The 140,159-nt window shown below is 46.3% G+C and overlaps 8 protein-coding genes across 25 annotated transcripts in view; 4 read left to right on the top strand and 4 right to left on the bottom strand.

Moving 5' to 3' along the window:
• LOC149358558 (exportin-T-like) overlaps window positions 1-5,719 on the top strand; it is a 30,597-nt gene extending 24,878 nt beyond the window's left edge. For 2 of the 3 annotated variants that reach the window (XM_089570654.1, XM_089570655.1), the window contains exons 21-26: window positions 1-199; window positions 895-962; window positions 1,903-2,067; window positions 2,681-2,728; window positions 4,365-4,493; window positions 5,469-5,719. The exon at window positions 1-199 is cut by the window's left edge and continues 9 nt beyond it. In XM_089570654.1, coding sequence (XP_089426780.1) covers window positions 1-199; window positions 895-962; window positions 1,903-2,067; window positions 2,681-2,728; window positions 4,365-4,493; window positions 5,469-5,498 — 639 coding nt within the window. In that variant the 3' untranslated portion in view covers window positions 5,499-5,719. The remainder of the gene's footprint in view (window positions 200-894; window positions 963-1,902; window positions 2,068-2,680; window positions 2,729-4,364; window positions 4,494-5,468) is intronic. The other variant, XM_089570656.1, reaches the window with a different exon arrangement.
• A 2,569-nt stretch (window positions 5,720-8,288) lies between these two features.
• mip40 (Myb-interacting protein 40) lies at window positions 8,289-16,743 on the bottom strand. 2 transcript variants are annotated; one of them, XM_089570666.1, is made up of 10 exons: window positions 16,533-16,743; window positions 16,348-16,405; window positions 16,165-16,237; window positions 15,719-15,775; window positions 15,562-15,638; window positions 14,841-14,995; window positions 12,108-12,260; window positions 10,840-10,913; window positions 9,817-9,888; window positions 8,289-9,179 (listed from the first exon to the last, which is right to left on the bottom strand). In XM_089570666.1, exons 2-10 carry the CDS (start codon window positions 16,373-16,375, stop codon window positions 9,137-9,139), a joined length of 732 nt encoding a protein of 243 aa, XP_089426792.1. In that variant the 5' UTR covers window positions 16,376-16,405; window positions 16,533-16,743; the 3' UTR covers window positions 8,289-9,136. The 2 variants fall into 2 exon arrangements, with proteins under 2 accessions (XP_089426792.1, XP_089426791.1); XM_089570665.1 differs by having other exon boundaries at window positions 8,289-9,182; window positions 16,533-16,741.
• Window positions 16,744-20,204: 3,461 nt separating this feature from the next.
• Zw (glucose-6-phosphate 1-dehydrogenase Zw) lies at window positions 20,205-64,058 on the bottom strand. 6 transcript variants are annotated; one of them, XM_089570660.1, is made up of 13 exons: window positions 63,912-64,058; window positions 63,684-63,799; window positions 30,095-30,184; window positions 29,415-29,452; window positions 28,962-29,070; window positions 27,096-27,313; window positions 26,542-26,700; window positions 26,061-26,186; window positions 24,855-24,948; window positions 23,565-23,781; window positions 21,891-22,096; window positions 21,247-21,416; window positions 20,205-20,422 (listed from the first exon to the last, which is right to left on the bottom strand). In XM_089570660.1, exons 2-13 carry the CDS (start codon window positions 63,789-63,791, stop codon window positions 20,341-20,343), a joined length of 1,617 nt encoding a protein of 538 aa, XP_089426786.1. In that variant the 5' UTR covers window positions 63,792-63,799; window positions 63,912-64,058; the 3' UTR covers window positions 20,205-20,340. The 6 variants fall into 6 exon arrangements, with proteins under 6 accessions (XP_089426786.1, XP_089426787.1, XP_089426789.1 ...); XM_089570661.1 differs by lacking the exon at window positions 63,912-64,058 and having other exon boundaries at window positions 63,684-63,806; XM_089570663.1 differs by lacking the exons at window positions 63,684-63,799; window positions 63,912-64,058 and adding an exon at window positions 44,548-44,697.
• Window positions 62,963-96,110, top strand: LOC149358555 (condensin-2 complex subunit D3-L-like). 6 transcript variants are annotated; one of them, XM_089570651.1, is made up of 6 exons: window positions 62,963-66,578; window positions 69,105-69,365; window positions 73,138-74,796; window positions 80,200-80,623; window positions 85,177-85,720; window positions 96,035-96,110. In XM_089570651.1, exons 1-6 carry the CDS (start codon window positions 64,869-64,871, stop codon window positions 96,078-96,080), a joined length of 4,644 nt encoding a protein of 1,547 aa, XP_089426777.1. In that variant the 5' UTR covers window positions 62,963-64,868; the 3' UTR covers window positions 96,081-96,110. The 6 variants fall into 6 exon arrangements, with proteins under 6 accessions (XP_089426777.1, XP_089426776.1, XP_089426775.1 ...); XM_089570650.1 differs by lacking the exon at window positions 96,035-96,110 and adding an exon at window positions 88,855-89,270; XM_089570649.1 differs by lacking the exon at window positions 96,035-96,110 and adding an exon at window positions 88,843-89,270.
• Window positions 69,251-97,082, bottom strand: Gem2 (Gemin 2). Of its 4 annotated transcripts, none has more exons than XM_089570669.1 (9): window positions 96,857-97,082; window positions 96,272-96,430; window positions 95,227-95,314; window positions 95,061-95,150; window positions 94,920-94,979; window positions 91,829-91,927; window positions 91,696-91,764; window positions 90,186-90,296; window positions 69,251-69,441 (listed from the first exon to the last, which is right to left on the bottom strand). In XM_089570669.1, the coding sequence occupies exons 2-9, from the start codon at window positions 96,388-96,390 to the stop codon at window positions 69,382-69,384; spliced, it is 696 nt and encodes a 231-aa protein (XP_089426795.1). In that variant the 5' UTR covers window positions 96,391-96,430; window positions 96,857-97,082; the 3' UTR covers window positions 69,251-69,381. The 4 variants fall into 4 exon arrangements, with proteins under 4 accessions (XP_089426795.1, XP_089426796.1, XP_089426794.1 ...); XM_089570670.1 differs by lacking the exon at window positions 69,251-69,441 and adding an exon at window positions 73,090-74,842 and having other exon boundaries at window positions 96,857-97,081; XM_089570668.1 differs by lacking the exon at window positions 69,251-69,441 and adding an exon at window positions 86,008-86,204 and having other exon boundaries at window positions 96,909-97,081.
• Window positions 96,035-121,705, top strand: S6kII (Ribosomal protein S6 kinase II). 2 transcript variants are annotated; one of them, XM_089570658.1, is made up of 19 exons: window positions 96,035-96,119; window positions 99,139-99,186; window positions 99,877-100,011; window positions 101,185-101,266; window positions 101,382-101,462; window positions 101,561-101,640; window positions 102,009-102,115; window positions 103,231-103,408; window positions 104,233-104,303; window positions 104,389-104,477; window positions 105,443-105,610; window positions 106,792-106,913; window positions 108,527-108,652; window positions 108,954-109,043; window positions 109,791-109,949; window positions 113,779-114,017; window positions 115,226-115,343; window positions 115,421-115,558; window positions 118,131-121,705. In XM_089570658.1, the coding sequence occupies exons 2-19, from the start codon at window positions 99,157-99,159 to the stop codon at window positions 118,260-118,262; spliced, it is 2,145 nt and encodes a 714-aa protein (XP_089426784.1). In that variant the 5' UTR covers window positions 96,035-96,119; window positions 99,139-99,156; the 3' UTR covers window positions 118,263-121,705. The 2 variants fall into 2 exon arrangements, with proteins under 2 accessions (XP_089426784.1, XP_089426783.1); XM_089570657.1 differs by lacking the exon at window positions 96,035-96,119 and adding an exon at window positions 97,111-97,567.
• Window positions 121,706-124,264: 2,559 nt separating this feature from the next.
• LOC149358552 (superoxide dismutase [Cu-Zn]-like) lies at window positions 124,265-126,009 on the bottom strand. The gene is made up of 5 exons (XM_089568856.1): window positions 125,799-126,009; window positions 125,319-125,415; window positions 125,042-125,111; window positions 124,802-124,919; window positions 124,265-124,463 (listed from the first exon to the last, which is right to left on the bottom strand). Exons 1-5 carry the CDS (start codon window positions 125,868-125,870, stop codon window positions 124,356-124,358), a joined length of 465 nt encoding a protein of 154 aa, XP_089424982.1. The 5' UTR covers window positions 125,871-126,009; the 3' UTR covers window positions 124,265-124,355.
• Window positions 126,010-126,249: 240 nt separating this feature from the next.
• On the top strand, window positions 126,250-131,880 carry eIF1A (eukaryotic translation initiation factor 1A). Its single transcript, XM_089570647.1, has 6 exons — window positions 126,250-126,407; window positions 127,061-127,144; window positions 127,816-127,919; window positions 130,047-130,179; window positions 130,883-130,974; window positions 131,127-131,880. The coding sequence occupies exons 1-6, from the start codon at window positions 126,392-126,394 to the stop codon at window positions 131,130-131,132; spliced, it is 435 nt and encodes a 144-aa protein (XP_089426773.1). The 5' UTR covers window positions 126,250-126,391; the 3' UTR covers window positions 131,133-131,880.
• The last annotated feature ends 8,279 nt before the right edge of the window (window positions 131,881-140,159 follow it).

The following is a 140,159-nucleotide window of genomic DNA, read 5'->3' as shown; positions in this document are numbered from 1 at the left end:
GTGTTCCAGAAAGAGGTGGTGCCCTTCCTGCAACGGATGTTCATGCCCCTGGTCGGGGTCATCTTCGGTGCCCTGGCTGCCCCCGTGGAGCCTGGTGATGAGCAAGCACTGCGTGACCGGCAGCTGCTACAGCGCGCCTATTTCCTCTTCGTGGCAGCCATCATCACAAACAACGTGGTCGAGGTGATTGCCTCTCAAGGTGAGCACAGTGTCACCAAGGAATCCCTTCCGTTGTTCGCTAGGGTGCACTTTTTATGTGCAACACGTTCCATCGTGATTGGTGCAGCAGTTGCCTGGTGATAGCATGTGTGTGTACTAATGGTAAACTACTTTACTGTACACAGCTGAGACCCCGTGTGGAGCCTCAAGGCCGAGGCCTCTTAGCCAATGTCTTGGCCAGTGTCTTGGCACGGTCCACCAGACATTCCTGGCCAGTGGTTGTGTTACAGCACACTTTTAATGAGGGAGTAATTGTTCATTACAATCTACTAATTATACTCGCTGAGTTCAAATCTACTCCATCTCTAAACATGTTAGGGAGACCCAAGTGCTGTCTGGTATAGGTCCCGATCCTGACGGTTTGTTACGCAACTTAATGTCATATAGAAGAGGGTGTGGAGTATTAATATCCTGTTAAGCATCCCATGCTTCAGCCTTTGCAGAGTTTAGATTTGACTCAGCCTGCTACTTATAAGAATCTGGAATGCTCTCCTTTGGCTGCATGCATAATAGCGTAAAAGCTGTGGATACTTGCTAGCTAGCACTTTATTTCTTCAGTGTTATGCACTGAAATGTTGCAGAAAGATTGTTTACTTAGTGAGTTGTGGTGTACCTGCTTGTCAGAAGGCCTTCCTTTTTCATGCTGTGTATCGCTTGCTTGTCCCCATTGTTCAGATGCACAGAGCTTGGAGCAGGTGTTCACGACAATCATCCAAGGGGCTGTTGAGTTTCCAGACCCAGTGGTAAGTTCTGTTTATAGCAAAATGCATCTTGAGTGTTGAGAACCCGTGTATGTTTTAATAACTGTTTGTGAAGCTTCGTGATGGCGTGTCAAGTGAAAGCATGTGCACATCTTTCATTGACGGCATCAGTGCCAGTCACAAGACAGTGCTTTAACTGTCGATGACTGTGCATGTTTCTTTGAGGGCCATTTGCCACTTCATCCTTGAGTTGTATCCAACTTTTAGCAATTGTGTGTTGTCTGAAAACTGTAATGCTTCGTGTAAGCCCTGAGGGTATTAATAAATATAAATGAACTGCCACTGTTCTTGAAAACTTCGGCTTTCATCGGCATTCATTTTTAATGCACTTGGCCAGAATTGCTTCGCGATTTTGCTTCAAAAACTGTAATGATTTTCATGAACCTAAAGCATACACTCAGTGCTAGCTCACTGGTATCGTCAAACCTGTTAAGTATGCTTAGGCACAGGGATGCACATGTTTATCTATGCCAGTTGCATGCCATTTACTACTTATACAGGGACCAGGTATAGGCAGTAGAACTTTGTTAATCTTTACCTTAGCCGGATGCACCTTTACTTTGTGCCTGGCAAAAATCTTACCCTTTACTTTTGAGTGAGGCAGCATGGCTTCAGAAAACCTGAGGTTTCTATTCAAATGAAGCTCGACTTGCGAAGCAGTTTTTTTATTGTATGTTGGATGCAAGTAAAGCTATGGGAGCGAGCTATGGGAAGAAAAATGATATGTTTACTGTTAAGAGACAGGAAGAGGGTAGAATGGGTCAGTGATCAAACACTGGTTAATGACAGCCATACATGGGTCTTGTGGCAAGTTTTGCAACTGGCATGATTAAAAAGTGTTTTTGATGACTGGATAATGCAACGATAGTCTGCGCCTCTACCAGTCGAGTATCCTTTGCTGTTACTCTCCATTTCCTTCCAGGCTCAGAAAACCTGCTTCACAATTCTGCGCAAGATGGTGGAGCTGTGGGGCGGCAAGGACGCTGAGCCGCACTTTGTGGACTTCATGTACAAGTCGGTCGTACCAGCCTGCTTCCATGCACCTCTCAAGGATACCTTTGACCTGACTGACGCTCAGACCATCTTGGTGCGTACTGTAGCTGTGGAGACACTCATCTGGCCATGCCAGTGAGTGGAAATGCTCTTGCCACACTATTTGCAACGTTCCTGTGGATCTGCTGGCAGATGTGCTAAAGGTTACGTGCGTGTGCTGTGTTGATGGCATCTTAAGAGAAGCAAGTAGTCGGTGCTTAATCTTGAGCAGTTTTCTCCGTTGCTGTAAGCGGGTAGCTGTGAAAGCTTGTTCAGTGCTTGTAATGTTTGCATTTGTACTTGTGAGATTAGATTGGTGCTGTAGTCATCCATGTGCAGCCAGTGAATGGAACATGCCGGTGCCGCGTTGTCACTGGGTCAATAACAAAATTGCAGAATTCAGGTGAACATCCTTGTACATAAATGTGAGACTGTATATTAGCAAGCTTCTCGCAGTGCTAACTGCAAGAAGTGAGCTGCACGGTAATCCTCGGCTAATTTTACTTGTTCCTATGCTTTCTTTTTTATTACTGCTTTAATTTGTGGGTTGTTTCCACCAGGCCTCAATCCAAGTCCACAAATATCTGTGAATGATGCACCTGCCTACCGAGTTGCGCGATCCATGTAAATTGTAATTTTTGACATTGTGCTTGCCTTTTCTTTTCCAGGCCTTATCTGAAAGTGCTCTTTGCATGAAGACCATCCTTGCCGAGCGGGTGCGTACCTTTGCCGCATCAAGTTTATGCAGCTCTTTGAAGACAAAACATGAACTTTGAGCTAAAAATTGTGAAAATTAATTTCCTAAATACTTTCCAGTGCTGCTCTCAGCAAAAGCATGCACCGTAGCGATTTTGTCTTACGTTCTCGAAAATGTGACGATTGGTAGGGGCAACCAAAATGGAGAAAAGAGAAAGCACACAAATTTGTCGTAGGCATGCGGTTCAAACTTGGTGGCTAGTGGCTTAATGTAACTTAAGGGGGCACACTGGTCTTTGGGACCAAAAAATGGCCCAAAATGGCACTTTTTAAATTTTCTGGTGTTAATCTCTCAAATCAGTATTTTGGCCACAATACTAAATTTGGATAGTCGTGTGGACTGAATTTGTGCGGGAACAGACAATAAAAAGTGCCATGCAAATTTTGGACCCCTGGCTGCTTTTGGTACGTCGATCTCCTTGCATTGAGGACAGTTAGAAATGCAATGTTTTTGCCAAGGGAAGTTGAAAGTGCAGTGTTTGAAGTAGAATTTCTCAGCCAGGACTAAAGAATATTTTTATTTTGCAATGTTGATTGATGCTTGATGGGTACACCTTGAGTGTTGATATTCCAAGTGCTGTAAAATTACCAATAATGGCTAAATGGAAAAAACTGCTTTGAGCATTGCACTCTTTAGATGCTGTAGCTGCGCATTAAAATTAATTTTTATTGGGCCATTTTCTTTGCGCCAAGGTTCTAATCAATGCCTAATTAAAATTGTGTCCTTTAGGAGTTAACTTATTTTGTAGAGAAAGCAAATGCAGATTTGAAATGGGTGTAGAAAAACTTAGCAAGATGGTGTATTTTCGTTAGAATTGGACCAAAAATAATCGTAATGGGTCTGACCAGTGTCCCCCATTAAGAGGGTCTTAAAACTAACTTTCTTATTTATAGCTAGAATCTCATGAAATTTTGCACACAGATGCGTTTTTCTCTTCTGATTCCAAATATGTAATCATAATTGAGCTGGTGGTCTTAGAGATCTTACAAAGTCTAGAATGTAATTAGGTAATTTCTTAAGCAGCTTTAATGAACTTTCTCATTGCATTTTGTTGCTTTTATTTACATGAATTGATAGCCAGAGAGTTCCCATACCTGGTGACATTCTTCGTTTTTCTCTAAAGGCATGTCATCCTGACATACTATGTTGAGAGTAAAAGGTTGCAGTATTTTACACTGCAACTTGTTGAGCTAATTTTAAATTGCTATTTATACGTGGCCTAAATAAAAAAGTAAGAATGTCATTGGGTATGGGAATCCACTGGCTATCAAGTCATGTAATTTAAAGCAACAAAATGCAATGAGAACATTAAAGGTGCGAAGAAATTACCCAATTACACTCTGGAATTATTTTTAAAATAACTTTTGATCCAAGACCACCAGCACAATTATGACTACATTTTTGGAATCAGAAGAGAAAAACGCATCTGTATGCAAAATTTCATGAGATTCGAGCCATAAATAAAAAGGTCAGTTTTAAGACCCTCGTCCAGCTGTTCCAGATCTGTGTAGGAAGGGACTTGTGTCGTTGCAAGTATAAGCTTGGTGTGGGAAATGCAAAAAAAGGAGGGAAAATGTGATGGGGGTTTGTTTCAGGGCGAGGAGTTCATGGAATACCTGCGCACCCAGTACCTTCCCACACTGTTGAGGCTGTCGCCGCAGCAGATCCAGGACTACTGCATGCACCTACGGGGCGACCCCAAGGTGTTCAAGAACTATGTCAAGGTGGGTGGGAGCCATCATTTTTTCCATTTCCCCAAGGAAAAAAGTTAGAGCCAATTTAGCTTAGTACTTGGCCAAATGCAAAGTATACGCACTAGCATGTCGCATTTCATTTCGCTGCCAGTTTCGAGGTCAGGCTTTAGGCAAAGATCAGGTCAGCGAAATTGGTAATTGGGGAACTTAGTGGTAGCTCACTAAAATTTTGATACCGCTTACCGCACCTTAAGAGGGTACTACAATAGCAGTGTGTTGTGGATCCATTGCCACATTTGGATGGAGGCGAAATTCTAGAGGCCTGTGTACTGTGCGATGTCAGTGCACGTTACAAGAACCCCAGGCGGTCGAAATTTCCGGAGCCCTTCGCTACGGCGTCCCTCGTAGCCGGAGTCGCTTTGGGACGTTAAACCCCCACAAGCCATTGCGCATGGATGGAAGTTGATGTGCGAGAGTGTTTCTGTTTTAACACAAGGCATGATAGGTTGCAGCAATGGCAGTGCTGTCATGCAGTGGCCAACAAAGTTGATCTGTTTGTGTCACCGCTGGTTCGGAACCCAGTCGCGGCATTTCTGCACGTCTAGCTGGCTTCAGACACTTTTTTTTTCTTTTTTTGAAATTGGAAGGCTTAGTGCTGACACACTAGTGTCCGTTGCATGACAAACTTGATAAATGGTGCACTATGTTGTCATTTTGTTTTTGAAGTAAAGCGGCAAATGCTGCTGCCTATAGTCATGCCTGCAGTGTAGCAGTTTTACTTGCCCACATTTAGGTTCATGCACACTGCTGTGCAAACTGCATTGTCATGGGCGTGGTAACCAAAGGAATCTGTAGGGCGTGTGCCCTCTTTCTATTCTCATAAGAAAATGTCAGGAAAGACAGTCTGTGGCACCGTTATGTCGCAGACTGATGATGCTGCTGTTCCGCATGCATAATCTGCACAGCAGAGAAATAAGTGCATTCTCTTTGCTTCCCGTATTGCAGGCATTCTTCCAAAGGCTGAGGACATCTTGACACTTGGAGCAGGGCTTTGTTCCCGTTTTATTGACATGACAAGGTTTTTTTTTTTTTGTTCTTCCGCAGATCGTGTACAGCAATTATCAAGGGCCTTCGTGTACATTGCACTTTACCTTGGGTTTTCTATGCATTGCTTTCTATGGAATTTTTTGTACAGGCTGTGATCATGCAGAGCAAAATAAACAGTGACTCAGAGGGGCTTATGAAGCTCGACGTAACACTTGTGTTTGAATGCCATTATTTGTAAGCTCTAATCTGTAAGAAGGACTTCATTGCAGACTGCAAGATTCATAATGTTGTGACAGTGATGCCTTTATGCTAGACATAGGAATGAGGAGTGTGTTCACAATGTGTTGTCTTTGAAAAAAAAAAAAAAATGACGTCACACTTATGCAGTCTTTAGGAAACATATTTTTGTGTGAAATTCTAAATGTCATGTAATTTCATGTAAAACAGGCCCTTGTGTACTTTACTTATGCAATATGTTTAGAGAGAGTATTTAAGAAATTTTGCTGCAGGGAACTTGCATGCAGACCAAACCGAAAAAGCAGCTGCACTTGGCGAGGTTTCCCAGAATGGTTTGTGTTAACCTCTCTGACATGTTCATTGTGGACGACAGTCTGTGTGCTCTTGGCTAGCAAGCATGAAACAAGTGTTTCAAGTTGGCGCAGTGTGCTCCAAGCTTTTAACACAACAGCGTTAAAGGGGCTGCGAAACACTGCCTGGGGGAATACCGGCTATACTTTACGTGGGTTCTTTGTGTCACACAGATGCTGACTTAAAAAGAATTACAGGAATCGATGCACAGGAACGGGAGTTATTCAGTGGAGAAATTTCAAAATACAAGCAAACAAAACGCTGCCCTCAACTCGATGTTGGCGGGGCTTCCCACTCCTATTTCGCTCTCCCAATGATGGCACCTGGCGCAACCAATCAAAACAGCCAGCCAGAGCACGTCGCGGAAGTTTGTACTCCATGGTTGCCTGCTCCCTGTAACTCGTTTTTGCTGAGACTGGCAGCGTCGTTTCCATGCCAGAGCGCCCCTGGTGGTGTATTTTTATTTGACTTGTTTTGCAGGGCTTTTATCTAAGACAAACAAGTTGTTTTTGTTGATCTAATATAAAACGCAGACAGGTGCAAAATGTGTCTATTTATTCACACAATTTGCAGTATATTTACTGTTTGTCCGATCATCAAGCTCGCGCCAGGTGATGTCATATCCGCTGCTAAAAACCCACCACTGTGTCGCGACACCATCAGAGCCATGAAGTTGTTTTTGGGAGGACATTAAAATATTAAAAAACGGAATATATGCGGTATTACCGACGCTAATAGCACCATTACAACTCAATGTATGTAATCAACAGGCAGAACAGTTAACTAAGATTGTGTTTCAGGACCCCTTTAAGGAGCTCGTGAGGCGGAAAAGCCGGCGCCCTCACCACAGTCTCGGGCTGCCGAGGCTCTGTGGCATCATTCATGCCTGAAAAATCCAAGGAGCGGCAGCGGCCTTACGCAGCTGCTCCGTCAATGTGCAGAACCAACACCCCGCTACCCACACGCTGCTGCCGAAAAGCGGCGGTGGCCCGATAAAAGTGTTTTGTTTTATCAGAAGCAGCACAACAGATCCTGTACCTTGTCTCACATATTCACGGTGTGAAGTGTTCCAGACCAGTATGGGTAGCTGATGAGTGTGTGAGAACAGCACACTTGTACGAGCACCTCTCTGCCAAAGCCAGGACTCCACACAATGTGGATGAGAGACCCTTAGCACACCTAGTGAAAAAACTGGAGCCCTTAGGGTACGGTGATTGATCAGCGCTAGCTGGTTCTTAAAGTCATTCCCCCAAGCATGACTGCCACTGCAGCCAAAGAGAGACAAATAGCTGCAGTAGCCAATTCAGTGCTTAGGGGGGAATGCATTCTGTGTTGTACCTTGGTAAGGGACTCCGATTCAAACTCAGTCGCCAGAGTTGGCCTTTGCCATAGGTTGGCTGTGCACAAGCCAGTAGCTTTGTACATCTATGAAGTCTCCTCTCTTTTGCTGTGCAATGGGACATGCAGACAGGGCAATGACATGAAACCAGGAGAGCTAGGCTAATACAGCTGGCGCTGTACTAGTGAAAAGATGCCAACAGCAAGCTTGCAAGTCGTTTGTAGAGCCCAACCAGCTGCCGCTGGCAAATGTTCACAGGACATTACAGCAATCCAAGCACCCTCTGGCCAGCGTATATCTCAAGCCGCAATGACTGCACTCTGCCTAGGCCAGCCATTTGTACATCTGCACAGCTAGAAGACTGTGCGCTCATATGGAAGGCAATGAATCTGTGCGTGTGTCTACACGAGAACTGCAGTGGCAGTTGAGACGTCTTTCTTACACCCACCATGAACAGAAAATGATGTACTTCAAGGGTGCTGTGCAAATAGTGTTGACCATACATAGGTGGCCTAGTCTTTTCTCGATCCTGAAAGTTCAGGACTCGAGGGCAGCCTTCTTGCATGCAATATTTTTTTCAACCATTCTTCCTGGGCAAGTCATGTTGGAGATGGCACAGCTTGTAAGCAATAGCAAGTTTGGCTGGCTGTGGAAATTGGCATGTGTATGGAAAGAGACTAGATGCTGCATTCATAATAAATTGCTTGCCTGGCTCCAAATGTGCAACATTAATTAGGGCCCCTAGTATTGCTCATATCCACAAAAAGTCTTGGATTTGAGCATATTTGAAGAACTGTGCGTAAGCAGCCACGTTCTTTTCGATGTTGCCGTCAGCAGGAACAACAGACAAATGGGGATTTCATTAATTTAATTATCTGAATTCTCTTGAAGGCCGGACTCTGGACATGAATGAGGCTCTATGGATGCCTAGACACTTGCTCCCCCATCTATATGAGCAAGCTAGCACATAAAGCACACTCCAGTGACTGCACATTCAAACCTTTCTAAAGGGGAGTTGTGAGGCATGTACACGTGTAATCATGGTAACAGAGCCCAAACACATGGCGCAGTCTCATTGACACCTCCTTCGTGAAAAAAATTCAGAGGGCATTTAAGACTGCTTACGTGCTGTGAAGGTGAAAGCAATAATGAAACAAAGACACACCTCCTAACACCGATTCCAGAATACACTCAATCCACAAAGGTCCGCGTGAAATACACTGTTCAAATACCTATCGCAAGCTAGCCTCCAACCTGACAGACGCATGCTACATGCAATGAAAAATCATGACACCACTCGCAGTGGTGCACGACAGTGGTGCAGGACATACGGTTGTGTCACAATTGTGGCACGGAAATCTATTTTTGAGGAAAGGAAATGGCACAGTAACTGTCTCACATCTCAGTGGACGCCTCAACTGAGCCTTAATGGGGAGAGGAAGTCTCTGGAACCCCACTTACCTGCCTTGGTGAGCTAACTACCCTAGGCTGGGCTTGGCATCACTGCACAATGATTACTGCTAGACACGCGCACAATCCCAAGAAGGAAACATGTGGCTGCACTGCAGGTGTTCCAGCAAGTTCATTCTCTGAATAAAGTTTTCAAAGTGTGGCATTTTCAGCCCTCATCCACTGCTTCTCCAGATGGAGTAGTGCAATTCACAGAGTTGGCTCGAGACAAAGTAGGAACACTCCTTCCTCACGCTGGTGCACTCTCCCATTGTGATGGTGCATCCTGGTCACTGCTGGAATGTGAAAGGTAACACAGGGTAAGTCGCACAAAGATCCCGCAAGATGTCTGTTTTGTACAACATGGCAAGCGCATTTCTTCTAAAGCTCATTACTTGGACAGGAAGCAAGTTTCAGACCAGCTGCAAAAATGTGACAATTAAAACCTGCTTTTTTTTTTTTGAAGAGTTTTACTATTTAAATTAGAGTAACCGGAGTTTGTCACAGTCCAGTTATAAAATACTCACTAGCTTGGAAACAAAGGACTAGTTAATACTTATTTAAACACATTCTCAATGCTTTGGCAATTTCGTAGCTGCAGTCATCCAATAATTTTGCCCCATATCTGTGGCACCCATTTTGAGAACTATTTATGAGGAGGCAATGTAAAAACAGCAAACCGCGCAAAAAGAAGAAAAGACTGCACTAATGCAGTGGACCTGCAAGTTGGACCAACCGTGGCAAATACAGTTGCACACGGCAGGCAAGAGAAGAAAGGATTCACCCACAAAGAGAACAAACTGGGTTTTGGGTGCTAAAGCATGAAAAGGCTGAATATCACGAAAGCAACCTTAAGAACATAGCACAAGTTCAGCTGTACCAGCCAGGTGTAGGGACTGACTCGTATGAATCTTGCAGGACCCAACTTGCCTCATTGCCTTGAGAAGCATCGTTGCACTCTCTTTGTAGCGCTCCTCATTTGCCATGGCTGCCTCCTTCCACCTGACGGAAGAAGAAGTGTTAAAACAAGGCTGACTAAAGCATTCAGCTGTCGAGTGCGTTCCACGTAAATTATCAGTTCAGGCGCAACTTGTACCACGTTTCAAATCGGTTAAAAGATGCAGAGGCAATTATTTCATGATTTGGCACTGAGCTAAAGGCACCCCTCCAGCACTGCTTTTTCAAATTTAAAAAAATTGACCCCAGTCTACTTCGTTAAACTAAATGTGACGAAAGTGCACTAGCAAAACATGCATGGACCCTTTGCATAGCTTACTTATGACGGTTTCACTAGTGAGGCATCTAGTGCTAGTGGACTAAAAACAAGCAAGTGCACAGAGGCACACTTCAAAACCACTTGAGACATTTTAGTAAGAGTCAACATTTATTAATATGAAATGGTTACTAGCACGGAAGGTACCACAGCCTCTTCTCCATTCCAAGTGATAATCAACAGTTTAGCTGCTTATGTGAAAACCAAATTACAGGTGCTAATGTAGGTGCTACTGTAGTGTAGTGGCTAATGTAGTGTAATGTAATGGTAGCTTTTGGCACCAAAAGCATGCAACTATCCGACACAGGCCATTTGCCGTGATAGTCTGCGTAACCACCCCTCAAACACTCCCTACAATACAAGCATGCATCATGTGTACATGTAAGTTATGATCTCGTCATATATTTTGACCCTACATAAAAAAAAGCATACTTTTGTGATAATTACAGTAAGGATTGTGCCAGAAATAAAAAAAAAGTTATAAGGCCAGCATCCCCCATTAAGTCACTTCTATGTGAAGAAGGCCATGAGCCTGAATTTCCTCTCCAACAGCTAGTGTTGATGTATTCACTCCTTTGACATTACAGTTATCCTATTTGTGTTTCAACTGACGGTGACAACAGAAAGTTGTCAATGTGCCTCCCAGCTCTTGAATGCAAGTGCATAAAAAACAAGCTCACTTTTGTCTCACAGTCTTCCAGCGTGTTTGATGACCAGCCAAAAGGACGCTCACAGGCACAATTTCAGTGTCATCCTGAAAATGACATGAAGAAGTTACCTTCACAACAAGGAAGAGAGATGACCACTTGACTGAGAGGCAAGCACTAATTGACAGCTAGGAGAGCACAAGTGAATAAGTAGCATTTATCCGCTCGAAACTCCAATTTAAATTGCACTCTCCATGATTACATTGACAAGAATGTCGTTCATCTCTAGTACACTATGCTCATCTGGTTGCAAGCCCTAAACTGCGGTGGCTTCCTCCCTTGCCGGTAACTCATTTATCGGCATCTTCACAACTTTTCCCTAGTCTATTTCCAAATAATTATAGACCTTGCAATGCTATGACCACAACACTTTCTACCACTGTCTCACACCTCTGTCATTGTGTCCTCTTGTGGTTTCTAAGCAGCGTATACGTTTGGGAAGCATTGTTGCCGAGAAATCAGGATGACCACACATTACGCCATCAATTTCATTCTTAATTTCTCCGACATTTTAAACCTGCTGAGAAATCAGAGTGTCACTATGCAGTTAAAACAGCAAAGACGTAACATGAGGAGGAACATGCTTCTCCCATTACTCTACACGAGAGGGCGAGAAAGAGTGGCAAAAAAAAAAAAAAAAAAGCAGGGACTGAAGAAGTAAAGTGATGTAAGAATACAACAATCTGCACACGCAGTGTTCAGAATTTAAGGCACACATTCACTATAGGTTCCCTTACAGCTGAAACAAGAGCTGCGGCCAAAATAATGCAGAGCATGCTTCAATGTTCGGTCTTTTCTCACGCATTCTGCAGGAAAATTATGAAGGTTTGGTTTGGTTTATGGGGTTTAACGTCCCAAAGCGACTAAGGCTATGAGAGACGCCGTAGTGGAGGGCTCCGGAAATTTCGGCCACCTGGGGTTCTTTAACGTGCACTGACATCGCACAGTACACGGGCCTCTAGAATTTCTCCTCCAAAGAAATTCTAGCCGCCGTGGCCGGGATCGAACCCGCGTCTTTTGGGTCAGCAGCCGAGCACCATAACCGCTGAGCCACCGCGGCGGCAAAAATTATGAAGGCTTCTTTGATTTATATGCGAGTTCACTAGCGGCATTTCCCGGCACGTGTGAAGTACCTCTTAATTTTTATTGGGTGAGGTGTGAGAGGAGTTCGATTGCAGGATCATGCTCTGCACTATTGTGGCCGCAACTGTACACCATGCATCACAACCAGAAATGCTCACCGATGCCATGAAAAACTTTTCAGATGGCTGTGGAACTGGTGAAGGTATCCTCAAGTCTTTGACCTTGCCATCTTCGTCCTTCGGTGGAGGCACAGGTGCAGGCAATGCGATAATGCCCTTTACGTCTTCATCATCTGCATCATCATCGGTGCTCTGTGTAGAAAAGAAAAAAAAAAAGAGGGAAGCGGGGGGGAGTGAAGAGCACCACTTTGCAGTTCACATACTTGGCTGCATCAAGATTTTTCACAAACAAGAAAAATTTTACTTGCTCTCAATCTGCAATTTTCTTGAGATGGCTCATTCTTTCCAGCAACCCAGATCATACAGTGCCGTCGCAGACTGCCCGTGGAAGCAAATGGGTTGAGGAATGGTTAAGCTTTAGCATAACACCTAGCACTACTATTACCGAAGCATTAATATATAGCAACCACAGACAATTTAGCACATTCTTTAGGGTTGCAGCTTCACCTGAATGGTGCAAGTGTTTGCAATACACAATTTTTCATTCCAGGAAAAAACAATTGAATATCGAAGAACTGAATATATCATTACACAGAACAAAACTTTGACAAGTTGTCTCCTACAAGTATTTAGGTGTATCTTTTGAATCTGATACGCATTGTAAAATACATATTACACATCTCTGTTCGAAGCTGACATATGGATGTCTTATTTTACTTAAGGCTCGTGAATGTTTCCAGTACCTCATCCTACGCATTCTTTACTTTTCCTTTATTCAAAGTCACCTCAGTTACTGCATTGAGTCATGGGGAAACACCTTTACTACTTACCTGGAATCTGTGTTCAGTCTACAAAAACGCGCATTAGGAATTATATCCTTTTCAGGGAGTTCTCAATGTAGCATGTACTTGTGCAATTCTCTTCATGTTCTGCCACTAAATGCACTGTACAAATTCGAAATTCCTCAGATCATTCACAGAATCATAGTAACTAATGATCCACTTCCCATCACTTTGTTTAAAATTCTGTTACTAAACATAAGAGCTGCCACAAACCAAAATTTTAATCTACCTCCATGTCAGAACCAGTACAGAAAAAGGCTCGTAGAATTTAACGGCGCTCTTATTTGGAATTCTTTACCACTAAACATAAAACAAGCCTCTAATTTTACTCCTTCTTTGAAGAGGTTCTTTTTTCAGAAATACTGCGAATGATAAGTAACTTTATATTCATTTCTTGTATAAACTATGCATGTTATGAGTTATTGTGTTATGGATTGTATTTCATGTTTCATTTGTTCACGTGGTGCATTCATTTTGCATCCTATGTTGATTATAGACCCATTACTAGCCAATGGCTATGGGTCCATCAACGTTTGTTTGTATTTCGCAAGATATGCAATAAATAATGAATGAATGAATGAATGAATGAATGAATGAATGAATGAATGAATGAAATGCAACTGATAGCAAAAAAAAAAATTATTTTTCGGGCATGGCTGACATGCAGCTGCCGTTCTTATCCTTTAACTACTAACATCCTGAAGGGTCACTGAAGACAAACAGAAGTTGGCCTCTACTGACTGGTTACCACGTTCTAATCGCTAAGGTGTCACTCTCTCAGTGATTAAAAAAGACCAAAAAACGAAATACAGGTGTCACCTTCACTGGCCAATTTCACAAGTAAAATGCCTGCGTCGACACCAATTTTTGGGCATGGATTCCAGAGGCTAGCAACATTGCCATTCACTTCAAAGCGGTGGCAACCAGTTCTTTTCGGTAAGGATGTCAAGAGTTTGAATCGATTTTTGCATCTAATTTTCTCACTGATGAATGCGTCCTTTGCTGCTCGACAAATGTCAACATAGCGAGAAAGAGGCAGATAATCTACTGTTGCCGCAAACAACAGTTAGATGGAGGTGCCTTCGGCGTCCCTTTAGGAATTGTGAAGTATAAGCAAACAACCTAAAACTTTGCATATGACTGCATGGGGAGCAGAACCATCAAGACCATTCAAAGAGTGTGTTCCAACAATCACATCACTTTGGTTGGCCGGTTTGTAGAGTTCAAACGTCCCAAAGTGACTCAGGCTATGAGGGACACTGCACTGGAGGGCTACGGGTAATTTCGGCCACCTGGGGTTCTTTCAGTGTGTGCACTGACATGACACAGTACACAGGCCTCTAGCATTTCGCCTCCATCGAAATGCTACCGCCGTGGCCAGGATCAAACCTACAACTTTTGGGTCAGCGGCCGAGCACCATAACCACTGAGCCACTGCAGTGCCAGTCACATCACTTTGAATGGCTGGCTTGTGCTGAGAATTTTTTCCAGGTGCAAAACTTCACTGGTTTCCTTTACTGCCATTACTGAATTCATCACCTTCATGTCCTGTCTGACTGAACCGAAATACATTGTCACTGGAGGTAGTACCAAATCAGAAAAAGCCAAATCTTGCAGCTCATAAAGCAATAGTACCTTCACAAGAACATGCAGTGCCAACACTTACTGCAAAACTGCTGCAGACTATACGAGTATGATATTTCAATTCATTTTTGACAGAGGAGGGAATTACTGCAATCGAAAACATGTTGAAAAAAAAGCAATGAACATTTTTCCTGCTGTGCAAAGTATGACCGCAAAGTAACAGCAGTCATGTTGGAAGCCACATTTCAATTAACGTTTCTAAAGAGAGTGCAACATTAAATGTTGACAGTGAGTCACTGCAAACAGTGCAGATATTCCGACCAAGCACTGGAGGAATGCCGCTCACCTTTGTCTTGTCGACCTCATCGCCACTGTGATTCTTCTCAATACCCTGCAGGGGCTTATTTTGTATCCAGCTACGACACATGGAGTACAATGGGGAATTCTCATCAAACTGGGCAAGATCAACACTGCAGCCATATATTTTGGTGATATACGTGTCTGTGAAAAAACAAGAAAGAAATAAATGTCAATGTTTTCACTCTTACTAAAAACTGGCCTTAAAGCTAATCACAGGAAAAACTGCTTGATGCTAGGATTTATGTGCACAACCGCTTCCGACAATAATATAAGAAGGATCTTAGGGCTTCACAGGCTTGATGATATTCAAATGATGTCACCAGCCTGACTTTAGCATCATCTCTGCTGTTCAAAGATGGCACGGATGGCACCACTGTCACATCCACCATTGGAGAGCTCGTCTGGCCATGCACGTGCCAGCATCATTCAGGTGTATAGTGAGTGTTTCACCGTTGTGCATTCTCACATACATTTAAGTAATCTTTGGCAGGGTTTGAAGCATCCAGGTTTGCCTCCTTAGATTTCACAATATATGAGGACCAATGCACACACAAAGGGAGATGAAGCAGTAATGGCACTAACTACAGCTGAACCAACACATGGTAGAAGAATATGACATAAAAGTGAACTCTCTAGCGATATCACATGCTTAACTGAGAGGTATTCAACCAGGACAAGAATCTACATATTTCGTAGGTGAAACTTACTTGAATTTTGAATAGCTGAGTCATCTTTCCGGCGGCGTTTCCTTTGAGTTTTCTGCACCTTTTTAGGTGACGAGTCCCTTCAACATCAAGTGGCACTGTGTTAGGACATAGCGGATCCTTCTATGCAAACCGTTGAAGCTACTAATCATGCACTCACTTAGCAGCAGCGTCCACTGTTTTCGATTCGTCATCTGATTGAGATGATGAGCTCTGGCTGAAAGAAAAAAAAAACGTGAGAAGCCTCCATTGTGATCACATAAATGACACGAATTCATGGTCTCACGGGTTCAGACTTAAATCACGGCGCTGTGCAGTGACGACTTTTTATTACGGGGCAAGAAATCATAGGATCGCCAGCTGTTTGGATGAGCCTTAAAATCTAAGCGACATCGCAGTGCTCCAGCTGGTTGGGTAACTGCGCTCGCTCCACCACTACAAAAATTGTGCAAGCAATTGCGACGCACTGGAAACATGCTAGAAGCACTGCTCTTCAGAAATTTTGTCGACTTTAAAATCTCGTTTAGAAATGGCGGAGGCCCACAGCGCATCTCAATACGCGCACGTGTGAATAACGGGATATCCTTTGCTCGACGCGTTCATCACCTTTCTTCAGTTTTTTCCATGAGGCTCTGCAGAACGCCTTCAAGTTTCGATCTCGCCTGGTCGAGCTCGGGCACTGGAAAAGTTTTCAAAAAATACATATTTATCGAACGTCTCCTACAGCCTCATCCCCGCCCCTCGTGCCACTCCAAACAAAAACATGTAAAATGAGGTCTACAGGCCAACCTCGCTTTTCCTGCTTGTTCCGCGCCATTGTGCTCCAAGCCAGCAGAAAGATCTGCGTCTGCAAAACGATGTCGTCGAAGTCTGGAGTGAATGCAAGCTGGTAACAACGCAGCAGCGGCGCTGAGCCACAATAACGAGGGCCGCCACTTGGCTGCGGTAGCGACGGCAAGTTCGAGCCTACCTACCTTACGCGACGGAAATTCTCCTGCTTTAAGGGATGATGTTCCAAGAGGTATTCTCGCTCTTTTTGATCTAAACTAAGCAGCCAACATATGCAGAGGCAAGGGAAGCATTCTGCTCGTAATTAGCTTTCTACAGCAGATCAAGCGTCGCGCCGCGGACCCTTTAATTTCTACAAGGCAAGATGGCGCTCCTGTAAACAGCGGTGACGTAGCCCACGCAGAGTTTTGACGTCATCACTCCTGGTTTTTGCTTGAGCGCGCGCGAGCGCCAAAGCTGCCGATGGCCGAAGCGCTCGTATTGTGTTTGAACTGCAATACTCTTAGGCCAGAACGAAGTTTGATCACATTATAAACCGTCATTTTCTCGATTTAGCGGTTACCTGAAAACAGGAAGGTTTTCTAGATTCTGTCCGTTTGGTTGCCGGGCGCGTCTATCGTATTTCCTGATCCATATGCGCCACCTAATAATAAACTGCTCCTTTTCCAGAAAATTTCTCAGTTATAAGCCATACCTTTTAACAGATCGCGCCCAGTGCCATGAGACCCCATGGGTCAATCCTTGTATGTATCCCTTAATTTTCACCGCAGTCTGAACAATAAATACGGTGTTTAGATAGCTCGTCATAAAAAAATTAACGAAAGCGAGCCCCAGCTGAACGCTTTCCCGTCGGACACGTCATCAGTGGATCATCGTTCTGTAGCAAATCGACGGTCTTTCGAAATGTCGCGTAACGAGTGTTGCACAAACTGCGAGATTATAAATTCGCACATAAGCTGCATATGAAAAAAAAAAAATGAGCCACAGTGTTGCGATTTGTTTAGCAGATCGCACTTAAGAGATAAAATAGCACTGACTGAAACAACAGCAAATTCCGAAGTTAAGCTCAGAAAGAAGAGCGAAATTCTGGGATTGATGTCAAAGTAATTCAACCGGCCTTTTTACATACGGTAATGCGCTGCCGTTTCCAGGCTTCCTAGCCACATTTGCCGTACTATAGTGCCTAGAATAATCTAGGCACTATAGCCGTACGGCGGTTACAGTTACCGTAGTTGCCGTGTTTACCGTGCGCCGCTGCTAAAACTCGCTATTTTCAAATTCGCTGCAGATGGGGTACCTAAGTGGAATTTTCACGAAGTACAAATTCTCTTCGCCATACCTGATTACAAATTTTTCTTACCAAGGAACTTTCAGCGGTATGCACATTGATAGGTTAGGTTGGTTATAGGTCTGCTAAAGCTCCACTGCTCTTCAAAAGGAAGTTTTTATTTTTATAGTCGGATACAACTTAAAAAAAAACAGCAGTTGCGAACACTGGGCCGCGCTCCGCGGCGTCTTGTATTACTCCGCTGGGCAATCGCAAGTGTACACGAAATCATCTTTTTTTAATTTTTGACTACATAAAACAATTATCCATGCATCAAAACTCTAGAGGTCATAATTTTTTTCTTGTGATAAGCTTGTTTACGTTACAAGGAACGTTTAAGCAGCGGACTACTTCTTTGTAGTGGAGGAATTCTGTGCGCGGAGGTTGAATGTGGGAGGAGCTTCACTGCAGACTTAAGTTGTATCCAACTATACAATTAAAATTCGCATTGCGACGAAGACAGCAGTAGCATGTGTTGCTATTTAGAGCAACAAAATACACCATGCATTGCAGGCACGAACAGGCAACAGCAGCCATATATCAATCTTTCCTCTTCACCCTATCTTTTAACTGACCTGTAAATATCACCAGGTACACATGGCATGGTCAAACAAAATCGAAAAGCCACTAGTGTATTACAGATCCTGTTGAACGCATAACCTCAGGACGGTGCACTTCCGTGCTCACCTGGACATGACCAAAATGGCCCAGACCTACCTGAGCAACTCAAGCTGCCATGCATGAATGTAGGCAGTTTCAGTTATAACGCCATTCGCCTAGAAAAAATCTTTTGTCCAGCTGCAACTATAAACAGATTTTTCTCTATGATATGCTTGTGGCATGATAAGCTCTAGCATCAGTAGCTCCATGTTTAGGTTAACACAATACATCCACGTTTCCAATTTTTTTAGAATGCTGCAAGTCCTCATTTAAGGGAGTACCCATTAGCAACCACTTTAACACAGCCATTAATTAGTCTACAAAGGAACTAACTACGATAACGACTCGGACTAGTTGGTAGTGAAACATTGCAAGAGCTAATGAGCACAGGAGGACCAGCAACACTCATCCCATGCACAGGGTGCAGCAGGTATTTGAGAACAAAGTTATGTCCTCATGGAAACAGACACAGAGGCTACAGATAGAGCATTTGTGTTCTTTTACCATTTTGTACAAGTGACCATACACACAGTGAAGGACGTCATTCAATGAAGTAGCCATCAGCAGCAATAACAGACTCTACACACCGTCGAAACCGACTGTAGGCAGTGAAGAGATGCGTCTTTGGAATGTAAGAAGTTGTGTCAACAGCTCCTCTGAGAGCTGCAGTGGTGTTTTGTAAGTGCCTGTTGGACTCCCTCTCAGCCACGCCCCATACGCAGTAGTCCATTGAGTCGACATGTGGGGAGCTACGAGGCCACGTTTGGAGCAACATGGTCATGGGAGATTTTCAGCCATCCATTCTTGAGTTGTACAGGCTGTGCGGGATGGTGCAGAGTCCGGGTGAAAACATATGGCCTCCCCTGTGCTATAATTATTCCGGGACTAAGAAGAAAATTTAAGAAAAAAGCGTCCTGGCCTATGCCACTGGGTACAATAGGCTTTCCCCTGTGCTACAGCAGTAATCCAGGGCTTCAAAATTGTGTTCAATACCTCAGTGTAAGCAACAGCATTGACTCTGGAGTTTGTTCAGGAGGCATTTGGCCATGGTTCAGCAGCTTTCCTTGGTTTTGTCTGAGAACTGCCCTCTTCACATAACGACTTGTACAGAAGGCCCTCATGAACGACACGGCTGGTAGTGGCCTCATCAATCTCCAACCCCTTGGTAAGGGCCCTCATCAATTTCTGACCATCCTCAATTATGATGCGACTGATGAATTCCAGCATCCAGAGAGTGTTACAGCGCCGACAATGTCATTTCCTGGGCGAGACAGCATCCACATCAACCTGGCAACCTCAAATTCTTTCCATACTTTAAAAACGAATGACCCAGCAAGCATCAAGAATGTAGTCGTCTCTGAATCCGAGTTGCCTGCAGCCAAGGAGATGATGACAGCATGTTCCTCCATTTCCCAAGTTATCCGAATTCTAACACACTTACCTGCAGCAAAAAAGTATCTGTAATTATGATGTACAGGATGGTGTGCCATCTTTAATGAATGATCTCAAATACCTGCCGCACCCTGTATTTGTCTTCTGTCGGTCTCTCCATGCTATGTTACAGAGGAATGCTTAGAACTGCTGCAGTTGACGAAAAAATCAGCTTAAATTGCAAAGAATTTTTCAACTATAAATTTCTGAGGAAGCTGTTTAGCATTCCTTTGTAGCCTTATGCTGCACTTCAGTGCATTCGAATTAATAATTACTCCCTTGATAGAGACATGCTCCATGTCTAAGGATTTCCCTAGACACAGTGGACCTCAAGAGGTACATAGGTAATGAAGTGGGATGACTGAAAAGGACATATAGTTAGTGAATATTTTATTGAAATACAACAGCAAGTGGCTTCGGTGAATGAGAAAGCCAAAGCTGAATGTTTAGATGTTTATTTTGAAAAACGTTTAAAGCAGTACATCTTGTTCTTTCACTGCTTTTCTTTCGTAAACAATGTTTTTTCTTTTTTTTCTCAGATGTACACTGGAATTATAAATAAACAGGGATGGAATTTAAGCTTTAGTCCAACGATATGTGCCATAGAATTTGAAGCCCACTCTTTTCCAGAGATCATCAGCCTCCTTGAAGCCTCGGCTGGAAGATAAAAAGAAAGTTGACCACTTTTAGCCAAGATGACACAGCGGCAGTACTGGGGGCCAGAAAAGCAGCACCAAATGCTAGTAAGCAGTCAGCCCCAATTAAAATCTTATGGCTATGTTGACTGTGCAAGTGACTAGCAACAAACTCTCCATACTTGCAACAAGCTGCTGGCTTTTGCAAATGTGTGCTGAAACATAGCATGTTACAGCAGAAAATACATATTCTGAGGACCTCACAAGGCTAACAAAAATGATAAATTTACTGTAGCACCAGCTACTTCACATTTTTAAATTTTATTTTTATAGATACTGCAGTTTTTTGACAAGACCTTAGCAGGGTAAGCATACAATATACAAGCAAATAAGAGTTGGAAACAACAAACATGTCATTAGTGGCACCTTACAAACAGCACATTCTCAGTCAGCAATGGCTGAGTTGAAGGGCACCTCTGAAACCTCTTCGACTCAATTACAGCACTTATGCACTGCACCTAATTCCTTCATTTCCTGGCTACATTTAGGTTATCTAATGGTTCATACAAACAGCTCTTGGAGATGGGAAGTGTCTCTACAGCATGGTGTCAATGGCACTATGGATCACCCCTGGAGTTTCAGCAATCCGAAAAGCAAAAGTGAAAGTGGTTTGCAATAAGGGACCACTCTTTCTTGTCAGAGTGGCTCCAGGAAGACAGCCAGACCTACCAACTTTGTTCGGTGTGTCTGAAAACTCAGCTAGGCAAAGCTGCTCTAACACATAGTCGCACTGTTTCGTGAAGTGGCCCATGCATGCTGCCAGCAAACGATGGCCCGGCAACATACCTGCCATACTCGTAAGGCACTGGCTTGGGCTTTTCTCGGTCTATCTGGTGCAGCAGGGGCGTAAAAATCCGCCACGCCTCTGCCAGTTCGTCGCTGCGCACGAAATGCACCTGGCTGCCATAGCAAACATCCAAAATGAGCCGCTCGTAGGCATCTGGCATGGTCATACCCTACAAGAACAAGTGGGACACATCGTGGTCAGTTAGATCATTCGAAAACTTCGCAGAAATGTGACATTTTTAAGTCTCTGTTGATGCACAACTAAGGGAATGGCAAAGCCAATGGAAAGACACTGTAAAAGACACTGGAAAACGCTAGGTATCTATAAATGAAACAGTGACTAATAAAATTTAAACAGACTAAAACTACAGCAAAAGCAGCCGTGGCCTTCCTTTTCTTCCTGAAGAAACATCTTCACAGACTGCTTGCAAAGATGAGTTAAAGCAAAAGGAGGCTGGAAGGGAAGTGCCAGTTTCCCCGAGCCTCTGCAAATGTGAATGCAAACGTAAATGTTGCAATGCATAGGCTAAGAAAATACCCTTTTTTTTTTGGTATTAACTGTAGGCGTCCCTTCGTTCTCCAAAGGTGACATTCAAGAAACAGAGAGCAAGAGAGACAGAGAAAAAAAGAAAAGTGGCAGGAACCTTGTAGCGGCTGCCATAGGTGAGGTCCAGCTCCGTCTCCTCAATGTCGAAAGCCATGCCGGGTTTCTTGGCCATGAATTTGACATAGATGGCCTCACCAGGCTGCACCCTAAGCACCAGCTCGTTGCGCTTGCTTTCACCGCCAAAGATGTCACCTGGCACGTCCTTGTACTGGATGCGCACCTCTGCCTTGCGCTCATTCAGGGCTGCACAAGACACAGCACGCAGCGATGCAGCAAGGGATGCAAGACGAAAAGTGCATGCAACATTCCAAAGAGCTTGGCTCCTGAAAAGATGGGGCCTAGACATTTGCACTATCTTGGATGCCTAACTTCAACCTCATTGCTGAAAAGGAAGCAACAGTTGAAGCGGAACTTCCAGTTATGCAATATATACGGCTTAGAGTGAATTATGTAAAGAGTAGGGTGCTGACCTAACGCATCTAGATTGTGCCTCTTCTGTTGGCTTAGGTTAAGAGCTTATCCAGTACACATAAAAGCAATTAGCTACTATTTCACAGCAGTTGGTGGTTAAAAATAAAATAAAACAAAGCCACAGGAGCCTTCTCATGGCCAAGAAGATGAGAATTTGGGTAGCTACTTAAAATCTAAGCAATCATGACAGTATGGCCTGAGCACTTCTGCAGAGTAAGTTGGCGAGTGGCTATTTGTCACAATGAAGGCAAGAGGAGGCTGTTTCATTTCTGAGCTGCTGCACAAGCACATTGAGGAATTTTGAAGCAAACTTGTTTCTCTCTACAACAGAATACACAGGGTCAGCTAGCACTTTGCCCAATCAAAGGCACACACATGTACTATATACTCAACAAATGAAACGCAATCCAACTGAAACACGAACAACAAAATGAGATCTTAGTGAGAGAGGAAGCTAACTTCACTATGGAGATGCAAAAGATTTTCCTTCAGAAGTGTTAATCAACCCTGCTTGTACTTCCTTCCGTAGAGCTAGTATGGTTCATGTATTTGGTTGGCACTTCAGTTTTCTTGTTCGCATTACTGTACATGAACATGTGCAAATGCATACACACACGTAAGACCTCATGTGCTCAAGAGAAACACCGTTGCACATAAAAACGAATGAAGCTTTCACTTGCTCAAGAGACTGGCTTTCCTGGTAAAACTTGGCCCACAAATGGTAACAATGAAAGAAGCTGAAAGCTGTGTTTACGTGGTGTGACAACAGCTTCACTGCCAGTTGTTACAGAGTCATGGTCACATGGGATCGAAGCCACGTGACCCCTTTGTTTACTGCCTATAATAGATACTTCATAACATTCGATCATAACCCTCTAACAGACTATGCTGTAAAAATTAAAAAAAAAAAGTGTTTATAATGTTAGAATTTAACAACACAAAAGAAAAAAAATGGCTGAGGTTTAACTTGGTTAAGCCTGGACAATGCGAAGCATCATCGTGTCGCGTAATTTGGAGGCGCACAACCACAGCGACGGTGCGAGGTGGGCCCCCGTTTCTCCACTGTCGTGACGTCATCGTGTCACGTGGTGTGACGTCATGTATCACGTGATTTGGAGGCGCAAAACCACGGTGAAGGGCTGAAGTGGTAGCTAAAGTAGTATGCTTCGCATAAAAAAAGCTCTAGCGGCCCCACAAAGAATGCGCAAAGAAGAGCAATGGGAAGTCCGGTCTTTCGTACCCTTGCCACAGCGCAGGATGAAAGGCACCCCTTCCCACCGCTCGTTGTTGATGTAGACCACTGCAGTGGCGTAGGTGGCAGTGCGGGAGTTTGGAGGCACCGTGGGGTCGTCCAGGTAGCCCTGGGCCTCTTCCCCGGTGCCACCAGGCTTGCCCACATACTGGCCCAGCACCACGTCATTCATGGCCACCGGCGGGACGCACTTGAGCACCTTCACCTGCGCACAGCGTAGGGGGACAGTCACACCAACACTGCTCCTCCCATTGGCCCTCGGGGTTACTGGAGTCGTGCACTTCGGCAACCGCATTACAAGTGAAGACTGGTGGCAAAGCACTGCCCTTCGATATAACAATGTTAAAGTGGACTGCATTCCCCCATGATTGCTTTGACTTATACAATACAGAAAGCATTTTAATTGGGGAACCACCGCTAACTTGCGCACTTTGAGACGTCAGAATGTTATAAGAAAAATTCCACTCTTCCCACCCAGGTCAGGGAAAAAAAATTTTATACTGGTGTAGAGGTAAAACTGCTGCTCCCTGGAGCAGACAATATTACTGCCTTAAAAAAATGCCTGTAACTTAACCTGTCATAAAACCAATATAACATTTTTGTAACACCACATTCACAGACAGCGACAATCAGAAGTATAACAGACAAAAAGAGGTATTAAGGACGCAGAGGAAATAAACAAATACAAATTAACAAAGAAAGCTACAGTGCAAACAATTTAGGCATACCAAAATTCTTTTTTTTTTAATCGAGCTGTTTGCCATAAGGCATAATGAAAAAGGAAAGAAAGTTATAAAAAGGAGTGCAAACAAGCCTCGCTTAAAAAACAGCAAAAGTTCGCGATAAAGCGATTATCTTGAGTCCACTTGCTATAGTCGTCTGCAACATCCCATCTTATAATTCTTAAATCTTAAATTCTTAATTTTAAATTCTTATAATTTATACACAACCTGTAGGCTAAACTGTTTTAAAAAATAAAAAAAATAATTATAATGTGCTTGGCACTAGGCACAGAAACTAACCAAAAGACTAGCCATATGCACACAAAAACACAGGGCCATGTACCAATATTCAAAATGGCTATGGCATATCAGCTCACGCACGCACATGCACGCACTCACACATAGAGAGATAGAGGAAGAAAGGAAATAAGGCATCTTGCATGGATTTCCTGCTCCAGAGTGCAAAGCGGATGAAAGCAGGAAGGAGAGCCCCATCCTGTCACCCATTATCAGGCGACACACGCACACGAGGGCTATAAGTGTCTACAGCACTAACCTTCTCATTCCTAATGTCCTCTGCATTGGTAGACACTGGCTTCTCCATGGCTACGAGAGAGAGGATCTGCAACAGGTGATTCTGCATGACGTCCCTAGGGAAAAAGGAAACAAAAGTGGACGCAGGTGCACACAACGCGAAACTATGATGGGCAAGCAAGACACATCGAGGCACAAGAAAAATCCGAGGCACAAGAAAGGCCACTGTTGATGCTGCTGTGCACTAGAAGGCCTTGCTAAAAAAAAAAAAAAAAATGCTTCGGCGCAATGGACAGCATATTTTAAAGTTCCCAGGCCAGTGAGCATGGCAATTAAGCAATTATTCAGTTGTGCGATAATATGTGCCACGCTGCTTGCACCTGAACACATTAGGCACTAAGGTGCTTAAATAGCACCTTAAATAGCAGCTACAGGGGTTTTCATGGATACCATACTTTAATGAAACTTCTAGATTACTTATGATTACTTCTATCAAGTTTGGCAGTCCTGTGACATTCCATTATGGCACAAATAGATTTTAAAGTTTTCCATTTCAGTGGCCTCCTCGGTTCAGGCGAATTCTACTAGCAACACTGTATTTCAACACCACAAACTTTCCTAACATGTTAATATCTGCATTCCACTTTACACTCCATTAACAAAAATTTGAGGACCGAGTTAGGTCTCCTCAGCCATTTTATGAAAAAGATATAGTTAGCAGTAACTGCTTCAGCAATGCAATGCGCATTACGAGTGTTTTTCTAGTAATGTTTGCGATGTCATCTCTGCATCATATGAAGTATCATTCCTGGCCACGAACTGAATTTCAGTTTGCTGTTTGCGCAGTTTTAAAATGGTTTCGCTTGGTAATTTGAAAAATGGGAAGTTGTGGAGGACAGTGTTTGTAACTCCACCCACACCGAGTTGCCCTCTAACCCTTTATGAGGCACAAGTTCTGTGCATGTCTCACATGCTTACAAATGGTAAATTTGCATTCCGAGTATGTCTAGGAATTTAAAGACATTGCTATGAAGCCGCTTTGACGCCTAATTTTGTAGAAGAACAGTGGTACACAGTTATCCCAATGACTTTGTAAAAAAAAACCTCAAATATGGTATGTACCCATACCTCAGTCTTTTGGACTTATAAACAACTTCCATTAAAACTGAAAACTACTTTAAGAAGTTTTGCACAACGTAATGTGGTACTGTCCCAGCACGACACCAACCTGATGATGCCAAAGCTGTCGAAGTATCCGCCTCGGCCCTGTGTTCCAAAGGGCTCCTTGAATGATATCACAACACTGGCAATACTGTTCCTGTTCCACGTGGGACCAAATATCTGGTTGGCAAACCTAATAAAAGAAATGAGGTTTATGATTAAATTTGCATCAAGTGAACTGTGCAAGGCTAACTGCCATAATCTCTTCAGAAGGTGCCGATTCTATTGCTCAGTCACGTTCAAGCAAGGAAATATTCAGCAAAATTCAACTACAGGCAAGCTGTTCGTAATGCTTACAACCTATACATATCACAGTGCCACCATTACCTCAAGCCAAATCATTCAATCATGAATGATTGAAAATCCATTGCAAGCTAAATCGAACAGAACATAACACCACACTGTTAAAAAACTAGACCAGACATTTCCATCTTCAGGCAAATACCTCAAGCTATCACGCTGTATAGCACAGTGAAACTGTCACTCACCTTATGGCCATGAGATTCTGGACCATCTCTTTTCCAAGATAGTGATCAATGCGGTATATTTGAGATTCATCGAAGAGCGACGCCAAGTGGTTGGAAAGCTCAGCAGAAGTGGCTGAATCCTTCCCAAAAGGCTTTTCAATCACAACTCGCGTCCAGCCCCTAAAAGTTGAAAGAAAGAAACAACACAGGCAACAAGAGTTGACTTACAAGCGAACATTTGCCAGCAGTATACTTTAATATAGCCGATATAGCCACAGCTCTATATGAAGCAACTTTATTTTTACATGCAGTGACACAACTCATGCAACCACAACAAACCGCACCTAAAGTAAAGGTTGCTTCATACGTAAATACAGAAAAAAAAAAAGATATGCAAATGAGATCATCACTTAAATTAAACCCATACCTACAAACACCAAAAACTTTTTGCAGCTATAGTAGCCACTTTATAAGTGACCATTTCAGAAGCAGAAAGTATGAGTGATCATTCTCAACGTGAAGACAAAAGCGTTAGCAATACTGACAATGCAAAAGCCATCGCTGCCTTGACTCACTGCTTGCTCATGCAGTGTTGCTTGATGTTTGTAGCAACAGGCTGAAAAACTGTGGGTGGCAATGCCATGTAGAACATCCGGTTCCCAATGGAAGCACCCTCAAGCTTTTGCATTTCCTTGTCGAGCGCAGCGAAGTCATCGCCCACATCGTATCGGCCACACACGTAAGAGTTGACCTGGGTGAAGTCCTTGAAGCGACCTTTCTCCTCTTCCTTGATCTGCATTAGCAAAGGAATCCAGCCAGATTACTAACAGCACTGCTATAACGAGACCGATGAACTCCACATGACAACCCGAAAAGGGAACCTGAGATTGCACGACAAACAGTACATTTGATTATTTACAATAGAACCCCGTAGTAATCTCCCTTAGATCAATAAAAAATCTTGACTATCAGCTGTTGGTACTGTCATGGCTGCTGCTGTTTCATAATTTGGACGATTACTATACACAGTGTTGGTTTAGAAAATAATCATTTAGAAATACCTTCCATCCTGCTCTCATCACCCTGTTACATGCTAATGTTTTATCTTCAGTTATCAGTCACCATGTTTGATTTTTTCCAAGTATCACACGAGTAATGCAGTTGCAGGAATATAACGCAAGGGAGTGGTAAGGGAGTTTGATTCCATATGAAAACCAAAGTTTTGCATGAACATGGCATCGCCTTCCACAAGCTCCAAGAGGCAATAATTAAAAAACGTGTGAACCACAACTGAGCACAGCAAAACACCTCCTCAGTACCACCCTGCCTCCACTGCCCGGTGCTGCAATCATTTGTTCGTTACTACCCCTCCCTTTTCTTTTTCTGTGTGCGCCCCCTCAATGCCTTCAAAAAGTTTGCTTCCCCACCTAACTCACAAGCCTCGTGGTTAAGCCATACAAAAAAAAAAAAGCGCCGTTTTATCGTTTAAAGTTGCCATCCAATTGCCTCCGACTGTTGGCTTTGCGATTAAGACGTTACTTCTGTGGTTCTGAGATGTCCTAGACTGCACGCGTTCCGCAATATCATTACACGGGAAGTACGTCGCCATGGACAGACCTCACAAGAGCTTTGATTTCAGCAAGAGTGGTCTTTTTGCGGTTAGGAGCTGTTATTCTATCAATACAAGCCAACTTAAATTCCTCCTCAGTGTCTCCTTAATGCCATGTGATAAGCTTGAACATCAAAAGAAAAATGTATCAGGCTATGAAATTAGAGAGAGAATCAAGACAACAGAAATAATTCCATTCAGTGTTCTCTCAGCCTTTCTGCATCCAGTGAAGCCAACACCTTACGAATATAAACCATTATATAACTCACAGTACCGTTTCCCCATTACAGTTTGCTGCCCCGCTAACATTTTCCCATCAGCAAATATTCCACATTCACACTAACATTTCTATGGCAGCATGGGTGTGATAGAATGTATTTTGCAGCCAGGATCGAGCTTACCAGATTACACACTTTTGAAAAATGGACAGTCGAGGGCTATAATACGAATCCCTTGGGAAGTCTGTGCACCAAGAAGCACTAAACGAGAACTAAATAAGGAAAATGATTTCATGAGCGAATGAAGGTCAGCATGAAATTTTGTCTTCAAGCACATTATTAATCCACAACTGTCTAAACTGTGCGTAAAGTAGAGCTGTAGCACAACTGATATTACCTGTCTCGAAACAGATAGCAATTGCTAGATGGCAGTGTAGTACATCGCATACACTTTATCATGCTGCTATTCATAAAATTTCCACAGAACAGCAAGTTATTTGCTCTAGCTGCTTAGTCACATTTTTCATCACATCTTGCCAGCACACACACACGCACACACACACTGAATAACTTGTTTACTGTACGTGCCAAGTACATAAGTATGACAAACTTACCTTGAGGAAGGGAGTGATCTTTCCCCACAGCTCCTGTATGGTCATTTTTGTACGGGCATATCCAATAAATTTTGTCTTCTGAGGTAGCAACCCATCTCTGAAAAGTGCCCTGCAATTGAGAGAAGGGACCTTCTCGCCAATCTGACCCAGAGACAGCAGACAACATCAGTGTCACTTCAGCAGGCCAGATTTTAATAGTAATCAAACGAACAACACAATAAAAAGTGAGGGTCCTAGACAACAACTATTGTTTCCAACATTACTGAATAAGTTGAGAACAAGTTGAGTTAAATTTCTACAGATGACAATCCATTTCCGCCATTGCATGAATGGCGATACATGATGTACATTTTCCGGCGAAAGTTAAAAGGTACGCGATTTTTTTTTCCCCTCTCTCGCCTGCATGGAGTGAACGGTGAACACAACAGAGGCAATATTACATTAAGCACTCACCATAAAGTTGGGTAGATCTTTTTCTTTGCCAAGTCTCCCTACGATACAAAACAGAAAAGGAAACGAGCGGGTTGGAAATACAGGAAAAATTAAAAATCTCTATGCGCGACCTGCAAGTTCGTACGTCACACACACCGGCAGGAGCGGGACAAGGAGAAAGTTAAGGAAAGTGCGGCTAAATTATACACATCTGGCGTGCACCTACATGGAGGAAAACGAAGGGGGAAGATGCGCTTGGGCCGGCATGACTCAACACCGCACCGGCGTAGAAGGAGCAGGCAAACTAGTGCGTGCAGGAATGGTGCAGGCCGATCACCACCACATGTCCCATGCAGCACACACGCATGCACTCCCTCGATGACCTACGAGCTCGTGAAATACCACGGCGACGGCTAAGCCGTCGCTGTCGCTCGTGTACGCTGCGTGCCCGTTGAGCGCGTCGCGGCCCGCGGGAGACCGCGCAGCTTCCCTCCGAATTACTACCATCCCGCAACCACGACAAGTGAGCGTCTGAGCGTCGCTCCCACGTGGCCGCTTGTTTTTAACAGCCAAGCTCGGGTCCGTCGCTAAGCGCTGGTCGGTAAACATTGAGAGGAGCGCGCACGGCGGGAAGAGAAGGCGGTGCAAAACCAAAACCAAGCAGCGCAGCAGGGCGAAGAGTGCGGGTCTAGCGTACTCACCGAAGCGCCGAGCACGACGAAGATGTGTAGCTGCTCCTCCTGGACGGGCTCCTCGAACAGGTGTATCGATTCCTTCAGGAGAGCGATGCACTGCGGGGAGAGGTCAGGCGGGTACGATGTTTGAGGCATCTCGGTGTCTACGGCGGCGACGGCGACACGAGGCTTAACTGAGCCGCTCTGAACGCAGCCCAGCTTGGCTGCCGATGGCTTGCGTCGTACTACTACTATTTGTAGCCGCGCGCTGCGGCGGGCGGCGGTCGGACGAGCGGAAGCGGATGATGATCGGCGCGCCCCGCCTGACGCTGACGGGCACGTGGCCCGCTGGAAAACCAACGGAACTTGCGGCCGTGCCGCGCGGAGGCTGATTGGCTTCTGCCACGCGCTCCGATCGCGAGTTGCGTGCGAGGCCCGTACGTCGGCGATGTCGTAACCGGACGCCCCGTTTCGGCCCCCCCCCCCCTGATTTTTCAAACTGGTTTGCGACCCTGAGTGTGTGCGGAGGGAAACTTCGCCTGCGCTTTTTGGTCAAGCGCCTTTCGCTTTTCTCCTGGCACGACGTCTCCGGCTTGCGCGCGCTGCGTTTGAATGGATGGAGGGCGTTTTCTGCTATCAACAGCTGGCTGAGGGGCCCTGCGCTGCTTCAGGGGCGGGCGCACGGATTGATCGCGCCTTCGAACGCGTCTTTTCCGTAGGGCCTTGGGCCGGTTTGACAGTATCGATCATAAGAGGCTTTCCAGTGTTATCAAGCACTCGAGTGTTGCGTTCGGAGCGACCATTTGCTTTCCCTTTCGTCTCTCCGTTTCTCTTCTCATTACGCGTGATCGCATCGGCTGATGTCTTAGTAGCATGAGGAGCGCACGCGGAGAGCGCCTGCGTCAGAAGAGCTATGCGATAAGGCATCTAAAAACGGAACTGGGTGGTCTGAGTCCCGAAAACAGATGCCGATAAAACGAACGTAGCAGCTTTTAGTCCCTATCGCTCTCTCTCTCTCTCTCTTTTTACTTACCCTGGGCGTGAGTGCTCAACGCCTTGGCAGTTAGAGCAACGACCGCGCCGCAGGCGCTCTATCCTTGACTATAGCTGTCATGATTGACAGGTCTGAAATTGAATTTCGCTACCGCCTGGTCGGGTGACAAGCTGCGATGTGGCATTGAGACACATCCTAGAGCCCGGGCGACGACGTTGAGAGCCGTATATTAGGCGAGCGCGCGTAGCTACGTCCGTACAGCGCGTAGCTACGTGCGGTACAGATCTCTGTACTTACAGCGGGCGCAGCCAAGAACAGGAACAAGAAGCCGGGGGCAGAAAGGGGGGAAACCCTCATCTGACCGGGGAATAGCGCCATCCGTGTTCGCGACTCGCCGAAGTCGGCCTGCCGAGGGCAGCAGCTTATTCTCGGCTTCGCTGGGGCTGTCCAGCGCGCCTCATCAATGTTTCAGCGATAAAGGACCCCTTGTGTCGGCGCGTTGCCTTGGTATCGCTACGCGGTCATCGGCAAACAACGTCAATTAGTGTTCGCGCGCAGACAGGAAAAATTAATGAGAAGACACCTTCGCGGACGAAAACAACCTTTGTGGAAAACAAACACTTTCCTGATACTCAGAGGCAGAAAATGCAGTTCTATTTGTAAAAAAAATAATAATAATAATAATAAAGGCGAGGTGCAGAAACGGGCTCAACACCTTCATGCAGTTCGACGACTCAATACCGGGCGCCTCGATTTACTGAAGGTCAAAAAATAACAATAAAGTAAATAAATAAAATAAAAGGGCAGTGAACTTCACTGAAGCAACAGACACCTCGATGATAATATGCGGGCGTAAAAGAGAAAAGAGTTCCAAATGCAATTTTACACCGCGAAATCTAGGACCGCCTGGGGTTTAGCGTGAAAAACTGTACAGCTGTTCACCAAAAAGCTCTTGTCTGTATATCGGTAACTAGATCGGTGTAAAGTGGGTGATAACAATGGAAGAAAAGATGGGGGAGGGGTTGAAGGATTGCTTTATTTTTTAACTGGCATGGACATAAAACAAGAATTTGGTGCCTGATAGCGCTTTTTGCATAAGAAGAAAACACACGAACTGGCGGCAAAGCTCAACAAAGCACAGCTACAACCCACACAATTCACAATACAAATAATACAATGCACACGCCAGCAATGATAACGTAAAATAGAAGATATACTATAACTTTACAGGCCCACGTCAACGGAAGGGCTACCTAGTGTAACTGTAGTTACTGCAACCGGCCGTTGCCATGGTGTGCGTGGGTGTGAGGTCGAAACTATATTGAGCACTCCGTCGATATCTTTGGGCTTGTGAGCGATGTATCCCAGCCTGCCCGAACTTTCATGCCGTGAAGCTTGCATCTCGATAATAGAGTGACATTAAAAAAAAAAAAACATAGAACTGTTTCGCTATTCTACTTCTTCTATGTGTTCTCTGTAAGGGTCCCCAATTTAGCCTCATTGCCAGAGCAGTCAGAATGAAAGCCAACTAAGGTGGCTGTTTGGGCTTGTTGGTCAGTGTTCATGGTTAAAGAATGCAGCGCTGCATTCTTTAACCATGATCACTGACCAACAGCGCCAGTCCTTCGTTTGTCCTTGTCTTTTCGCGCTGCATTCTTTAACAATAAAGGCACACACGCACAATTTGCCCGTCTTGAGGCAAGCATTAAAAGAAAATAACTGAAGTGATCGGTTAAATTACTTTTAAGCGTCAAACACAACACTGCAAGCTGTCGATCAAGGCTCGTCGCAGTGGCGGGTTCCGAAATAAACGCGAACATCCGGGTTCACGCACAGAAAACTCTCAGTGCGCAGGTGGTCGAATGTGGCAGGCCCTGTGAGATCACCTTCTAAGTCATTATTATAACAAACCTAACTGGCACGACGTATAAGTATACGACGCGAGAAGCGGCGCGGCACGGAACACTCGTGCTTGACCCGCGCCGCCCATCATATATCATGTAATCTAAATCATGATCATCCTGTTCTCGGTACTGCAGTAGTCGCTCACAAGGCGACTAAAAAGACAAAATACGGCGCCGCAAACTTCTCGGAATATGTTGGCATACAACGTCAGTTTATTTTAAGCCTTCCGGGAAACGCGTACGCGCGATGCTATCGGTCGTTGCTATAGCAACCAACCGAGAGTGCATGAGCGCGGCTGCTGACACTGCTGTCACCTTATACGCCCTGTGCTTTCATTTCGGGGTTGCTTTGGATGTGATCCAGTTCATGGACAATTGATTAATCGCAACAAAGAAAGAAGGGAAGAGAGAAAGAAAGGAAGCTACCAGGATGACGAAGTATTGTGGTCATAGGCGTGCGCAGGGATCACCAAATTTTAATTGCCCCCGCCACCCCCGTTCCCTCCCACCGATGCCCCTACGGTCAAAACGCAGCACCCCAACTCACACCCCTGTGCGCATGCCTATATGCTTATGGTAAACTTTTCCACTGCTTCAAATAATCGACTCAAATAATCGCTTAATTTGTTGAACATTTTTTTCGTAGCGTACCTCCGGTGTTTAAAACACATGCAAGGGCCTGAAACCGTTGTGTCCTCAGCAAGTGCGTCCGCAGAACTTTTTTGCGGGGGGGGGGAGACCCGATGTTCGGGGTTGGGGGAGGCGTAGGTTAGCACCAAAAACCAAAAACGCACTATTTATGGTCCAAGCTACGTATACCAAACAAAAATTAGAAACAGCAAATGAATGCTAGGCTTGGAGAACATACATTGGATTTTATTAACGAACAAACAATTATACTTAATTAGCAAAATGCGAAAAGACAATATCACCTAAGCGTGCTAATCAAGCTGTGTAGTTGTTTTCTGCTAGGGCATAAAAATTACCCGAAATTCCAGGAGGAGGGGGGGGGAGCCCCCCCCCCCCCCCCCCTTGCCCCCGCTTGCGGACTTCCATGGTCATCTGAGCTGTTTGGCCCATTTCTATCCACCAAGTTGTAAAACGTACGTCGTGCTTGTACTCTAAACAGGAGTAAAAAAAGGAGTAAGCTGTCCTCTGACTCCCTTTTAATAAGGGGAGTGCGATAGAGAACAGCTTACTCTGTTTTTATTCCCGTATAGGCGTATTAGTGTTTAAAGCGTAATTTTGTGGCACTTGGAATATGCTACCCTTGTTACCGCAGCTGTACGCTGAAGCGTGCAGCTGCATGCACGTACGCATTCACGCTGACAACAATAGCACCTCCTGTTCCACCATTCCATTCACGCAACGCAGACCGTTTCGTTTATTTCGTTGCATCCTCCCAAACTAAAGCAGCCGATGTTGCGCAGTAAAGACCGCGGGGCGTATATTCACGTATATTCAAGCGCGAAGTTCCATGTGTGCGTGAGGGTTTTGCACACGCGTGATATAAGCGTATATATTCACCGTTCCGGTGCTTCGACCCCGGTGCACACAGAGCGCGTGGTTTCTTGCCGGGGTGGCGACGACCGCAAAGCGGTGATTTATACGGCGGCCGCCTCGTTAGCCGCCTCGCAATACTTTCGAACGGCGCGCAATCTGGGCCACGACTTCGCGCCGCCGGGAGGGAAGGGGAGAACGCGGGGCAGTCGCCCGCTTCCCAACGGCACCTTTGGCTCGCCAAAACAGTGCAGCACTGTAGAAAGCTCCATGATGATCACTTCAGTCGAGGTTTTGGGCAGCGTATTTAGTAACTGTTGCGCGACTCAGTGGATGAATAGATCAGTTCTTGTACGACTCAGTGGATGAGTAAACCAGATCTTATATACGAGGAAGACAGCGCACACCTGTGGCTCGAAGTTTTGTTAATCGCGAGTTTAAAAGGCTGGCACTCCGGTTCAGAATCGTGGCGCTGCTTGTGGCGAAATATTTTGGTATATACATAGCATACGGCGGCGTAAGCGCAGTTATTTTTAGAGCCACGAAAAGCTATAGATGGCGTGACAATCTGCACGTTTCCAACTTTTTTTTTCAGATTTTTGAAACCGACCGCTGGATTTTCAACCCATCACACCCTGAATCAATCGGCTGTTGCTGTGGTTGCTTAGTTCTCACAATGCTGCATGGTTTTATAGAGACGAAGCGTTGTTTGCCCTCCAGGGGGTCTCCGCCTCGACCGATTACTTTACCTTACATTACCTTGCCTTGATTCTGTCTCTCATACTCAGCTGTATAGCTTTCTCTCGGCCGCGCTTTGATCCCCGCTGCAGATTTGCGCTCCTACACGTACCTATAGCTCCTTGAGGCTGTGTCTTTGTTCCCCGCGCGGCTCTCGTCTCAATTTGCTGAGAGATCGCGCGTTCCTGTCTGCAAGCCGATATGCTTTACTCTTTGGTTTCATTCTTTTCCAATTCTTTGCCCGAATGAAGGCCGCTCTCGGTTCAAGAACAAAAAAGCTAAGGTTTGCGAACTGCTGGCTGAGGCGGCGGCGGGCTTTTGCATTATCGAACTGGGCCGCGACGTCTCGAGGGAGTGGGGCGCTTTTTGTCACGGAGCAAGCAGGCCTTCTTTCTTTCTTCCTTTCTTTCTTTCTTTCTTTCTTTCTTTCTTTCTTTCTTTCTTTCTTTCTTTCTTTCTTTCTTTCTTTCTTTCTTTCTTTCTGTTATTTTTCCTTCTTTCTTTCTTTTTCCTTCTTTCTCTCTCTCCCTCACCTTCTCTCTCTATTTCTCTCTCTCTCTCTCTCTTCAGTTTCGCCGCTTCCTTTGTTCTGAGCCGCTATCGCATAGCCTTCTCTACGAGTGTATAACGTCACCTCCATCGATTACGGCATGTTGCCTGCGCGCGGCGGGCGCGACCCTAATTATGCGGTGCTTAAAAGACTTAACGCACGGCAAAAAAGGGGGAGCGTGGGTGACGTTTGAAGCAAACGATCCCTCGAGGGGGCGCATTCCGTGGCAGCGCCGAGCTAAGAGAGAGTGAAGTTGTTAACGGTTGTTAACGCGTGGGCTCAGCAGATCGAGGCACGCAGTATATAGACCACCTGGGGCGCTTTAACGTGCTCCGAATTCTCAGTACCCGGGCATTTTAATCTGCATTTCGTCCCCGCCCAAGTGCGGTCGGGGTCGAATCCACGAACTCTTATTCAGCTGTCGTACGCCATGGCCGGCAAGTGGTCACTGCGGCTCTTTGCAGGGAAGCTGCAGCGGTAACTTGCATTATTTCTTGGTATTTCAGACGTTCAATGAAAACTCGTTTTAGACCTTTCCGAGTTGTTTACAAGGCACCCTTCTTTCTTTCTTTCTTCCTTCCTTTCTTTCTTTCTTTCTTTCTTCCTTCCTTTCTTTCTTTCTTTCTTTCTTTCTTTCTTTCTTTCTTTCTTTCTGTCCTTCTTTCTTCCTTCTTCCTTCCTTCCTTCCTTCCTTTCTTTCTTTCTTTCTTTCTTTCTTTCTTTCTTTCTTTCTTTCTTTCTTTCTTTCTTTCTTTCTTTCTTTCTTTTCTCGCTCTATCCTTCATCCCTTCTTTTTCTTTCTTTTGTCCCTAGCTGCGTTAAATCCTCTTCGTACGTCAGTGCAGGTTCCGCCTGTATAAGCCGCGACATGCAGTACACGTATTCACGCATGCACGGCAACCGTCGACAGGTTTTACCGCTGGTTTTATCCGTTGCCTGGCCGGATCACTCATCACTGTCGGCGCTGATCACGCCTCTCGCTACGGCATACATATTTCTTTCTTGGCGGTCGACGAAACGGGTTCGCCGCTGCCGACGGCCCAGCGACCACGCGTGCAAGACTACACCAGTTGTCGCGGCTGAAAGCCTTCCCCGAACGAAGTGGGCTTTTAAAGTTCTGAATTTCCAGTTTTTATGGACACTGAGCACGAATCAAAATGTATATTAGAACTACCTGTTACAACTAAAAATATTCAAAGCGAAATTCAGTCAAAATACGTGAAATGCAAAGATTAGCACATCTACCGCCGCCTTCACTTCTCCATAGCAGGCTCCCTGCATCCCCCCCCTCGGCGCGCAGTTATTCGATAAAATTAATTGCGCGGCAAAGGTAAATGTCATATAGCAGGCTTTTCTTCTTTTCTGTGAATATACAAAAGGAGTCTTCAATTCTTTGCTGATTCTGGCACCGGGACAAACGCTCGCTCGAGGCCGGTGTTTATTTTTAGGGTGACTCACGTACATCGGCTGATTCATATCAATTTATAGATTGCAGAGAACGCTGTTCGCAGAACTCCATTTCTCGAAACTACCATCGACTGCCAAGAATACAGCGGGACGGTCAACTAGAGGTGCCCATACGCCGCACAGTTACATTTTCTTTATGCATACGCTAAGATCTCTTAGCGTTACGCTAAATTGAATGTTATCGTGTTTATGAGGGTATAGTTTATCAGTATTGATGGCAACAAGGAAATTAAGAGCATAACAAAATGTGTCCTTTTTCGTGTTCTCAAAAAGCTTGTGAATTGATGATCTATCAAAATCCCTTTCTTTGTAACGCAAATTTAAATCTGTGATTTTTTGTAGTTGTTGTTGTTGTTGATTATCTCCAATTGTGACATCGCTGGCTTGGGCCTCGCTCGAGTGGAAGCGGTGCAGTTGCCGCGGTTGCGACGAGAGTTTCAAATGTAACTATATATAGTTTCTCAACAGGTCCAGTGACAAGCTAGAATGCGAAATAATGGGAGATTTTCCAACGATACAGTGATCAAGCGCGATTAAGTCCAGTGATCAGGCGTGAAAAGACGCCTTCGCTTTTACTCAGTTGCAATAAAATAGGTTTTCAGTTCGTTTCCTGCTCTTGCCTCAGTTTTTGTCAGACGTGCGTTTTATGTTGGTTTTGTTTAGCGGTTCTATTCTTGGTGCATTCTAACCGGTTTTATACCTGCCTCCTTGTCCTTGAAAACTTGTTACTTATTGCTGCCATTACTTCCTTTTCCCGTTGCCGTCTGCTCTTTTTCCATCATTATTTTTTTTTTGTACCTGATATATAAATCTACGATTTGTCTCTGATTTTCCTGAACTATAGTGCACTTCGTTAGTCGCCATTTTGCCTTCGATGATTCTGCAGCAGATTAAGGTGGTCGTGCATACAAATTGCGTGCGTGCGAGTGTGCGTGCAGTGAGGAAAAGAGAAGAAACGCTCGTTTCGCCGTGATCTGGGTACGGAGGGATCTCGAAGCGATTTGGTGCGAAAGGAAGAGACAGCGCGGGAATATATATTGAACCGACTTTTGTTTCCTCTCTATCGTTTCTGCCTCAAGTGTGTAGTTCGTATACTAAACAGAAGCGTCGTGTATCGGGCACCCAGTTTCAGAGTCACACAAGGCCTAATCTTCGCCTATACGCTCTTCAGAACGGGCTTCTTTGAATGGAACACATGAGGGGCTTCGAAAATGTCTCGTTGTTTCCCGAGGACTCTCACTTCTCTTTTATCATCTTCTCGCGTGCGTGAACGCACTTAGAAGGACAAAAAAAAGAAGGCAGGGGGGGGCTACTTAGCTCACTCTGAAATATCGCCCAAGGACGTCTCTGCAATCTGCGTCCCGCTCGAGCCAAGCGAAGCAGCGTTTTATGCATGCGAGCGAGCACCTCGGCACAAAACGCAAGTGAACAGCTGTTCGTTCCCGTTACCCAGGTGTGAATTCTATGTCTCACTACGACCGCGCAGAGCTGCAAAAGAGCTGTTATGGCTGGCGTCGTCCCAAGACTGTTGTGAGCAGGACGACTGTGTTTCCGGGCATGAGCGCTGGTCTTCACTATCTGCCGCTTCGTGATGACCTTAATTCTCCGTTTTGCCCGTCCCCGACGACCCCTCGTGCTTCGCTGCCGTGGCGGCGACCGATGTAGAGCGAAGAGACGACACCGAAGCAGGCTTATCAAATTTTTCATAGTCAACGTATATTCAAGGCAGAGCTTCCGCAAACGGCACCCAGCGGCACGCGTATACGTCCAGTCACAATCGTCCAGTGTTCTCCGTACTGCAAGAATTTTTTTCCCCTCATCGATCTACTATTGGAGACAAAACTCTCCAGGACTCACACCCGGGAACAGAAGCGGATCGCAGTGAAAGCAGATGTTCGTTGGCAGGCATAACACCTGTAGACCTAGATCGCTTTTTCCGTGTCCTGGATAGTTTTGTCACCGATAGTACCTGCTAGCCCAGCTTCAGGTCCTTCTAGCCACGCACCGCTCTTACCCGCGAAACCATGTCCTCCATGAATTCGGCTCCCGACCAAACGGCATCGGCTGAAATTTTACCAAAGCTTCGCCGTTTTAAAGACGCAAGTGCACAGGTGGTATTCTTCTGTGCGACAAAAAAAAAAAAAACAATAACAAAACGCTACGAGCGGGAGCAGATGATCAGAACGATCACGGAAATGGGCGTTGTATGGAACTGCGTCTTCTGGGTGCACACGTCCCTCCGCCCTCGATTCTCCGTGACCGATCCCCTTTTCCACTTTTTCCACCGCGCGCGTGAGTGCGGAATGATTAGTCTCGTGCTGGCTCTCTGTGGGGGCGGTCATCAAGAGGAACAACGCAGAGAGTCTCTGTTGGGACTTGTGCAAGTGTCCACAATGCCCTCGCGGGTGTAAAAACAAAGAATATAAAGCACGTATACATGTATACTCCATGCTGATGATTTCACTCCAGGCAGCATACCACTGACAAATTGCAGGATCAAGCAATGTAGGCAAGGAATTAACATATAAACGCAATAATGAGAAACAATGCGCCATAAAATTTGCTCGGCATGATTCACAACGGGGAGGTAGCCAATAAAATTTTTTTGGCACAGACGGTATTAGAGAACAAAATGCCTCAAAAAATTCAGGGGGCACTTTGACTGTCTAAAGTGCGTAGAGGCGAAAGCGCTTTCCGCACCACTTTGGCTGCCTCTGTGGCACTGGTGACGTCACCACGGGATGACGTCATGCATAATGAATAACTAATTACAAAGTAACGGAAGATTACCAATTGATGACTAATTATTGATTAATGACTAAACCCTAATTAATGATAATTAATAACGCTTAAGCTTCGCCTTTAGGAGTGGGATGCGATAGCGTGTTGTAGCGCTGCCAGGGAGTTCACGGAACGCCACCACCCGTTTCTATGGAGGCGAAACGCAAAGAGGCGCCCGCGTGCTGTGCGATGTCAGTGTACGCTTAAGATCACCAGGTACTACGGCACCTCTTTCTCTCTTTCTTCTTTCACTCCCACCTTCCTCCCTTTCCTTACGGCGCGGTTCAGGTGTCCGCCGATATATGTCAGATACTGCGCCATTTCCTTTCCTCAAAAACTAATTTACCAATTTACGCCACCACCCGTTTGGCGCGATGCCCTGCCTTTTTGAGGAAAGGAAATGGCCATCTCGGTCGGCACCGGAACCGCACCGTACAGGAAGGAAGGAAGTGGGAGTGAAGGAAGAAAGAGAAAGAGTGGCCGTAATTAAGAAAATGAAAATTGTATTTGAGGAAAGGAAATTACGCAGTAACTGCGTAATTATCTCACATATCTCGGTGGACACCCGTCATCCGTTTGTAGAGGAAGGGAGGAAGTGGGTGTGAAAGAAGAAAGAGGGGCCGTAATGAAGAAAATGAAAATTGTATTTGAGGAAAGGAAATTACGCAGTAACTGCCTCACACTCGCTCCTCGCGCATGCGCAGTTGGGGCTCTCCGGGTCTCCACGAAATCTCTCACACCTAGCGTAGTGTTGCTTCCACAACAAAACAAAGAGGATAAAGCGTATATACATGTATACTCAATACCGATGATTTCACTCCAGGTATAGCATACCGCTGACAAATTGCAGGATCAAGCAATGCAGACAAGGAATTAACGCAATAATGAGAAACAATGCGCCATAAAATTTGCTCGGCATGATTCACAACGGGGAGGTGAGAATAAAGCCTCAATATCATCACGATGTGGGCCGACTCTTGAACACTAGCGCCTCAGCGGCGTCATCCGTAGGCTGACTGACCACACCTGAGCCCTACCCTTTCCCCCGCCCCTGCAGTGTTGGAGCGAAACTTTGCAATGTTTGTTTATTCTGAAAGCCGCCCCCACGCGGCTTCAGTAGCCTCCGCAGGGGGTATTCACGTGACGTCACGGGCGCCATTTTGTTGTCCAGGGTGCGGGTTCAGTAGTGTCTATAGTGAACTAGAATATCTAGTTCACTATAGTAGTGTCGGCCGGAGTTGAAGGCGATAATCTCGTTAGAAACGCGCGCGGCTTTTCGCAGGGCTTCACAGACAAAAAAAAAAAAAAATTCAGGTGGCACTTTGAAAGTGCGTAGAGGCGAAAGCGTTTTCCGCACCACTCTTTGCCTATGTGACACTGGTCACGTCACCACTGGATTACGTCACACATAATTGATGACGAAGTAATGCCAAATTATTAATTAATGACTGATTGCAGATTAATCACTCAGCACTAATTGACTGCTAATTAATGGCGCTTAAGCTTCGCCTTTAGGAGTGGAACGCGACAGCGTGTTGTAGCGCTGCCAGGGAGTCCACGGAACGCCACCATCCGTTCGGCGCGATGCCTTGCCCTTTGAACGGAACGCTTTTTGAGGAAAGGAAATTGCGCTGTAATTCTCAGTCATCTCGGTGGACAGGAAGGAGGAAGTGGCAGTGAAAGAAGAAAGAGGGGCCCGTAATGAAGAAAATGAAAATTGTATTTGAGGAAAGGAAATTACGCAGTAACTGTCCCACATATCTCGGTGGACACCCGTCAAAACGCGGACACATCTGTCGACACGGCTGTCGACACGGACGCAGACGAGGCTGCCGACACGGATTGCTAACGACAGCATGAGGCATTAAAGGCTTTCGCCTTAAAAAATGGCGCCCGCTGCGACGTCAGCGAATATTCCCTTGCGGGTGGCTCAAGAGACCGCATGCCCAAGGAATCTTACTTCTTTGTGTACTCGTGGAGATTTCTGCGTGTACCTTCGTGTTGAAGGTACTTGCAGCCGCGGCAATCCGTGCTTGACAGCGCGCCGCGGTCATTTCTGAGTTCTCAATCATCGCGCCTGCAGACCGCAGACGCGGGTGCGTTTCCCCTTCCTCGCATAAAAGGGACGGGGGAGACAAACGATGTTGTGTTTCCCCGTTCCCCACAGGCAGGGAAGGGGGAACGCATCGGCGCGTTTCATCAGGTCGGCGACCTGAACTCTAGTCGACCTTGAGCAGGAAGCGGTTTGGTTGGACGCTGTCCCGAGGGTCAATGACCGAGAAAGATAGTTAACAGAAGTCGTGGAACTCTCGGCGGAGAGACGTACATGAGTGCGGATCGAGTTACGTTTGGCTCCGACTCATCCTTGTTTTGCGCTGACAGAGTTTCGCGGGTGCGAGCTCTGGCCCAAAGTTTCAAATCATTTCTGAGTTTATAGCAGCCATCCCCGTCGTTTTCTAAATAACTTGCAAATAAAGTTTATATTAGGGCCAAGGAGAAAGCCCCCGCCTACTTCTGCAACTTGTCGCGCCGACCGAACCATCTGAAAACGAATATATTGTGTAACATCTTGAGAACAAACAGCGCTTACAGACAAAGGACCAGAACAAGAAGGACACACAACTTGTGTGAAGGACACACAAGTTGTGTGTCCTTCTTGTTCTGGTCCTTTGTCTGTAAGCGCTGTTTGTTCTCAAGATGTTCCCCAACCAACTCGCCCAGCAACACACCTTGATATTGTGTAACATCGTGCTGTAGAAATTACCTACCTCCCTCACCAGTCGAACGCACTTCCCGATTCTGCAGCCTTGAGAAAAAAAAAAAAGAACGGCTAGTAATACCCAAGGTGCACGTGCAGCACGTTTGCGCCCACGTGCGACCGATCGTGCACATTGGAAGCTGCATTACAAAAAAAAAGAGGGGGGGGGGGGGGGGGGCAAATTTACCACACACAGATCTACTTGACTTGTGCTCAGCGCTATAAAACAAATTAACCACGCGTACAATACAGCTGTAAACAGCGGTCAAGGTCACTTGGGTTTTTTTTCCAGCTTTTCCTTCATGCTGTCTTTTCCGGCATCCTCCACACTAAATGGAGCGGTGACGACTGCATACATCAGCACGGACGGCGGCGTCGTATGCAGACGTTGCGAGCCTTTGAATTTTCCCCTCAGCCTGAATTACCGCGCGAATAGCGTGAATAAGCTGCGCGATGCATCGCACATAAATGCGTGCTTTCCTCTTTCCTTCAGCAGCACCAAACTTCCGTCTATATGCGGTCCACTACTGCCTACGGTGCAGGAGAGGTTACCGATAACAGCCCTCTCCGGGATCATGCACGTCAAAGTACAACGGACACGAAAACGTCAGCCCGACGCCTCACCACATCATGCGGTACTGCAATTTACTGCGCGCACCTGAAAGTGCATGCGTTCTTGGATGTTGTTGTTTACTTGTTTGCTTGTCTTTCTCAGGATCGCGGTGGATGAGATTCCAACATCGTGGCCGCTTCGCGATTCGGCTCGCAAGGAGTGACCTTGAACCTTTCGAGTATGCGGGTAGGGGGGGGGGGGGGGGGGGGTGCCCCTTAATGAGGCCTCTCCTGTAGATCTCCCTCCTCTCAGTGGGGCACTGCCGTCCCTTTGCGTTGATCTCGTTCCGCCTTTTTGGGCAGAAGCGTGCTGTAAAGCTACCGAAAGAACTCTCTGCGTATAGCAAGCGTATGGTTGTGGTAATAGGCTGCATATGAGCGCTATGAGAGATACCGTACTGAAGACCACGTGAGGGTCTTTAATGTGCGCTGACATTGTACAGCAGAGAAGCGTTTTTCTTTCGCGTAATGAAAGAACCTATAATGTTGAGTAGTAGTTAGTTATGGTGGGTTTATATTGGCGCATCAGCAACCACATAAGAGTTTAAAATAGTTTAAACATCAGTAAACAGTAAACATTAGTTTAAACAGTAAAAGGAGATACATGTGCGTGTGCAAGCCCCCTACTGCGTAAAGCACAGCGCATAGGGTTCACGAACTGAGCGGCGAGCAGTGACATGAACACTGTCGGAGTAGAGACACCTTTAAGTGATTCAGGCAGACCCCCTGCAAGGCTAACTTCGCCTGTGCATAAGCACCACCACCACCACGTAAAGCACGGGTGATAAACGTGGACGGTGTAAATTGCTTGCCGCGGTAGGTCATCGGCTATTGCATCCAGTTGCTGGAGCTGGTGCAGAAACACTCCCCACCCGCTTCATTTATTTCGATGCGTGTTAAAAACCTCACGCTGTTTCCACTCGATATTCTGGGAAGCTTGATATGCTACCCTCCTGTACTCGGAAGGAATTCAATATCGTATCCCTCCAATACACGCTATCCACTGTGGAGCTCTTGGATGTAAAACACATCGTAGTTTCGGCCATAGGAAAACAAACAGACACATACACCAAGTAAAAACGGAGCAAGAAAACAAACAACACTGCACAGACAAACCTACCCGCGCTCGAGAATTGTTGTGCTTACACCTCGCAATACACAGACACACGGTCTCACCTGTCCCGTGGACTTCACCATCCTGGTCGATCGTCGTGTACGGCTGTGCCTAAGCTGCTACCGGACACCGTGGCGGGGACTCGCTTTCGAGCGACAGCTAGAGAGGGATGTCCCGGGCTCTTCGAGTAGCTCCGTCACGCGACAAGTGAGCCTCTGGTACGGGAACAGACGCCGCGCGGTTCTCTTTTTTTTTTCCTCTCCCTTTCCTGCTGAATGGTGGGTGGCTGGTGGTGGTGGTGGTGCGACGGGCGGCGGAAGACGTGCCGCCCGGCCGTGAACACCCCTGCTGCGTGGTGTCTCTCTCTACGCACGCACGCACGCACGCTCACAAACGTGTACATACGCTCCACGCGCGCGCCGTAATACAGTGAAGCTTGGAGGAAAACCGGAGCGTCGTCTTCTCGCTCTGGGGACAGGGCGTCCGCCGAGAGAAAAAGGAAAAGCCGGCTGTTTTGCGAGGACCCGCGGCCCTGCATGTTGGCTGTGTTCGCGCATGCACGGAGGACGACAAAGAGCGGACGCGACATCGCAACGCGTGCGCTGCGAGGTCGCGCATTAGTGAAAATTGCATGCTTTGGTGAAGACGTATACGAGAACCACTTTCACTGCTCGCAAGCTAGCTGCAGGGAATAATTATAAATACAGTCGGACCTGGTCATAACGAAATAATGGATACAACGGAGGAATGACACTTCCCCTTGGAAGCTCGGTCAACGCGGGCTACAACGAAGCTACGGCTATAACGAAGTAGTCGCCGGGCCCCTTAAACTTCGTTATAACGATCGGTTCAGCTGTAGCTCAGAAAGGCTGCACCATGTGTCCTATACGAAGATATGACTGTATACAGATGGAAGTAGCGATTTTGATGATGCTGTGAAGACGAGAGTGTAGCGTGTATATATCATTGCAGACAGAGTATATGAAGAGCTGCGATGTGAGGATAGTTCTTGATGACATAAGACAAAATTGGGGTAAGATGTCGTTAAATGAGTAGTCACGCTGTACTTCAGAGGCGGGAAGGCCCCTCAACGTGAGAGAAAGAGAGCAGTAAGGCAATCGATCTTTTGTATAGGGAACTATAGTGAACTCGCGTGTCAGGTATACCGGGTGAGGTCGCGACCGCAAAGGCGTGCATTGCCGACTGATGTAGATGACCGTTCGTCGTGACTTTCGTAATACCAGAAACGATTGGCGCCTCTCACGCGCATTCGTTTTTCCTTAACTGTTCCTAGCGTGAGTAGAAACAGGGCGGCGTGCTACGAGATGTTTACTACTTGTTCTATATCCGCTGTAAGCCGCTCGTAGTGTTAAACGTAGTAACTGCCCGATATATTCAAGCGGACATACAACACATTCAAGCGGACATACAACACGCGTCCAGACGCGACACCAGGAAGGGCTCCCGTTTATTGCAAAGCCCGGCTTCGGCAGCGCGGCCTTCAAGTTCAAGGCCCCGTCGAGCGGAATGTCCCGCCACAAAATTACCCCACTTATCTCTATTCGCGTCGCCCGGTGGTCTGGTGGCGCGATTCGCCCTTTCTCGGCGCACTCCATTGTCTTCTGCAATGCTGAGTGCCTCCTCTCCTCACCCTTCGACTACGACCAGCCCTCGCTAAGACTCGTTTCAGGGCACGAGACAAGGCTGCGGTTCTGAATGCACCATTGTTCTGCGCTGGCCCAAGTTGGAGGACGGTCCTTCCTTAGGGCTTTTCTGCCCGTTGCAGAGGAAAAGTGGGTCACCGAGGAAACTACATGCGTCACTTAATAACGCACTTTCGCGCGCAAGGGCGTTGTAGCTTAAGCGTCTGTGTGGTTAGCGCATTAAATGCGGCACAAGCATAGTTGTATACAAGAGGAAGGGGAATCTCACTATGACGAAGCAAAAATGATCTAAGGCGCACAAAGCGTGACGCGAAACGCACACAACTTTCCATGTATCTGACCATACTTTTTCACACTAAGGGAGTTTCAACAACTATTTCTTGGGATGTAAACGCTTGTCCCATATTTAACTCTCTCGCTCTTTTTTTTTTTTTTTTTAGAGAGAAGTGGCACACTTCTTCGAAGCCATGCAGAGTGAGTCGGGGAAGTAACTCACTCCCATTCAGGAATAGAAATACTTTCACGATAGGCGAACTAGTATACAAATATGTGCATTGGAAAAAAAGGGACTAATCTCTCCTCTAGTGCACTCCCTTTGGATTGCTTGAATATGCATTTCGAAAAGTCCAGCGCACCAACTATAAGAGACATCCCCCCCCCCCTCCTCCCACCGCTCCCTTCTACCCCGAGCGAGAAAGTGTCCATTGAAGAACTACACCGACCCCTTTCCTTTCCGCGCGTGGAACTGATCTGCCGCGAATAAAACATGTATTGTGCTAATGAGGCCGGCCGTAATAATTCACAGATCACTGTCGCATTAGCTCATGCATTCCATAAATAAAGAGACAATACAAAGAGCTGAGCTATTAAGAGCACGTGTATCATATTCCTCGTGCTGCTTCGCGCTGCTGAAAACCTATTTGTTACTATGTAGTCGTTATTTTTTTTAGAGAGGAAGGTAATAAAGTAACTATTCTGGATAGGAGATGACTATACAAGGTAGAGAAAAAGGCAACATGCCGCCGACGGAAGCCAAAACGCGCGACATGCAGAAGTCGTGGGCGCAGCCGTATACTATATATATATTTCGCTTGGCAACGGGCGGCTGTTTTTTCCACGTTCTTTTAATTGGTTTTCTTTTCTTCCCTTTCCCACTCGCCATGCTGAAAGTGCTGCTACTGTCATTCTGGAGTATTTCTTTTGTTGTTCTTGTTGTTCGGCGTGGAAGCCGAGCCCTGAGTATTATTTGACTTTTTTTTTTTCTCACATGCAGCAGATGTCGCCATCAAACTACGTGGCCAAAAGCGACGCTTTTTTTTCTTCTCGTCGTTCAGCATAGGTCACCCGATCGTAGACAAAAGGAACGCTCCCTTTTAACTTTGTCGTCCCTCACCCCAACTACAGGGTAGCCAACCAGATATTGGCTAACCTCCCTGACTTTTCTTTCATCTGTTCCTTCTCTCTAGCCATCATAATCACCTTCAATAACCTAACTATATAGGCAAACTGCAGAACAAAAGCCTCTCTTATATCCCTCCAATTAGCCCTGTCCTGTGCCAACTGCGACAACCTTATCCCTGCAAACTTCCTAATCTCTTTCGACCACCTGACTCATTCCTTCTCCTTGATTTCGACTCGGATGCCATTAGCTCGCGTCTGTTCCCTGACCCACTCTGCCCTCTTCGTGTCTCTTAACGTTACACTACATCTTTCATTTTCCTTTCCATATGGCTCGTACTTAATCGAAGTTAAACTCTTTTCCTTAGACCCTACGTTTCTGCTCCACAGGTGAGTAAGCGGTAAGACACAACTTTGTATACTTTTCTCTGGAATTGCAGTTCATGATCTGAGAATGATCTGAGATCTGAGAACTCCACCCCATTCTTATTCTCCTACAGTTATTTCGCGCTCGTGGTCCGGATCTGCGGTCACTACCTGCCCTAAGAGTGAATGCCCTTATACTACTTCCAACACTTCACCGTCTATCGTAAACTGCTGTTCCCTTCCGAGACCGTCGAACATCAGTTTTCTGCATATTTTAGCCACGGTGTTCTGCTTTGCCCGTCTAGGCCAATGACCATGTTTATAATGTTTACAGTGTTGGCGGACGCCAGTCTGTTGAAGCGAGGCCTCCAGAGCGAGGAACGCCCTCCAAAACATCAGCCATGTCCACAGCAACACCCTAGCTAGGGGGCTGCCAACCCACCGCTAAACTCGATCCACCATCACACCTACCCCCACCAACTTCACCCTTCAGAAGCGCCATAGCACAAAAGCGCCACCCGTCACCAAACCACCTCCACCCAGCAGCGGAATGAAAAAAATTACCGACGATTACGTTACTTCCTAATGCGAAATTTGAGCGCAGCAAATAAGTTGTTTCACCTTTTCGATAGATTGAGGCAAAGAAATCGAGCAACACATGTATGCGCTATCACAGAATTTTTTTTTTAGCATGACGGAGGACTTCCATCGGTCGTCTCGCTCATGGCTCAGAAAGAACTGGCAGATAATTTCGCAGTGGCGAACGGCAGCGGCAATTTCGGCTCGGGCGGTGCACATATACAGATCCGCCGCCACCGATCTGGCTCTCTGATTGCCACCGCACAGGGGTTGCATTGGAGGAGGAGCGAAGAAAGGAATTAAGTTCGAGCCGGCGCTTTGACAACCGGAGACTCGCAGGAAGAGGGGGAGGGGGGCGGCGTGTACACCCAGCGGCAAACGATGGGGGCAGAAGCGCGCGCAGCAAGCGGACAACACGATAAAGGGAGGAGGGAAGAGATAGCAGCGACTGACTGATGCCGCTGACGCCGATAGTGAGTCAACCCCAGCTGCGGATGAAAGGGGGGCGGAGCTGGTTACGAGGCCGACGCCGACGACAACGCCGACGACGACGCGAAACCCAGGAACGGACGCCAAAGAGCTGCGCTCTAAAAGCGACGACAACGACGCAGTTGGAGAATCAGCTGCCCTCATTAAACCAACCAGCTACCTCCCCGTCCCATCTATAGGCGGCCCTACCCACTTAATGTTCCTATAAATGATATGCCCACCCACCTACCGCCACCCTCGACCAAACTCCGCCCACCTTCACCCCCCAGAAAAATTCTGTCCCGTGTGTGAAGCTTAGTAAACGCATTCAGTAAGGTAACTATACTTCGCATAATTTTCGCGTCAGATATCTGGTCTTGTAACTTTTTAAACCTCCACTCTCCGCATGCAGTGGCTCTGTGGTTATAATCTCCATATACTCTGCGGTGGCTTAATGGTTATATATGGTGTTCGGCAGCTCAGCCCGAGGATGAGTGTTCAATTCTGGCCGCGAAGGCAGCGTTACGATGTATATGCGAAATGCAAAAGGCGCCCGTGTGTCGCGCCATGTCAATGTGCGTCAAAGATCTCCAGTTGGCCGAATTCTTCCGGAGCCCTCCACTACACGGCCCCCTTTTCTTCTTTTACTCCCTCTTTCACCGCTTCCGTTACGTCGTGAATGAGGCGCCCACCGACAAGTGAGGCAGTTACTGCGTCTTTCCTTTACCCAAAACCATTTTTTTTAATCCTCCGCCAGCGAAGCATGCCCTTGCGCTCGGTACATTGCCACCGCATTGCACCGCGCATTACATGACTCACAGTCTTACCCGTGGGTTCACAAAAGGCACGTACGTGCACCTGAATTTCTTTCCTGCATCCCGCAGGCAGCGAAGCCGTCTCTAATCTCTCTTTCCGCGTCATCGCCGGATCCGTTGTTACTTTCGTTGCTTCCGGGCCTCTTTGTACCGGGCCTCATTTCGCCGCCCATTTGTCTCCGCTGGACCCCGTCGGGCGCAGATTTCCGATTGCTCGGCCGCGGCAGCACGCGCACCCATGCACACGCAGCGCCTAAGCGGACCAACAAAGCGTGTCCGTCGCAGCAGCCGAGCCTGGTTACCACAGAGCGCGAAAGCACACAAAGGCAACAGTGGCACTGCGGTTTGGTCTGGCGGCCGCTGGCCCGGAAAGTGTACACGCGCACGCCGCCCGCAGACTTGAAACACTGGAGTACGTGGCTTGGACTGACATTATTATCGCCTCTGAGCGCTGGCCGCTGGGTCTGAGACCAGTCTGAGTGGCGTGTTTGTGGCGGTAGCAGGCGACCTGCGGCCACGACACCATGGTGTCGGAACAGGCGGCCAACGCTCAGAAGCGATATATGCTTCAAATCAGGAGAAGAAGGATCGCTTTAGAAGCCGGCGTGGAAATGGCAAATCGGTCTTGTATAAAGCAATCCCTCCTCGCCAGTAAATTCATACTGAAGAAATGCGAGACCATTTGGTTCGGGTAATTTGCATGGTTAAAAGACATAAAGCGCCAACTGATGACGCGCGCGCAGACGGCATTTTCTTTGTAGAGCGGCGCCTCCGGCTTGTTCGTGGATGTGAGCGCAGAATTAAGTGCTCAGGTGCGGTATTTTTAGAGAGAGAGAGAGAGAAAAGCCCCGAAGGGCGTAATTGGGCATCTTTTGCGTCAGAGCTGAGAAAAGTCAGAAAAGATACATGAGGTCCCCTCAGAACCTTTGCGATAATGAAGAAGGACAGTCAGCGTATACTAATTGCCCCTCCCCCTTGCGCGCTCCCTCTCTCACACACACACACACGCGCGCGCACACACACACACACACGTGTACAAGAAAGTATGTCCACTGAACAGTGCTCAGGGAAGAAATTGTTTGCTTTTCTTAGTTTTGTTACATGTGCACTGATGCAGCAGAGCGCAGCCTATTGAAGACGCATGCATAACCTTTGTCAAAAGTATGGAGCCGAAGGACATTGCGTCTATAGTCCAGTTAGTGGGACTCTAGCGGCATTCTTGGGAGTCGTAATTTTTATTTCTTTTTTGGGGGATGGGTAGGTGAATACTATAGCATACGCTGTCGGTGCATAACGAGCCACACGTCACTGATGAAACTTCTGGGGCTGTTCTATTTTGACAAACATAAAATGCATAGTGTTTCTGCAAGTGGTCCTCGTGTAAAGAAGACGACGGGCATACGCGCGAGCCGCATGGCCATAGCCTAGTGTGCGCTGCTGGCTTGATCTCGGACTGCTGTTGGCCCTGCCACCGTTGCGAAGCTTCTCCAAATAAACCCCTCCTTACAAGTGCCCACTGGCAGATTCCGGCTAAAACCCTCTCGTCCTGGAGCTCCGCAGCCGCATGCTACCCCGCACCTCCACCATATTTAAGGTGGGATTTATTTGGAGAAGCTTCGCAACGGTGGCAAGGCCAACAACAGTCTGAGATCAGCCAGTCTAGCCAGGAGCGTGCACTGGGCGATGGCCATGCGGCTCGCGCGTATGCCCGTCATCTTGTTTACTCTCGTAACATTTTGACGGGAGTGTAAATTCACAGAGACGAAGTTGAACGAATAAATAAAGTATATATAAGTTTTCTCAAGGGCACACACCGAGCGTCACAGCCATCCAATATAACGACCGGTTGCTCATTAGCCCGACGTCACGTGTGCCGTGTTAATCACGGGCGGCACATAAAGAATGGTACGGAATAAAGAATCATTATTTTTACGTGCGTTTTGTATCGCTTATCTCCAGCAACGTACCAAGGCGCTCAACATGTCAAGGCAGAACTATACGCCTCATATCGGCTCACAGAGTACACTAGCTGAACGACAGGGGAAGATTTATTGCTTCACATATGCTACACGTATTGGATCGTTTATAGCGAGTGGGCTTCGAGCTGTCCTTCCGATCCCAGCTTGTACGTCTGCCATCGACCAAAGCTTGTTATTCGCTCACGGTACATTACACTCTCATTTATACATAAGGAACGCGCACGCGGAATAGAGTCCCCCGTCCTTATGAAAATACCACGCGTCATTTGCGCGCGCATTTGGTAGCACGGAAGGGGGAAATATGGCGGTCGCCCATAGACTGACCAAGCGGGCCCCGCCAAGCGCGACTGTGGGTTTTGTAGGCGTATAGGACACCGCCGTGTCCGTGTCGTCTCCGCCCACGCACAAACTCTGTCAAGGTCGAACATCGTCCGACCACCGAGGAACGGCGCGTGTATCTAGTCGAGACGCAATGGTATACGAGCAGAATCTTCTGCGGCCCGTGCGTCGAGCACGCTGCCGCATTTAACTTATGCATATACGCGTACACGTACGTGGCAGCAGCAGCAGCAGCAGCGCTGGCAAACGGCCTACCGGCACGAAGGGCAATCAATGGAAGGCGTTGCCCGGGCGTTTCGAGATCTCGCGCCGATACTTTTGCGCGCCGCATTTTTATTCCTCGTTGTTCCGGCAGTGGGCCGCTTCAGACTGCGTGTCCCCGCTGCCAAGAGAGAGAGCTTTCTCCGTTCTGTCCGCTCGGCAGGACATGCAAGACCGCGCCGGCAATTATCCGCGCGGCCCGCGTACCGCATTTTCTTCCACATATGGAGCGTAAGGTGTGAAATCTGGCGTTAGTTTGACTTTGCTATTACGCGTACCAGCTGTGATTCACATCGATTTTTATCTCTTGTGGCACCGCTCGACCTCGGCGGAATAGGGGCATAAGCGGGATGCAAAAAAAAAAAAAAAAACAGGCCCGAGTTACACACTTAAACATCCTTAAGGGTGGAAATTGGTTTACGGAGTGGACTGACACAATTACGACACAATCGCTGCAGGATGAAAAAAAAAAAACATATTATCCTTAAATCATTGCGACAGTAGAGGGTACGATAGGCCTTTTTTAGCGAACGACATCAGCGCACGTAAAGAACTCGAGGTGGCCGAAATAAATTCGGATACCTATACCGCGTCCCTCATAGCCCATGTGTCGCTTCGGGAAGTTAAACCCCACAATTTACATCGTTTTTTTTTCTTTAAAAGGACATTAATCGTGAAAGCGATCCGCACCTATCGAAGAAATGTAGTTAGCTCCGCCACGAACGGTGTAGATATATATTAGAGCACCCCTGTTCCGAATAAGTGCACTTAACTGTGGCCAACTGAATTCCCATTGCGTTGGTGTATCAGTCACTCTTACACGTTAATATCAGGATCCTAAGGACTTGATTTTGGCACATTTAAATACCTTATGGGTGTAAATTCGTTTGAAGTTTAGACTGGTAAAGTGCAACGATTATATGGTTAAAGAAAGACTCGGCAACCCGACTTCTGCTGGAATCATTAACGCACGCTAGGCCCGGGCCTAACCACTAACATTTAATTTTGGTGTAAAACCAACAACAAGGGACCTTTAATGGTTTTGAAATTTCTCAGAAATGCAATTTTCCCTTCACCCGAATGGATTCTTAAGCCAGGCTTCTACAGTTAGTCGCGGCTACTTCGTCGAAAATAATGGCGGAGATCGGTGAGTACAGCGCTGAAAAAAATTGACAGTGATTAAAACCCACTACAACGTAAAGACGCCAGTTTATTTTCCTTATGAAAGTGACATAACCTGAAAATTATATTTAGATCGCGTTGGTATGCTGAAGGAAATTAAAAGAACATAAAACGCACCACTGGTTGCGTTACGTTGGGCACAAATTTGTATAACCTCGCTTCGCACGCGCATCCGTGCTAACAGCAGCGCTCAAAAACACCCTCGGGACGAAGGAAAGGCTGTAGACGTAACACGAGCGCTCAGGCTTGTGTTGTGTCTGCTTTCTATTCTTTGGGTGTGCGTGCGCGCGCGCGCGTGTGTGCATGTGCGTATGCGTGTGTGCATGTGCGTGTGTGCATGTATATGTACGTTCGTGTGTGCGTGTGTGTGCTTATTGTTTTTCATTTCTGTGTGCCCCACCCCTTATGTAATACCCTCTAACAAGGGTCTTTAAGGTATTAAAGTGAAGTGCGTGCGTGTGTGCGTTGTGTGCGTGCGTGTGTGTGCGTGCATGCGTGTGTGTGTTGTGTGCCCCACCGCTTATGTAATACCCTCTAGCGAGGGTCTTTAAGGTATTAAAGTGAAGTGTGTGTGTGTGTGTGTGTGTGTGTGTGTGTGTGTGTGTGTGTGTGTGTGTGCGCGTGTGTGTGTGTGCTTATTCTGTTTTCCATTTCTGCGTGCCCCACCCCTTATGTAAACGAGGGTCTTAAAGTGAAGTGTGTGTGTGTGTGTGTGTGTGTGTGTGTGTGTGTGTGCGTGTGTGTGTGTGCGTGTGTGTGCGTGCGTGTGTGTGTGTGTGTGTGTGTGTGTGTGTGTGTGTGTGTGCGTGCATGCGTGCGTGCGTGCGCGCGCACGTGCACGGCTAACAAGAGTATATAACTGCTCTGTTGTATAAACCACCGTGTACTGTGCGATGTCAGTGCACGTTAAAGAAGCCCAGATGGTCGAAATTTCCGGAGCCCTCCACTACGGCGCCTCTCATAGCCTGAGCCGCTTTGGGACGTTAAACTCCGTAAAACGATAAAAACGTATAAACCACTCGCTAGCAAACCGGCTTTTGGTGAGCGGCTCTGCGCAGTCTATTCAGTCCAGCCCAACGAACAGCGAGAATAACTGAGAGCTGCGCCTGCGCCGACAAGCGACCAATAAAAGCGACAAAAACGCCAAGCCAATTTTAGTGATTGCACTGAGCGTGATATAGTCATATATATGCATGTCTTCTGCGCGATGACTGCCTGCAGGAAGCGCTGCATGCTCTTCTTCTACTGGGCACCCATTTCAACTCTTCTGTTTCATTTTATTGCTCTTTCTCACTTTTCTGCGCTTATTCTTAAAACTCGGCTCAATAGCCATGTATATAAGACTGCTGTAATAGTGGAGCAATAATTCTGCCGTGCCTTCGCTCCACATATTGAAAAACAATGGCCATCTAGAACTGAACACCTGAACGATCGCGATATTTTTGACATTGTGGCAGTATTTGTTGCGGACTTTCTGAGCGGCTTTTGTGAGCATGTACCTCACCCAAAGCCATCGCTCATAGCTAGCCCCCCCCCCCCCCCCCCTCTCCCTTCCTTCATCAAGGCCCTTTACCTTATCGTACGAAAATATGTCCCGGACTGGTCCACGGCGCTAAATGCCATTGCTCCCTGCGCCAGTAATATGGACAATGCCTATGCTTATACTCCTGTTTACATGCCAACGTTGGGGAAACAACCCGTTAATAGAGATGCTGCAGCATAGCGCGATCTGCAATCCCCTGCCATGATCCGCTCCCGCGCGTCGCCACTGAGCGTGCGCAGATCGCCTAGAGGGCGCCATATATAGCGCCAGGCCGCCAGGCGTCGGCCAGCTGAGCACATGCCTTCGAAGTCGGGACCAATCAGCGCGGTGATCCTGACAACACGAAGGAGGTATATAATGCGGCAGGGATATTCGGTAGTCGGCCACAGAACACGGTGTGAACGGGGACACACTTGCATACACGGTGGCCAGATCACTCAAGCTGTTGGAATGACTTCAATATTGATTTCCGGATGTTTAAGCGCCAGCTTCGTGCGTAGGCCGGCCAGCGCGCAGTTCCGCGTTTGCGTCTCGCTGCGTGCGGTCGCGGCGTGCATTCTCTCCCCGTGGGGCAGGAAATGGTCGTAGCATTTGCTTACGCGGAGATATCCTTTTATTTTTTATGATCGCTTATTATCAGGAGTGTGCGAACGGTTGCGTCGGGTGTTTATGAGTTCGGTCCAAACACCTGCACGCCGTAGCTGGCATGGGTTCAGCGAACATTGTTTACGGCGGTGTAGCCAAACGCGGGCGCCTACTCGGCTGTCCACTTGCATATACCGCTGCCCATATTAGGCGGCATACATCGTTGAAGGACAGCATTTTCCACGCACCAGAAACAGCAACCCTGCCGCCTTGAAGGTTTTCTAGTGGTCAACGAAATCTGCTACCATTTCGCGGTTTGCGATAGGCCATATCTACCAATATGCCAATATGGAATGCTAAATAGATTTAAGTTTATGCTCCCAGCATGGTTCAAACGCCAGCTTTATTATACCATGATTAATTCAAGATTGCAATACTGCATACTAGTTGCAATACTGCATACTGTAGACGCGGTGCACTGCGTTCCTTCTGTTCGAGGCGCTGCGCTTTTTGTTCGCAACCTGTCAGGCTTCACCAAAGCTAAGCCCCAGCCATTTTTTTTGCTTAAACTTTGGTGACAGCAATCACTCGGGTTTTTATCCTCATGAATTTAAGAGCTGTACGCTCTATGACAAAGAAAATGCAATTAGTGTGATGTATCTACAGTCGGAGGCACACAGAGGTCCTGCAGGGCATTACGCCAATCTTATAGGCAGTCAGTCAACGCGGGCTTTCTGATATGGTATCACGACGGCAGGGCATCACGGAACAGGCTACAACAGGTTGTGAATTTTTTTTTTGTGGTCTGACTAGAAATGTTAATTAGGCTAATTTAATAATTAACTAAACTCATTCCCACTTACTTGGATCACCACTATGTACGATCCCTTTAATTGGGTGCATGGTTACTAGCCGAAGTACAATTGACCCCGTTTGAAATTCGCGCACTGTGACGTCACAGCCATTTCGACCAATTGAAAAGCGTGACATTTCTGTCGACAACTCCTGCTTACACCGATGAGGCATTAAAGGCTTCCGCCTTAAAAAGTCAGAACTTCCTATGGTACACAATCGTTAAACTACCAGATTCCTGTCCTTTTAAATTTGTTTCCAGAACTTATTGACATCGCAGTGAATGTAGTGTCACCGTATTGGCTATGGTGCTCGGCTGCTGTCCCGAAAGACGCGGGTTCGATCCCGGCCGCGGCGGTTGAATTTCTTTGGAGGAGAAATTCGAGGCCCGTGTACTGTGCGATGTCAGTGCACGTTAAAGAACCCCAGGTGGTCGAAATTTCCGGAGCCCTCCACTACGGCGTCTCTCATAGCCTCAGTCGCTTTGGGACGTTAAACCCCATAAACCAACCAACCAACTTATAAAGCACGGATAAAAAAAGTCCTCCTGGTAGAAAAAAAATGACCTGTCTCTTTGTTATCTCATTTAGGTTTGTATTGCTGTGTTCCTTGTTAGATTATTGAAATATGTCGATACAAATGTTGCTTTTTCATGCTTTTGACACTGTAATAATTTTCTGGTTAGGAGCTAATCTTTTGTTGAGATAAATATTTATGCAACTGTGGTTCTTGCCTTTTGACACAATAATAACTAACAGGTTGTGATGTAAGCTTGTTTCTTTTTTTGAAGAAAAATTCTCTTGTTTTCTGTAGTACTTACGGTTTTAATTTCGTATAATGCTTGTTCACAATGCTTGTGTTTTCTGCACGTAATGAAAGGTGCAATATATTTTTTTCAACGGCTTTTGTAGCATAGAGAGTGCAATGCTTCTCGCCAAGAGGCGAGGCCTTGTCAGGCGTAGATGAAACGCCTTTTGCCTCGTCTTCCTTGGTAGAATAATCCTCTTTTAAACTCTCTTGCTCGTGATGTATACTTGCTTTCTACCAGAATTTGAATAAAGTGAATTTGAATATAAGCCATAGGCTTATTATGGTGGACAACTGACAAGCCATGCAGGGACACGGAGAGGGGCGGAGGAGTGTGGAGAATTTACCCCCTCTTTGTTGGAGAAACCAGTGCACTCCTGCGGCAAAAAAAAAAAAGTACGGGAACGGACGTTTCTGCGTTTCGGACGGTGGTGGTTTTTTACTGCGACAGCTGTTATAACTATCTCGGTTCCGCCGTCGTCGGTGTCGTCCGCTTTCACGTCTTTCCTCTTCACCCGGACGGGGAGGGGGAAGGCAGAGAAGAGGAGCAGAAGGGATAGGCGCCATGGAGGGACGACACGTTGCAGCACGCAGTGAGAGCGGTAGCGCGCGCACGGGTGTTGAGATCTGCAAGGGGTAAAGCTTTTCCAACAACTCTAGCGGCTATCGCTCAACATTTGTGGTGTGATTCGAACGTGCCGCGTGTGCTTAGCAGCTGGGACCGCACTCATGTGCAGTGACCGCGCCGCAGTGATGATAAAACCGCCAACGGCGGCGTGGTACACCAGTCGCGTTGTGGGAAGGCCGTGGGTGCAGCCGAGCTATAGGCGGAACGTCATGCTCCGAACGTTGCACTATGCGGGTGAACAAAAGCCGCAAACGGGTGGCGGGTCGCACATGAGGGCGAACGGAATCGGAACGCTGTCCACAAACGCAGCCGAGACGTGCTCGGAACGTTGCACGTACAGAGTGGCCAAAGCCACAAAGGTGCAGTAGGTTGAACAGAGGGCGAACGCTCTCGGGACGCTGCCCGCAAACGCACTGCGCTCTGACACTGAGGTACCCAAGCCCATGGCCACATAATATGCCAAAGCATAAAACATTCTCATTGCAACCCTCCTATAACATAAACATAACCACCCGCCGCGGTGGCTCAGTGGTTACGGCACTCGGCTGCTGACCCGAAAGACGCGGGTTCGATCCCGGCCGCGGCGGCCGAATTTCGTTGAAGGCGAAATTCTAGAGGCCCGTGTACTGTGCGATGTCACCCCAGGTGGTCGAAATTTTGGGAGCCCTTCACTACGCGTCCCTCATAGCCTGAGTCGCTTTGGGATGTTAAACCCTAATAAACCAAACCAAACATAAACACAACAGTCGCATCGTCATGTGTGGCTTCATCATTGGGTTAATAAGTTCGCGAACCACCTAAAAATTTGCCTTTGTGAACCCACAGGTATGCCTGGAGTCAAGGGCGTCCGCAGAATTTTTTGCAGGGGGGGGCCCCATTGGTTGTTGGCGCCGGAGGGGGGGGGGGGGGGCATGTTCGTAGCAAAAAGGCACTATTTGCGGTATGAATTTATTTATTTATATATAAATAAAAAATATGTGAAATACACACATGAAATAAAAATTACAAACAGCAAATTAAAGTGTGGCTAGGAGAGATACATTGCAGTTTATCAACGAAGAAACAATTAAAATTAATAAAAAATCCAAAAATATACTGTCACTTCGTGGAGAAGAGTGCTCAGTATTGCTGCATACGGGTTCTCGACTCACCCGGATTGATGACCAGCACACAGCACAATATGGTCACAAACACGCAACTACAGTCACTCAGTCAGTCTTCCTTGAACAGCAACTGTAGACTCTTCTGATTTTTCTGGGCGAATTGCGTGATTACACGGGTGATAAATTCATTTCTGTGCTTCATTACACGCTCTCGGTGCACACTCATCACACACATTGATTGGAAAAACGGTTGAACGCGTACGTTGAAAACAAAAGATGTCTATACATACAACGAAAACTTATTTACAAGATAAATGCACGCTCGCAGCTTCATACACCTCGCTCCATCTTGCTCGCGCATCCGCACAGTCGAGCAACCGCACGCACACTGCTCGCCGCTCGTCGCTTTCTCGTCCACTGTCTTGGTTGTTCTCAGCTTCGTTGACAAACGGCCACTAAAAACACCGAAGCACAAATACAGAGGCGCGCACACGTGCAAGGGCTTACTTCCGTGCGACTTCCAAGGGGAAGGGACACTCGCCACTCCGGTAGGAAAATTTGTTTTGTGTGTTTTTATGGTGTTCAGAGCCCCAAAACGACTCAGGCTATGAGGAACGGAGTAGTACAGAGTTCCGGATAATGTCGACCACCTGGGTTTCTTTACCGGGCACTGACCTCGCACAGTACACGGGCGCTGTTGTCATTTGAGGCCCAGCCAGAGGTGACACGCTAGCCAGGCAGGCGCCATCGGGCTGCGTTGACCAAAGGCGCTGGTTTTCGGAGAAGACGCAAGGGACGCTGGTGTGGGGGCGCCTCTGGAGACTGCGTCGCCGTGAACAAAAGATGCTAATCCCCTTTGCCGAAGATTCTGATAGCGGCGCTTCTACCGCACTGCGCTCTCCCGTGGATCGGAGGCACAGCGAGCGGCGGCGGCTACACGGGCAAGGAGGAACTTGGCGTCTCTGAGTCGCGAACTGTTTTCCCAGGCCCAAAAGTCGTTTGCTGCTGAGTGACGATCCTGATCGATGGGGACGCGAGCGCTGACCGCTCACACCGGTGACCTCTTCAGTTCAGTGGAAGGGACAAATCAGCCGTGTCGCCCCTCGGCTTTGTCTGCTGCCCAGGGCGCACGCGGGTAATGAGTTAGCGGCGCCGCCGCCCCGCCGTCGTCGCCACTGGGTCTCGTCGGTCAGTCCACGGGCAGTCCGGGAGAAGCACCGCGCTCAGCCTTCCCGGCGAAGGGATTAGACGTCTATGTGTACGCCGACGCCGTCTGCCCCACGCAGTGTCTCTTTTGTCTCCCCCGGACAGCAGCGCTTTCCGTCGCAGTAGCCTGATGACGCCGGTCTGGCTCGCCTGTTTCCGCTGCCAGTCCCCAGGAACGCAGTCCGGCACCAGAGCCGCATTCAGCATCGCCGGCGAAGGGGATTAGAGCCTTTGTCCCCGCAAACGCCGAGCCAGAAGCCGCCTCCAGGCCAGCTTTTCCTTGCGTCTTCTCCGAGAAACAGCAGCGCTTTTGGCCGCATACCTGATGACGCCTGACTGTCTCGCCGTTCTCCGCTGGCTGGGCCTCCGATCATTACAGCACACGCAAGGAACGCCGCGCGACTTCCGAGGGGAAGGGACACTCGCCACTCCAGTCGGAAAATTTGTTTTGTGTGTTTTTATGAGGTTCAGAGCCCCAAAACGACTCAGGCTATGAGGGACGGACGGTCTCTTTACCATGCACTGACATCGCACAGTACATGGGCGCTGTTGGGATTTGAGGCCCAGCCAGAGGTGACAGGCGAGCCAGGCAGGCGCCATCGGGCTGCCTTGACCAAAGGCGCTGGTTTCCGGAGAAGACGCAAGGAACGCTGGTGTGGGGGCGCCTCTGGAGACTGCGTCGCCGTGAACAAAAGCAGCTAATCCCCTTTGCCGAAAATTCTGAAAGCGGCGCTTGTACCGAACTGCGCTCTCCCGTGGATCGGAGGAGACAGCGAGCGGCGGCGGCGCCAACTCATCGCCCGCTTGCCCCTGAGCAGTCCGACAAAGCGGGGATGGACACGGCTGATTTGTCCCTCCCTCCTGAAGAATTCATCGGTGGCCGGGGTGTGCACTGTCTGCCTCCGTGTCGCTATCTCTCTAGAGATCAAAGAAACAGGCACACATCTCAAGACGGCTCGAAACACATGCTCGCCGGTGCCGCTGTATGTCTGCAACGACGCGTCCCCGGACGCGGCACTTTGCAGATGTGACCCAAAGCGTGGAAGCAGGGCCGCTTTTACTCTTTTGGCTGAGCGCACCGCCGCCCCTGACGTGCGGCCATCACTCACGGTTCGAGTGAGTGATTTTCCAGGGGGGTGCAGCCGCCCCCCCTTGCCCCCCCCTCCGGACGCCCATGCCTGGAGTCGAGTAATGCGCACTGCCATGTAAGTACATAGTGCGAGGAAGTGTACAGAAACGGTGCTCCGCTGCCGGAGGTTTGAAAAATAAATGGTTCTAGGTAAAGGAAAAATCAGCAGTAACTGTCTAACTTGTCGGTGGACATCTCAATCGCGCCGTGAGGGAAGGGAGGAAAGTGGGAGTGAAAAAGTAAATAGGAAGAGGTGCCGTAGTGGAGGGCTTCGGAATAATTTCGACCACCTGGGGATCTTTAGTAGTAGTATAGCAGTAGTGAAAATATTTATTTCAGAAGAAAAGAGTTAGGGGGCGGGGAAGGGAGAGTTTTGGGGCTTCAGTCGTCGGTCTTCCCTATTCCAGGATCCCGTTGGCCTCCGTCTTCGCCCTCGTCACCAGCATAAACTCTGTGCTCGGGTCGGAGTCACTCAGAAGGGCGTCCCACTGCTCCAGACTAGGGCTAGTTATCTTGGGTAGTAAATGTTCTTTTTCACAGCCCCAGGTGACGTGGTACATCGTGGCGTAGCTAGCCCCCACACCACACGCACTCTTTCACGTATTTATTCGGCCACATTTTATGATATATATGGCTCTGCTTGGGTAAGCGGCGGCCGCGTTTTATTGTCGTCTGCTATTGCGGGTTCGCACCCCATGTTCATGCATTGTTTGCAGATATTCGAAAAAAAAAGCTTTGCTCCGTTCTTTCACCTTCCAATGCACAGGTCGCGCAGGTCCCCGCTGACCAAACCCAAAATGCTGCGAAAATCGCTTCAAGCGATGGGACAAACGGACTTCAGGCCTAGCAGACACGAGACACTGTGCTCAGCCCATTACCAGCGCCTTCGGATGCTTCGCATCTCAAATGAACTGCGTACGTAGATGGATGACTGCATCACCCCAGAGAGCACGAAACATCAATCGTCACCAGCATAAACTCTGTGCTAGGGTCGGAGTCACTCAGAAGGGCGTCCCACTGCTCCAGACTAGGGCTAGTTATCTTGGGTAGTAAATGTTCTTTTTCACAGCCCCAGGTGACGTGGTACATCGTGGCGTAGCCCCCACACCACACGCACTCTTTCACGTATTTATTCGGCCACATTTTACGATATATATGGCTCTGCATGGGTAAGCGGCGGCCGCGCTTTATTGTCGTCTGCTATTGCGGGTTCGCACCCCATGTTCATGCATTGTTTGCAGATATTCGAAAAAAAAAAGCTTTGCTCCGTTCTTTCACTTTCCAATGCACAGGTCGCGCAGGTCCCCGCTGACCAAACCCAAAATGCTGCGTAAATCGCTTCAAGCGATGGGACAAACGGACTTCAGGCCTAGCAGACACGAGACACTGTGCTCAGCCCATTTCCAGCGCCTTCGGATGCTTCGCATCTCAAATGAACTGCGTACGTAGATGGATGACTGCATCGCCCCAGAGAGCACGAAACATCAATGAAAACGAAACTGAACAACAAAGAAATCCAATCTGTAGCGCGGTCAGTAACCAGCAGATGTCAGTACTATAGTGGCTAGAGCCACTGTTTCAATACGAAGCCCCTATCTTCCCGGCATGCCCGGGCGTCCTTATTGGATGAAGTGCAGGGCCGCCACAACGTCACAACGGGGCGTCAGAGGCAACCTCGTCCTCGTACTTGTCCTCGTACGAGCCCGGGATAATGAAGTCGTCCACATAGTGACGCCAGCGTACGTACGCAGCAAATTTGGCGCATGCGCAGATTCGCGCGCAGTCGTCGCTCGCTGTTGTAGCGGTCGAGGCAACACTCGGAATAACTTCGCGAATACCACTGCGAACGCAAGCAATAACGACCATGCGAAGATCCTGAGCTGTCCGCCCCTGAAGCGGAGCGAAAGCTTCAGAGGCGAGAGAATCCTACGTGCGAGCTCGCAATGCCGAGTTGAGACATCGGAGCCAGGATTGACGTGCACTTTCCGCGCAGCCGAAGCCACCAGGTGCAAGTGTAGGCTAGCCCCGATATGCTGCTACGCCGGCGCAAATTCACAGCGCATGTTAGCTCTGCGGCAGACTTAACCAGCTCATTCATCAATATCACTACATAGGGTGGTAGGCTTAACTGAGCGACAAACTGTAACGTTTTATTTCTGCCTTATTTCTGCACAATACAGTACAGTACACTGGCCGCCATGCAGATTCGGTTCGACCCTTTGATTCAGCCTCCATGCCAGTTACTTTCCCGCGGATATGGTATGTGTAAATACGATATAGAGGGCTGCGCGTACCCTTTCTTCGTCAGAGTAGGAGCTGTCTTCGTCCACGGAGCAGAGGCTGCCGGCTATGAGTTCCAAGAGAGAGGCGCTGCTTCTCGCCGGCGCAGCGCCACGCGCCATGCGGCCGGCTGCACACGGACGCCACGGGTTACAACTGTTTGCAACGCTGCGAAGTGTCTTTGCTGCGCAGACCTTCGCCTCCGGTTTCTAGACTTAGCTCTGCACACGCCGCAGACTCACCCGTGTTTCGGCCACCCGGAGCTCACGAGCTTCCCGCTGCGAAGACGGACGCCTCCCATGCGTGACTCGATCACAATGGGCCGCATACGCGTCGGTTGTGCATGCTGTTGTGTTTGCGTTGCTTCGCGTCTGCCTAGCGAACGTACGAGTGCACGCCGCCGACAACCGTGTGCCACAGCAGAAAATGCCTTCTCTTCATTACTTTCGCCAGGTGCGGAGAACATGACTATGTAAAGCTGTTGTCCCTGCTCTTAAAACGCGTTCTGTTTCGGTCAGGCCCATTTCACACAGCTGGCGCTTGGAACGCGTACTACGTAGAACGTGTTACAAACTGTCCTAGACGCTGCATCGCCGTGCATACTTCTCAATCTCTGGCGTGCCTGTTACTCAGTAGTTTGTAGTGGAAAACAATGAGGCCATTGCGCAAGAAATGTTTGACAGAGTGATTTAACCTATCAGCCCTTGGTCTTTCGCAGGTTTGAAATGAAGTTCAATACGTCGCCATGTTTCGTGCGCTGTTTTCTATCGAACGAAAGGCACTACTACCAGCAACAAACGATGACAGCAAAGACCAAAAGGAGCGAGCTAATTATGCTGCTGTCTTGACGTGAGTTAGCTGCGATAGATTCATAATGATATCCGAAGGAGCAATCATCAAGCCGCGGATACCGCGGAAACGAAAGTGGAATATAAGCCGGCACGAAGTCAGAAAACGAGTCAAGACGAGGCCGGGCCGACTCGGCGGTAAGAATCGGCGGTAAGTTGTTTGAGATTGTAGTCGACCTTCTCTGCAAAACAACTGACCAAAGGGTGGTGCGAGGCATGCGACGTTCACTTTTAAGTCGGCTGGATCGTCGCACACCGCATGCTTAGGGTATGTAATTTCGTCGGCCAAAGAGTGCGCGTTCCACTGCTTTCAAAGACCACGTCCGTTGAAAACCGTTAGGACTCTTCATCATGGAGTTGGACGATACCGACACACTTGTTAGCACTACACTCTCAGTGTTTGGTGAACTACCATTTGATATCCTCGATGAGTCATGGATCGACAGTGCGTGGAATAACAGGTACACAGACGTTAGTCTCCCTGATGTTGACCTGTTAGAATCGTGCGAGGGAAACTGTCATGCCCTGTTGGACGCGCTGTCGAGCGCCTGCGAAGTTTGCCAAAAGTGGTCCCTTTATTCAGTGCCCGAAGACGTCGAAGAAGAAAACGCCGACGAAAAGCTGTGGCAGACGCTCATGGAGAACGGAGTTCACTACAAAGCGCTTCTGGGTTTGGTGTACCTGGGCATCTGCCAGGGTAACTCGCCGGGCGCCACTTTCGTGAATAAGAGGATAGCCTTGCGCTTCTGCAAGCTTTACTTCAACCTCGTGTTGGTGCCTGGTAGCACGGCCTACCGGATTTTTCAGGAGAGCCTATTCCAGAGCGCTGTGCAGTGCTTTCGCCTTCCGAGCAAGAACAACTCGTTTAGCGGCAGCGACGGGACGGCAAGTAGAAACTCTTCGCAGAATTCGTCCGGTCGAGCGTCCGGTCGAGGGTCCGGTCGAGGGTCCGGTCGCGGCGGCAGGCGAAAGCAGCATGCTGCTGTGTCTGGCTCTAGCACTGATAGTGGCTACACGGATGGCGAAAGTGTGGTTGCTGAAAGTGAGACCATTTCCGAGTCCATGCTGTTGGACTTCATGACTTGCATGACAGACACGCTCAAGGACCTTGGCTGGATGTTGCAGACGTTCAGCCTGCGTTCATACGGGGACCTGACCGACTTCTTGGTTCAGCACCTGTGTGATATTACCCAGCTCGACATCCCCGGCGCTGAGGTGCGCTTCGACATCAATTTCGAGCAGCGTTTTCGCGGCTGTCACTACCGCCAGCTGACGACGTACGCCTACGGCGCGCTCAAGCTGCTCTGCTTGCCTCTGCACGGCGAGCCTGCCGAAAATTTCCGCATCATTGCCAAGAGCGTGATGCCGCAAATCCTGATGCTTGCCGCTGGCAACGCGCAGTCGGTGAGCCGGCCCTTCACCAACATACGAGACAACGCCGTCACTTTTCTGTGTCACGTGGTGCGGTCCTGCGAAGAATCACTCAAAGACGGCTTCGAGGACGTCATTATAATCTTGATACACAACGTCGCATTCCACGCCGTGGACAGAACTGACTTTCGTCTCAAGACTGGGCAAGCCGTGCTCATGCTTATGGGTGAGCTGAGCGAGGAGCGCTTCAAGCGTGTTGTCCAGTGGTTCATCAGACTTACCATGGTGCCGTTGGCCAACCGGCGCGTCTTTGCGCTCGAAATGATCTTGGCCCTCATCTGGGACGAGCGGGTGGCCGACAAACGGTCTGAACTATTGCTTGCTGCCATGAAGCGTTGCAATGACAAAGCAGCCACAGTAAAGACCAAGGCGCTGTCCGTACTAGCATCTGTCACAAATGAAAATCCTGAACTCTGGGTGCCATTACTTAAGGTGTCTAATCCAGTCGAGCCAGACGGCGAGGGTGAAGGGGAACAAGTGGCCGTCGAAGATGACCGCCTCTCTCAGCTAATGCAAGTGCTCAAGTACCGTACTGAGGACTCCAAGGTGAATGTGCGTAAGGCAGCACTTTCACTGTTGCAGAATGTGCTGTGTGCCAGTGGAGACTTCATCAAGGAAGAGTATGTGGAGGTGCGTCTTTTACCCTCTCTGTTCCTCCCTTTGGTTGCAGTGTTTTTCTAGGGTGCTGAGATACACACCACAGCTGCCTTGTACCCGCCAGTCACCGCTAAAGTGGTGCAGGAGGCTGCGGAAATGCTCTTTGAAATGCACTTCTATGTATCTCTTCAGGCAGTGAGAGCATTTTTGTAACACCCATGTCTTTTGTAATATGTGAACATTAGAGGCAAACTGTTCCCTCCAGCATTTTCGTTTTTGCTGTCTAAAAATGAGAGGGTACTGTACGTATTCCAGGCAATGTGCAGGTATTGCTCATTGCCTGACAACCCTTCTTACCGAAAACGGAGTTGTATGAACTAGAAAGGAAAGAAAAATACTGGTGTCTCCCCCTATCAGCCATTTTCGCAAATGAAATTCATGCGTTGACTTTGATTTTTAGGCGCGGATCGCAGAGGCTACGCTACGCTGCCATTCGTGTCAAAATGGTGGGAACCCATCCTTTGCGGCAAGGTTTTGAAATCCAATTTTCTGGTGATGAATGAGTCTTTTGCTGCTGGACAAGCCTCAGCTTAGCCAGAAAGAGCCAGAGAATTATTTCTTATGAGAATCATAGATGGATGGAGTTGCCCTCAGTGTCACTTTAATGTTTTACATTGCTATCTTGAAGAATGGGTGGCTTCATAAATGGCTGCACTGCCTGTGTTGCTGATGTTGTGGCATGAGTGACACACCGAAGCAAGTGCTTTGTAAGAAAGGGAAGGCTCAGGTGTAATGACTAGGAAAACTGCGTATCGCTTTTTTGTTGAGAGGTAATTGCAAATCTTGGAAGACTTGATGCTGATGCTGTTGCCTTACTCAAGCTGACAGACTGCACCTGGCCCTAAAAACTTCAGCACTTATCGTGCGGTAACAATCTCATGAGTAAATTGTTCTTTAAATATGTGTTGATAAACTTGTTTGGCATCATGCTGTAGATCTTGAAGGGCGCCCCTTCTAATTAATGGGATCTGCGAACTATGGTCTGACGGGTACCATGCCACAGTTAAAGGTTAAAACAAGGTTAAAATGTAGAAAACTGTTGAAGTGCGATCAAACCAATGTAGCCAAGCAATGGAGAACCCGGTATTGCATTTCAGCTTCTGCGGCGTTGTACTGCAGACAGAGCTTCTTTAGTTCGGCCTGTAGTGTAGGGAATGTGGCAGCAGTTTGGGCAAAACATTGCTGCACTGCCTGTAGCTTAATGTAGTATAACGATAGGTCTGCTGGAGAAGCAGCCACTTACACTGAGTGGCACTCCAGTTTTGTTCTTGATGCTGGCTGCCGGTTGTCTGCCACTACGGGACCAGGAAAGACACCACGTTCCCCAAGCACAGTCCAGGGACGTTTATCAGCTGGCCTGAGCCACCGGAGCCATGATGTCAACTGACAGTAGAACTACGCTGCAACAGAGCTCAGGCCTTTGTCTAGCTCCATGCCTTATCAAGCATTGCCGCCGCAATCAAGTGCACAGTCAGTCTGCTCACCGATGAACATGAATAATGAAGGAGACAGCGTGTGGTACACAGCCTTGCTTGCCGTGAAGCCGAAGGGGCCGTGAAGCCGATGATTAAAGGTACAGGTGTGCTTGTGGAACCTGTGGGGTTTATGTACATTGAGCAGACCTCTGAAACATTGCATGGATTTGGTAATGAGTTGTTCATCGTAATTTAACACCCTCTCTACTTGGAAAACAGAAAAGACCAATTGGCAGCTTTTTGTGCATTGCCTTATTGCAGGCACTATGAATGAGTCCTGTGCATGAATGTGCATTGTGCAAACCACGAAAGCTTTTCTTATTTTGAGTGCTTGTCTGCCTGTGCAAACTAAAAGCACCACTGGTTTGGTTTATAGTTTATGGGGGTTTAACGTCCCAAAGCGACTCAGGCTATATAGTCAAGGGCTCCGTAGTGAAGGGCTCCGTAGTGAAGGGCTCCGTAGTGAAGGGCTCCGTAGTGAAGGGCTCCGTAGTGAAGGGCTCCGGAAATTTCGACCACCTGGGGTTCTTTAACATGCACTGACATCGCATAGTAAACGGGCCTCTAGCATTTTGCCTCCATCAAACTTGGACCTCCGCAGCTGGGATCGAACCCACATCTTTCAGGTCGGCAGCTGAGCGTCATAACCATTGAGCCGCTGTGGCGACAAAAAACCGCTGTTTGCGCTTGTAGAGTCTAATTTAAGCTAGTGAGCCTAAATTAGAAATTAGAATTTAATTAGAAGAAACTTCATCTCTGCATTGTACAGCACAATTGTTCTGTCCCTAAAGCAGTCTTGTCCTGCTTTTCTGATAAAAAACGCCTCCAATGTTTCACAAGCAGTTTATTTTTGCCTACGAGTTGCCTGGTGGTATGCCTAGAGGATTTGTGTATTTGCGTAGTGATACTTTTGCCTGGTGGTACGAGAGTCTTGAAGTGAATCAACGAAAATGGGGTAAGGCAAGACAAAGAAAAGCTGTCTTTATGTGCATAAGGCCACCGGCATGCTTGCACTTGTACGCAGATCCTGAAAGAAAGCTGCCTGGACCTAGCTCTGCTGGTGCGCAAGCAGGCTTTGTATGCCTTGACCAAATGCCTGCGGGCGCACCCCCAAGAGGAGCTTCTGCAGCGCTTCTGGCTGGAAGGGGCCCTGCCATTGGTGCTGGATGCTGAGAATTCCGTCATGGAGAAGGCTGTCGAGGCAGTCGAGGAGCTGATTCTGGGACCACTGTGTCTCTTGTCCCTGGGACATGAGGCAGACCTGGCTTGGCGTCTGCTGGGACAGGCAAGTGCTTCTGAGGCTATTGCGGTACCTTTGACTCGACTGTATGCTGGCTGAAGCCGGTCGGGTATGAGAGTAGCTGTAGAAGTTTGGCAATGCTCTTTATTAACGCTCGATATGCTTACCCCGGCTGTTGCAGTTTTTTTTTTGGTAGTTTCCCTTACATTCCATGCTACACCCATACTTGTAAACTACACCTAGAATTACTGGCACCACACACTGTGTATCGCTTACTGTGTTGAAACACTCTTCAGGTATGGCACCTCATTGCCCTAACAGTTTTTCATTTGCCACAGGAAGCTGAAATAAACTGCACAGTGCAAGGTCTGGACTTAGGCTAAGTGGGTGACCAACTTCTCTGGTCTCCTGTTCAAGAACGAGACTATTTCGCTGGCAGCAAGGATTTTTGAGCTGTAGTGCTGCATGATTCCTTGCAGCCATGTTCTTGGGCACTTCTCATTCCCAAAGACCATGAACACTTAACAGTAAGAGAAAAATAGATGTGTCATTCAGCAGCTGCTCATTGTAACCATTACCTTATGACCACTGATTGCAAGTGAAAGTTGCCAACATTTGTTTTCTCTCTTTGGCATCTTGGGTGGCGACCACCACTAAATCAGGTTTTTTCAGGGAAGCCGCAAACAGATGATGTGCCCTCTTTTTTTTTTTTTTTCCCCCCCCTATTCATACTGGTGTATTCAGGTGTTGTTGCTAGTCATGATGTCTTCTAAATGGAAAGAGCTGCCAATTTAGAATTGTTGCATCATGCTCTGGTTCCATCTGGCCAGAGTCAACTTTCAGCCTCAGTGAAATATAAAAAAACAGCAAAAACAAAAGTTAGAGTACAGAGAGGCACATAACATTCATGTTAATTGAAATTTGTTTTGTTGGGAGCTCTAGTGATGCCAACGCCTCCTCTAACTATATGTCAGTCAAACGGGTGGCGGGAGCACTGCCGAACCCTTTCCTACCACCCTCTTGGGGCGGCTGCTAGAAGCGCTCTCTGACACTAGGTTCGCTTGTGGTGCTGCGGTGTGTTTAATGTGTGTCCTTGCTTGTTCCAAGCTTTTCGAGGCTTCTGTAATGCCAAATACTGCAATTATACGGTATTGCTGCGTGCCATTGTGCACGCAGTCAGCATAAAAAGCAGCCAGGTGTCTCGTTTCGTGAGATACCCGCTGACCTCAACTCACGTGCACGGTGGCTCAAAGCGATTTCCAGGAAGCATTGGGAGCCAAATTCTACTTCCAATTAGTCGGTAGTGTGCAGCCTGCATTGCAACGCATCAGACTCCAAAGATAATTGCAAGAACCGGCAGCTGAAACCAGGCGTTGTGCCGAGCATTTTCTCTGGCTACCCTGCGCTGGATGTGAAAAGTGCTGTATACGGGCTGGAGAAGATGCTCAAGACTGGAATTGTTGCTGCTTCGAGTGATAGCAATGTGCAGAGTTCATCCTCTTTCTCGGCCAAAAAAGTAATTCCAGCTAACCAGCGCTACCACCTGCTCAATGAAGCGATGCAGAAGCTTCTCAATGTAGCAGAGGAGAAACTGATGATCAATGCGTCGGCACAATGCCGCTCGTTTCAAACCCGGACGTGGCTAGTGTAGCTTTAATAGAAGGGTTCATCATTCGTGCAGCGAGTGAGCGAATCCCATGCGGAAATTGCATTTCGCTCCTGTAGACGCCTAAAAGCAACAATCCCCTACACAGTCTGATGGCTCACCAGGACCGAGGAATACTTTACTACCCGAGCGAGGAGCTGGTAAATGTTCTGAGAGGGCTTCGGAGATTTTCTGATACCGTGCTCAACAAAAGAAGCTCTATTGCTAAGCCGTTCGAAGTCTGCGTTGAAAGAAGTGTCCAGGTTCTCATGGAACTTCCTGTGCTCCGTTGCGAAAAGTGCGACGAAAAGCAAAGAAAGATGGTTCTGCATCTCACCGAGCAGAAATTTATGGAGCCCATTTTCACGAACTATGCCGTTGGAGTGACGGACAAAAACAGGGTGACAAAGTTTCTTGAGCGGAAACCATTGTCCCGCAAATTGTTGAAGCTGTAGCTGGCCAACTCTGTGAAGCCGTGATGTTGTTCTTCGTGAGAAAGTAGACAATGCGTAATCATTTTACTTGCCCACAGTAGGGGTGACATAAACACTTTATACACGTACTTGCGTCTCTACCACGTGGCATCCTTCATTTTTGCATGTTTATTGAACCAGACCGATAGCTCTCCTTCCTGCTTGGTGCCGCGCCGGTACTGCAAGCTCTTTATGATTTACTTGGCACTGATGCGAAATATATTTAACATCTACATGTGATAATCTGCTAGCAGCCACTGCAAGTGTTTAAATTTTAATTCCCAAAATGTTGAACGAGAAGTCGCTGCTGCGGCCCGCCCGCCCATCGGAACAGCCTTTCCCGACCCATAGAAGTGCCGCGCGAGACGGTGTCAGAGTGTGGTGCCACCGCTCGGTGAAAGCGCGCAACTCCGCGGTGTAACGCCAACAATGGGAGAGCGAGCTGTCTGCCTGGCATCTAGTTAGAGGAGGCGTTGGTGATGCAATATCTTACTCTGTGCTTGCTGTAGTGCATTGAAGTGGGAAAACTGCTAATACCAGATCTCCTTTAACCATGAAAAAGGAACAGGCAACTGGAAGAAAGCTTGTTCACAGAACAGCCTAGTTCCCTGGTGCAGCCCACTTGCATACTTTGCACTGCTACGCTGGAACTGTTGCTATGTTTCAGTGATTATGCCCTGCAGTGGGCGTAATCAGGCTGATGGTAATGATGATGATTGTTTTTGCAGTTGTTTCAGGGACATGATAGTTTTGGAGTTGTGTTTCCAAATGTATTTGTAATATAACCAGAATGTCAGCCCAAAGTGCTTCTAAAAGGCTTAGTTTGCAGGCACAATTACTGTTGCAGCGAGTTGGAAGAGATAGTCAAGTGAAGCAAAACATGACATGCATATGATTAGTATGTAAGCTTCTCAGTGCACATGCTCGAAGTCACTTATAGGATTTTACTGTTTTCTTTCTGGTCCTTTTACCTGATTGTAAACTGGTTGGCATTTTGTTGAGCATACTAGACAGGAATAAATGCTCGCTTTACTTGCGATGTGTCATCCTGCTTTTTCATTCTACTTTTCTTTCTTTCACGATTTACCAACGCAACTTTGACTTTGACTCAGAGTGCAAATTTTTGTATGTGAATGTACACTAAATGGTATAGGCAGGTACCAGAATGGGCACACCCTCTGCATAGAAAGGAAAGAAATTTTTGTGCACATTCTACCATCTCTGTGATTGTAGAATGGAGCCAAGGTGGCTACTCCCATTTTAATGGAAAAAAAATGAGGCTTTTTAATGTAGTTCTGATACCACACATTAATATCTTGATAGGAAGCTGTTGAAAGTACGTATTATATGTTGATAAGAATTGATACTAGGTTGGACCCAGCTGCACCGTGCATATTATGTGCATGCCTTTGGCTAGGCCAAGGACAAACAACGGCCACACATCGCAACTGTTGCATGGTACTTGCATGACATAGTCATAAAAATGACATACTTGAAGAGTGTTCCTTTTTCAACAAACGTGTCGCTTACCGATGCCACATGCATTGTTGTACTGCTTACACTGTTTCGTGTTGTGATTTTAAAATGCACTCTGTAGGGCGTTAAAGTGTGATTGTTCTTTCAGTGCAATAATGGGCTTTAGAAGGACAGAGCAGTGGTGGAAAGTTGACTTTACTTTGTCACTAATTTCGGTGTCCAGGTGTCACAGGGCCCATTTCGCGAGTACCACAAGTACTTACAGCAGGCTGTGCTTCATCTGCATCGTGCTGAGAAGATACGGTCGAACCAGCTGAACAGCCTGAAAACTCACGTGGGCGGTGCCAATGATGCCTCTGTCTGGCTGCTGCTCTCAAAGCTCTCCCTTTGCTGTGACCTGGGACAGGGCAACTTTGCCTTTAGCTACTGGAAGCAGCACTGGGAGGAGCATCCGGAGGATTCCAGCGTCCCGCGTGCCTCCAACCAGACTATCAACCATGTGCTCATTGTTCTCAAGAAGGTGTCCCGCCACTTGTCCTCGAATGCCCTCAGGGAGCTGATTGCCGACATGGAACAGCGGTTGTACCAACTGAGCCTCCCCATTGATGTCATCCCTCACACAGTGGAGTGCTTGCACTGCCTCAAGCGCAACCTACATGGAGAGCGGCCTGAGCTGGGGGAGCGTGCCGTTGAGGTCTGGTGCAAGCAGATGCTGGACAAGTGCCAGGCATTCCTCTCCGAGGCCGTTTCGGGAGCCAGGGGCGAGGACAGCGAACTCCAGGAAGAGCAGCTTGTTCGCCACCTTGTAGTTTTCGGGGAGGCGGCCCAGTCTGCTCCTCGTGCTGTCTCTAGTCAGCTCCACCAGTTGATCCAGGCCTTCATGACCAGTCCGGACCGTACGGAACCTGCAGAGCCTGCTTCTGGAGAGGATGCTGCGGTGTCCGAGCCTGATGCAGAAAGCGGAGAGGTCACGGACGAAAAACCTCCTAGGCAGCCGAGGGGTCGACTGACAGGGCCCGGAACAAGCCATCTGCGGGTCTCTCGGCTTGTGCGCTCCCATGCTGTGGTAGTGATGGGCATGCTCTGCATCCAGAATGAGCTGCTTGCCAAGACTGTAGTGCCGACTATGGGCAATGCCCTGTCTAGCACTCAGGACCCGATGATGCGTGCGAACCTGATAGTCGCTCTGACGGACATGTGCAAGCGTTACGCTGTTTTGGTCGACCCGTACCTGCCTGTCGTGACACGCTGCATCAAGGACCCCGTTCCGGCTGTTCGCAGCTTGGTCCTCACGTGCCTGCTGCAGCTGCTGCAGCAGGACTTTGTCAAGCTGCACGGCCGGCTCTTCTACCGGCTCCTCTCGGCCCTCACAGATGATCAGCGTGAAGTCCGTGAGCTGGCCGAGTTTGGCCTGGTCGACTGCCTTCTCAAGCGGAACCCACACATATTCTACCAGCGGTTTGTTGAGTGCCTCTGCTACTTCAACTGTTACGGGAGTGGCGGCTGTAATCAGGCATCGCAGGAGAACATTGTGGAGATATCCGAGCGAGACAAGCGCCTGTTTGGCCTTGAGGGGGCGGAACAGCAAGAGCGACGCAGGACATTGTATCGCTTCCTGCTGCTGAACATGTTAGATGAGGACCGTTTCAAGCTGACCCTGGCCCTGACCCAGAGCGTGCTGATGCCCTGTGTGGATGAGCTGGCCATTGGGCCCACCCTGGAGGAGCTGTGCCCCGAAATGCTGCAGGATGCCCTGTGGGTGCTCTGCTCCGACGAAATCAAGCTGCAGACGATCGCGGCCGCAGCTGAGGATGCGGCAGCGGAGGAGGACCCTGCCCAGGCCCTGATGCACACGACACGCAAGACCATACTCAGCACTGTGGTGAGTACTGCAGGGGCTTCTGCTGCTCTTCTTGCGGTCATTGGCCCTGCACGACGGGTCATGGCAGTGGCACATGCTTCCCATGTAGGCCGTTCGTTCTTTTCACTTCCCATCTGATCCATATTGCAATATGCAGGCAAGCTAACCAGTAAATCCTGTGCCTTCGGTTACCTCTCCATCTCTGACTCTTAATAGTTTTAGCAGAGCATTTTTGCACCTCATCTCTGCTTGTGCAGAATGCGGAGCCCTTCTAGACTGGGATCCATGAAGTGAAGCAGAGTGAATATGGTGGCCTATATAGGGTCTTTAGAGGCAAACTGCTGGGGGTACTGATTTGATATGATAGGAGGAGCTACAGTGCTAAACAAAGAAAAGGAATTATATAGGCTATCAGTCTCTTGTGTAACAAAGGACTTAATTTCAAAATGTTTTATAACACCTAAAGGAAAAGCCTTCATGCTATTTCATCATCATCATCATCAGCCTGACTACGCCCATTGCAGGGCAAAGGCCTCTCCCATGTCTCTCCAATTAACCCTGCCCTTCGCCAGTTGCGGCCACTGTATTCCCGCAAATTTCTTAATCTTATCCACCCACCTAACTTTCTGCCACCGCCTGCTACGCTTGTCTTCTCTAGAAATCAACTCTGTTACCCTTAAGGACCAGCGGTTATCTTGCCTTCGCATTACATGCCCTGCCCAAGCCCACTTCTTCCTCTTGATTTCAACTAGGATGTCATTAACCCGCGTTTGTTCTCTCACCCACTCCGCCCGCTTCCGATCTCTTAACGTTACACCTATCATTTTTCTTTCCATAGCTCTCTGCGTTGTCCTTAACTTAAGCTGAACCCTCTTTGTTAGCCCCCACGTTTCTGCCCCATAGGTGAATACCGGTATACAGCTGTTGTATACTTTTCTCTTGAGGGATATTGGTAAACTTCCATTCATGATCTGAGAGAACCTGCTATATGCGCTCCACCCCATTCTTATTCTTCTAGTTATTTCCCTCTCATGATCCGTATCAGCTGTCACTACCTGCCCTAAATAGACATATTCTCTTACTGCTTCCAGCACCGCGCTACCAATCGCGAACTGCTGTTCTCTTGCTAAACTGTTGAGTATTACTTTGGTTTTCTGCATGTTAGTTTTTAGCCCCGCCGTTCTGCTCTGCCTGTCTAATTCATTGATCATGCTTTGTAGTTCATGTCCTGAGGGACTTAGCAAGGCACTGTCATCGGTGAATCGCAGATTACTTAGGTATTCTCCGTTAACTCTTATCCCCAACTGTTCCCATTTCAGGCCCGGAATACCTCCTGTAAACAGGCAGTGAATAGCATAGGCGAGATCGCATCTCCCTGCCTGACATTTTTCCTTATTGGAATTTTATTGCTGACTTTATGGAGAACTATGGTAGCTTTGCAATCGTTATAGATATCTTTCAATATTTTCACATAACACTCTTCTACACCCTGATTCCGCCATGCCTGCATGACTGCTGAGGTTTCATGATATTTATCAATGAATAATGTATGGTAAGAGAAGGTTCAAAATGGCGGCTATTGTGTTGGAGTGGCTAGCATTGCCAGCTCTGCTTGACTTGCCTCGCATGTGAGCAGAGTGGACACACTCCTGACCAAGTGGGTGTGCAAAAATGCTCCGCCGACACTGTCCCAGCACAAATTGAAGGGGGGACACTGGTCTTAGACCTATTTTCCTGATTTTTAGTCAAATCCTAATGAAACTGTACCACCTTGCTCAGTTTTTTATGCTGATTTCAACAACAAAATCACCTTTCTCATAAATTGGTCAGTTCCCAAGATAATTAATTTTAATTAGTCATTCATTAGTACCTCGGTGCAAAAAAAACTACTCAATAAAGAATAATTTTTAATCCATGGCTACATAGTATAGTGACTAAAGAGTGCAATAATAAAAACCATTTTTCCAATTTACCCTCATTAGTAATTTCACACCACTTGGAATATCAATGTTCAAGGTTTGAGTGTAATGCATCGATCAACTTTTCATAACCAAACCAAACCAAACCAAACTTTATTTTATTTTACAAATGTGCATACAGTCTTTAGGATGAGCCACAGGCCAAAAGCTAAAGAAAATAGCTTGAAAATGCCTGTGGCTCATCTAAGAGCCATTACAAAATAAAATAAACACATGCATACAACGGTGGCAGATCGGAAACGAGCACACTGTAGAAAGAATTTATAATATTTACGATTGAACTGATGGGTACACAGAGATGTAGTTTGAAACTAGAAAAAAACAATTAAAACTGAACAAATGCATTTGAAAGTTATACACTGCTGGGTTGATTACAAAGGGGAAAAGGACACCGATACATACACAAACTACAATATATGAAAAGAAGTTATGGAATATTATTTACAAAGTACACTTTTAAATCATGTGGTCGGAGGTTATACATGCTCAGCTGGTTAGATTCGTAGCTGTTTAGAACATTAGGTATAAGGAAGTTAAGTGCTTGTTTACCATAGTTAGTTCTAGCTCGTGGAAGTGTCCATTTTGCAGTTGATCGGGTTTGAACATACTTTTCTATGGGCTTTAACAATGCGATATTAAGCAAAAAATTACATATTGATGGTGAAGAAAATTTGAGATAGTATAATAGGCGGTACTCAAGAAAAACATTGACACGAATTACTTCATACTTAGTAAACAATTCAGCCGTATGGGAAGTAAAACTGGCACCTGCGATAATCCTGATAGCTTTCTTTTGGAGAATTAGAATTTTCTGTAGATTTGTTTTGGATGTGGTAGCCCAAACTATGTGGCAATAGTTAATGTGTGATTGGAATAGGGCATGATAAATCATTCGTTTTATACAGGGAGGAAATTCAGTGCGGTACCGAGCAAGAAAACCAACGGAAGGAGCTAATTTCTTGCGAAGATGTGTTGCGTGTGCGGTCCAGCTCATACAGGCGTCAAAAATTACACCGAGTGATTTGAAGGTGTCCACGATTTCTATTTTATGATTCCCAAGTTGAAGATCATCGTTTAAGTTAATTTTGACGTTTTTAGGCCTGAAGAAAACAGCTTTAGATTTATTGGTATTAATAGACAACCCATTTTGAACGGACCACGCATGCAAAGTTTTAAGAACAGCATTACCGCGATTTAATAACTGATCTGTTGAGGAGCCCGTTAAGAAAATACTGGTGTCATCTGCGTACAGAATGAATTTAACGTTACTGTCAATGTTTACGAGATCATTTATGGTCTCGTAAATTGGTCAGTTCCCAAGATAATTAATTTTAATTAGTCATTCATTAGTACCTCGGTGCAAAAAAAACTACTCAATAAAGAATAATTTTTAATCCATGGCTACATAGTATAGTGACTAAAGAGTGCAGTAATCAAAACCATTTTTCCAATTTACCCTCATTAGTAATTTCACACCACTTGGAATATCAATGTTCAAGGTTTGAATGTAATGCATCGATCAACTTTGCAAAGTTATAAAATTTTGAAGTGCGATTGAACAAGTCTGCTTCGATTATTGCACACACTGTGCCTTCAGCTTCCCTTAGCAAACAATATGACATCTCTGTCTGTCCTAGATGTTGAGATATCGACATACTAAGACAGCCAGATGTCCAAAATTTTCATGCCATTAAATTGTCTGCTCCTGCACAAATTCAGCTCACACGATGATCTGAATTAGATATTATGGTCAAAATGCTTATTTCTTGAAGGAAAAAAATTGGTACAGTTGGAAAATAACAGCTCGAGACTCCACAAATGTCACTTTTTGAAAACCGATTTCTTGGTCATTTTTTGGTCTCAAAGACCAGTGTCCCCCCTGAAGTCGGCCTGTATTGATAGATTACTGCGGCCTGATGACAAGCATGCCACTTTCACTTAAAGCAGAGCTTTTGTAACCTGGGAGAGGTCAGAAAGTGAAATACAGGTCTCATGCAAACTGTGGCAGACTGATTTTTTTGCTTGGGGATCCCTGAGGCTAGGCAACACCACCGTTCTCTTAAAAACGATGGTCACAGAGTCCTTTGTTGGTATGGGCGTCACAAGTTTGAATTGAGTGATGGGGAAATTTTCACAGTCAATTTTTTCGGCAATAAATGCATTTCTCGCTGCCGCACAAATGTTGACGTAGCTAGAAAGAGCCACAGACATAGTTTTCACTGATAGCAAAAGTTGGATGGGCTTGTCCTGGGTGTCCTTTTAACACCTTCGCTTCTCAATGCTTTGAGGGGTTGAATTCAGTACTCTTAAAAAGCTTTGCAGCAAGGTAGATAGACTGAAGCGAGCCGCTTAATTTCCTCTTTTAATGTTGGTCAGACTATAGTGCTAGAACACAGTGACTTTAGAGGGTGCGGCCTTGTGGGCAAGAACTCAGTGGTCTTCCTTGCTCCTCTTCCCTCATCTTGTCACTTCTTGTGCGCTCACTTTTGACTGGTTTTTTTTTGGCACATGGGGCAGCCTTCTTCCACACCTGCTGAACCACGCTGTCAGCAGCCCAGTGTTTTACCAACCACGGCTGATACAAGCGTGCTTTCATTATAGGCTAGGTGAGGTCTGTTTCTTACGACACCGTTAAGAAATGTCTACTGCTAGCCTGGCTTGCCAGATCGTGAAGGGCGTACCGCATACCTCAGCACTGTGTGAGGTGACTCACGAATATTTTTCTTCTCCGCCGACTCAGTCTCAGAGACTCACTTGTGTGTATACTCATAAGTGAGCCTGCTGATGACTAAAATCCCTCAACTTATAAAGTCATCGCGATGTGTAGCAAGATTACATGTGTCAGATGACAGTGTGTCTTTGAGCAGGTGTCGAGAAGGCTGGTGTGCTGTAAATGGCTGGTGGTGCACCCTAATGTGTATGCAACTCTACGGCCCTTTACTTTTTCCAGAAAATTTTGCGTAGCAACTGATTTACCTTTTGTTTTGGAATCAGCATCTATCCTTTCTCCTTTGCTTGCCTCTTGTCATTTCGTAGTGTATGTTCTAAAATACATCTCATGGGAATTACCATAATTCATAGTCGCAGGGGCTCATGTCAACTCAAGGACTTAACACATCATTCCCACACATCCACTTGCACGGGCTCATCAAGCATGCAAGTGTATAAAATAATGAGTGCGCCTGTGAATGAACCTGCGGTACTCTGGTATCCTGTGCTGCACCGCTTGTAACTTCAGGAATTATGAAATAGTGTTAGTCTTTTTTTTTGGCTCTTCTGGTTTTATTTGTTCGCCTCACTTTGCTGCTTTCCATACAACCACCAACTGCTGTTGACATTGAAGGCAAGCTTCTTGAAAGTTTGATAATGCCGTGTATAGAAAGTTAGTGCTTGCGGATGCCCCCTGTGGGTTCTTATGAGACTCGATCTGCGACCATGTGCGCAGGTGCGGGTGAACTTGGTGGAGAACGTGATCCCCGTGGTCCTCTCCTTGAAGAACAAGATGGAGGCTGCCCGGTCACCGCTTGTGCGCTCGGTGCTGATGTTCCTGCGGGAGCTCATGCGTGACTACAAGGCCGAGGTCAAGGACATCCTCGCAGTGGACAAGAAACTCGCCCACGAGGTATCGTACGACCTGCGGCGCCTGGAGCAGGAGGAAGAAGGGGAGGCCTTGGCTGATGGCCAGTCACAAGGTACGCCAAAGACACCCGCCCGCACTGTGCCCAACCCTGAACTTCGAGAACTGTTGGACACAGCTCGCAAGCTCAGGGAAGAGGCCAACAAGCGACGTTCTATTGTGATGTTGCCAGAAGTGGCACCCGAGGAAGGGAACGAACTGCGGGATGGCGAGGGCGCTGCTGCTCAACCAGGTGAGCCTCAGACTTCCGGGGTTGGGCGCGCTTCGAGCTGGTGATGGTTAGCTATGCACGAGAATTTCGGCACTCATCATCACTCTGCGAGTGAGATCTATTGGCGATAGCCTGGTGTGGTGTCTTGCCCCTGTGTTGTCTTGGCCACAGGACAAAAAAAAAAAAAGATGCAGTATCGATTCTTGGCAGATGTTCCGAGAGAAAAATCAGTAGTGCTTTTGCCACATCAACTTTTCTTCCACTGGTGACTGGTTTCGGCTGCCTTTCTAATTGTGATCTGCTCCTGTGGTTCATTTACTGTGGTGCTTGGCTTCTGGGAAAGCTTAAGAGTTCGATCTTGCCTGCAGTGGCTGCACTCTCCAAAAATGCCCGTTTACTAACATTTCGGTGCATGTTAAAACCACAGGCAGTAAAAATTACTCAAATTAATTTGATTAGCTTCCACTGTAGCCCTGCCATGCAAAAATTGATTAATCTTAATTGCATGATTAATTGCCGCATCGTGAGGGAAGCTGCACAATGCTGAATGGACGCTGGTGTCAACTGTCTAATACTTGTTCCAAGTAAAAAATCAATTGTTTGCCTCCTTGTGCCTACGTTTCAGGTTTCCTTGGTGATAAAAGATGCATGTATTGCTGAAAAAACTGGGTTTGAAGAGTAGTACCTTTTTCTTTTTCCCCAGCACTGAAGTAAAACTTTTGATGTCAGTAATGAAAAGAACGCAGCCATTGCCTTTTCGAAGTGGATGGCAGTGTGGCCATACCTATGTCCATTTTTTTTCTTTGCCTTTTCCTGTAAACTGTAAACTGTAAATTTGTCCTCGATGTTGCTTCGAACGGTGTCTCTGTTGTCTTGGGCAGCACATTTGACAAAAATGAGCAAAACTTTGGATGTGCGTTCAAAATATTCATATGTTTTGGATCTGCGTTCAAAGTATAGGTGACTAGTAGTAACTAATTTACCTTGCCGAGTTCCCATAAAACACATTGGAATGATGTATGGCTTGTGTAAGGTGCAGCCTTGGCGTAGAGGTAGAGCATCTGCCTTGCATGCGAAAGGATCGGGGTTCGAATCCCAGTGCTGAGCAGTTCTCCTCTCGATTTAAAAAAAGATTAGCTGAGGTTTAGCTCCGGTCAAACCGGGCAAGTTGCATAAGCAAGCAGCAACTGTTTTGCCCGAGGCAAACGCACGTATTTATTCCCTGTTTCCCTTCTGCTTCCTCTCTCCTTTGTCCACATTCCGACACATGCGTCGAGAGTGCACGACTAGGCGTGCGGCAGCGCGGCTTGAGCGCGCCGTCGTTGCCTCTCTTTGTCAGACTGCATAGCAACTGTTTTGCCCGAGGCGAACGCAAGTATTTATTCCCCGTTGCCCTCCCGCTTCCTCTCTCCACATTCCGACACATGCGTTGAGAGCGCGCGATGCGACTAGGAGCGCGGCGGTGGCGCAGCGACGGTCCTGCCGCCTGGTGGAGCGTGGCTGAAACAGTTGCTATGGCAACGGCACTCCATCTGTTTGACCTCGGCCAACACCGGGAGCTACGCGACGGCTCGAAACCTGGCGCGGTATTGCTTACGCAATAAAAAACACAAGTCAATGGAGTTTGCCTGACCAGGCCTGGGGCGCGGCCTGATCTCAGTCACCTGAACTGATTTGGCCACCCTGGTGTAGTACTTGGCCGCAACCTTCTATGAACAACCCAATTAACCCTCGGCCCTCAGTCTCCAGCAGCTGCGGAGCAACTGACCAAGGCAGCGGTCAGATCTGTGACACAGAGGAGGGGGCTAAGAATCTCTGAATCCGGACAAGCCACCATTGGAAACTGAACCTGGCAACGTTTAATGCTAGAACGTTATCCAGTGAGGCTGGTCTAGCAGTACTGATCGAGGAACTAGCAAGTATTAAATCAGATGTCATAGCGCTTAATGTCAGGAGGACAGGTTAGGAGTACGCAGTGATGAAGGGCGGGCACATACTATGCTACCATGGACTAGCGGATAGATGAAAACTAGGTTTGGGATTCCTCATAATCGGGATATAACTGGCAACGTATAGGAATTCTGTAGTATTAACGAGAGGGTGGCAGGTATCGTAATTAAGCTTAAGGTGTGGCAAGACATTGTTTTCCCAAAAAATCAATTTTTAGATTTTGCACCCTGCTGATAGACCATTTCTTTAGAGTTCAGAAAAAAAAAAAGGTTACACCCGAGTATTCACGACTTTAGAGATGTGTTTTTAATCCTTTTTTGTGGTCACTCCTAGCGGGAAGGTGGAAGTTTATAAGAGGTTCTATTTGAATTCTTTTCACCCTACTTTTTAGGTTCGGAAACTTTCCAACAAAGCAGGTTTTTAGCTCTCAGGAAATAATCACACATGGCTGTTAGTGACTTCAGGAATGTTTTTTTTTTATTCTTTTTTCGCGGTCATGCCAAATGGAAAGGTGAGAGTTTTGAGACGCTTCATAGGCATTTTTCTCAAAACAGCATTCTTTTATGTTCATGTACCTTTTAGAACTACTAGGCATGAACAAACAAAATTTTTGCCAGCTTTCAACCTATGCCTCTTATATGATTGGTACCAAAATCTAAATTTCTATGGTGCTCGGCTGCTGACCCAAAAGACGTGGGTTCAATCCCGGCGGCGGCTAGAATTTCTTTGGAGGAGAAATTCTAGAGACCCGTGTACTGTGCGATGTCAGTGCACATTAAAGAACCCCAGGTGGTCAAAATTTCCGGAGCCCTCCACTACGGCGTCTCTCATAGCCTTAGTCGCTTTGGGATGTTAAATCCCATAAACCAAACCCTAAATTTCAATATGATTTTTACTATATTGACTATAAAAAAAAAAAATGTTCATGGGTCGCAATTTTATTGCACAGAGAAAAAAAAAATGTAATGAATCTTTTCTTTTCTTCAATGCGCATACTTTTGGTACCAGTTGTGTAGAACAACAGATTTTACTACTCTCGTGCAAAATTTCAACTCTGCATTCAGTAGATTTTAAGAAAAAGGTACATTACTAGAGAAAACAAAAATGAAAAATACTAGAAAAAAAATTTCAGTCCAGTTTTTAGTGCTAATGCAAGCTACATCTATTTAGAAGATTCCTAGCAAATTTCATAGCCAAAGCTTTTATTATACATATTTTACAGCTAACTTTTGAAAACTGTTTTCATAGTCTCACCCCACCTTAATAATACAGGCCTATGTGCCTACATCCAGCCTTGATGACCAGATCGTCAAAAGCTTCTATGAAGATGTGGAATCTGCAGTGATCAAATTAAAAAGCACAGTTCACTCTACTGATGGGCAACTTCAATGTTAAGGTAGGCTAGTAACTGGCTGGAGACAAGGCAGTGGGCGACTATGGCATTGGTTCTAGGAATGGCAGGGGGGAGTTATTAGTAGAGTTTGCAGAGAGGAATAATTTACGGATCGTGAATACCTTCTTTTGCAAACTGGAAAACAAACTGAACGTGAAAGGGCCCCATTGGAAAGACAAAAAATGAAATAGATTTCACTGAGTAAAACATAGAGTTGGGTGTCCTGTGTCTACTTTTATTCTTGTCCTTCGTTTTTGTGCAATTTTTGCATCATGAAATAGATTTCATAATGTGCGCTCACTCTGGCATTGTGCACAATGTGGAGGTCCTCAGAAAAGTGTGCAGTAGCAACCACAGGATGGTAAGGTGTCGAATTAGAAACCAGGGAGGCGGAAGCCCATCGGCGAGTTGGCGGCAAAGCATCCAAAAACAATAAAGAGATGTTGGCTATTTTCGCCGTTGTCTTGGACGCAACTTGGTGTTGCTTCAGCACTTAAGACACCGCAAATCTGGACTGAATTCTGTCAGCACGAGAAACAGAGCTGTTGAGACCTTGCGCCAAGATATGTTGATCAACACTTTTATGAAGTGAAATTGTCAATAAATGCCTTTGTTCCATTGTCAAAATTGGGCGGTTTGGTTTGTATGTTTTCCCAGATTCGTTTTTTTCCAGCATTTTTTTTTGTACATATCGGAGAGTTTATATTGTAGATGCCCGTTTAGCCAGTTTCTTCCAATAATGCCGATATGAGCTTCATACAGCTCCCATTCCAGCGACTCTGTGAGCGGAGAGGCATATGGATAGCGAGATGACTAAAGCGCCAGCACCGCTGTGGAGCTAAAGTAATAGTAACGCGAGTGTGATGGCTCATCGACTAGCCACATGCCTATAGGTGCACTTTAGTTCATTGAATGTTCTGGCGCTTTTGCACTGAGGGTACAGCCCCCGTCAACGGTATATAGCCCAAGGGGATTGCTGCTTAGCGGGGCTTCCTTGCACATTTAGCAGTACAAAGCTTGGGTTGATTGAGGATGTGAGGCCGTTCCTCTTCCGCGGTATTGCAGTCGCTGAGGATGCATAACGAGGCACGCTGCAGGCCTCGAAAGCAAACCCTTTGGGCTGTATACTTATGTCAAGAAGGGGGGGGGGAATCTGTCTCAGCTGATTTCACTGGATGCTGCAAGAGCCTAACAGCTTTTCTGTTTGCTTTCCTTCTCATTTTGAATACAGAAGGCACTACCGCCACTTCTTCCGAGACAAATCCTGAGGATCCAGGCGCTTCTGAAGCCACGCCCAGGAGAGAGTCAGTGGACTCCAATTCTGCAGCTAGTAAAACTAGCTCCAGAAAGAACAGTGTGAGCTCCTCGCGAAGTTCCACAGGATACAAAGGAACTCCAGCGAGGCGCTCCAGGGGTAGCTCGACAGCAAGAAAAGAACTTCTGATGGACAATGTTGATGTTGGCGGGGAGGATCAGGTGCAAGAAGGAGAGGCCCCGGCAGCAGATGTGGTACCAGATCGTCCACCGTCGCGATGTTCTACCTCGTCGGACGTCAATGACATTAGCAAGGCATCCGAAGACAACGGCCCAGGAAGAGAAGACAGAGGAAGGGCAAGAAAGAAGGATCCGTCTTCCACGTCTCCTTCAGGAACTAGTCTTTCGGGGAGACAACGTTCGCCACGGAGGAGGTTTACAATTGACCTGGGTGACACGGGAACAACACGGACCTCGCCGCCCTCCTTGAATTCAAGAATGTCGTCGATTAGCATTTCCAGGTCAGATTCTGGCGAGGGCGAGTTCAAAAAGCCTGTAAAAGTTGCACAACAATCGAGGAAAGCTCGCCGGTCAACGGGAAGCTTTAGCAGTGCCCAGACCAGCACACCAGTGCTCGGTGACAGGAGAAAGAGGCTGTGTATGTCGCCCAACCTGAGCGTAATCAAGTAATAGAGGCGTGCATATTGCCTTAAGCACATTCATGCATGTTTTTATATTCATACGTGTTTGCATATTTTACACTCAGTTTCATCTTTTACTATAAAGCATTCATTATGATTAAGCGAAATAATTTGTATGATGTAATTTATTTGCACAGCCTTTTAAAATGCTTGAAAAAATTGTGTATAAAACAAACATGCAATGACGCCTATGTGAGTGCCGTTTCATTCTTCACTTGTCAGCCAGGTCTGTTTGGCTAAAGTAGGAAGCGATGAGGCAAATGATGAGGTTCAGAGGTGCAAGGTTAGGATCATCTTTGGAGGCCTGAAACGGCAATGAAATCTGTCATCTGCATGCACACACAACACGCACAAAGTGAATGAGGAGCAGTGGTAATGCGAAAACGTCACTGACCTTCCAGAATTTAACTGTAGTGGTGTTAGCATCTGAACAAGCAGACCATCACGTCCAAGTTCAGCCCCATATTGGAGCTTGGTTGTGACAAAGCTAGCATGGGTACAAGGTGGAATCGAACACCACTTGCTGTTGACCTACACATACCGTATTTTCCGGTGTATAAGACGCGGCTTTTTTTCAAAAATTTTGGTGGTGTGTCCTATACAAGGGTGCGTTTTATACGTGAATTTTTTTGTTTTTTTCTTTTTCCAAGTTCAGAAATTACTGAGGTTTGTGTTCAAGCTTTTTTCGGCGAAAAAATATCACTACCAATCACACGGTTGTAACACGGTTAATACTTCAATACGGGGACCGCCGTGCGCAACTTTTTTATGTGAACTTTATCATGAAACGGCGGGGAAGACGACTTCCGGGATCATAAACACACGGCCGCTTCAGAGGCCCCAAGCAAAAGTAATGTGAAATGCCAAAAGGTGGTGACAATCGCGCATCTCGCCATTGTCAAGACAAGCCGGCGTTTTTTTTTAGTCACCCTTTGCAACTTTGTTTGCTCTGTGTACGTAGTGCGAAGAGAATGTTTCAGCTGCGTTGCCTCCAGAAATGGACAAACTTTTTGATAGCACATTTGAAGATGAAGACTTCAAAGGTTTTAATTAAGAATAAAATGTTATGGACATAAGGAGAGCTCTTTCATTTTTTTTCTTTTTTGCTAAAACGTGGGCAGATATGGCGTGAGTGTTGCCTTTTTCGATCACTTAGCGTTGTTTAAAGGTGCACTGAAGAGGAATCTGAACTCGTCTTTTTGCCGCGGGAACTCAATCTGCACGTTCCGAGCATTCTTAGGAACTTCGATTTACTGCCATGTGTGGCCGATTTCCCTAATTAAATCGAGCTAACGCCCGGCTCCCGTCTTTTTTTTTAAATTCTGCCTCGTACGGTGGGCGGAGTCGACCAACGCGGGGAGTGCCTTTCACCCAGTCCCGTGGCCGCTTGCCGCTCTGCCATCGGCGGAGTAATACGTAGTAGTCCGTAGAAGCAAATAGTCTGCGCGTATTTTTATTTCTGCGGGCTTATTTTGCGGTTATATTATCTGCAAATGAAACTATTTATTCACGGAAACCTAAAAAGCAAAATGAAGCGAAAGCAAAGCCTCCACGGAGCTGGCTGAAAGGCACTCCCCGCGTTGGTTGACTCCGCCCACTGTACGAGGCAGAATTAAAAAAAAAAGGCGGGAGCCGGGCGTTAATTCGATTTAATTAGGGAAATCGGCCACACAGGGCAATAAGTCGCAGTTTCTGAGAATTCTAGGAACGTGTAGATCGAGTTCCCGCGGCAAAAAGACGAGTTCAGATTCCTCTTCAGTGCACCTTTAAGAACTTCTCACAGGTACGGTGCATTTCGAGATGGTCGCACAAGCATATTTAATTAAGCCTCACTAGCCTGACCGGGTAAATTGGGATGCGCCTTATATACCAACTTTTTCAATGACAGCCTGCATGTACGGCGGGTGCGTCATATACAAGGATGCGTCTTATACACCGGAAAATACGGTAGAATTGAATCTTGAACATGCTTCTGAGTTCTGATAATTGTTGAATCTTGCATGCCTTGTTTTTTTTTTATGCTGTCCCTAAGTTTCATTGTTGAAATCCACTGGGAAGTACTCTATAAAATTGTGAGGAAGCACTCGAAAAATGGGAGTTTTTCTCCATCACAGTTTTCTGCTGCCTGCATGTAACTTTGCGGAGATTTCTTCACGACTGTTTTGCCTATTTTGACTCCCCTTTGTTTTGTTGCACTTCTATAAGGCGGTAGTGCAGGTCAAGACATTCCTTGTTTATCAAATTTGTGAATTTTAAACTTATTGTATGAAATTTTCTTTTCACTCTAGATATGCCTATGGACCCTGCATCGCAAAAATTCAAAACGAAAATTTGTACTTGAAAAAAAAAAAATTCTTAGGAATGTTTTGACCTGTAGCAAGCCGGTAGGAACGCAGTGAATATCGAACCAGCCTTCTGCCATATTTTCTTGACTCTGCTGCCTTTTCACAAATTTCAGAGGTAAAATATATACTAAATTTTCTAGACATATAACAGTGAAATTTTGTGACAGTAGCCATAAAATTATTTCTAACATGTTCAAAAATTTCATGTGACAAAAAATTTTTGCTGAAAGCTGTGTCCCCCCTTAGTAGTTACTACTGGGAACAGAATGCTGGTTGCAAATTAAAGGGACACTGAGTGCAATGCTAACTGATTTTTGTTCTCGTAATGCAACCAAACTAATTCTTGTTCTTGGTAAAAAAAAATTGGCTCTGTGGCTCTTTCTGTCCATGCTGGTGTTTGACAGCGAAAGGTGCATTTTCTGCTAATAAATTTGGATATCCATCCTTGCGACATCAAAACTAAAGGGCTGCCTTAACACCGTTTAGAACTGAATGGCGATGCAGCCTAGCCTTGCAGATACACGCGCAAAAAACTGGTGTAGCACAGTTGAGCCTGCAATACCTGTATTTATATTTGAACTTTATAGTTTCTAACAGCTCCGTTTTCAGTGAAAGTCGCACATCTCTTTCGAGCATGGTCATCTGTGGATACAGGTAAGCTTCAATCTGTCCTCATTACTACTTTAAAGGGTGTCAAGAACAAAGCTTTGCTAAAAGAAAAAATTAATGTCACACAGCTGCAGTGACCTACCATGAGCTTTTCCAAGCTACAAGTTAAGACGGGCAAGTTCATTAGCTTCACCTCAAATTGTTTGAGAAGTAGCTCTAGGAGCACGATAAAATTTGACACCTTCTGTCTTGATGTGGTCTTAAAGAGTGATGTACAACCAACCTACTACAGCGCCAAAATTAAAAACAGTTAAAAAGAAAATGCCAGAGAGAGATGATGTCAGACGTGGTCGGCCAAAACATGACTTGGTTTTGAAACTTCGTCACTGATGCCAGATTAAACCACTCTGCATAGAGTTTCTTACTATTACCTAGAGGGAAAGCTGGCGACCCGTCTATGGGAGTTTGCATGGAGACCCCACGTGACCACTTCAGCCACCATGGGCGCTCAAAGCATCATGGGGCGGTGAGCTACTTGTTGCGGAACTGCAACTTTTGGCAAAAAAATAATAAAAATATAAAGCTTTTTGATAACTACAAACGTCCTAACATTCAATATCTTGTCTAATGATTGCAACAAACGAGCAGAAAAGTATTTAAGTGCAAAGTTTGCCCAAAATAAGAGATGACTAGCTTTCCTATTGGCCAAGGGTTGAACACTAAAGAAACTAATATTTCGTAATTAACAGGAACACTTTTAAAAGTAAATATGTTTAAAAAAAAAATGTTGTTGCTTAGATACTTTAAGAGGTTTTTTAATGATATTTCGGAAAAGTGAAACCTTTTATTGGCGTTGTGTGTCGTCGCGTTTTCACTACTATGGGTTTTGCCCACTGCGTTCGCGCGAAAGTCGTCTGCGCACACACGAACAGCGTTTTCGGAATGAAACGTCTTAGTAGTGCCACTCCATGTTCCCAAAAAACTACGACTGTCTCGCAACAAGTAGCTCACCGCCCCATGATGCTTTGAGCGTCCATGGTGGGTGAAGCGCAGCGCCGCCAGCTTTCCCTCTAGGTAATAGTAAGAAACTCTATGCCACTCTGGGACAAAATAGTTTATTTTATGCTAGCTTACATGTTTCCTGGCCCAAAAAGAGCTTTCCACTGTGAATGAACAGAAATAATCCCAACAAACCGCATTTTTGGACAAAATGCTCATGAGTTAGCTTTAAAACTCCTATACTAAACTTCAGCTGCTGAGAAATTCATAGGCTGCAGTAGAATCTGTGTAAGGTTGAGAGCCGGCACACGACTGAAAACCCTTGTACTCACCAATTTTCGCCTTGCTGCCGCACAAGCGCGAGCCAAGGCACGGATATTCGAGCATATGTCTGGGTGCAATGGCTTCTCCACGCAGGCTAGGAGAGCATATATCCACTTGCCCTTCAACAAAAAAATAATTTTTTTTTATTAGGTCAGTGCGCAATGCATTTGTTAGAATGCTCAAAAAAGCGCCCATGTCTATTAGACACTATGCAAAATTAAGCACCCCTTACCACTTTTTTTTTTTCCGAAATACAAACCCTCCAACTGAACTGATGCATGCTTAGAACAGAACAGTGTTTTCAGGCAATACTTGTTTTTTTTTTCTTTTTTGTGCCAGTTTAAGGCAGTAAAAGCAGCCTTACTGAGAAACTAATGAAGGAAAGAAAAAATGCGGTCACATACTGCCGTACAATGTAACTATACAATTGATACATTGCAGCACTACATAGGGTACAGTTTCCTTTAAAGCGCTGTTCATAATTTCGACTGAAAACATTTTCTGCCAAAATAGTATATCCAGTCTCCCTAGAAATCCAAATGGTTAGTTTTTCAACCCGAAACACCTCGTGTTTGATGTGCGTGTTCAAAAGTTGATGCAGAGCGTTGAAATGGTAGAAGATTGTAACATCAAAATACCAGGATTTTTCACCCAGAGATAGTGGAATTTGTGTTTCGAAGACACACGTAAGTCCAGAGAGTCAGACAAGTTGGTTCTATTACGAGTGGTGAAATCTTTCTGCACGGAAACGGCAGACATGATACCAAGCTGTTTCAAAAAATATTATTTACTGCATTTGCTAGCTAGTATGAAAAAAACACCCCATTTGCGAGTTGAAGGATGCTAAATTAACATGAAACAAAAGTCACTGCAAGGTGTGGCACACTGTCAGAAAAAGCTGCAAGTTTGCTTTGTGCACAATTGTAGACATGGCGCCCCAAAGGGCTAACTCTCCATATTGCGAGAAAAAATGGCCCCTTTTCGTGGGGTTTTGTTAAATTTTTTTGCCCCAGGACCGTTGGGTTTCAAGATGTAATGCAATATATCAAAATGAAGTTAACACACTTTTTAGTAATACAAGTTTCGTTAAAGTGTTTCAAGTTTTACGACAAAATTTTATTGGGAATTAAAATTTCTTAGACAAGATTTGAACAAAACTTGTATGAAAATGCTTGCAGCCAAAAATGAATATTTTTTAAGAAAGTCTTTAATATAAAAAACTCTGCCTGTCCAATAGCAAATGCTTCGGAAAAAATCGAAGCTGAATCATGCAAGTGGCCATTCTCGTCAAACTTGACGCTCTGCTGTTTTCACTGGTGATTCATAAACTGCTGCTAGTATATGGAAGAAAGACAGACTAGACGGAAAGCTAAACTGTAGACTTCAGCTTCAAGTGAGATGGCACAGCATATCGTAAAGCTCTTGAAATCGACAATCACATCCATCGCTAGATGGCTAACAATTAGTCAGTGGGCGTGCGAGGGAAAAGAGAGAACGTCAACGTAGGCACATACTCACCATACTGGCACAGAAACAACCTTCTTCAATCCACAGCGTGTTGTAGCCAATTATCGCCTCTATTTTTTGCTGCAAGTTTGAGAAAAAGCACATCAGAGCATGTTTGTACTAATAGGTGGGAGACCAAGCTGACCTGTGGTATAGTGGTGACAATGCTGACCAGTGGGTGGACACTGGATGAAGCTGAACCACAGCAGATGGCTTTCCACCGGTCCTTGTCCTCCATCTTGGGCTGTGCAATGCGTAGTAAGGTCATGAAAATGGGATTTCCCACTCCCCGGTGGTGAAAAGCAGCTACTTTGTACATTGCTCCTCTTGAACAGACACCCCCCAAACCTTAAATCCGGCCCTGTGCTACAAGAGGAACAGATGTATGCCACTTAAGGGCTGCCTTGCATGAAAACAGTGGAACATTAGTGCAGCTGTTGCAGTCAGGGGTTGGATTTTTCGGTTAAAATGGGAGGTGTAGGAATATTCGAAATTTTGAATACGAATATGTTTAATATTTGTTTCATATTTAATCCGAGAAAGCGATATTCGAGGATCTCCGAATGTTGTGAGCGATCAAGTAACGTGCAGCCTTTCATAAAATCGATCACGACGAAGCCACACTAAGTGGACAAAATTATCTGAAGATGAAGCTTTAAGTGCCAGATATACAGTATAAAGACGTCCTCTTCGCTTTTTTTCTCCATCGCGTGGACCAATTCGTATTCAGACGGTGCTAGGCTTGGATCTAGTGCAAAATTCCGCAAGTGGGCTTTCCCATAAATCATTCATGATGAGAACAAGATGGCCGACGAACAACCTCAACGTGAAAGCACGTTTTTTTTTGTGTGTGTGTCTGTTTGATCCTTCCATACTGTGTTGCATACCCGAAGCTCACGCCCAAGGCATTCGCCCTGTTGCCCTCATGACTCTCCAAGCGGGAACTCCGTCACTTCGTTTTGGTCAACCATGATATGCGAGAAAGCCAACTTGAGAAATTTTGCATGAGGCTTGCGTAGAGGCGAGCAAAGGTGTCGCAGCACGGCAAGCAATCATGTAAAAATCTAGCCTTTTGCATAGTGCACTGCAAACTGCGCACCTCTGATGAGCACGTAACAGCAAGTGTAGCGACGACCGGAAGGCCCCAGGCCAAAAACTAGCCTGGCTGCGTATAGTTTCGGTTTCTGAGCGTCGCCACTAGCTCGAGGCAACGGCAGCTGGCGGCTTGCGCTAGTCATTGGGAGTAATTACTCCACGCCGAGCTTCGCACCAAGCTCCGAACCGCTTTCGTACGACTGGCGTGGTCGCTGGTCATTTCTTTTTCCTTTTTAAAAGTAATCTCACCGTTCCGCGACACCTCGGTGCGTTCCTCTCGCTTACGTTCGCATTGCTCTTACAGCACGCTGACACTGCGCACTCATCACGGGCTTCTCAATGTTTGTGCGATGGAAACTCCTCAAGGCTTAACAAAGCATTTTCATATTTTCGGCATTTTTTTTTTTTTTTTCTGGGAAACGAGGCATTTTTTAAATCTGGCCTTCGTAAAATTTTTTCCGGTCCCTTGAACTCCGAATTAGTTAGGTTTTACTGGCCACCATGTTGTTTTTAGTTGCCAGTAATGTGCCATTTTTTATGGATTTCATTTTGCATGAACACAGCAAATTTTTTATATATATCGTGCTGAGTCAGTCTAGTTTTATTTCAGTTGCACAGACCATACATAATTTTGAAAAAAATAAGGGCAACAGCATTTGCCCTCTTCATTTTCTGAAACAATTTTTTTTCATACTGAACAGATATTTGATTCGCATTCCATTTGTATTCGAAAATTTCAGTACTCACACACATCTAGTTAAAACCAAAAAACACCGATAAAAGTATGCCACATTCAATTTTTCGAATTTGGTTTCAACTGAAGAAAGTCATCATTATTAGCATATATGCGACAGAAAATTAATGAAGTACAAAAACCAGGGCTATGGTGATTGTACTGTTGAATTAAACACCGCAGCTGTGTGTTTTCAATCATTCATCCGTCGCCTTGCGTACCTTTTTTGAACAGGTGGCTCCAACTTCCTGGTATCTATTAGTGAACTATTTGTTCACTATCAATACCTGCTTATGACAGAAGCCAACAGCCACAGAAACCAAGGGGCACAGGGGATTTTTTTTAAAGTTATTTTATTTTGTGGTGTTGATCATTTTAGAATATTACTGGATATGTTATCGTTTAAAGATAACTGATTAGAAAAGCAGAAGAAAAAACAACCACCTGCCGCCGGTGGGATCCGAACCCACGATCCCACCGGCGGCAGGTGGTTGTTTTTTCTTCTGCTTTTCTAATCAGTTATCTTTAAACGATAACATATTCAGTAATATTCTAAATTGATCAACACCACAAAATAAAATAACTTAAAAAAAAATCCCCTGTGCCCCTTGGTTTCTGTGGCTGTTGGCTTCTGTCATATTTATAACGAGCCCCTCATCCCCTTCCCTTGTTTGCTTAATACCTGCTTAGGGTCATCGTGTATTTATTTGCCAGTAATGTGTGATGTTATGGATTTCATTTAGCATGACCATGTCATATTTCTTTTTTCGTGCTGAGTCAGTCTAGTGGGGGGGGTGGCTGCTCCTGGTATTCGTTGTGCATGCAGTCGTTGCACACCCCACTTTGGTGGCTATAGGACCGCTGTTGCGATGCTATCTTTTTGGAATCATCTCTCGGTCTCCACGACGACGGTCACCGATGGAATTTAGTGTAATGGGGCTAATAAGGTTTTCGCCTTAAAAAATAAAAACTGAAAAGTCCAACTCCTGGTTATAGCGAGCGTACTCAAATTTCCTGTGCATTTTGGTCACCAACCGCTAGCACCAAGCACCATAACCACTGAGCTGCCGCGGCAGCTACAATATTTTGTATGCGGCAGCTATGACGTAGGAAACATGATTTCACTATAACATTACATCATATTCTGCAATGCACAAAACTGATGACTTTCTCAGGTCAAGTAACCAAAATAAACATTGCCATGCTCACTGCTTTTTCGTAAGAGCCACTAAGGGTTGGCATAAAAACACTCCACATTTTCTTTCTTTCGAAGAAGGTGAATTAGCAGCTCATTCCCTTGGTAATCTAGAAATTTCTAGCTATAAACTAGAAAACCATTTCAACTAGGGTCTATGTAGAATGCTGCACTGTTGTAGTGAAGTTTTTAATAGATGCTGCATTCACTTACCAGTCGCACTGGGCTTCTTTCATTGTTCTTTTTTAAAAGAGCCTTGCGTTTGGCAATTTTCTGAAACATGTAGAGAGTAAGCAGCTTTTAGAGACATGCTCTGTAAGAACTTCAGCAAGTGCTGTTCAAAACAGTGCTTGCCTGTCTTGTGACATGGAAGTTGTAGACCTGCTTCCTCTGCCACTCGCGTGAGGGCGCATATCCTTCTGGGGGTGGTGGACAATCATTAGACTGAAATGCCAACACAGAAAGCTACTTGACAACACCAGCTCCCTTGAGAACTGAACACTAAGGCCTAGATACTTACATCGCTGAACGTCACTGTCTGTTTTCCCAAGAACTTGCTGGTGTCCAGATTGGCAACAACGACATCGGGACAATTGCTTGCTTCCATTCTGAATTGATAGAACACAAAAAACCCTGTTGCAAGGATTTGCCGAGAGATTAGTAACGCGGCACAGTTTCAGGTGTCCTTTTACCCTTTTTACCGTCGTTCATTATACTCTTTTACCCTTGATTCATACTGGCAGCAAAGATGCACAGACACACACAGAAGGAACATGCAAAAACACGGACAAACGCTGTTGCGTGTTCCTTCTCTGTGTGTTTGTGCTTCTTCGCTGCCAGTATGGATCAAGAATGTTACCAACTTGCCCAAAAACGTGTTTTACCCAAGTTTTCTACCCTTCTTCCACCAATCCTAAAAGCCACAGACAAATATTTATTTAGACCCTGTAAGGTGTACAACAAAGGCCTGTACGAAGAGGACCAGTAAACAGGAAATAAGTAAGAAGACGGGAAATTACGGGTTTGGCAAGTGAATGAATCACGAGGTCAACATGTCACTAGATAAACAGATTCACAACAGCGCTACAGAACGAGGACAGAAGAAACACGAAAAACACAGGACGGGCGCTGCCTGTGTTTTTGTGACGGCGCCCGTCCTGTGTTTTTTGTGTTCCTTCTGTCCTCGTTCCGTAGCGCTGTTGTGAATCTGTTTATTAAGCATGAACCAACTAGCCCACACAGAATCCTCTTAGAATGTCACTAGAACCTAAAGAAGGGGTATGTGGGAGTGAATAACGTGCAGAATTATTTTTTTTTTTATGCTGCAGGCAATCTACAACTGCAGGCGAAAAGGCAACACATGACTGGTGGTGACTGAGCCTGCACACGTCACACATTGCTTGCTGCACCACAGTAAGAAAAATACAGCAGCTGAGCTGGCTCCAGGGTCTACAAATTACGACACATCCTACAAATATTTTTTAAGCGAAGCGCACAGCAGCTAAGCCAGGTTTTCTTTTTCAAACCTTTTTTTAGGGAAACATGGCACACAACACTTCACTTACTGCACTCTTCTCAAGTATTCGTTCGCCGTTGTAGGTGGGAGGTCCAAGTCATAGTCTTCGCCCGTGTCCTCCACGGCAAAGGCACGGTACATAAGCTCGGGTCTGTCATCATCAGACATTGTCTTTTGCAGGATGTCAACGACGTTTATGTGGGCAAGTCTGGAAACATGAGAGTAGGATAAAAAAAACGGTAAACAATGTAGCAAGGGCTGCTGAATTAGTGTTGACAGTATAGCTAAAAGCACGGCAACATCGTTAAAGTTGTTGGAACGAGAATTATGAATACGCTTATTCTAACGGAACAACAAGCGGGATATCTGCGCTCTTTTTTTTTTTTTTTCCAGCTCAGAAAACGTATTCAAACGCACACGTTCACAGGTCCCGGCTTCTGCCACACGTTTGCACGCTCAATGAAAAATTTTTTTTTTGTCTGCGCAGTACTACCTTGCACAGCAGCTGCTCTGTTGCTGCCGGCACGACAACGAAATTTAACAAGCGTTAGTTAACGTGTAGCTTTGACTGTGCCGCAGCTGAAATGGACTCAACAGCAGCAAACAGCGAAATTTAACGCTGTCAAATACAGACCGTTATCTGGCGGTCTGCTAAATCACGCTGGTATAGCTGGCACAGAGCTGACCTCAGCTCAGCTTGATGCTAGGTTTCCTTGCATGGCTTGCGCAAACGTTAGCAAGCACCATGGCTTGGACGTTCCATCTCCACACTTCCTCGCTTGCTCTCCCCGGTTCTTCGGTCAGCCTCGGCAGCGTGCGATAGCCTCCGTAGCACTTCCTCTCGTATAGTTAGCGCACCACTTGCGGAGGGGTGGTCACTAGCGCCGTGGTTGCACCACTCACGAAAGAATTATACTGATAAGCATGAAAATAAACTACGTCCTAAACAATCTTAAATCATACATTAAGTCCTATCGAACTGTTCTAAGACTGCGGGAAAGACAAACTTTCTTTCATAACCGCATGCGACTGGACAAACTTTCCTCCACTGCGTCTGCCATCTACTCTAGTGTACTCCTCTTATTTGTCCACCGTGTTCGCGTCGAAGCGAATACCGAAGCCAAAGATCCAGTCTTGTGCCGGCTGGCGCCGCCGCCGCCCGTGCTGAAGCTTGTACTTCCGAGCGCAAGCCATCTTGGCGGAAGTTGCCGCCAGGAAACAGATGACATATATATGTGTCTGAGAGTGAAAGGTTTCAATCATATTACGGTTTACGCTGGCGAGCATAATGCCGTTAGCTCAGCTTGCGGCGGACCCTTGGGTCGAGATCAAAGCGGACTGCGGGGTGAGTGCGCCCGTCGCCTATTCATTATTCACCGACGTCCAACGGCGACGTCTCCGTAACACAAACATTGACCGGCATCCCTTTTCTTGGGTTGTTTTTGTATGATACCTTCGTTCGCGATGTTTGCTGGTTCAAGTGCTCTAGCCCTGAAACTGTCTTGCACCGCTTCGTGGACGCCTCAAGTATTTGACAGACCTGTTTATTACATGTTTTCCACACGGCGGATTCCATGTTAGTGCATCTGGCCATTATTAATAGCTCTTTTTTTATCCCCCCTCCCTTCGTCCTGAGGGTTTACCTTGTCCCTCCTTGGACGCTGACTCAGGATCGCCGCAGTACCGGCACACGGTCTCGGATTTGATATTTCCGTTGCGTAAACCTGACGCGAGTAACGCTGAAACATGTAATCGCGGGTCATCAGGCACTGCCAGACGAGAGCTTCGATAAGATAGACTCGCGCGCACATTTCAGTATTTGTATCATACTTCGGCTTTTCCTCGTCTCCTATATCGGTCATAGTCTCTGCGTTCTTTGGCTGAGCGCCGTGTGTAGCCTTGCGTGACAGCTACTACAAAAAGAGGTTTGATTGAGGCGAAGAAATACCGTGTCGGTGCGTACAGCGCGCGAAACACGCCGTATTGGGAGCGCGGTGAACGCCGGCATGTCACGTATTTCGATTTTTTATTATTGTTTTTTTTTTTTGGTGCCGTGCAGAGTCCTCGCATCCGTTTGACGTGTTCTCGACCGTACGTGTTGCTACTGGAATGTCAGGAACGCATGGATATTCGCGCGCAGTACAAGACCTCGGCAGCTTGCGTTTAGACGCTTTTCAAGAAGCTTTCGTGTCAGTCGCATCGCAGTATTTCGGATATTGCACCGAACTGGCTCTTACATATTTCGCTTCAACACTTTTTGGGCATAAAATTTCTTTTCGTGGGACGTTATGTGATGACCTCGCCTCACTGAGAGAGCTTTTTGCTTGTCACACTGGGGCATCATTGAAATTGTCTAATCACATTTTGCTGACATTTTTATTTGCACCACACATGCATTTGTATTGTGCTGTTTAGTGGGATTAAATATGCTGAATCTGTCTGACTAGTATTATGTAGCAAACAGCCTGAAACAGACAACTGGGTGATGTTTTTTGAGAGACCTCTTAATTGCTCTGTTACTCTGTTTTGACAGCACCGGCTAGTATATTTCGGGTATGAATTTGCTTTACATAAGGTGCCAAATACATAGCCACATTCTTCTCCGTGAAGTGACTACAGACTAGCTGGCATTCCATGTGCACTGTGTGCGTGCATGGAGGTAACTTTCCTTGGCAGTTTCACTTGCGTGGTACAAAGATGAATATGTATGACGCTGATGGTGCAGGTTTCAGTTTTTCTTATTGAGATACATTGAGGTAAATGCATTATAGAGGTGAAAAAATATGCAGGAAAATGACGTTGAAGGCATAATGCATTGTAACAACCCATGAGCTGTGACTCCCCCCCAAAAACTTCTGGTAAGGTATCATGCCAGTGAGGTGTGAGGTTTTAATATCATTTACACTTGCCTTTCAGGGTCCGCCAGGTGAGGATATGGCTGTCGACGAAAATGATGAAACACAAGTTAGTTGTTCTTTCATTTTTATCTTGTCTTTAAGTTGTCACTATGAACCAGAGACGTTAAGGTCTTTAACTGCTATGAATTCTCTGAATTTGACCCCTTCAGTCTTTAATCAGTTAACTTTTAGTGTAATCTCATAGCTGCTTTGAATTACCGCATTATCGATAGTGTCAGGCCTGTATGCATTCTGCTTGCGTGCTTGTGGTATATTCTCGCTTCTTTTTCTTTCCGCCGCCGCGGTGGCTCAGTGGTTATGGTGCTCGGCTGCTGACCCGAAAGACGCGGGTTCGATCCCGGCCGCGGCGGTTGAATTTCTTTGGAGGAGAAGTTCTAGAGGCCCGTGTACTGTGCGATGTCAGTGCACGTTAAATAACCCCAGGTGGTCAAAATTTCCGGAGCCCTCCACTACGGCGTCTCTCATAGCCTTAGTCGCTTTGGGACGTTAAACCCCATAAACTAAACTAACTAAACTCTTTTTCTTTGCCTCATTTGTGTTAGCCTTGCAGCAAGACTGGGCGTAAGTTGCTTTGATGCTTAGCCATTTCTGTCATTTATTATCTGCCATAGCAACCATGACATTTAAAAAAAAAAAAGGAAGTTTTGAATGTTCATTTTTATGAAATTCCCCCCCCCCCCCCCCTCCTTTCTTTTTTTTGGTGTGGGCTTATGGTTTTAATGGTTTTCATCTGTAGGACATGGACACTGGAGATATGGCTGAAGGGACTCATGAGATCGAGCTGACGAATGTCACAAAGGAAGGCCACCCAAAGGGTGACCCTAGTCAGTTCAAGCTCCTCAAGGTTCTTGGGCAGGGCTCCTTTGGGAAGGTAAGCGGTCTCATTTCTTTGCTCTGAATCCTTCAGACCTCCTCTCTGGCTATGCTGTACTTCCAGGACTTGCTAGGCAATTCTAGAGAGCTTTTTTTTTTGTCTCTTGTGTGATGTACTGGTGAGAGAGATCTGTTTTACTTTGTGTTCTTTTTCTTTATTGGTAATGTGAGCCATTCATGGGAGTCCTTGCATAGAAATCACTGACCCAATGTTTACTTCAGTGACTAGCCATCAGATCTGCTGTTATGGTGTGCAACCAGTTTTCTTCATTGTAGAGAAATAATAAATTATACTATAGTTTGTTATGGCCAGCTTCAGTTTTGGTTGTGTGAGTCGCTGAGGACGACATAAACTCACAAACCTCTGTCTTAAGAGCTATTCTGTGTCCCTGATGAGCCATGAGACATAGGCCTGTCTCTAATGCTAGTACTTTTTGTTAATTGCCACACAAGCCCATAGGCATCTATGAATCTGTTTCTTTGCATTGATGTGCTTGTCCGGTAACAGCTTTTTTTTTTGTTGCTGACGAATAAATTGACCCCCAACTTTGTGAGGAGCAGTTTTATAATATTCTCTGCAGGTAACATGCAAGTAGAGGGCAGTGAACTATTATTTTTTATCTGTTGCACTAGAATATGCCCCTCAAAATCATTTCAGGGTCCCTTTAAAAGGTACTTACACAGAAATTGAATTGTGCAATAATCTCACCTTTGATATTTCCTCCATTACTCCTCTAACGTTGACCAAAAAAAAAAAATGCCCACTTCCTATGCTGTACTGACAGCCGAAGCTAAGTAGTCGTTTTTTCTCAGATTTTGGAAAATTCTCGGGGATGTGGCAGCGGCAAAGTAGTGATGAAGTTGACTTTGGATGGGGCCTAGTTAGTCATCACTGGCTGGGCTAAAGCTTGCCTGAAATATGGCTGGCCACTTACAAAATGGTTTATGGCGGTTTAAAATCCCAAAGCGACTCAGGCTATGAGAGACACAAAAAAATGGCGACATCATCAAGTGGTCACAGGATGCGCACAGCGAGACGAGCGTCGCCATTTCAGGCAAAATGAGCAGCTTTTTCGTTGTCTAGTCCTCTTTGTCTGGGGTTGGACCTGCCAACCCTTAATGTCAGCAGCTGGTCACGTCAGTAGCTCATTGCTTCTCTCCTTTCTTGCAGGTGTTTCTGGTGAAAAAGATTATGGGCCCTGATGCAGGCACACTATATGCCATGAAAGTGTTGAAGAAGGCCACATTAAAAGGTCAGCTTTGCTTTGCAAGTGGTTAATCTGCTTGAAAGGTCTTTTTTTTTGTTGTTTAAGGCACTGTAAAACAATAATTTTGCTTTATTGCCTCTTTTTCTCCTTCCTTTTACAGTAAGGGACAGGTTAAGAACAAAAATGGAAAGGGACATCTTGGCTGAAGTTCGGCACCCCTTTGTTGTGAAGCTGCATTATGGTGAGTGTTTCCTCTGAGCCTGTCCCTTTGCTCTTGCTGTCCTTGTACTGTTCAGAAATCTACATAACGGTTCCTTCTTTCCCACTTTCTCTTTTCAGCTTTTCAGACTGAAGGAAAGCTGTATTTAATCCTGGATTTTTTGAAAGGGGGAGATCTCTTTACGAGGTTAAGCAAGGAGGTAACTTTGACTAAGCATTTTGCTTTGTCATCCCTCATCACATTACTGTTGTTTTTAATTTTCAAGCTTATGTAATGCTTTCTGCCTGGCTTCTTATTTTTCCAGCAAGCCATCTGTGTCGGGCTAGCAGGGCATATTTTAATGGGGATGCATATTTTATTACGGTGGATTTATAAACAGTGCGTAACTTCTTTCTTTTCTTCTTGTCGCATTATCCCTTTTCTTTGCTTATTGGTTTTGGATTGTGATACAAATGGTTGACGTTGCCATTGCAGTGCAAGCAGTATATGCTGTGGCGGGAAACACATGCATCTCCATTTAGTTCTGGAGTTTTCGTGTTGGCCTTTAGTTCTCCTTGTGGATTTCAGGTTATGTTCACTGAGGAAGATGTGAAATTCTACCTGGCGGAACTTGCTCTTGCTCTGGACCACTTGCACGGCCTGGGCATCATCTATAGGGATCTAAAACCGGAGAAGTACCCATGCTTTCTCATTTCCTTTTTTTTTTGTCTTTGTTTGGTTGTAGTTGCAGTGTGCTCTAGGTCGCCTTGTAAGCATAGACAACAGCTGGAAGTTTCTATACTCTTTCATTTGATGCCTTGACTTGCATGTTGAGTACGCTGACATTTGTTTTTTATTTCGACAATTCCTTCAATTTCAACTAAATGTTTTTCTGTTTGGAAACATTCGTTAAGCCGTAGGCCGCATTCGCTGGTTCCTGCGTGCAGTCGTCATCAGTGGTCGATCGTCTGTGGCACTGCAGCACGCACATGAAAGAAAACAGTGATAGAGAGAAGTGCACTTCGCTTTGGATCATGAGTTGGCTGGAAGCTTGCGTTAGCGTGGGTGTAGTGTTTTTGACTTTGGCTATATAGCTTGAGTTTGGCAGCTAATGGGGCAAAATGATGATGACAGAGGAGGAAAACCAGAGTCCCAACATAGCTATAGTTGTTGTGCTGTTGATGGAGCCAGTCGCCATTCCCCAATGCCTGGAGATTGCCTTCGATTCCACTGCACTTTCTCACTGTTCTACTTGACCTGTGAGCATGGAGTCCTATGGCCATTTGGTGGTCTGTGTTCATGACAGACTTTGGAAACAGGCAGCATTACTAGCGGCAGTACCACATTTTTTTTTTTCGTGCTTGTAGTGAAAGGAAAACATCTGCATTCCTCATTTCTTGCGGCATGTCCTATAAGTTAAGGAAGTACATTTTTTTAGTTCCTACAGTTCACAGGATGAAGTTTTCCGATTTCAGTTCGCCTTCATGCTTTGCTTGAATGCATATCTAAACCGTGGCAAGCGTCTGGTGTGATCTCCACTCGTGCAGCATGAGGCACCAAGATTTTTATTTTAAAATCTCTGCAACGGTGGTCGTATTTCGATGGAGGCGAAGCACAAAAGGTGCCCTCGTGCTGTGCAATGTTGGGGCACGTTTGAGAACACCAGGTGGTCTAAATTAATCCGGAGCCCTTCATTATGGCGTCCCTCATAGCTCGTGCCTCACTTTGAGACGTTAAACCCAACAATTTACAGTTTTTGTGCTAGATTAGTGAAGCACTCGGTATGTGTGACATTGTGTCTCCCTTGCAGCATTCTTCTGGATTCTGATGGCCATATAAGCCTGACGGACTTCGGGTTGAGCAAGGAGGCGCTCAATGACCAGAAGGCATACTCTTTTTGCGGCACCATTGAATACATGGCCCCTGAGGTCATCAACCGCAAGGGACACACAATGGCTGCCGACTGGTGGTCTTTTGGGGTACTCATGGTGAGCATGGATTTCCTTCTGACTAGCGCATAGTAATGCAAGGGAAATGCCTAATCGTTGATTCGGCATCTGCCACAAGAGTGGCTTGTCTGTCAAAGTGCTTACGATTGTGAGTTTACTCGTCAATCATACGTGCTGTCTTACGTACAGTGCACAATAGTGACTGTAGTGTTAATTGCACACTGGGATATAAGCTTTATGTGTGGTCGGCTTCAAAAATTTGTGGAATGAAGGAACCATGAAGAAATAACATCCTTAAAAAAAACTCTTGCCAGTGGCTAGGCATGCAGCCTGGGATTCACTGGTGCAAAGTGTGCGCATCTGTGTGATCAGCACACTGCATGCGCCATTTCTATAGGTGCGTGCATAAGCTGTGACGATATGACATTTTCCGCAGGTTCTGTGTTCTGTAAACTTGGCAGCCAACTGCACAGTGCGCAGTAAAAAGATTGCTTTGTTGTGAACTTTCTGATTGCTTTGAACACTGATGTTTTGAATACTAGATTTTGGGTGTGATCTGTTTGTTTTTTTCATGTGTAAGCATGGACATAGCTTGGTGATAAACGTGTAAAAATGCAACTTAATGCCATTGTTTTTGAGTTTCTTTGTGGCGGATATGCATGAAGATGTACGGTCATTAGCCAGACACATGTTGGCATAAGGCTGCTTTCACGGCTTTTGTACCTTGAAGCCTGTACAGGCAGGTCTTAGGTGCCAGCATTGTTTTGAGGAATGGTCTTTTTGCTCCTGCATTTGTAGGCTTTGTGCTGCTGTTAGACGGGCGGCGCAATTGCTCGTCACTGGTGCTCTTTTGATGTTTGCAGTTTGAAATGCTGACTGGAGGCTTGCCCTTTCAAGGAACCAATCGGAAGGAGACAATGATTCAGATACTCAAGTAGGTACTCTGCAATGAGCACAATTTCTATTGTGCTCATTGGTCAGAGCCTGCATGTGGTGCTCATCCTGTTGTTTGTTCCTAGAGCAAAGTTGAGCATGCCGCAGTTCCTGAGCCCAGAAGCACAGAGCCTTCTCAGGGCGTTGTTCAAGAGGAACCCTGCCAATCGGCTGGGTGAGGATCCATTCTTGTTTACCCACAGAATTTTGTAAAAGGAACATTGCAAATTAGTAATGTTTGCATATAACTGTGTTTTAAGCAGCCAACAACTAAAAACATTAACTCGGCACAGAAGTTGCAGCTCTTGGCAATTGGCTTGGTAAATAATCTGTAGTGGAATAGCTTTTCGCAGTTTATATTCAGTGTTCAGGCATTGCCATACCATTTTTATTACATCACATGCAACATATGTGGTTTTGTAGACCACTGCTTGTGTTCATGGGAAGTAAATAAGAGAGGTTTTATTGTGCAGCATATACCTGCAAAGAAAATCGGTGAATCTTCTTGAATGGTAACCATTATTTGAGTGTAGAATTGTAGGCTAGCATATCACAGTTGCATTGAACAGTTTTATGCACCATACTACATGCTAGCTGCTGGTGGACACTTGTTACAAGCTGCATACTAGAAAAAAAAATCTATTGCACTGCCCCTATGCACATTGAAGTCTGCAAGCTGAAACCTGTAGCAACTTGAGAGTCGTGTGGTTATGTCATTGTAGGGTATTGCAGGCATTGTATGCTGCAGTGGCTTGTGCTTAACAGCCTCCATTAAGTTGATGCACTTAAACGCATCGGGAAGAGTAGCCGCACTTTACTGTCCTGTCTCTCAACTAGTGTTTTGAGTTTGTGCTTTGCAGACCACTGATTTGTTTTGCACCCTCAAAGCCCTGTTTAACATGAGCTAGGCTGCTTCGAGAATGAGTGGACTTTTGTTTCGCTGCGAAGCATGCATGCTACACTGTAATTAAATTAGGTCCTGGAAACCTGTTGGGCGCCATCTCTGAACACTCCTGTGCATTGAGATATCAATCGTTGGGTTCACATACTGTGTTCTTAGAGCGTTATTCTTGAGAGAGCTGTGTAATGACTTGTATGGCACTGACCACATGTGTGCTTGTGGTTCATTTTTTTTTTAAGGCTCTGGTCCAAATGCTATTGGCGACATCAAGGCACACCCGTTCTTTGCTACCATTGACTGGGTGCAGCTGTACAGGCGAGAGGTGGTGCCTCCGTTCATACCGGCTGTGTCAAGGCCGGACAACACACTCTACTTTGACAGGGAATTCACATCGAAGACGCCAGAAGGTTTGCACGGTCTTTTTCTTCACTGTGTGCTATGATTTAGCACTCAAGCTCGGTGCTTGTAGTTTAATGGAATATGATCTGCCCAAGATATTTACATGTAGCTTCAACATGAAAGGGAACAGTCGGTATGCATGCAAAAATGAATTCTATTGTTACTTCTGCACTGAAGTTAAAGCTGTCTCGTAGCTATTATCCATCTAGAAGAAAAAAGCTATTTTTTAGAACATAGGAAAAAGTGTACTTTTACTCATACTCCTTGTGGAGGGATCACTGGTTGAATGTGGACATGTTCTCTTTCATATTGGAGCTGTCTTTAAATAAGAAGGTTACTAGTTTTTCTGTTCAGCCCATAAATGCTCGTAGCAGTTTATATCAGAGGCTGATGCCGACATCGAAACAAAATATGATTTCCCAGTAATGATGAAGCCTGGGCTTGAATAAACATGATTTGTATTAATTCTTTAGATGTACAGCAGCTGCTAGTATTGCCAGAGGGGGGCAGGGGTCAAAGCACTGCTTCATTGTTGCTGTGGTCATTGTAGAGTACCACAGCTGCAGAGAATTTTCTCCTTTAATAATAATGAATGGAACTTTAAAAGTGAAACCAGCTAGTTGAACAGTTTTTCTCGGATTGGTTAATGCATTGTCTTAGCTTGCGAGCAAATGGACTGCTCAGTGTTGGGAGTTTTATACGAGTGGAGCTTCCTTTCTAGATGCCTTGCTAGTCTTAAAACAGGTTCTCTTTGCTGTGTGCCACTTGTAACTTGTCCAGTGACACCCTTGGGGAAGATGGGGTCCTTGTTAAACTGGCCAGCCAGAGATCAGTGTTCCATTTATACATTTTGTGCATGCTTCATGGGCAGATGTCTCCTTGTTACGTGGTCTCGGTGTTTTTGTTTTTGCATGAATTCTCACCGCAAGCTGCTGTCTATTTAAAGTCTTTTCGCATTGTAAGGGTTCAAGCCTTATCAGTCTCACTTGTCTGTTCTCTTTTCTCCTATCGCAACAAACATCTCGTTGCACAAAAGAGTTTACAGGTAACGCCCCCCTTTTGTTTTTGCCTGTACTGTCTTTCCTTTCTATCTAAACCTCTTACTGCATTTTTGTCCTTTTTGCTAACATGGATGTCTGTTCTCTTTTTTCTTTTTTTTTTTTTCGTACTGCAATTGGCTCCATGCCAGACTCGCCTGGGGTGCCACCAAGTGCCAATGCCCACGAGTTGTTCCGTGGGTTCAGTTTTGTGGCGCCTAGTCTGACCGACGAAGACTACGTCAAAAGCAAGGACAATCAGTCCTCCAAATGGGTGAGCTCTCTGCTGCATCTGCTGTCCTCTGACAGCAGGTCTTGTGGGAGCCATCTGGCTTCAAAATCTGATTGAACACGGGTCGCTTTCTCTCTTTTGTATGTGTTAGAAGCTTTTCTGCAAGCACGGCACCACATGGGGTCATTTAGTATTTGGCTTGCTACTTATTTGTAGTAACCGGCATTTTACTGAAATTTATTGTCTAATGATAAATTATGCGATAAGGCTTGCAGTAGTGGAGCAGGATTGCAGTTGTAGACAGGGCAGCTGTGCGGGCAGTTGATGCAGTTGGGTTTGAACATGTTGTAAGCACAGGGCCCTGATGACAGCTCCCAACTGTTCTTCCTGCTGAGAATGTAGCAGATGCAGCATGTGCATGAGTAAAGCACAGCATTTTGTTGGTTTTCCCAGCGGATCGGCTGGGTTTCAGTAATGTGAACTGGACTTCCGGGAAGAATGGGCTTCCTTAGCATTCAAGCTTTGGCGAGGCTGGTCCATTTCCCTAGGTTGGCTGAAGAACTGGACGCGCTTGTTGATTGGTAACTATTAAAGGGGCAGAACACTTGAATTTTAAGCATCCAATTTTTTTACGTACAATGGCAAGCTTGCTGTCTAAGGTGCTCAGTTCTGCAACGGTTTTGTTAAAATTGCTGTAGATCATTTTTGCAGGGATTTTTTTTATCAGTGCGTACGCCCTTTTTCATCTATGCCGATGCTGGAAATCGTGATCAGTGAAAGCGATGCTGATTGCACATTGGCAGAAGTGGTGTACCGAAGAATAATGTAAATCTCTCTCCTGAGACAGTAATCACTTTTTTAATATAGAGTAGCATCCATTTTAGTTTCCACGTCCAAAGCTGTTACTGCATAGTGACATATACCTCATCGAGGAAATTTTTACTGGACCATGGTTGTTGCTGCCTCTTCCAAGAAATGCAAAACACAGTGGCACCATCTAGTGACAAAAGCTTAAAGCACATCATTGGCAATGTGAAAGGTGCATTGCTTTGCATTGGAAGGTTCATAAACTTGACGCGTTTTGGTCCGTGGTCGGTCCCTTTAATGATGCTAGTGGCTTCTGGTGTTTGGTGCTTAAGATTGTGAAAGCTGCAGATTATTCTTGGTACTTGGGGGAATTCTCCGAGTGGACATAGTCAATGCCACCCTTTCTTGGGCAATGAAAAATAAAAAAGCTGCTCTATGAGTAATGTCGTAGCGTTATCATGCTGATGCTGGAGTTAATAAAAGTGTGCAATTTTTTGTGTTGTTCAGTGTTTCATGAAAAGCACATAAATGAACTCTTTGTCAACTCGGACGTGTGTCTTTCAACGGCAAGGTGCCTGTTAAATTGTGCATGACCGTTTTTATTTTCACCTGCTCATTTCAGTCCAGTTTGTCCGTTTTATTTTCTCTTTTTTTTCACTGTTGCAGTAATTTGTACAGAGACAAAGTAAAATGGGTTTAACTGTGTGGGTCTCTTTTATGGGTGTCATATCCCTGCAGATGTGTTCACCAGTTCTACTTTATCTTGTGGCGTTGGTGTTTTAATGATGCCCGTCTTGGGTGTTCACTGTCCTGTAATGTAATTTTGTATCCTTGGTGCTGGGTTGCAGTATGGTCTTGCCTTCAAGGAAGCGATCACAAAGGAGTATGAGCTCAAGGAAGACCTTGGCTTAGGTTCCTATTCAACTTGCAAAAGAGCTGTGCACCGGGCAACTGGAAAAGAGTACGCCGTCAAGGTACGCTGTCACCTCTGTTTTTGCTCTGCTAGATCCAGCTATAATCTACCGGGCAAAGGATTTTTGCTGCCTGGCCAACTTATTGTCCTTGTATTTTGAATGGCTAGGCAAAACGAAAATGCTTGAGGCAATAGTCGGAAGTCAATCTTAAAGCACCATTTTTAATTTGTTGTGCCAGTCCTACCTTATTTGTAGGAAGAAGAGTGTGAACGGATTTGGTAAGCTAAGAAGGAGGTAGTAAAAATGTACCATGTGCTACTTCGAAGTTTTCAGTTCATTGAAGCACTGTTTATAATTTTAGATCATTGACAAATTCAAGAGAGACTGTCAAGAGGAAGTGGAGATACTGCTGAGGTACGGCCAGCACCCGAACATACTCACCGTGTATGATGTAAGTGGAATTCTGCCTTCCTATACTTAAGGGGGGACACTGGTCTTGAAAAGAAAATTTTATTAATTTAGTCATTGTTATGAAATTTTCAGGGCACATATATTTTTGTGCGCTGATTCTAGATATGTCATTTAGTTTCATGTAAAACAATTCCTTGAGCACTTATGCACTTTTTATGCTAGTATTTTGCGGAGAGTTTTGAAGAAAATTTGCTGCAGGAAACTCGCTGAAATGTATGCCATTGGGTTCTCTTGACACCAAGAAATACAATAAGGGTAAAATTATCATCCTGGCTCTCACAGAACTTGAGTAATAGGGTACTGAAGCTGCCACTTCAGAAACAGGAATAGTACACACTTTCCTTCTCATTTCTGAAGTGACCCTTTTACATTTTACCCTTTTTGTATTCTTTGGTGTCAAGAGAACCCAATGGCATACATTTCAGAGAGTTTCCCGCAGCAAATTTTGTTCAAAACTCTCCGCAAAATACTAGCATAAAAAGTGCATAAGTGCTCAAGGAATTGTTTTACATGAAATTAAATGAGATATTTAGAATCAGCGCACAAAAATACATGTGCCCTGAAGATTTCGTAACTGTGACTTCATTAATAAAAATTTTTTTTTCAAGACCAGTGTCCCCCCTTAATTGGTATTTTGGTGGCTGTGACCTTTCCCTTATGCCTAATGCTGTGCGAATCTAAGGGTTCTTCTTTCTCTCCCTTTTTTTTTTGGCCTTGTCAAAAACAGGTGTACCAGGATGCCACATCAGTGTACATAATCATGGAGCTGCTCAAGGGCGGCGAGCTCCTGGATCGGATCCTAAACCAGAAGCACTTCAGCGAGAGGGAAGCTAGCGCTGTACTAGAAGTTATTGCGAAGACTATGAAGTTCCTGCACGACAATGGGGTGAGTGCTGCTCGTGCCCTGCCCCACCTATCTGTACTCATGTGATGCTACAGTCAGATACTACTCGAGAGTGAAGCGGAAGATGCCTTTCGACGGAGGCCTTCCGGCCAATGGCATCGGCAGATTTCTTGATGCTACAGTTAATCTGATTGAAGCGTGGATTGGCTGCAGCACCTGTTCAAGTGTATGTAAGAAGAGTTATGTGCCAATTGTTCATGTTGTGTGCGTGATAACTTTGCTTTTATTGGACCAGAATACAGTAGCTTTTTCATTAAAGGGACAGTGAGGAGAGCTCTATCAATATTTTTTTTACAGCAAAATCCGATAGTTTGGCATTTCATGGCTTTTTTGCCACTTGGCCGGCAGCGAAAGATGCATTTATTTCTAAGAAATTTGGATTCGAAGTTGAAAAAGTTTTTCCCGCCGCTCTGATTCAAACTTGGGATTCGTCTATGACGACAGAGGACTAAGAGACGTGAAACATGACGTAACGCAGACTCCGTGATTTCTGACGGCCAGCAGTGCGGCCTGGCAGTAGCCGAAAAGAAAGCTACCGCCGGCAGCACGTTGAAGGCATCTATCGGCTATTGCGGCCGTCGCTACCGTCGCTTCGTTTACGTTTGCACCAGCGTTTTGCCAGCGTTACGATGGATCCCGTTCTTGAAGTCGTCAACGAAGTTCTAGCAAATAGACACCTTTAGCATACCGTGTACCTTGTTACCGCTAGCGGAACACCGGGAGCCTGCCTACTGCTGGTAAGCAGGCGCTTATTGGTCCCAATGCTGCAGGCGCGCGCGTAGCTGCCGGATACGTGGCGCCATCTGGCGACGTCAAGGAGATTTGCGCATGTATTGGCTGCGCCTCAGTGATTCGTAGCTTCTCGTGTTCTAGTGTTTCTTGAACCATTGGTTCTAGCAACACTGTTTTGTCCTATAACGTCATCACGCTTGTACTTGAGAGTTTGGCCTGTGGCGGCGATACCTGTATTTTGGTTCTTGCTCTTTTCTACGTTACAAGAACTTTGTTGTCAGTATGAGTGGCGTTTTTGTAATCAGGAGCTGGTATTCTGTCGATACAAGCCAGCTTCAATTTCTCCTCAGTGTCCCTTTAAGAGGAACTCGATTAAGATAAATTCTCGGATACGATGAACAAAATGAGAACATTTATTTGGCTTCCTACAGAGTCAGTTTTTGAAAAATCCACTTAAGACTAACTGTTTTGCATTTCCTTTGGTTAAGACTAACTTTCCCAGCGACTAGGACCCACGGTGACTCTGTGCAACAGTACTCGAAGAGCGGCCTGGAGCGCTCTAGAAGCAAGCTAGAGAAAAATGAAACCCACAAGAGAGCTTCCCCGCATCTTTAGTTTACCCAGCAAGTTAGCTTCCCCCACTCATTCTTGCAAAGGTGCAGGGAAGTGTCCTTGCGAGTGCGGGTAGGAAAGGCAGGTCCCCTTCGCGCCTGCTTGCGTGCGGTGCATCGAACTGACATGACCAGAGCTCAGTGTTGCGCGCGTATTATGTGCTGCTTGTTGCCTCTGGCGGACTAAAAGGCGCATAGGCAAAGAGTACACCTGCTACTGGACTTGGTGCTAACACAGGTAGACGAAAGCCGACAGTTAGACTGACGTGGCGTGACAGCACGGGTTTTCATGGCGCAGAGACCCGAGACTGCCTCGCATCAGTGCCCAGTACGCGTCGCCAGCGGCGGCTGGAAAGACATGAGGTGCATCTGCTCGAACACTTGATAATTCACCAGCACGGTTACAAGCAAACGTTCACCCACGCTAGTGCAGGAGAGATTCCCCATGGTCGAACGGGACGCGATGGGACAGGACGTTCCCCCCCATGGCCTCGCCCTGCTGGTGAAGAGCGGAGCGCCATGCCGAACATCCATACGTGTCGGGTTTCCGAGCTGAAGAGAAAGTCGTCTCTCCGCGCGCAGCAATCTCGCCATCTGTGGTGCTTGTGTCGCTGCGACGCTGGCGCCCTCACTTGTTATTTAATAGCCAACTAGGGAAAATGCATTGCGGGGAAGCTAATCACAGGGGACGAGCGATGCAAGGTCCCCACAAATTTAGGCACTGAAATCTAACACTTTGCATGCTTCTGCAATGATAGTCTGTATGTTGGTGCTGGGACATTTTTCAAGATTCAGTCTCCCTTGTAAAACTTTTTTTGCGAGCTGGCACATCTTGCCTTGTAACACTTAGCACAAACACTGACACACTACAAGAAAGATGACATGCACACATGGGTGCTAACACATGCACTAAGAGCTAGTGCCTGTGCATGTGTGTGCATATATGTACAGTCGAACCCGGATATATCGAATTCGAAGGGGATCGGAAAATAGTTCGATATAGCGAAAATTCGATATACAGATATAGGCTAAAACTGCACTCCCGATCATAACAAATTGTGGCTTACCGTTTGGAACAGCCGCGAATCACATAGTATGGGCGCGCAATGTGAAAGCGCTTTATTTCGCGGAAAAAAAAAATCACTAATTTTGGGCTGCTTTTTCCCCTGGGAAACGAAGTTCAAAACACTGGCCTCGATCTTCTCGAGACTGTCCAGGTGCGAGAGCACAGTGCCTTCCATTTCGCCGCAACAGCGCCGAATCAGGCTAACGCTGACGCCAGTTCAGTGGCTGCGCACGGACGCGTTTCTTCGACGACACAGTTGCCCTCGTCGTCGCTGGAGTCGGCGCTTTGAACGCCAGCTACCGCTTGAACTTCGCTGTCAGCGTTAAAGTCCTCAACAGTCACTTCGGACGGAACGGCGCCGAGAAAATTGGACAAGTCGCGAAACGCGTCGTCCAAGCACTCATCGTCATCTAAATCTTCCGGACATTCATCTCCGGCCACTTCAAGGCCTGCCTTGCCAAAACAGTTGGCTACTGGGGCCTGCTTCACGTCGCGCGCTGAAACACAGGCACACACACACACACAAAAAAAAAAAACATGCGAGGCGCAGATGGAGCGATAAGAGCGAAGCCTATGCGAGCGGCAATCAACGTGGCTGCGAAGGAACGACAGAGGGAAAAGAAAGAGCAGGGAGAAAGATCGGCGCTCTGGGCTTCGTTTTTTTTGTTTTTTTTCTGAGCTCTCTCTTTTCCCCAGACCCACGATGAGCCCACGAGCGACCGTTTTCTCTCTCTCTCTTTCCCCAAGAAGCGTGGTCGCCGCGCGTCTCCATGCGGCGCTCTCTCTTCGCTGATCTCCAATGACCTTGACGGAGCACACGCCGGCGGTACAGGAGGAGAGGAGGAGCGGGAAAGCTCGCGCCGGTGACCGCAAAAACGGGGAACAAAAAAAAAAAAGGGGGGGCCCTGCGCCTGCTGACTGCGGAAATGTTCTCCGCTGAGGCGGCTGAGGACCGGACAGGAATGTCTTTGGGGAAAGCGCACCTTCCAGGGGTGCAGCGCGGCGCGGCGTTCGATATATCCAATGTCCGGCGAAAATGGAATTCGATATACAACGCAACTGTCCTATACTTTTACATAGTATTTTCAAGGGGGTAATCTGTGTGTTCGATATAGCCAATAATTCGAAATATGCGGGTTCGATATATCCGGGTTCGACTGTATTTGCTAAATATAACTAAGTCGGTATAGGACATTCGTTCTAGCATCAGTAGTAGCCCCCTTTTGTTCATACTGCTTGCAGGTTCTCAAGGAGCCTGCTTCCCAAAAGCTTAAATATGGTCCTAAAATTGCTGTATTTCAGAGTTTTCCCTGTGGCAGATAACTGTTCATTTGAGTGCAAGTCCTCAGCTGCCAGGTTTGCCAGGGCATTTCAAACTTGTGTTGTGGTCATCTGTGCGCAGGTTGTACACCGTGACCTGAAGCCCTCCAACATCATGTACGCAGACGAGAGTGGCAGTCCCGAGAGCCTGCGCATTTGCGACTTTGGCTTCGCAAAGCAAATGCGCGCCGAGAATGGGCTTCTAATGACACCATGCTACACGGCCAACTTTGTGGCGCCCGAAGTGCTGAAGAAGCAGGGATACGACGAGGCCTGTGACATCTGGAGCATGGGCGTGCTCCTGTACACAATGCTGGCAGGGTGTGTTGGCATGTTAATCAGATCGGCTTTCAGGACCAAGAAGTGTTATTTATTAAAGCTACCTGTGTGTTGGCTGGAACATGTGCGGCTAATGGCGTCCCTAAAAATTTTATTTTACAAAATAAGACAGCTTTAGTTCGTGCTGCTTGTGGGTCTTGGTTTCAAGCAGTAATTGTAGACATTATCTAGCTGTTTAAAATAGCAGCCAAGTAGCTCTGGTCTTCACTTGCGTCAACATGAAGAGACTTTGTGAGTGCTTAATTACCTGTGCTGATTTAAACTTGTGCAGGGAGTGTTGTGTCCTTATCTCAAACTTTTTATTTCAATAAATATAGGCTAAACTGAGCGTGTCAAGCTGAATATTAAGAACAGTTCATTTAAATTGTAAGTTGCAATACCAGATGGCCAGAAAAAAAAAATCAGACGAATTTCAAAATACAAATGTTTATTTTGGAATTAATAATATAGAAGGTGTTCATTAGCTATCTGCATACTTAGCTGCCATGGCTAGTGATGTGTCTGCTTAAAAATAGTATCAAATGAAAACTGCCCTTTTCTGAAGCAATGCTGTAAGCCTCAGAATTGGCTTAATTTGATGCTCTGAATTTCTTGCTAAAAAGTAGTGCTTCAGTGAGGACACAAAGTTAGATGTTTAGTTCAAATGCTTGGTCATGCACAAGTGCTTAAGCTAGTTTAGAAAATTTTATTTTTGCTCCAGTTCTAGACTGAAATTGTATTTTGTTGAAAGTTTCATTGCCTCTTTCATTAATGGCCTTTTTCACTGCCTTTTGTGTCCAGAAAAACAATGACCTGTTTTGTTGGCTAAATTAAAGTATTGTTGAATATCCCTAGATGTATCCCAGCACCTTGAAGTATGCAGCATTTGCTTCCCTCTCGAAACAATTTACAATCTCTTTTTTTCACAAATTTTTCGCTACAATTAGCCCTTCATATAAATATGTTTTCACTACAATTAGCCCTTCATGTTTTGTAAATATGTATTACCTTGTGAAAGATGCTTGGAAGGTTCCGTAGCAGAACTTGTTGTGCTTCTAAGTGGCTGGCGGAGCTGTACTTGATGGAATTGCTTGATGGTAAAGTACCCTTTGAACCAGAAGTGAAATAAAAAAAGGCAACATAACCTTCAATCTAGTTTGCCGCTGATCACGTACAAAGACTCATGCTTGCCCGTAATGTCTCCTCTGCAGGCACACACCCTTTGCAAATGGACCCAATGACACACCAAACCACATATTGGCCCGGATTGGAGAAGGGAGGTTTGACCTAATGTCGGGAAACTGGGCCAATATCTCAAGTCCAGCAAAGGTGCATTGTTTGACCGTCTTGTTCCGGCGCTCCTAGCCCCAGTTAGATTTGTGCTCTAACCTCCTGTCCTGTTGCAGCATCTAGTCCAGAAAATGTTGCATGTGGACCCCAAGCAGAGATACAGGGCAGCTGATGTCTTGGGACATGCCTGGATTGTGAATAAGAACAATCTTCCAGTCAGCAGGCTCTCCCATCAGGAGCCTCATCTGGTGAAGGTTGGTCCAGCTCTTCCCTCCGCCTTTTCTTTTCTTTTTAGTGCACTAGTGCTTATAGTGGCTATTCCCGACATTTAGCCGTTTTTGTGTGTGTGTGTGTGTGTGAGAGAGAAAGAGAGAGAGAAAGAAAGAGAGAGAGAGAAAGAAAGAGAGAAAGAAAGAGAGAAAGAAAGAGAGAAAGAAAGAGAGAGAAAGAAAGAAAAAGAGAAAAAGAAAGAGAGAAAGAAGGCTGCTTCTGGTAGGTGGGCCACCTGTAATTGTAATGCAAGCAACCTGCACGCACGCGCGCGCGCAAAATAAAAGTAATGCAGAAAACACCAATTTTTCGGGCAAAACAGCATGCATACAGGGTGTCCCAGCTAACTTGGACCAAGATATTGAAAAAACCCAAGCGTTCTTCAGAACTGAAATCGCCTGGATGTTGTTAACTTGTTAGAGTTTATCTAAAGTTACAGAACAATTTTTTTTGCTCATCCAACTTCAATAATAAGTTGAGATAACTAAAGTAACTTTTTGAGTATAGCTTGAAAAGTTCAGGCGTCAGTAGGAAAGTTGCGGAGCTCTACAGATATTGACCAACCCAGGCACTTTCAACGAGATAGACTTAGCGTGGCCGTTTTTATTGCGAAAGCAATATTGCTAGCACTTTTCTGCCGTCGGTGGAGGTCGTTCCTTCGCTGTCACGTGGCACGACCACGTGACAGCATGACGTCACGACCAGAGGAGAGCAGGGGCCCCAACACGTCTCTTCGGCCGTAGTCGTTCCTTCGCTCGGCGCGGCGGCTACCACGTGACGGCCTCCTCAGCCCTCCGCGTGAGGGCGCTCGCTAGGAGAGGATACACGGGGCGCCGCAGGCGCACTCCGCTTAAGTCATGTCTGAGGAGTTGTACAAGGCGTACTGCGCGCAAACGCCGGCGCCGTGCCGAGGAGACAGATGAAGAAAGGCAAGAGCGGTTGGCTAGGCAACGCGCCTATGCCCCTATACTGCAGAATGGCGAGCCCGGCGGCATTCTACAAGTTCTCTTTCTTTCAGTCGCAACAACAAGGCATCCCGCGGAGAACCGGTGGTGGCGTTCCTCCCTTCCTTTACAGTGCGGTTATGGTGTCCACCGAGATGACAGAGAATTACTGCGCCATTTCCTTTCCTCAAAAAGCCGGTAGCCACGCATGACCTGTAGACGCGGCGCACTGCGTTCCTTCACTTGGAGGCGCTGCGCGCTTTCGCAACCTACCAGGCTTAACCAAAGCTAAGCCCCCGCCAATTTTTATTCGGGGAAAACGAAATCCCACGGAGTTTGAGAAAATACCATGTGACAGCGCTTTCATCCGTGCTTTGTAAAAAACATCACTCGCTTTGCGCCTTTCGTGCTGCCCAAGACAGAGCTTCGCGTTGTGCTTGGTTCCAAGATGAGTGCCAGTGGGTTCGGGCGGCAGTTGACAGAAAGCACGGCTCCCGTTTCTGTGGCGATAATTGCGCTATCACGTTAGCAGAATGCATGCGGAGGAACAAGGACAATCTCATGAGTTCGAATTTGGGAGCAAGACCCCAACTAGCAAAGACTCATTATAACAAGACGCATTAGGTATCCGAGCCCAGTTGATTTTCCTTCGTTCTGTTTTTGCTGGATGGTAACAGACAAGCAACAGTGGGAGAAACAGCTTTTAGAAGAGACACAAGCGGGCACCTCGCTGCCTTGTGGTCTCGCGTGACTTCTTGCGTGTCGGTGGCAAACAGATTGCAGTGTTAAAGTCTGTTTGACACATGCTTAGGATCCGAAACTTACAGGCAGAAAACAGGCTTCAGTTATTTTCAGCAAATTGGCATGTGTGGCATTCAAAGCACTGTATCTGTTTCTTCTGGGCAAAAAAATAAAAACTACCAACTCGACCACAAGCAGGAACTAGAGAATTTTAGAGTTCTACTCTAACAGTGACTCACTCTTTTTTACTGAAATTCATAGTAACGGCATTTGTGTTGCTGTAGCACGCTTATAGCTTTTGTGTTGTTTGGGCCTCCCGCCCACTTGTCGGGCCGGGCCAGGTAGGCGAGAGCTTCCTCCGACTCAGGTCGGGCCCGGCCGGGTAATGGCAGAGGGTACCGGGCCTGGGTCGGGCACGAGCCAGTGATTACAGCCCATGCAGTGTACTGATTTGCACACCCTTGTGAAGGCAAATGCAAAATGTGTATTCACAGCGCATCTTTTCTTCGGTCACACAAGTAAAGTAAAATGTTGTTTCTCTCGAACCGGAAATAAAGAAAAATGGCTAAACTTCGCGATTGAGTACATTTGGCAATGCAGTTCTTCAGTGCAAAAGCGCTTGTATGGAGTGAAAGAAATGGTCATGTGCATCTGGATAGGATGGATGCACACACCTGGATGAGCAGTGCTTGCGCCTCTTGCTTTGGCTGCAGTGGCAGAGATGGAAATGCATCTTGGGGTGGGGAAAAGGATTCCTGACGTGAAGGAACAGCAGTGCGTTTTCTTCCATCCCTGTTTTTGGTCTCGGCAACATGCGGCAGACAGATGCGATTGCTACTGCACAGCTGTACACCTTGCCTCTTTGTTGCAGGGGGCCATGGCAGCGACGTTCAGGGCCATCAACAACTATCCCAAGCCTCCTAACCTTGAGCCTGTCGCAGCGTCTGAACTGGCCAGGAGACGGGCCAATAAAACCCGGCATCTTTCATCCACAGAGGTCTGATGAGAGATCCCGCCCCTTTTTTCGTTGTTGTTGAGAAGGAAGAAAAACATCGACACTGCTTTGCCTTTCTCATGTTTGGTGACAGCTTCGTTGGACTGGTCAGCGCAGAGTTCAGCGTGCATTTGTCAGTTTTCCGGAACCCGTGTTCTTATTGTTCCTTCATACGTGCTTTGTTTTAAATCGTGGTCACTGAGCAGTAGCTGGAGTTCTTGTGTTTGCAGACTCTCTTGTTGTTTCTAGAGATATGGGCCTTTGTGAGAGTTCAGTGATGCTGTATTGAATATGCTGCGAGGTGTTGCGAGGAACAGGAGATGGAAAGAAAAAAAAAAAACTACCTAGGCTAGAAGAGTTCAAAAGTGCCTCTGTATGCAAGTTTTCTTCATGGCATTGGGAAGCAGATTTCTCTCTTCAATTCCCTTTTTTTTGTCTTCTTTTTTTTGGGGAACTAATAAGTAGTCAAAGCAGAAACATGTTGCACATTGCTTTGGCATTTTATAGTATATATATATTATATATGTGTTTATGTGTATATCTTTATTGTTCATGTTGCGCATGCAATTATGTGTCACTGAAGTACCTAAGGTTATGTGCCATCGGATATCTTATAGGCCGAGAATGATTTTTTTTTCTATGTATTTTTAAAGTTGTTTTAATCCCTTGATAGTCTTGGTTTTCGAAGGAACTTGCAGAAACGTTTTGTTGCGCATAGCAGCTTGGTGCGAGTGCAAGAGCTGGCGCTTCTGATTGATCTACAAATTGGAGAAAAGACTGGTGACTGTGCTTGCATGAGAAAAGAATGCTATAGGCATTGACAGAGTGTTCCTGTACAGGTTGCCCCTTTTCGAGATGGCTCTGGTGGGAGCAATCGCATTATTCACTTTGTGGCTGTACACTGTGCTTCTGTGTTGTTGACTGCGAAGGTAATAGAGAGAATGTTGTGTAGAGTTAGGTTCTTAGCATGTACAGATGTTCCTCGCACCACTTCATCATTTCCAGCTAATACATTGTCCTTTTTATATGTTCAGTTGATGACATTCTGGTTTGCTCTGAAGCATGCCAGCCATGTCATTTAGAAAACAGAATGACCAATGATCATCAGTCGCCAATAGCCATTGCCGATTTGTAGTTGAGCCCTTTTTTTCCTCCTTTTTCTGCTTTGCTTGTGCCAGCTTTGTTTTGTTTACACTTAGCCCTGCATTTTAAAAAAAGGCTCCCTGACAGAGTGCAAGACATGCCTTGTGAATAAAAGGGGGTTGGGGCCCTGCAGTAGTGAAAAAAAGATGGACCTAGCTTAAATGCCTCAGCACCCTGGTCAGTAGCTTACACTTGTGATGTGCCTACTGTTAATCAGAATTTCAAGATTTCTTTGCACCAGTAAAATTCAGCTGTTATGTTGCCTTAGCCAAGAAGTAAGACTTCCTGTGCCTTTTTAATTGGAATATAGGGGGTGGCAGTAGCATTGGTTTTTTTGGTTGGGTCAGCACAACAAGCTGTTCTTAATGGCACATACTGCTATTTGAGGTTTCTGGGGGCTACAGCATTAGTTCCATGTTCAGGCATTTTCGTGTTCCATGTAGCAAGTGTGCCTGTCAGCTGTTATACTGCAGGAAACTCAGTGATTTCTTTTTTTTTTTTCCTTTTGCATTTGAGCCGTGTCAATGCCACTTTAAAAAAGTGCATTTTGTCTATTGCTGTGTTGTCCATAGTTCCACGTGAAATTTATTGTGCTGTTGCACTGTTCACAATAGGTACAATATGTGTGAAAATTTGTTGTTATATTTAGTGTTTTGAAGCCACAAGCCCAACACCTAAGTTAGTTGTCAGCTGGAAAGAGTATGCTTTCTGCACATTAGCCCGAAGGGTGTGGGTAGAGACGTTCATGAAATGACATCAGCATTAGCTGCTTATTCTGCTTGCCAGTTAGTTATTGTCTGTAGCTGATAGGCATCTCTGATAACTGCACACAACGACACTTGCGTTGTATTGAGTAGAAATGGCTTTTGCATTCTATTCCCCGCAGTCTGCTGCAGTTTGAGGCACAGACACCAGGCTTCAAATTGTTGCTCTTATGGTGAATGCCCCCACTGCTTGAACGCTGTGGACATGAGTCATGTTTGTAAATACACGCGACTGCACTGCTTGTGTTCACTTGTGAAGGCTGTTTGGTGTACTACTGTGTTATCAGCACACGGCCTATGTACCTGTGGAAGTAGCGGAATATCTGTTGTGAGACGACTTGCGTATTTCTTTTTCTGAGCTGAAGCTTCCTTTTTATCCTCGCAAGGAGCAGCTGAGAGCAACGACTTAAAACAAGTGATAGTTTCAGCGGGTGCTGTGTTTTGATGCCTGGTGAGGTCGCACAGCTTGTTGGGGCCCCTTGACTTTCGTTTTCTTACTGTGCTTGTTCTAGTTCTCGAAGTTTACAAAAATGTGTTTTTTTTAAGACGTCATTTTCAGTTCATAGAGGCGAGTAGCAAGAAAAGCTGGGTGTGAACTCTGGTACAGTCCGAGTTATGGTGACAAGTGGCTTTTGTTCTCATTCTTGCATTATCCACGAAGAAGGTTTCTGCTGTCTGAATTGCTTGGAGCTTACCAAGAAGTGGCAGCTCAGAGTAGACAGAGCAATGAATTTTGAGAAGAAAAAAAAAAGTGCCAATGTTTTTGTAACACTTCAGTTGAAAAGCTGGAACTGTGCGAAAGTTCCACATGTACATATGAACAGCAGTTATGCCCTGGAAAGATTTCGGTGGATGGCAGTTTAGGAGTCCAGGGTGACTTAATTCACGATACAAACGAGTTCCGCTTCTTCTGCAGTGCTTCACTGTTGCGTCGTGTTCGACTGGAAATGTGTGATGTGGCACTAGGCTCTTGCCGTAGTCTCATTCCAGTGTTTCAATAGCCGTCCAGGTTGATAAGGCTTGGATATCGACGCCCTTTCAAAACTGTCTTCTGCTGTCTTGTGAGTGTGGATCAGATGTCACAACTTTGCAAAATTTAGTATTGTGGATTGTGTATTTTCTTCCGCACTGCTCTCTCTACACCCCCCCCCCCCTTTTGAAGCTTCTGCAAGAGCGCAGTGCGTCAAGCGATGGCACGGCCTCATCTACTGCGTCAAATGGCCATTTTCACAGCATGCCAACGACTTCCGAGAACAAAGCCGTTGACCAGCGAATGGACGCCCCATTGAATCATCCTGGCCCCCTTTGTTCTCAGGTTTTTCTCATCTGAAGTATGCTCCCGATAGGATGTGAAAGTGCGTCTTCACTTTATACAAGAGTAGGGCCCCTTGGATGGACACGATACTTAACCTTTTAACACCTGGAATCCCTCCCTGCTGTCAAGTTTTTGTAGCTGGTTAGACTTGTATTGATGTGATTTCTCTTCCACAGCATATGTTTCAAGACAGTGCTAAACAATAAACACTTTGATACATTGTTGACGGATTGGCGTGTTGGATGCTGCTTTTTCTTGCTGCACATTCTTCCGTCTTTTCTGTTGTGCAGAAATATTTTGTCTAAAAACTTCAGTATCAAATTTCACTCATTGATCAACCTTCAAGTTAACACACAATACAATAACAGCGTTCTAGCATGCCACACGCTGCTGCCGTTAGGTTCTGGGGTAAATGTACAGCTGCGGACAGAATAATATGGACCTTGCTTCTGCACTGAAACTTCTGTCATGTTGCATAACTGAAATAGAACTGTCCAAGGGCAAATCTTTTGCATGAAACATCCATATTTTTGCTAGGTAACTCGTAAATGACTGTTCAAGCGTGGTGCATATTCTACTGTCTGTGACTGTACTGTTGCATTTAATTTCTTTTTTTACCACCTGCTACATACAGTATTGTGCGTTTTTATCGTAAAGACTTTCAAAATTTTTCTTACCTCAACCGCTGGCTCGTTTGCGGTGAAACTGCTCACAGAGCTTGCGTATTATGGTAACTTTTGTATCGTAGCAAGTTTTACAACGGTACTTGCTTAGTCGAGCCGTGCATGATGCGAAAACGTAGTCTGTGTCGAGATCGGCGAACCGAAGCCCAAAACACCGAGTTTTTGCTGAAGGGCGGCAGTAGTGCCATCTGTCTTCTGCAGTGGAAAGCGTCACAAGGCGCCAAGGCGAGCGTTGCAAGGAGCGCGGGGGCCTTTTCGTCTGCTTCAACTGAAGCGCTTCGCACATTTTCGGCCAACTGAGCAGAAAAAATGCCAGAAACAACTATTTTAACGAGGCTGTGTCATTAAAAGAATATCGTTTGACGTCGTCTTTTTTTCGTCCAATGACATTATCCAATTCAGTTTATATCGTGTGCTTTCGTGGCTCTCCTAAAGCGTCGGAGGACGACGTCGTGAAGTCGTGAGCTGTGTTTTTCGTTTAATTTCGTTGTGGAAGACAGATGGCGCTACTGCTGCCCTTCAGCAAAAACTCGATTTGGGCTTCGGTTCGCCGATCTCGACGCAGACGATTACGCTTTTGCATCATGCACGGCTCAACTAAGTAAGTACCGATGTAAAACTTGCTACGATACAAAAGTTACCATTATATGCAAGCTCTGTGTGCAGTTTCACCGCAAACGAGCCAGTGGTTGAGGTAAGAAAAAATTTGAGTCTTTACGCTAAAAACGCACAATACTGTATACAAGACAATAAGGGGAGTATGAGCATGCCTAAGCTGCATTTTGATGCCGAAACAAAAAAATATGGGTGCAGTTTGCAGAACAGCAGCTGCAGAAGCCATCTTCAGAGGTCTGCAGTAGGGGAGCCAAACTTTACGGAAGCATCCCTCCAGAATATACAGACCTAGCTTTCCCAGTTTTCTCTGTGCATGACTTCCCTGGTGGAACATGCACTTTCAGAACACTAGCATTCCTGTGATCCAGCATTGGGAGCAAATCAATTTCGGTGCCCCTCATAGCCAGAGTCGCTTTGGGACGTTAAACCCCTTTTAACCTAAACCTATAAATTTCCTGGGGAACTCCTAGAGGTCACTGCTCAGGAGTTTGCATTTGTCTTCCTACCAACCAAGTCATTCTACAGATGTGAACATTCTACTCAAGCTTGTGCAAAAAATTGTGGCTGGAAAGTGCACTTACCTTAGCAGTAGTTATGTCACTCTGCTGCTGATACGAAAGATGCGGGTTCAGTCCCGGCTGCGGTGGTCGAATTTCAAAGGAGGTGAAATCCTAGAGGCCCGTGCACCGAGCAATGTCTGTGCATGTTAAAGAATCCCCGGTGGTCAAAACTTCTGGAGGCCTTCACTACGACTTCACTCATAGCCAGAGTCGCTTTGGGACGTTAAACCCTCGTGAACAATAAAGTAGTGAAAGAGTGGCAAAATACTTACGGTTTCACCTTACCAGGTGGAGGTGTGCCATTTAACTAAGCTTTAACAAATTTGCAAAAGCATGGACAAGCGTCTGCAACAAGCTATTTTGTTGCCGTCACCCATGACAAATTCCACCTTTCAGGAAATTAGCACCATGCAGAACAAATGTTTTGCCTGCTCAAGCTGTGCTGTTCCAAGCCTTTTCAGCTAGGTTGTACCAGTGTATCTCCCAAAGTGTAGAGAAATCCACAATGATTAAATAGGTTGTGGTGCCAACTGGTTCCCGAAGCCCTCCACTATGGAGTCCCTCCAAGCCCTTTTTGGAGTCCCTCTTTAGGATTCAGGAGGAAAATGGCACAAAAAAACGTGGACAAAAAGAGAAACACGACAGGACCAGCGCCTTGTCCTGTCGTGTTTGTCTCTTTTGTCCACGTTTTTTTGCGCAGTTTTCCTCCTGAATCATGAACCAACTAGCCCAAACTGGAGTTCTTCTCTTTGGGAAGTTAAACCTCGAAATCCAAATCTTGCTGCTTTGCACTCCAGCAAATATTGCTTTTGTACCATACACCCACCACAGTACATTTCTGCAAAAAGCAGTTGCCAGGGTCACCAATGTATGAACTAGTTGACTAGCTCTTGTGCAGTGCTGCTGGAATCACAAATGAAATGGCACCAAGTAAAAACAAAACACCTTTATTAATTCAAATGCTGTGAACACCACGTGAACAAAGTGAAGATAAACTATGCCGAGCATCCTGGCTGGCTGGCTTACTTAGTGATGCCAACCACACCGCAAGCAAGACGGGCTCCTGCATTTCCAGTAGTCTTGCTCAGTTCATGGCCTCCCTTTCCAAGATCGTCTGGATCAGCATGAACCTGTTAGAAGGACACAGCTCGTATGTTGTACCAAAAGCACTGCCAGAATATTGAAAAGAAAACTACTGAAAGTAAATGTTCACAAATGCAGATGCTCAGAGTAATGCAGTTCGTGTAAACGGGAATGTACCAGATGCTCAGAGTAATGCAGTTCGTGCAAACGGGAATGTACAACATAGCACGTTCCAATGTTTAATGCAATTACAAATAATTGCAGAAGAAAAAAAGTGATGGGAGGAAAACTGGAATGGAGCGAGTGCTCACTGGCTACTGCAGCCAGAACAGCCTGTGGTCTGCACAAAGGCACTGCTCACTCGGCAAATGCACTTCACACTCACCACAACAGAACGTCCTATGATGTTGTGCTCTCCAGTAAGGGAAATTACGCTATCCTTGATGTTCACCTTGGCAACACCGTCGTCACCAGCAATCACATTGCCAAGGTCTCCAACGTGCCTGGTTTTCAAGGTAGAGAAAAGGGCGGGAAGTGAGGGGGGCAAGGAAAGGCAAATACAATCAGCCCACAGACACTAGCACAAAATGCATGTCGCGACAATCTAGTTCCCGACGTGCGTCACCTGTCAGTGTCGGCCGGCGCGCCGTGCTCCTTCTTGTGGGGGTTGAAATGTGCACCTGCACTAACGCATCCTGAAAAAGAAAAAAAAAAAGCCCGCTCGTCAATACCAGTCGGGATACAAACCACCTGTTACAATCGGAACAATCCGCCAACCAAGACGAGAGCCATACGACCATTGCGCGCGGCATGCTAGTGCGCGATGAAAAGGAACTAAGTGTAATTACAGGGTAGGCACTGTGGTGCAGTCAGAACGGGTTTCAGCATTTTACAGAACGTACCGTTAGTGTTATCTCCGAACTCGTGGATGTGGAATCCGTGCAGTCCTTTGCCGAGGCCCTTGATTTCGCCGACAACTTCGACCGGCTTTCCAGCAGCCTGCAGGGAGCACGTTATCGTGTGTGAAATAAACATACGTATATAAATTGTCAAATAAAGAGGCCATTTTCGAGTGCGCCAAGGGCGTTAGCTTCGATTAACGGGAAGCACTCGAGAGGGAAACATCCATTCAGACACAAGGTAATGGTGCCGTGTGCAGAGCGCCCCGTCTACCTCCGGCGTAAACAACAAAAAGAACCACAGATTACAGACAAGGGGCCTTGCACGATTAGCTGCAGAATTACGGCCGCATTTCCAACTACAGCATATGCAAATTCCCAATTTCCACAGCACTCAGTCCTATACTTTAGGGGGATGATGGATAGGTGCGCGAGCACAAATCACTCTAAACGACATGCCACTTTATGCTCCTTGGAGCTCACCTCCTGCGTGAAGTGGATGGTCCCCTCGGTTGTTTCCGAGCCCTTCAACACACACACAGCCTTGATGGTCATTTCGAGACTATAACGCCTCAGTTCAAACTGTTAGTTGAGGAAGGAACAGCCGAAACTGGAACGTAACGACAAGGCCGCGGAAACGCCACACACACTCGCGCCGCTCGCTGTTTCCCGCTTCCCTCGCCCTTCAGCTCCTTTAAAAACTGCGACTAATCGATACTGCAGCGCCACCTCGCTGCGCCGCCAAACAAAAAAAAACGCCTGCATTAAACAAAAAAACAATTATAACTAAGATTAATAAGTATACAAATCTTTAATCAGACTTTGTCATAGATCGAAATAACAAGAAATTTGTGTTTTACTAGCGCGCGAAGTGACTAAAGTTACATCAGTGACCGCTAACGGCTGGTTTTAGGCAATTTAAAGAACATAACACTGCAAATATGAGCAACATTGACTCCCTACTAGTAGCGCCACCTTTTCCGGGCTTGTGCGTCGTCCATATTGCGTGGTGTGCAAGTAGGTCTCCGAAATCTGGGTGAATTTATCTTGAAAAACGTCAACTAAGCAGTCTTGACATGCCGAAGAACAAGGGTGAGTGTTTCTGTTGCCAGCTTTGCCGGAACACAGCCGCGCTATGCCACACGCGATAACTCAACGACGCTGACTGCGGCTCACAATAGTCGTATTACCAGCCGCTGGCGTAATGCGCACAACGTTTTTCCTTTCTTCCAGAAATGTATTCTCGATTTCTGGTTGTTTTTGGGACAGGGCACATATCAGGGCAATGAGAAATATCGCGTTGCCTTTCACGTTGTACCAAAACATGCAAGTCAGATGTAGTGACGCAAGGTGTGTTTTTGAGGTGCTCCCCTTGTCACCTCGAACCGGACTGTGTCGTTCCTTTCTTGGTATCAACTATGACCTCTATTTAGCCCTTGTGGTCATGCTGTCATCGTGTCATTTTCATTGGTCTTGGCTAAAGTATCATATGGTAGTGGGCGTCATTTATATCTGCTGCATTGCAAGTTTTTATCCTGTAACGGACGATCAGTGCTAAATTTGTTAGAAGTGAAGTAACGAAGTCAGCAAATTAGCCAGACGCCTTTTATACTGCTTGTTATAGAATACGATAATATTTTGTGGCAGATAACGTCACTTATTGTGGCACGCTTTGCGTATGTCCAATGTGCTGTGTCAGGTCTGCGCCTAATGCTGGTACCCGGTCGTTTTGTTGTTGGTTACAGGAAAGGGAGGTAAAAACAGGAGAAGAGGAAAGAATGAGAACGAAACTGAAAAGAGAGAACTCGTCTTCAAGGAAGACGGCCAAGGTAAGGTATTCCAAGTGAGAAACGAAAAATGCGCTCACAAGGCCTGAGTAGAAAAGGTGCGGCCATTTCCTTGTGGCTGCAGGGTTGGAGGAATGAAGGTCTGAGGTTATTCACTCTGTTAGCACATGCCTCTGATTGCTACCGGGCGAACACGAATTATATTAGCATTTGTTTTTGTAGCGAAGTTGGATCGCCGAGATTGGTTATGTTCAGACTTAATTGCCAAATTGGGTTGAGTAGCTAGCTGACTTGTGGAATGCCCTTAAAAACATGATAAACTGCACGTGCGCTTGCATTCATCTGGGTGTTGCAGTGTTCTACTGCTTTGTGGCTGACAAAAAGCCATTGCATAAATTGCATCCATGGCTTCTGCAGTGACATTTTCATTCAAAGCAAATCTGAATGTATGTGGAATCAAGCAACATAATTAGGCAGTATAAGTTTCAAAAGGTGTAATATTATTGATTAGAACTTTGCGTGTTGTAATTGCAAGGAGGAAAAGGTGTCACCCCTCATGTTTTCTTCTGTTCACGAGTGTTGAGTGCTCACATGTATTATTTTAAATGACATGGTAGTAATAGTAGTTAGGGGCTAGTGCTACGACTGCATGGTGTTTGTAGTTTATCTGTGTAAATTCACCGATCCTATTGCCTTTTCACGCCATGAAATAGAATATGCTCAAGTAATCAAAATGCTTGGAAATGGACGGCTAGAGGCCATGTGCTTCGATGGAATGAAGCGACTCTGTCACATTCGGGGAAAACTGAGAAAAAAGGCAAGTGAATTCTTAACTTTCTATTGTGTGGGCCCTTTATGAAAAGTAAGGAGCCCAAGTGATTTGCTTCGGGGTCATGTTGTATTACTCGTTGTGCATCACCAGTTACACGAATTCCTTGAAGATAAGAACGGAATATTCGTCCTTGTGAAAGTTGGGTCTGCAATGGAGGTTATGTATGACCTTCAACTAGGCTGTTTCCTGAAACTGCCTAGGGGCATTTTTCCACTAGTGCAAACAGTGGTTCTGGTCTGTAAGGCTGTACAACCTGAGCTAACCAGGTATAATGTGGTTTGGCACATTTGCTGTGCATGCTTAGCATACTGATCTGGCTCTTGGGGCTAAAATTTGTGGGCTAATGACATGGTGACAGATACACATGACAACGTTCAGAACGCTAGGTTTGCTATAGCTTTGGCTGAGCTGGTGTTTGGCCTGGTGTCTTCCTTGGCAGAAACAGGCTGTCTGTGCCGACCGCCTCATTTGTAAGGCATGACATTGAGTCTGGGAATTTCGTAGCTCTGCTAAGGCTTCTGTTGCCATATGAAATTGGCTTGCAGCTGAGGATGAGGGACTGATGAATTAGGTGCACTTGTATTTTCTCTAAAACCAGCTGTTCCACATGAAAAGCATCATCGCAGAATGACATGAAGAGAGGATGCAAACCAAAGAAAAAGAATGGTAGAAAAGAGGGTACATAGCTTACATGAAATTACAGCTTTTGTGTTTTTTAGGTGGTTGTGCGCACTTCTGTTACACGGGGTCAGTTGCCAGTTAGTGACATCACCACTGAGTGTGTTGAGGCCAGTAAGAAGCTGCCATTTCTGCCAAGAGGCATACCAAGGGAGTGGAAATGTTTAGGGTGGCAGAGAGTTGAATGGGCTTTTTAATAAGCTCAGGAAGTGTGCTGGGTTATTTTTCGTTGTGACGGAGAGTCTTTTATTCTGAAGTGGGTACAGCTTGGCTGACGAATGTAGAGCCATTTGCCATTCGGGCCATGTGGTGACAGATGACCCAGATATTGTAGCACGTAGTAGGAATAATGCTGGCTTTTCACTGAACGAGATAACTTTGATTTGGTTACTGTCGGTGCACACATTGGCCACAGGTCATGCTGCTGTGATAAGTGTATCATTACATGCATTTAGCCACCAGTATCCGTGGTTATCAGCAATAAAGAATGGTTTTTAAATGTTTGAGATCTTGTAGTGGAAACTTAATACCAATGTAGCTTCTGCTTTGGTGCAGAGATGCTTTTGTCTTGCTAGACTTGTCTGTTCCTTTCATTGCCAGTAAGTGGAGGAGTGCGCTTGGTGGTATTGAGTCCTACCTAGTGCATTTCTGAAAGCCTTTTATTTTCTTCCTTGATACTTATCATTCTGTGTTGATGGAGTTCTGCCCATTGATGTGGTTTTGACAGAAGTGTGTTCAAACTAGCTGTATTATATCAAATATATGAAGTAAACAAGGTGTACCATTTTATTGTTGTTGCTAGCATATTTGCAGCATAGGCATGTTTTTAGCTTTGTGAGCAGTTTTGGTAATTGTATAGGCAATACTAAAGCTGGGTAATGCAGCTGTTGAACATTCAATCTTACTTGGTACTGAGATTAGCTGTAAATTGCATCCATCTAGTAGTTTTATGCTCTGTTAGCTTTTCATTCTTTAACTTTCTTTTTAGCTTGCATTCGTGCATAATGCAGCAGTAGTCTTGTGTTAAATGCATTATTTCTGGCTTGTTACGTGTAATAATTCCAGCCTTGAAGCATTTGTTATTTGTGAGCTGCAACTGCTCTGTGTATTGAATGCTTGCTTGGTCTTTACAGCTTTCTTGCTTTCCAAGCAAGCTGGTGTTTTTCACTGATATTTACGGGCACTGCACACTCGTCACAAATTTGCTGGGTCTGCACTGTAGTGGAAATATTTGACTTCTTTTCTCCACACGTGACTGATGGTTATCGTTTCTGCATTTCGCTTGGTGGTTTGTAATTTCCTGTTGGGAATATTGCACTGAATTCAAGGCTAAATTTAAATGTGCGATTTTCGATTTCTCTCGTGGCATAAAGCGTAAATCAAGGCGGCGGTTGCCGATTTGCGTATGTTTTAGTATGCTGGTTGTATTTGCAGGTTTGGATAAACCAAGGTGACATAATTTTAGTGGGTCTAAGGGACTATCAGGATGCCAAGGCAGACGTTATCCTCAAATACAACCCGGACGAAGCACGAAACCTGAAATCCTATGGAGAGCTGCCCGAGCACGGTGAGTTGCAGTGTAGAAAGGGGCGTTGGTGCCTACCTGATGTTCTATTTAATGCTGCCAGTTCTTGGTGCGCAGGAAAGAGGCGCAATTTTTTGAGGTGGGTGGGGATGGGGCTTGTGTCTGAGCTCGGGTACTTGTCTTGATGTTGTGTTCAAAGTTCATTTTAATTCAGACCCTTAAAGGTCGTTAACAAATTGGCAGTGGTCTGGTAATGCCGATAATGTGTTGAGCCCTTCTGCTCGCACTTAAGGGGGTCCTGTGCAACGATCACATATCCACTGCATCTGTATATCATAGCCTTAGTCGCTTTGGGACGTTAAACCCCATAAACCAACTAGCCAAGTGCATCTGTATTTTTCTTCTATGTATTGTTTTTGTTTGGAGTGTAGAAGCTACAGTTAACGTGCCTGTCTCGATGCATGGTTACGAATTCACTCAGCCTTTGTCAAATTCTCAGTGACAAATTTTTTCACGTTTTAAAGTTTTTACATGTACCTTCCCTCCCAACACCCATTTTGAAATGTTTGGTTTCATTTCATTCTATGCTATGAGCATGTTTATGGGTTTATTCAACTGTCTAGAAGTGTCTGGAGCTTGAATAATTTATATCAAACCTAAATGTGCTACCTGGCATCTTTCAAGCTTCAATTGCTGCATAGCCAGTTGCAGTATGAAGTTGGGCTAATGAAATAAATTCTTGCAGCCAAAATCAATGACACTGTCAACTTTGGTGAAGAGGAAGAGGATGACAACATTGAGTTCGATGAAGTCAGTGGTGATGAAGACATTGAAGGGGTAAGTCCCGCCTGGTCATGTGCAGGTGTTACTTGTGTCGTCCTAATCTTGTGAGCTCTAAAATAACCGCGTGTGTTGATTACCAGATTTGTTTGGTGTCAGTTGCTGCGTTTGCAGTCTTGTAAGTCTTGTTCTTTTTTTTTCCTGACTAGATCTGAGCATTGGTCGAGAGCCTCCCGGATCGGTCCCAGCAGTATCACTATGTGCAGAATGTCAAGCGCCACTGGTTTCTTTCAAGTATCATATGTGCAAAGTTCACTGCTCCCTCTTTGCATGTGTCATGTGGAGTCAGCTAAAGTAAAGCTAATGAACTGCTATTTATTCATCTGTACTCCTCAGCCCAACAATTGGAGGTAGGCCCTGACTATGCCACAATGGGAGTGAGTTTGCGTGTGTGCTGTCATGGCAGCAGCATTGGTGGTCTCCATTGAAGAACCCTGTTGCCAAATTTGCTGGCGCCACCTCCGAACAGGAACTGTGAACTTTTTAAAATTTAGCAACACGTTTTTCCCATGTTTTTATGGCAGTCATGTGCCGGTCCGTTTACTGCAGCGTTAAAAAAGCAAGTGGCAAACCTCGACTGCTTTGCTGTGTCGCTGCACTTCAGCAGTTCGCCCTGGATCCCTTCTGCCTCAACTCACTCAATTGTGTAGGTGTTCATGCTGTTCACCCAGAAATGTTAACTTCCTTGTGCTCTTTTTTTTTTTTTACTGTGGTATGTGCTGGGCAGCAATGAGATGGCTGGGTGGTTGTAGACAATAAAAGGCTGCTTTATTTGATGTGTAAAATCATTTTGATGTGTGCAGTAGTGGCTGCGACATGTTTCACATTGTTTGGCATATCTTAACGTCTGTGAATATAAATTGATATGAGATGAAGTGCTAATAAAGACATTACTGCCAATTATTACGTTGACTACTGAATGTTTGTTTACTATTTAATAATATGCAATATGAGCCCTGTTAAGCTTGTGCTGATTTAATCATAGTTTTGACAAGTGGAAGAGACTGTTGTTGGTGCAAATTGATCAACCAAACCACATGCTGCATGCATGATCTGGAGTCTGATGTTTCAGGTGTACTATGAGCAACAGATGAAATGAGAACAAGAAAGCTGAGGTGGCAACCAAAGAACACCGACATATTAGCTTTTGGAGGTAAAATACTGAAAAGCTTGATTAACATTTCTGATAAAGTCTTCGCGCTTTCAAAGTGAAATTGCCCTCGTGTATTCAGCTTCTCCTGGCTTAAAGCTGCTTATTTTGCTGTTCTTGGCTGTCTTCTTCATGTTTCATTACTTACTAACAGTACCTTGTCTTTACCTTGCCTCCATGCAATGTACCGTAGTAAACAGACTAAGATGAGAGTAAAATTCAGTTTTGGCTGCTATGCTCGACAAGTGGGTTCTCGGTGCTAGCACATAGTTTTATTAATGTTGATTGTTGCAACTGTTAAAGGTGCTGTAAAAGTACTGATGTGAAACTACAAAGCCAGAGGCACTGCATATTTGAGATTATTCGTGCTGATCCTTGCCACTACGTGCTGGCTTACAGCTGAATTATAAGTTCGGCAGTCAACAATGGGCACATTTTTGAAGGAATTTTAGAAGGTATGTGTTAAAAGCGGTGCGAGGTGGGAATATTATATACAGCCACTCGAAGTGGCTTTTTTCTTTGTTGGTTCTGTGACATTTTATATCGATAATTGTATACGAGAGAACAATGTTCATGGCACAGACTCCCATGGGATACATAGGAGGTTCTACATATACTATGTTGGGACCCAAGGAAAAAAATAACGGGATCTGCTTTGGGGCCACATTGGAAACTGTTGTGTAACATCTCTTGAGACTCTCCTTGCTCTCTGCAGCCTTCATAACTGACCACAAAGCGCTGTGCACAAAGAAATTCTGCCAGTGAAACATTTCATTGGCGTCACCTGTCTTCCCCAAAACTGCATTTGTGTTTCCACCTGAACCAGCAAAACTGTGTGCATGGTGCGAAACCACGGCAGTGTGGAGCTATTCCTTCAAAACGACAAGCACCAAAGTTGCCACTTGGTCAGCATTTGGACGCGCTACCCGAAATGCAGTGGCAGACGAGCGTAGACTGTCATGACATGACCTAGCAAGAGTCGTGTCATATGGTGCTACCCTAAAGTTTGGAGAATTTAAACAGTGAGCATGAACTGAATGTACTGCGCTTTTCCGCTGGAAGATAGGGCAGTAAGTCCGCTTTATGTACCAGTGTCCTGACAGCGATGCAGCTGAGAAGCCTCGTTTTGTTCTGTACACCCAGTAAACTTTCTGCGGCTAGGCAGGAAAGGGAAGGAAACGGGCCTTTGTCCTTGAGCTGTGCCCCAGCTACCCCCCACCTTGTCTCTCTGAACTATACACTTGCGCATCTCCAGCCCGAACAATGACCAACCGATCCATGGGTGTCCCTATTCAGGAATTAAAATTACAGGGCGAGGGTGGTGAGAGTAACAGAGAAGCTGTTGTCATTTTTTGTTTCTGCTGATGTGTCGCGAAGGGCTAGAAATGTCTATGTCTTCAACACTCATGTCCAAGAGGACAAAAATTCACCGTCGAGGAGAAAAAGGAGGAGGAGGTAGAAGAGGAAAGGCAGAGAGGTTATCCGAAAGAATAATCTGTTTGCTACCCTACACGGGGGGGGGGGGAAGGAGTGAGGGGATAAAGAAAGAGAAAGGAGAGTAACAGAAAATTGAAGTCACTCAAAAACGTCAGCGCTCATTGAAGTCACAGCCTATCGTGCAGGCCAGAAGTTCTCAAGAAGCGGAGCAGTGCCTTGGAGGCCTTGTCCGCCGACGACCGCCGCGGACAGTGGCCGAGAATATTCATTTCCGTCAGTGGGCGTCGATGTAGGCGCTCCAGCGCACTGCTGAGAGACTGCCTTTCGGTGGTGTAGGCAGGGCAGTCACAAAGAATGTGGGTTATAGTCTCGTCATGCCCGCAGATGGCACATGCATGGATATCAGCTTAATAATTAGTAATGGTTGGTGAAAGCTACACCAAGCCAGAGGCGACACAGCAAAGTTTCTTCTCGTCGTGGTAGGCCTGATGGTAGCCGGAGCTTCAGATCTGGGTCCAAGGATTTTAAACGGGAATTGCAAAATTGTCCGGAATTCCACGCAGCAAGCGTGATGTCCCGCGCAAGTGCGCGAAGCCTGCTCGCTGCGTCTGATCTCGAAATGGGGATCGGCACAAAATCGCCGTCGTCGTGAGCAGTTCGCGCGACCTCATCCGAGCGGTGATTGCCTGCTATGCCGCTGTGCCCCGGTAGCCATTGGTAGATAATGTCATGTCATTTGTTGATGGCAGAGTGACGTAGTTGTCGAATTTCTGCGACCAGTTGTTCATGGGCTCCACGGTGAAGAGCAGCTTGTAAGCCTTGGAGGGCAGCTTTGGAATCGGTGAATATAGACCACCGCTGAGGGCACTGCTGACTGATGAATTCAATGGCGACACGAAGAGCGGTGAGTTCTGCACCTGTCGAAGAAGTGGGGTGACCTGTACTAACTGTAGTGCTTGCGGGTATGACCACAGAGTCGGAAGTGATAGGGTTCACTGAGCCGTCGGTGTAAACGTGCACCCGGTTTGCTTGGTGCTCATGAAAATATTAAAGAAAAGAACATTTGTTATGAATTAAGGGGATGCCTTCAGAAGAAAACAAGGGGATGTGTAGGGAATACACTAAACCTATTCAACGGTGCACAGGGGCAAGGGCACCTCCTTTCGTTTCCTGCGTAGCCTGTATTGCATTGCCACAGAAAAGTAACGGGAAGATAGTTTTACCCGACGTCAGGGGCGCCTTTTTTGGGTGCAGCTAAAACTAGGCAGAAAACTGTCCTTTGTCCCCGTGCCATGGGGAGTGACCTACTCTGCACTTCCTTCTTCCGTGCCTCCCTGCTGTTTTGCATAAAACGTACGGGTAGCCGCATATTCTGCGCCCGCTATGACGTCGATGCAAACTATGTATTGAGAACGTAGCTCGAGTCTGATTTTGTCGCCACCTTACTACCGTGGCTGGTAGTAGCAGAGCGAAACGCCATGCATATATACCACGGAGAGAGCTGAGGAATGGACAACCGGAAAAGTACCGTGCTCGTTTTCTCTTCGTAGCCGCGCCCACGATTCGCCCTCCGCGGCCACCTGGTCATGGTGCGCCTCACTTCTTTCTAGTGCGGAGCCTTGCGTGGAGATTGCTTTATGGCTTGAAAAAACCGTGCACAACTTTTACGTTCGCGTTTTTACGTCTGAACACGAATCCATGAAGACACCGGAGTGTGCCTATAGGTGTTGCGCCTTTGGTTGCAGCGACCGGTGATGGATGGATGGAAAAAACTTTATTGTTGATAAATTTAAAGGGTTCTTGACCCTTACGGGTCACTGGGCGCCGTGGTCGATCCTTGGTCCAGGATGCCGCACTTGACTGCTGCCATCGTGGCTCGGCGTACAAGAAACCGTTGCGTTTCGTCGTCCTCGCTGGCCAGCAAGTGCTCCCACTGCATCATACTCGGGTTGTTTATTCTTGGCTCTAAGTCTGCCTTAGGGCAGGTCCATATGACATGCTCTAGTGTAGGTTTACCCTGACACCACGGACATTCGTGTACATATTGTGCAGGGAAAATCTTGTGTAGTTTGGCAGGTGCGGGTAGGTACCGGTTTGTAGTCTGCGCCAGTCCACCGCCTCCTCTTTGGTAAGCCTTTTGTGTGGGGCTGGGTAGCGTTTCCGCTGACCCCTGTAATGATCGAGTATATCTGAGTACGTGGGGGTAACTGGGTCAAAGGTGCCCGTGGTGCAAAGTGCTGAGTCTGCTCGGTTGCCGTACCCTCGAGCTAACTCGTCTGCTGCCACGTTGCCCCTCATCCCCTCATGTCCGGGAACCCACACTATATTATGTTTAGTGTTTTTGTGTCTTCTCGTCGTGTGTAGAATATGATTGGCGATGCTGTCGATCCTGCCTCTTGTGTAGTTTCCGCATGCTTGTTTGGAGTCCGTCACTATGTGAGGTTGTGCCCTGTTGCGTTGCCGTGCGATATTGCCAGAGCAATGGCGGCTTCTTCAGCGAGAATTGGGTAAAACTCTTTGCTATTCCGAGCGAGAAACGGCATGGGGGTAAAGGGCGGGACAAAGGAAAAGGCAGTGTTCTTAGCTTCTTTTCGTAAACGCTCATACAGTTGTGCGGATGCACATTCTGACGTGCCTGACAGAGGTGTCTGCGCTTTTGTGTTCCAACGAAATCAAGTGGTAGTCACAAAGCAGCCGCCGAAGTCGGCCCCTCAGTCTGCACTTGCGCAACCAGTCGTTTGCTCGAATGCGGCACTATGCTCCGTCACTGCTGCAGCTCCCGATGCGGTCCGGAGCTACGATGCAGAGGAGAGGTGTGCAAACGTCAACAGAAGCTGGCTGTCTGTAGGGACGCAAGGCGGCGTGGTCAGTTTCTTCCCATTTTGTTCCTTTTAAAGCGCAGCTCTTTGGCGCCCGTTCCTGTGTTTCGCGGCGTCGCCGTTGTCCGTTGTAGCCAGCTCCGGTGCCGGGGCAGCGCGCTGCTCTAGTTGCGCGCACTCCTGGCGCCATCTCCCGCGACCTTCCGATAACTTAATTGCTCTTTCCGCTTCTCGCCAGATCAGTGGTGGCGGATCTCGATATGTGCACCGCCCCAACCGAAACGCACAGCCGCTGCCGTTCGCCACTGCGAACCGCCTGCCTATATAAATAGTTTATTCTCTGCCAGCTCTCAGCCATGAGCGAGGCAACGGGTTGAAAACCTTCGTGACAACCTCGCGATATACTTGCATATGCCTCGTCCTTGAGAACCAGGCATTGGTGCAGCAAGTCGAGCATATATCCGTCTATTTCTCCGACCACAAAGCTTCCTTCATGACAGTCAAGAACTGCTAGTGGAGTGTTTCCTGAAGAAGGAATATGTGGGAAAAATAACAAGTTGTCTGTAATTGTACATACATGTCTTGCTCGAATTCTTTGTCTAAATCTATCGAAAAGCTGAAACAGCTGATGAGCTGAGCTCAAATTTCGCATTAGGAAGTAACGTAATCGTCGGCAATTTTTTTCCCGTCTAGATCACGCGGCTGGTGAGTATTGCGAAATATGAAAAAAGAAGTTGCATCTAGAGCCTAAGAACAACTATAGCAGTGTGCTGCATCTTGCACGTGTTGAAATATGAACATTTATTCGCGATCTGTACACGTTATGAGCAGCAGTGGAATAGCGAACCGCGTTCCTATATATAGAATTGATGGAGCTAGAGTAATTAGTCTTATGAAAAAGGAATTTTTCACCGGACATGGGTTCTCCATATATCGACCAACAGCCGAGGGTCTGAGTGGTGAGAAATGCGCAGTTAATCTACCGAAGAATTAGCGCATGTGGCAGTACATACACCAGCCATGAAATTCCATCAATGGCAAATGATTAGCCTTTCTACCAGCGCTGTCTTCACGCCGCTGGCTCAGGTTTCTTGATGGCCCCCTCTAGCGCGACTCTAACTTTCAACTATGTAGCGTGGCGTACCCTCAGAGTTGCTTCACGCCCGGTTAGATATAGCGTACTAACGGCGTCCGATGGCAACATTCGGAGCCGTTTTCAAATCCACACAAAACAGTGTCCAGAATCGAGCTAAGGTCTGGCCGCATCGACCAATGCGAAGCCCTTAGCTAGCATCGCATTGCTTTCAGGAACAAGTGGTGTCCATTCCAAAGTTCTAAGGGCTTCGTATGTGCGGAGTCAGTGGCGGCAGGCATCACGTCTTCTTCTTGTTCGGTCACTTTATGAGCCGTTGCTAGTTCCGAAGTGCGCCTTCTGCTCCAGTGCTGTTTGGCGGACGGTGGTTCTGTCGCCGGGGCAGCTGTCCAGCGCGCTGGAGGTAGAACTCTTGATCTTCATCCGCCATTGTGCTGCTTGCAGTCTCGAGGAGGTCATCTTGAGTGTCATCGGAACCGCGCTTTCTGTCTGTCAAGTCGTCGTCGTTCGTGTTCTCGAGTGTAGCAGGCCTATCAGAGTTTGCGTCTGAAAGATAATCGTCCGATAACGTGTCCAAAGAGGCCGTGGCCAGCAAGGTGCTTTGGAACCACGGGTTTTCAGGTACGGCGGTAGCAGCACCGCCGAGACCGCCTTCCTGTGTTGTGCGACGTGAGTGCTGGAATTCGCTCCCTATAGCGCCACTGGACGTCGCAAGGAAGGCGCCTGCGTCGTTTGAAATGCCAGATCCTTTCGTGATCGCGGGTATGACGAGGTCGCGGTAGGAGTTGGTGCCTGTGGGCAGCGCACCTGGTAATGACAGCGAAGTTGTCCCATAGGATGGGATGGTTTCAGCAGACCCATTTCTAACGACATTGATGCCTGTGTTATCGAATCGACCCTCCGATATAGCTTGGGTTGGACTTTGGCGTGCGCCAGTCACTACGTCGCCAGCTGTCACTATGCTGCTCTTAGTACCACCGAATGCTTCTCCTTCGCTTGGCAAATCCTCCACTGTAGCAATGCCAGAGTTTGGGGGGTTCCTAGAGGAATGTTCATCTGCATAGGAAGTGTCATATGAAACCACCGGAGTGCTGAGGAGCGACGTGGTTTCGGAAATCGCGATCGTATTTGCTGTCGAACTCCTTATCGTGCCTTTTTTCGTTGCGGGTCTCATGCCATGAACTGCAGTTTCGTGTGCTTCTGAGGCGCTGCTTACTGCATTAGTTCGGTCGGCATTAACGGGCGGCACAGATGTCGACAGCTCGCGTGATATAATACCGTTAGTGACGCTGTAGTTGCCTCTCATTGTGTCCGTCGAATCGGGGAGGTTCGCACCGCCAAAAGTCGAGCCCAAGCCAGTCCCGATTGTCGGCTCCTCTTCAACGATAACCACGACTTCATCGTTGTCGTCTTTGTCGTCAGTGCGAAAGTCGATGGTCGACCACCCACTCATCCCTCTAGCGATGTCATCCGGCAGCTTTTGCGTGTTCACGCTAGCAGGTGGCGTTGCCGGTGGTCCCGAAGTCGTGCCGGAGAAAGATTCGCTGTTACTTGTCGGGGCGTAGCGATCACTAGGCACGGCAGAAACACTGCTGTTGTTTACTTCGTCGGTCAGATTTTCAGCGGGAATCGCCAGACCTCGTCTGGCCTTGGCCTGGCCCTGGATGAGAGCCGCCTTTTGCGAATGGTACTTCTTGCAGTCGTCTTTCAGACGCGGTATGATGATGTACGCCGTCAGGGCGCCGAGCAGGACGGAGAGGATGAACAGGCAGACGACGATGCGTACCTGACACGCTTGAGACGACCAGGCGAACCCGACGGTCTCCTTCTTCACTTCTTCAGAATCCTCCTCCTCGTCGGACATTGCGTGGCATGGTGGCTTTCGCGCAGCACCTCTTCTTTCTTTTCCTTGCGTCTAGGAATGGAACGCGCTCCTTGGCACGTTGGTTGACCTCAAACGCGGCACGTATGCAAATCATCCTAAAGCTCAGACGTCCATCGCGAGAATAGCTCTCAGGGAATTTTTTTTTGTTTCTTTGTTTCCGATTCACTTGGCAGGCAAATGGTTTTTTTCTTTTGATTCTACTCCATCCTTATCGTCTGCAGCGCCGACTGACAGATCGCGGCGGCGACGGGAGGTCGTGCTAAAGAGATCAATACTTGGACAGAGAGAGAGAGAGAAAAGGACGGAAAGGCAGGGAGGTTAACCAGGCGATGCCCAGTTGGCTACCCTACACTTGGGGAGGGGAACAAAGGGGAAAAAAGGAAAAAGAGCGGCAAAGAAATGAGTCTGTCAAGTGTCCATCGAACGGTAGTGTTTATGCAGGGTGTTTCACGTAAAGAACCAAGGATTTAAAAAAAAAAAAAACGCGGTTGACTAGAGCTAGGTGAAACCAACGACATAAGGTTTCCCGTCATGTGGAGCTCCTGAGGGCATTCTTTAAAATTCCTCTTAGTTAGATATTTAGCTACAAATAATTATGCAAAATTTTAATATTCACTTTAGGGTTACGTGCGTTCTGTTAAGTAGCAGATCAGGTTAAGAAATAATCGATCCAGTTTTTTGTGAAAACACATCTTTTTATTAGATCTTAGCATTTGCCGCGACCGGCAGCGTCTTCTCCTTCCGTTTTTGTACTTTAATCAAACACCCCTACTACTAGTTTGTGCACCTTTACAAGGT

The sequence above is a fragment of the Amblyomma mixtum genome, chromosome 2 (assembly GCF_055824585.1).
Source record: "Amblyomma mixtum isolate Tamu chromosome 2, ASM5582458v1, whole genome shotgun sequence".
NCBI classification, from domain to species: domain Eukaryota; kingdom Metazoa; phylum Arthropoda; class Arachnida; order Ixodida; family Ixodidae; genus Amblyomma; species Amblyomma mixtum.
This window is presented reverse-complemented; position numbering and strand designations above follow the sequence as displayed.

Coding starts and splice junctions, on each gene's coding strand:
- mip40 (XM_089570665.1), bottom strand. CDS start 16,375: ATGGCGCGGAACAAGCAGGAAAAGCGAG. Junction 14,996..15,561: donor CTCAGCTATTCAAAATTCAA/GTAAGTTTCACC, acceptor GTTTTTTCACAG/ACACGTATATCACCAAAATA. Junction 9,183..9,816: donor ATGCTTCTCAAGGCAATGAG/GCAAGTTGGGTC, acceptor TTCACATTCCAG/CAGTGACCAGGATGCACCAT.
- Zw (XM_089570660.1), bottom strand. CDS start 63,791: ATGGCGCGTGGCGCTGCGCCGGCGAGAAGCAGCGCCTCTCTCTTGGAA. Junction 30,185..63,683: donor CCTACTCTGACGAAGAAAGG/GTACGCGCAGCC, acceptor CTCTCCCCGCAG/TGCATCGCTCTCCTGAAGGA. Junction 26,187..26,541: donor CAGAATCTCATGGCCATAAG/GTGAGTGACAGT, acceptor TTCTTTTATTAG/GTTTGCCAACCAGATATTTG.
- LOC149358555 (XM_089570648.1), top strand. CDS start 64,869: ATGGAGTTGGACGATACCGACACACTTGTTAGCACTACACTCTCAGTG. Junction 66,579..69,104: donor TCAAGGAAGAGTATGTGGAG/GTGCGTCTTTTA, acceptor ACTTGTACGCAG/ATCCTGAAAGAAAGCTGCCT. Junction 69,366..73,137: donor CTTGGCGTCTGCTGGGACAG/GCAAGTGCTTCT, acceptor TTCGGTGTCCAG/GTGTCACAGGGCCCATTTCG.
- Gem2 (XM_089570668.1), bottom strand. CDS start 96,390: ATGTCTGATGATGACAGACCCGAGCTTATGTACCGTGCCTTTGCCGTG. Junction 95,151..95,226: donor AGACAGTGACGTTCAGCGAT/GTAAGTATCTAG, acceptor TTGGCATTTCAG/TCTAATGATTGTCCACCACC. Junction 86,205..90,185: donor CGGCAGCAAGGCGAAAATTG/GTGAGTACAAGG, acceptor TTGCCGTTTCAG/GCCTCCAAAGATGATCCTAA.
- S6kII (XM_089570657.1), top strand. CDS start 97,511: ATGCCGTTAGCTCAGCTTGCGGCGGACCCTTGGGTCGAGATCAAAGCG. Junction 105,611..106,791: donor CACATCGAAGACGCCAGAAG/GTTTGCACGGTC, acceptor GCTCCATGCCAG/ACTCGCCTGGGGTGCCACCA. Junction 109,950..113,778: donor AGTTCCTGCACGACAATGGG/GTGAGTGCTGCT, acceptor ATCTGTGCGCAG/GTTGTACACCGTGACCTGAA.
- LOC149358552 (XM_089568856.1), bottom strand. CDS start 125,870: ATGACCATCAAGGCTGTGTGTGTGTTGAAGGGCTCGGAAACAACCGAG. Junction 124,920..125,041: donor GCGCCGGCCGACACTGACAG/GTGACGCACGTC, acceptor CTTGAAAACCAG/GCACGTTGGAGACCTTGGCA. Junction 124,464..124,801: donor TCATAGGACGTTCTGTTGTG/GTGAGTGTGAAG, acceptor TCCTTCTAACAG/GTTCATGCTGATCCAGACGA.
- eIF1A (XM_089570647.1), top strand. Junction 127,145..127,815: donor CTTCAAGGAAGACGGCCAAG/GTAAGGTATTCC, acceptor GCCATGAAATAG/AATATGCTCAAGTAATCAAA. Junction 130,180..130,882: donor TGGAGAGCTGCCCGAGCACG/GTGAGTTGCAGT, acceptor AAATTCTTGCAG/CCAAAATCAATGACACTGTC.